The 141,060-nt window shown below is 42.1% G+C and overlaps 13 protein-coding genes across 16 annotated transcripts; 8 read left to right on the forward strand and 5 right to left on the reverse strand.

Moving 5' to 3' along the window:
• The first annotated feature begins 4,164 nt into the window (after nt 1–4,164).
• On the forward strand, nt 4,165–5,517 carry LOC137884214 (duodenase-1-like). Of its 2 annotated transcripts, none has more exons than XM_068725926.1 (5): nt 4,165–4,268; nt 4,347–4,494; nt 4,663–4,798; nt 4,925–5,173; nt 5,277–5,517. In XM_068725926.1, the coding sequence occupies exons 1-5, from the start codon at nt 4,211–4,213 to the stop codon at nt 5,430–5,432; spliced, it is 747 nt and encodes a 248-aa protein (XP_068582027.1). In that variant the 5' UTR covers nt 4,165–4,210; the 3' UTR covers nt 5,433–5,517. The 2 variants fall into 2 exon arrangements, with proteins under 2 accessions (XP_068582027.1, XP_068582028.1); XM_068725927.1 differs by having other exon boundaries at nt 4,178–4,268; nt 4,350–4,494.
• Nucleotides 5,518–6,422: 905 nt separating this feature from the next.
• On the reverse strand, nt 6,423–7,718 carry LOC137884274 (duodenase-1-like). Of its 2 annotated transcripts, none has more exons than XM_068726012.1 (5): nt 7,648–7,718; nt 7,419–7,566; nt 7,115–7,250; nt 6,742–6,987; nt 6,423–6,638 (listed from the first exon to the last, which is right to left on the reverse strand). In XM_068726012.1, the coding sequence occupies exons 1-5, from the start codon at nt 7,703–7,705 to the stop codon at nt 6,480–6,482; spliced, it is 747 nt and encodes a 248-aa protein (XP_068582113.1). In that variant the 5' UTR covers nt 7,706–7,718; the 3' UTR covers nt 6,423–6,479. The 2 variants fall into 2 exon arrangements, with proteins under 2 accessions (XP_068582113.1, XP_068582114.1); XM_068726013.1 differs by having other exon boundaries at nt 7,419–7,563; nt 7,648–7,716.
• A 7,164-nt stretch (nt 7,719–14,882) lies between these two features.
• On the reverse strand, nt 14,883–16,558 carry LOC137884247 (trypsin-like). The gene is made up of 5 exons (XM_068725976.1): nt 16,495–16,558; nt 16,264–16,411; nt 15,984–16,119; nt 15,459–15,725; nt 14,883–15,347 (listed from the first exon to the last, which is right to left on the reverse strand). The coding sequence occupies exons 1-5, from the start codon at nt 16,553–16,555 to the stop codon at nt 15,186–15,188; spliced, it is 774 nt and encodes a 257-aa protein (XP_068582077.1). The 5' UTR covers nt 16,556–16,558; the 3' UTR covers nt 14,883–15,185.
• A 5,914-nt stretch (nt 16,559–22,472) lies between these two features.
• LOC137884237 (granzyme F-like) lies at nt 22,473–29,848 on the reverse strand. The gene is made up of 5 exons (XM_068725966.1): nt 29,788–29,848; nt 29,557–29,704; nt 29,277–29,412; nt 23,042–23,305; nt 22,473–22,930 (listed from the first exon to the last, which is right to left on the reverse strand). The coding sequence occupies exons 1-5, from the start codon at nt 29,846–29,848 to the stop codon at nt 22,769–22,771; spliced, it is 771 nt and encodes a 256-aa protein (XP_068582067.1). The 3' UTR covers nt 22,473–22,768.
• Nucleotides 29,849–31,112: 1,264 nt separating this feature from the next.
• Nucleotides 31,113–83,382, forward strand: LOC137884276 (duodenase-1-like). The gene is made up of 5 exons (XM_068726015.1): nt 31,113–31,170; nt 31,249–31,396; nt 31,572–31,704; nt 82,832–83,089; nt 83,193–83,382. Exons 1-5 carry the CDS (start codon nt 31,113–31,115, stop codon nt 83,349–83,351), a joined length of 756 nt encoding a protein of 251 aa, XP_068582116.1. The 3' UTR covers nt 83,352–83,382.
• A 963-nt stretch (nt 83,383–84,345) lies between these two features.
• LOC137884275 (duodenase-1-like) lies at nt 84,346–85,668 on the reverse strand. The gene is made up of 5 exons (XM_068726014.1): nt 85,567–85,668; nt 85,338–85,485; nt 85,034–85,169; nt 84,661–84,906; nt 84,346–84,557 (listed from the first exon to the last, which is right to left on the reverse strand). The coding sequence occupies exons 1-5, from the start codon at nt 85,622–85,624 to the stop codon at nt 84,399–84,401; spliced, it is 747 nt and encodes a 248-aa protein (XP_068582115.1). The 5' UTR covers nt 85,625–85,668; the 3' UTR covers nt 84,346–84,398.
• A 4,245-nt stretch (nt 85,669–89,913) lies between these two features.
• Nucleotides 89,914–93,102, forward strand: LOC137884190 (chymotrypsin-like elastase family member 1). Its single transcript, XM_068725890.1, has 4 exons — nt 89,914–89,920; nt 90,444–90,605; nt 92,462–92,742; nt 92,854–93,102. Exons 1-4 carry the CDS (start codon nt 89,914–89,916, stop codon nt 93,013–93,015), a joined length of 612 nt encoding a protein of 203 aa, XP_068581991.1. The 3' UTR covers nt 93,016–93,102.
• Nucleotides 93,103–103,939: 10,837 nt separating this feature from the next.
• Nucleotides 103,940–105,200, forward strand: LOC137884277 (duodenase-1-like). Its single transcript, XM_068726016.1, has 5 exons — nt 103,940–104,019; nt 104,098–104,245; nt 104,413–104,548; nt 104,675–104,926; nt 105,030–105,200. Exons 1-5 carry the CDS (start codon nt 103,962–103,964, stop codon nt 105,186–105,188), a joined length of 753 nt encoding a protein of 250 aa, XP_068582117.1. The 5' UTR covers nt 103,940–103,961; the 3' UTR covers nt 105,189–105,200.
• A 6,632-nt stretch (nt 105,201–111,832) lies between these two features.
• On the forward strand, nt 111,833–113,380 carry LOC137884225 (duodenase-1-like). Of its 2 annotated transcripts, none has more exons than XM_068725948.1 (5): nt 111,833–111,917; nt 111,999–112,146; nt 112,546–112,681; nt 112,789–113,046; nt 113,150–113,380. In XM_068725948.1, exons 1-5 carry the CDS (start codon nt 111,860–111,862, stop codon nt 113,306–113,308), a joined length of 759 nt encoding a protein of 252 aa, XP_068582049.1. In that variant the 5' UTR covers nt 111,833–111,859; the 3' UTR covers nt 113,309–113,380. The 2 variants fall into 2 exon arrangements, with proteins under 2 accessions (XP_068582049.1, XP_068582050.1); XM_068725949.1 differs by having other exon boundaries at nt 111,853–111,917; nt 112,002–112,146.
• A 3,193-nt stretch (nt 113,381–116,573) lies between these two features.
• LOC137884226 (serine protease 57-like) lies at nt 116,574–118,464 on the forward strand. Its single transcript, XM_068725950.1, has 5 exons — nt 116,574–116,652; nt 116,756–116,909; nt 117,367–117,496; nt 117,647–117,901; nt 118,176–118,464. The coding sequence occupies exons 1-5, from the start codon at nt 116,610–116,612 to the stop codon at nt 118,326–118,328; spliced, it is 735 nt and encodes a 244-aa protein (XP_068582051.1). The 5' UTR covers nt 116,574–116,609; the 3' UTR covers nt 118,329–118,464.
• Nucleotides 118,465–120,162: 1,698 nt separating this feature from the next.
• Nucleotides 120,163–125,121, forward strand: LOC137884220 (spindlin-1-like). The gene is made up of 5 exons (XM_068725942.1): nt 120,163–120,377; nt 121,133–121,174; nt 121,491–121,738; nt 121,834–122,067; nt 123,028–125,121. The coding sequence occupies exons 2-5, from the start codon at nt 121,155–121,157 to the stop codon at nt 123,231–123,233; spliced, it is 708 nt and encodes a 235-aa protein (XP_068582043.1). The 5' UTR covers nt 120,163–120,377; nt 121,133–121,154; the 3' UTR covers nt 123,234–125,121.
• A 74-nt stretch (nt 125,122–125,195) lies between these two features.
• micos13 (mitochondrial contact site and cristae organizing system subunit 13) lies at nt 125,196–127,655 on the reverse strand. Its single transcript, XM_068725943.1, has 4 exons — nt 127,500–127,655; nt 126,997–127,153; nt 125,997–126,054; nt 125,196–125,722 (listed from the first exon to the last, which is right to left on the reverse strand). The coding sequence occupies exons 1-4, from the start codon at nt 127,526–127,528 to the stop codon at nt 125,625–125,627; spliced, it is 342 nt and encodes a 113-aa protein (XP_068582044.1). The 5' UTR covers nt 127,529–127,655; the 3' UTR covers nt 125,196–125,624.
• A 1,102-nt stretch (nt 127,656–128,757) lies between these two features.
• hsd11b1la (hydroxysteroid (11-beta) dehydrogenase 1-like a) lies at nt 128,758–134,286 on the forward strand. The gene is made up of 6 exons (XM_068726025.1): nt 128,758–129,016; nt 131,881–132,011; nt 132,212–132,415; nt 132,493–132,586; nt 133,455–133,620; nt 133,742–134,286. Exons 1-6 carry the CDS (start codon nt 128,932–128,934, stop codon nt 133,923–133,925), a joined length of 864 nt encoding a protein of 287 aa, XP_068582126.1. The 5' UTR covers nt 128,758–128,931; the 3' UTR covers nt 133,926–134,286.
• Nucleotides 134,287–141,060: the final 6,774 nt, after the last annotated feature.

A 141,060-nucleotide genomic window follows, 5' to 3' on the forward strand; every position in this document is an offset into this window, starting at 1 on the left:
TTCCTAGACAACTGGAGACACACGGAATGACAAAGTAACAATTAGAAACCAGCAAGGACCAATTACATTACATTACATTACAGTCATTTAGCAGACGCTTTTATCCAAAGCGACTTACAATAAGTGCATTCAACATTGGTAATCAAAAGAACTACTAGTCACCAGAAGTCATAAGTACATTTCCTTTTCCAAACAAGCATCTAAGAGCATGAAGCAGAGCATAACTCAGAGCCAAAGTACAGTGCAGAAACAAGAAAAACAGTTAGTGCTATGTTACCACCTGGCTCAAGGCTGGCAACAAAAAAGGAGGCCACACACACATATCTAACCCAAAAACAGTTTATTTGAGCTACATAGACATAAAGCATAAATGAAAAGAGGTGCAACAGGCCCTGCTGCAAGAGAGAGAGACTCTCTCAGAAGTACTGTCTTTTATGTCTTCCTGGAGGCTCCAATCAGATGGACTGGTATCAGCAGGTGACTATCCCAGCTCCTCTCTCCAGGAAACCATCATGCAGCAGGACCATAGCCAACAGAGTGGGAGGGTCGTCACACCCCCTCCCTTAAGATTTGGGTTCTTACTGCAGGCAATCTCAAACATGACCATCCAGTATCCTCCCCTCTGCAACTTTGGTACCTGAGAAGCAATTTAAGAGAGGAGAAAACCAGAGACAGACAGACAGAGACACTGCAATGGAGAAAGGTTAGGGGGTTATGATCAGTATATACCACCAAAGGTCTTACTCCACCCCCCACGTAAACCTCAAAATGCTTCAATGCCCAGATCAGTGCCAGTGCCTCCTTTTCAATGATGGAGTAATTTAACTGGTGCGAGTTGAACTTCTTAGAAAAGAAACTCACCGGGCAGTCAACACCACTTCCATTGTCCTGCATTAATACAGCCCCAGCTCCCACCTCACTAGCATCCGCATACAGCGAAAACGGCTGGTCCATCTGGGGGGCTGCTAAGACAGGGGCAGAACACAACAACAACTTGGCAGTCTCAAAGGCTTTCTGACAAGTGAGAGACCACTCAAACTTCACCTTTGGGCTGAGAAGAGAAGTAAGTGGGGAAACTATTGTGGAAAAGTTTCTACAAAACCCACGATAGTACCCAATCATACCCAAGAAGCGAGAAAGTTCTTTTTTTGTAGTGGGAACAGGAAACTGATCAACTGCCAACACCTTTGCTCTTACTGGGCGTATTTGCCCTTGTCCAACAACTTTTCCCAGGTAGGTTACTGTTGCCTTAGCAAACTTGCATTTAGCCAGATTAATGGTTAGACAAGCCCAGGCAAGACGGTCAAACAACGCTCTGATGCGCTGAAGATGAGTCTCCCAAGTGTCACTATAAATCACCACATCATCCAAATACACAGCACACCCGACCAACCCAGACACCACCTTGTTCATTAGGCGCTGGAATGTGGCTGGAGCGTTACGTAACCCAAACGGCATAACTGTGTAGGAATACAACCCACTGGCTGTAATGAAGTTAATTAAAGGAACTTGCCAGTAACCTTTAAGTAGGTCAAACTTACTGACGAACCTAGCAGAGCCAACCTGGTCCACACAGTCCTCCATACATGGCAGTGGAAAAGAGTCCGGCTTAGTCACTTGATTAACCTTTCGGAGATCTGTACATGGTCTAAATGTTCCATCTGGCTTCTTAACGAGTAAGCATGGGGACGACCAACTAGATAAACATGGCTCAGCAATGTTGTTCTCCAGCATATATCCGACCTCTGCTTCTAAATGTTCTCGTTTCTCTGGACACATACGATAAAAGTGTTGTCTAATTGGCTGGGCATCTCCCACGTCAATATCATGTTCCATACGATGATAACCTTTTGTAAGATCCACCAACTCTGTTTGCTTTGGTTCAGGTAAATGTTTCAACATTACATCCAGCTTGGCAAGTGACTCAGAGTTTTTTAGACGTCCCTTCAAAATTACATCATCTGGTGTATAACACTCTTCTTCATATTCCTCTGTCGGATCAAGAGGTGGAGGTGAATTACCAGCTGGAACCACTGCAGCAACAGCGGCACACCCCGACCCAGGACCTGGCACAAGGGAACGGGCAAAGTAGGGTTTTAACAAGTTAATGTGACAGAGCTGCACAGACTTCCTTCAATCAGGGGTCGCGATTAAATAATTTAGGTCAGACACTTTTCAGGTCACTGTATAGGGACCAGAGAACTTAGCCTGGAAAGGAGAGCCAACGAAAGGCAAGTCATTAGAAAGCTCAATTTGTGACTTTACATTAGATTTGCACTGATGGAGAAAGAGCAGAGCAATTTTTAAAAGTCTCTTTGTTAAACAGGTATCCACTGTACAGTAGATGGTAAAGCAGCTCATGGAAATAACAGCACGGGACACAGTTACCACTGGCCAGTACTAAACTGTTACAGCGAGTCATCATATTAAAGTTATAAAATATTAGATTTAATTCCTTTAGAAGATAGTCTTTTGTATAAAATGATGTACAGGATATTTTGCAGGGCTATTGTACTTGAATTGTAATTGACTGTGTTTGATGAGTAGATATCTGTGTGGTTGAGGAAATCATTCGTGACATATTTTGTTTGAAAATAATTAGTTGGAGATAAATGAGTTTGAATCCTAATGGAGCTGTATAAAACAGCTCACTTAGTTGTAAGATAATTTTGTACAGTTTTTGGTAAAAACAACAACAAATGAACATTTGATATAATAAATTGGATAACAATAAATGACAATATTTGAATTGTACAAACACACCAACCCTTCCAACAAGAAATATGCATGTTAAAAATAATGCATCTAGATTCAGATACAATAATTGTTTTTTATATTATTAGTTGTAATATTATTGTAATGAACAGAAGGGGCTTTGGTACATTTGAGGATGAATGAAATGGAAACAAGTTACTACCAAAAAAGCTGCACACAACGTCTCAGAAGGCTTTACAGGCCCTCTGACAGATTGTCTGTATAATCAAGGCCTTAAAACTACGTTTTAACTATAAGACAAAAAGATGGAGTTTTAAGAGCAGATCATAATGCAGGTGTTGCTGTCAGGCTTCAGCAGTGCATTATGAAGCAAACCTGCAATGTTTTCAATCACAACAACCTGCTACAAGGTGAGCCGGGAGACTTTGGTCACCCTAAGAGTTCAGGGCAGTTGCCGGCTGTACCCAGTTTATAATCCATCTTTAATCTTTACATACAGGGGAAAACTCATTTTAAACTATTCATAATTTGATTTCAGTTTCTATTAAGACATGAAGTCTGCAGTTATAAATCTAACTACGTATTTCCAGCGATTGTACAATATAATGAAAACTTTTTACATTTATGAAACTACCAAAGTGATTAAACTCGTGCTCTGTTTCATAACTGTGACTTGTCACTCAAAACTGAAGCAGGAAACTTGTTTCTGTGGTTCATCTGATACCGTCACACAAATTCAGAGTAGGCTGTTTAACCAAAACCCCCAACAGCCAAATGATGAAAATACATATACTAATAAAGATACTAAAATCATTACTATCCAGTATCTTAGCATTAATGTCTCTTTTTTCATAAAAGAGATGTACAACAAAGTGTTGAGTCATCAAATTCACCCAATTTCAGTGTTATTGTGAACTTGTGAGGTGAAGTGGGTCCACAATGAACAAAAGTGAAAGCTGCAGCAAATAAATCATGAGCTAAATAAAAGGAAGAGGAGAATCAAGAATGGATTCATAGTGACCCGTATGACCACAGTGACACATTTTGACTTCCACAATACAGAGTCCTGGTGTTGCATCTGAGTTATTCACTTATTGAATTCATCTAACAAAAGTCCCTTAATGTTGCTGAGCAATTATCCATAAAAAATGAAGAAAGGAGGCCTAGAATTAACTCAACAAAGAGGCTGAAAGTGTCCTGAATATAAAAGTGAATAATGAATGACATAAAAGGTAAAAGAGGAAGAATGTGACAGAATGTGTGAAAGTCATCACATGCTGATCATAAAGTGCTTCATGCTGTTGAGGCATCAGATATCATAAAAAAACAAGATGATGATGAGATAACATACGTTGCAAAATGGTAAACAGACATTGGTCAAAGGATGCGTCAAGATGAAACATGAGGATCACGCTAACCAACAAAGCAAAGCTGTATAAAAGGGTCTACTTGACAGCCCCAAGAAGAAAGACAGGTCACCTGTCTTGCTGGCATCATGCATCCTCTGCACAAATGTCTGCTTTTTCACCTCCTGGTGTATCTCGGACAAAACGGTAAGATTAACAAAGTATTATCATTTTCCAACCATTTAATGGAACATTAACCTCATTTTGATTTTCTTATCTTTGCAGCAGATGGGAGTGAAATCATTAATGGGGAACTAGCGCCGGAGAACTCAATGCAGTATATGGCCTCGTTGCAGGACAGTGATGGTGATCATGTCTGTGGAGGGTTCCTGATCCGTGAGGACTTTGTGCTCACTGCTGCACACTGTTACGTGTGAGTAGCATTTCCTCTTTAAGCAATCTTTAAATCATGTTATTAGAAATCAAATGAAAAAAAGTTGTTCAGATATATAAACTAATTATTTAAAATTAAGAAATGATTATTATTATACATTATAATTTTAGAAGATGTACTGACACCCCTTTGTTGTCTCTCATTCAGTAACATTACCCATGTTGTTCTTGGCACCCACAATCTCAAGAGTGTTAATAATGACAACAAGATATCCATTAAAAAGAAATACAAACACAAACGTTTTAACAATGAAGAACTTGATAATGACATCATGCTCCTCAAAGTAAGTACATGTTTCCAGGTGACATCATAACTTTGTTGTGTCATCTTTTTTTTATTATCAGCTCCATATTCCAGCAATTGTTATGAAATTAGACATTGCATTAGTTTTAACATTGTGTGTCTCCAGCTGTCTACCAAGGTTTCACTGAACAGAAAGGTGCAAACAATTCCTCTTCCCACATCTGAAATGAACAAAGAAGAAAACTGCCAGGTGGCTGGATGGGGAGATATAGACAATGATGGTACAACTGTTGATGATCTGAGAGTGGTGAACGTCTCCATCATCAACCTGGAAGTCTGCAAGAAGGAGTGGGTTGATCTTCCCGCCAATGTTATCTGTGCAGGTGGAGATGAAACAAAGAAAGGATTCTGTTCGGTGGGTTTTCTGTCTGTTAATAACATGTCAGCTGGTATATAAATGCTACAAACATCTCAAATCACATAATGAATAAGCTAATGAAGCCTCTTCCTCTTCACAGGGTGATTCTGGTGGTCCTCTGGTGTGCAACGGGAAGGCTGTTGGTATTGTGTCTTTCAACACAGAAAACTGTGACTACCCAGATGCACCCAACGTCTACACCGATGTATCAAAGTACCTTACCTGGATCAATCGCAAACTCAAACGTTACGAGTGAAAATCTTGCAAAGCATACATTCACTGTACTGTGGAGGTTTACAATCAGTGTGACCGAAATTCAAAATAAAGTTTATTGCAAATACCGTGTTTGATTTCCTTCTTTAAAAATGTCCTCAGAAACACACAAAATGTATTTAAGTGAACAAAAACAACAGTAATAATAACGGTTATGTTGAGCGTGTGAATCAAGTGGAGTATAAACGTTATAGTGAATAACTTCTGTCTGGTCCATGCTGAGTATTTATACCTCGTACCCAAACCCTTATAAATGACTTATAACTCATCTGTGAAGCATGAATCAAGGGAGCCTTATTAGAAAGTGGTAGCATGTTACCAGTTAAAATTACTCATTTGGTTTGACCATACCAATAGAATTATTATTATAACATATTATTATTAAAATACTTCACTGATCTTATACACAAGACAACTGCATGGCTGCACTGACACAGAAATAATGTGAGGAATTAATTTGTATAATTATTGGTGATGGAGACACATCCTCCGTGTTCAGTCTGCCCGAGGTCTCAAGCTCATCACAGGAGACTCTTGATAAAAAAATAAAATAAAATGAATAAAATAAAAAAGGAGCATCACATACTGTACTGAAACCCTGCAGTTTGATTTTGTTCCTTCATATGTATTAGTCACATGATGCATATACTTTGCAAAGTTGTGAAACAGCATCGCCCGTTAGATGTGGCAGGAAATTAAAATAGATGGAAATAAAACTGTGAAGATCAAACTCTGCTGTGTAAAAAGGGCAGACTTGACAGCCACAATACAACAGGTCAATCATCCTGTCGCCATGATATAAGTTTTTGCTTTTTATGTTCTGGTATGTCTCAGACAACATGATAAGTTGCACAATGTACTTTTCTTCAGCCTGCAAATAGGATATTACCTCATTTGAACATTTCCTACTTATGTTTTTAAAAAAGGAAATCAAACACGGTATTTGCAATAAACCTTTATTTTGAATTTCGGTCACACTGATTGAACGCAAAACCTCCATCGTACAGTGACTGTATGCTTTGCAAGATTTTCACTCGTAACGTTTGAGGATGCGATTGATCCAGGTAAGGTACTTTGATACATCGGTGTAGACGTTGGGTACATCTGGGTAGTCACAGTTTGCACCATTGTTGAAAGACACAATACCAACAGCCTTCCCGTTGCACACCAGAGGACCACCAGAATCACCCTGTGAGGAGGAAGAGGCTTCATTAGCTTATTCATTATGTGATTTTAGATGTTTGTAGCATTTATATACCAGCTGACATGTTATTAACAGACAGAAAACCCACCTTACAGAATCCTTTCTTTGTTTCATATCCACCTGCACAGATAACATTGTCGGGTAGTTTCCATTTCTTCTTGCAGACTTCCAGGTCGATGATGGAGACGTCCACCACTCCCAGATCATCAACAGCTCTACCACCAGTCTCTGTAGCTCCCCATCCAGCCACCTGGCAGTTTTCTTGTTGGTTCATTTCAGATGTGGGAAGAGGAATTGTTTGCACCTTTCTGTTCAGTGAAACCTTGGTAGACAGCTGGAGAAAAAACAACGTTAAAACTAATGCAATGTCTAATTTCATAACAATTGCTGGAATATGGAGCTGATTAAAAAAAAAAGATGACCCAACAAAGTTATGATGTCACCTCGAAACATGTACTTACTTTGAGGAGCATGATGTCTTTACCACTTCCTACTTTCTCGTAAGATTCATATTTGTATTTTTCTTCAATGGATATCTTGTTGTCATTATTAACACTCTTGAGATTGTGGGTGCCAAGAACAACATGGGTAATGTCACTGAATGAGAGACAACAAAGGGGTGTCAGTACATCTTCTAAAATTATAATGTATAATAATAATCATTTCTAAATTTTAAATAATTAGTTTATATATCTTAACATCTTTTTTTCATTTGATTTCTAATTACATGATTTCAAGATTTCTGAAAGAGGAAATGCTACTCACAAGTCACAGTGTGCAGCAGTGAGCACAAAGTCCTCACGGATCAGGAACCCTCCACAGACATGATCACCATCACTGTCCTGCACTGAGGCCATATACTGCATCGAGTTCTCCGGCGCTAGTTCCCCATTAATGATTTCACTCCCATCTGCTGCAAAGATAAGAAAATCAAAATGAGGTTAATGTCCCATTAAATGGTTGGAAAATTATCATAATAATTTGGGAATCTTACCGTTTCGTCCGAGATACACCAGGAGGTGAAAAAGCAGACATTTGTGCAGAGGATGCATGATGCCAGCAAGACAGGTGACCTGTCTTTCTTTGTGGGGCTGTCAAGTAGACCCTTTTATACAGCTTTGCTTTGTTGGTTAGCGTGATCCTCATGTTTTATCTTGACGCATCCTTTGACCAATGTCTGTTTGCCAGTTTGCAACGTATGTTATCTCATCATCATCTTGTTTTTTTATGATATCTGATGTCTCAACAGCATGAATCACTTTATGATCAGCATGCGATGACTTTCACACATTCTGTCACATTCTTCCTCTTTTACCTTTTATGTCATTCATTATTCACTTTTATATTCAGGACACTTTCAGCCTCTTGGTTGAATTAATTCTAGGCCTCCTTTCTTCATTTTTTATGGATAATTGCTCAGCAACATTAAGGGACTTTTGTTAGATGAATTCAATAAGTGAATAACTCAGATGCAACACCAGGACTCTGTATTGTGGAAGTCAAAATGTGTCACTGTGGTCATACGGGTCACTATGAATCCATTCTTGATTCTCCTCTTCCTTTTATTGAGCTCATGATTTATTTGCTGCATCTTTCACTTTTGTTCATTGTGGACCCACTTCACCTCACAACTTCACAATAACACTTAAATTGGGTGAATTTGATGACTAAACACTTTGTTGTACATCTCTTTTATGAAAAAAGAGACATTAATGCAAAGATACTGGATAGTAATGATTTTAGTATCTTTATTAGTATTTGTATTTTCATCATTTGGCTGTTGGGGGTTTTGGTTAAACAGCCTACTCAAACATTTTCTTCTGAATTCATGTGACGGTATCAGATGAACCACAGAAACAAGTTTCCTGCTTCAGTTTTGAGTGACAAGTCACAGTTATGAAACAGAGCACGAGTTTAATCACTATAGAGTACTTTTAACACTTTTCATGTGGATTCAAATTAGCTCCAACATGCACACCCTCAATATGTTACCATGGACTGAGAGCAAAACAATCCCGGGTATTCAGGACTCTACTTTTGTGGTCATTTTATTATCACGAGGGGACATGCCCTGTTGAGCATGTTGCTACATTTACTGCTTTGTGCTTTGCATTTCCACGTGTTGCTCATATTGTGACATGTATGTCAATAATGTGCTATTGTTGTTGATAAAATAATACATGGGAGTTTTAGGATCACATTGGCAGTATATTTATGTATTTATTTTAGAGGATCCCCATAAGCTGATGCCAGTGGTAATAGCTAGTCTTCCTTGAGTCCTAAATCCAGTACATCATATCTATGATATACATACTGTAGACATCATTACATTTGTGCTATATTATATTCATTACATGCATGATTATTGTGTTACATTAAAGAGATAGATCGGGTGTTATGAAGTGAGGTTGTACGAGGTACTTATCCATTGTTAGTGTATTACTCACAGTAGATGACAGTTGGTTCCTTTAACTGTCATATAGTGATGAGTGCATGCGGTCAGTAAAGAAATGCAGTATTGCTGCTGTTACAGTAAATATAAAGCGTCTGGTTCAGCAGCCTCAGCAGCCTGAAGCACGTACACACATTATGTGATCAGCATGGGATGAGTTTTCACACAGTCTGTCAGTAACCAATTCATTCTCTTCTCCATTTGATGTCATTTGATATTGTCAGTTTTTCTCTTTGTATGAGGCCTCCAGGAAGAGCGCCAGGCTTTGAAGCAAATTTTGCTTAGTGGCCAAACCGTGGAATTACAACATCTACGTCTGTCACGTGACGCCATTGGGCCTAAAAAGACTTTTTCTTATAGACTTACATTAGACACATCTGTTGTAGTAGGTAAATGAACTCCCCAGTAAGAGCACTGTATTAGCCTTATCTACATCAGTAGGTCCTAACAGTTGGTAAATGCATTAATAGCTGAATCCAGAGTTAATTCCCTTCCTCCCTTCATGTGATTGAGTCCGACAACGAGTCTGGACCGAGGGCTGGGAGGCGGGGTTAAAGGAAACACTGGTGCGATTGCTTCATGCATCAAGGGCCACTGAGTAACTTTGATAGGAATGAATGGGGCCCTGCCTCGCTGAATCCAGTTCTCTTTATGCATCCATCTTTTGTATCTATGGCACTTTAAGCATCTGTCACCTCTGTTTTTTCATTATTTCTTAAACTTTCCTCTCTCACTGTTTTGTATACACTGAGCCACTTAAGCTTAGGTGACCTTTTAGTTTGATAAAACTGAAGTGAAAAAACTAAATCATTTGTTACGGATCCACTTTTTAGCTGTGACCTTTGGGCTGTTGTTGGCTTCTGTCAGTGTGTTGTTGCACCAACAACTAAATGAGTGACAGAAACCACAGGTTTGCATGTCTATATTCTCACAATCTCAAGTATGTAAGACTCTAAAGTCTTGAGATCACTGACTGATAGCTAGAAGTCTGATAGGCTATCGTGACTCATCTGTTGGTGTTTGGTTTGACCGCAGTGGAACATGTGTGTAAATGACGTGCATTATGAAGTCTGAGGTGAAATAAGGAATATATGAAGAAGTACGCACAACGAAACATATGAATCAGACAAATTTGTATGTAATTATTCCCATTTAACAAGGACATATGAGAAGTTTCAGAGAGCTGAAGCATGCGGAGAAGAGCAAATAGATCCACAATATCTTTTCACTATGTTTTTACTGCAACTCAATCCAACATCAAGAGGTTTAATTACTTGCTGTGAGCAGACTTGTTCAGCACAAATCAATTTCTACCACCAGTCATGTTCACTATGCATCTATGACACTTTTATTCTCTTAATTATTAATATTTTGGACCATGTTGGTTCTCCTCTCACTTTTGGTAAATACTCATATGTGGTCACATCAAATGACCCTTCGCTGAATAAACTTGCAAAGTGGAAAAAACAGACGCATGACCAATGTTGATCAACCTGAAACAACCCGAAGGTTTCTTTGAAATGTGTTACAATCTTGATCCACAGAAACCACAGTTTTCAGCTGCAGATCTGAGCGTTGGTGTTGGTGCAGAGTTGCAGTTTTGAAAGCACACTTCACTAGTTGTATCATTATTCAACAGGCAGCAGCAGATGTTTTTAAGTGCATTGAAACATATTTAATTGTTTATCTTCCAGGCTTTATGCAAACCATAAACACTAGTTGGATTTGTGTTGCATTCAGTTCAACCTTTTAAGTGCAGACAGAGTCTCTGCACCTCAAGCAGAGATAGGTGAGCAATAACAGAGTAGTACTGTTTAAACTTACCCTGAGAGGTTTTGTGAATACTAAAATTGACCCACCTTTACCAGCTGCAACATTAAAGTGATGTACACATGACTGCATCAATAACTATTTTGTGTGTCTAACACAATGTCAGTGTCTTAACTTTTTGCTGCTACTTCATGCTCAGTGTAACTAGTTTTCTGTGTAGTTTTGGGTTTGTTTCTGTTCCACCTTTAAGGTTAAGGATGTTGAGATGATTTGAGGTGATTTTTAAAGGGGTCCCATGCAACAGAAAACGCTTTGGACAGCTCCACATCTCTGCAACCCTCAGCCTGCACTAGCCAAAACACAGCAGGCTGGCAGGGACAGAAACTAGGAGCAGACCACAAAAGTCAAGAGGAAGCTTCAGCTGCAGAGATTGAGCAGTTAAAAAAAAAAAAGACCCAAAAGACCCTCTCTGCAGAAAAGAGATTCCTCCGGTTATTCAAGTGAACTGGACAAGAATTTGCCACCCTACCTCATCCTCCAAGCTTACACTAAGCAACTCTCACCCCCAACTCCAACTCCTCCACCCATAACTCCCTCCTCCCCTATTCTTCATTTATTATTTCTCACTGCATCCCTGAAGAGTGGATCTCTCTTTGATTTGTCTCTCCCAAGGTTTCTTCCCTCTTTTGGGAGTTTGTCCTCGTCTTCCTACAGAGCGTGGCCATACACTCTGTCAGAGGGCCTGTAAAGCCTTCTGAGACGTTGTGTGCAGCTTTTGGGTTGTAACTTTCCATTTCATTCATCCTCAAATGTACCAAAGCCTTTTCTGTTCATTATTATAATATTATTAATAATAATATGAAAAACTATTATTGTATCTGAATCTAGATGCATTTTTACCATGGATATTTCTTGTTGAAAGGGTTGGTGTGTTTGTACAGTTCAAATATTGATACAAATAATCACTCATTTATTGTTATCCAAATTTGGATTAAATTTGGATATTTGCTCATTCCGTATCATGCACCCATCTACTGTACAGTGGATACCTGTTTAATCGTGCCAATTTCATGCATTTGCATGAATTAAAACGCCAGCTGATGTTCCAAATTGAAGCACAGTCATGACATGTACACACTCACCACAAAAACAACTTACTCACTTCCACAATAATCATTTGTACCACTTCTACTCTGAGTGAATTTGGTTCATTTGAGTGTAACTTTGATGGGGAGAGGGGTGCAGTCTCACTACATCATGTTGTCTCTTCCCACATCTACTCTACATTTGGATACCATCAAGTGAAATCAAGTGTAACATCACACACGCTGTATATGATCTCAGCTGTTACGGTTACTCTGTCAGTACTTCATGACGTCCAGCAGAGAGCGCCAGAGTTTACAAAGAGACTTTTAAAAATTGCTCTGCTCTTTCTCCATCAGTGCAAATCTAATGTAAAGTCACAAATTGAGCTTTCTAATGACTCTTCTAACAGCATCGGTCTGTGCTGCATGTAAGCCCACTCCTTCACTTTGAGAAAAACAGTGAGCATGTGATCTCGCTCCAAACACATGGGGTACATGTCTCACAGTTAGACCTGGAGGTGGTTTATAAAGTGGAGCTATATATGAAAAGGAAAACAACCAATGACCTGATATCTGATTATGTGGTGCCGCTCGCTACATGATTTGGGTTTTAAAAACGCTTAAAATCTAAATTTCTAATTAAACAGCAACAGAATTTTCCTGGTTTCGGGATGAAACACAAGACCTCAGAGCCTCGGAGGCCCACAGCCACTGAGTCTGGTGCTGAGGCTGAGGAAGTGCTGGACAGGACGGGAGAAATCACTGCACTTTACTAGATAGCTACGGCATTGTTTTATTGTCCTGCTCATTGGTGGTCATTTTAGTTTTGAAGTAGACGTCAGTCGGGTTGAGATTGATCTTTCTGTGCTCTTCATACCGTCATCATACTTTATTCTGCCTTCACTCTTTCTTTCTGGCTTTGACGTGATGTTATGAGCTAAAAGAGGCCTACCGTGTAGACACAGAAACATTGAGTAAGATTTTAGAGGCACCGTGTCAAAGTCATGTGTTTTCAAACCTTCATGTAATGTACATATGTGTCGAGCCAGAACAGATTTGTCCACCAAAGCCACCAAACTTCCACTGAAGAAACAGTAACTTTACCTCTCAGAACACAGGGGTTGAGGGTCTACCGCTGCCTCCATCGGTTAGTTAGTTTGTGTTACTGTGTGACCTTGGTGAATCCAAACTAACCAAAGTGACATCATGGACGATGGCAGTGTATGCTTTAGGGCGTGGCTACCTTGTGATTGACAGGTTGCTACCGCGGCGTTGTTTGGTTTGGGTGTTGCCCCGTGTTCTTAGAACTTTAACTCTTTCACGGTGTGTTTTCAGGGCATGAAAGTTAATTGTAGCCTTCTTGGGTGACTTAAAATCCCTTACTGAGAGTTTGCATGTACTTAGCTCCACCCTCTTGTGTCACTTCTGGTTACAAAAAAAAAAAAAAAAGATTGTGAAGGCCATAAACCAAGATGGCAATTTATGGCCAAAATGCCAAAACTCAATCCTACAAAACTGCAGTCCACAAACCAATGGGGGATGTCAAGGTGACAACGTCCACTTCTTATATACAGTCTATGCTTCTCACACTTTTCTATGATACTGATAGAAACATAAACCTTTATTCAGCTATACACCACTTCTATTTGATGACTTGGAAGTTGAATTGGTTGTACTCTGTTGTCCAGTTGAGCTTGTCGAAATAACTGGTTAGACAGAAAATCAGAAAGGTAAAGTTTCGATGCTGTGAGTGACTGTGGTAGCAATATCATTTGAATTAGGAAAGACTTAATCTAAAGAGATGCTTAAAGAGTAATTCATTGCATGTATTGACGTAGTGCACAATAGGCAGTGTTGGGCAGTAGTGGTGCTACAAGCAGAGGTGGAGGATGGTTTCATCAAACTTACATTTAAATGACAGCTGACAGCAGGAGAGAAAGAAACAGTTTTTAAACTGTGACAGCAACGAGATGATTGGCTCACAAACGTTGTGGCAAAATCTGATTGGTTTAGCTGAAAGAGTGAACGCCCAAAGTCAGCTGATTGAGTTGGAAGCAGAGAAAGAGAGAGAGAGAGAGAGAGAGAGAGAGAGAGGTAGAGAGAGAGAGAGAGAGAGGTAGAGAGAGAGAGAAATAAATAAAGTGCGCATGAAGCTAGCCAGTCTTCCTGATTGAAGTTAAGCTTCATTTTGTCTGTCCCTCTGATTTCTGACACTCTTTTGGAGCCCCTCCTCTCTCTGACTGTGGATTCTAATCAGCCACATCAAGCCATCCTCCAGTTTTATAAGAAAACACAGGCACAACATTTCCTCTGGTGTGGATCGACTTGACACAGCCCTCTGACACATTGGTTTGAATTCTGTGACAAACTAGATGAACCACGGAAACCACAGTTTCCAGATTGATGTTTGAGCATCAGTTGTTCGCAGTCACAGCTTTGCAACAGCAACAGTTTTGCTGTTTTGTCCGTTAATGTTTTATTTTACCAGAAGTGTCTTACAAATCGTATCAACTGTGGGTACTGGCTTTATGCAAATGTATTCATCTGCAGGTTAACAAATATACCTACAACACATGCAGGCAAGTACACACATACACAAACCAAGGGAGGACAAATCTATGGTAATACATTCGGCATGGTAATTAAAACCAAAACAACAGGCTTGTACTGAGAATGAAACAAAGGTATATTTTTTGTCTCGTTTTTGCATTAAGGTCTTGCAAATTGCATTTGAAAATGCTCTTCATCAGCTATAGAAAATACACCAGGAAAGAGTTGACCTTTAGTCTAGAAGTGAGTTGAATTGGCTGCAGAGCAAACTTACTCCAAAAAGGTTTTGTCAATACCTTTTGTAAAGAAACCCCCTACATATATTTCTTGTGTAACCACAATAATTCAAATACAGTATTTGACGTTTGAAAGTGGCATTTTATTTTCAATTCAGATATAGAGCAAACAGTGACGGGGCAACTTGAATACAGCAGTGCCACCACAATAATCTGTTTTATTTATAAAAGCACACAGTTTGTAAATTCACAAGGCATAAACTCATAACTGCAAGAGGTTGAACATATCAGCCGGCTCATGATAAGACAGAAAGGATATCAGTTGTTAAGAAAGGCCATTCTGTAAAAGTGAGTTTAAAGACGAGATTTAAAGTCAGCGACAGTGTCAGCTGACCCCGAGGAGCCAGTACAATGCAATGCAATCAAAGAATCGTTACATTCAACAATTATTTTGCTTGAGAATCTTTTTGATCCAGGTAAGGTACTTTGATACATCGGTGTAGACGTTGGGTTTATTTGGGTAGTCACAGTTTGCACGGTAGTTGAAAGACACAACACCAACAGCCTTCCCGTTGCACACCAGAGGACCACCAGAATCACCCTGTGAGGAGGAAGAAGCTTCATTTGTTTATTCAGTTTTTAGAAGACGAGAAACCATTCAAACTGAAAACCGTTGACATTCCAATTTTTTATGGATGGACAGAAATCATACCTGACAGAATCCTTTGTTTGTGCCAGATCCACCTGCACAGATAATGTTGGCAGGAAGATTTTTTCCAATATGACCCCATTTGTTCTTGCAGTCCTCCAGGTTCACGATAGGCACGACCACAACTCTCAGGTCTTTAACAATTTCACCACCAGTTTTTGTGAAACCCCATCCGGCCACACGGCACTTTGATTTATCTTTTACCTTAACCTCAGTGTTTGGAAGTTGAATCGGTTGTACTTTTTTGCCCAGTCGAGCTTTCCTAGACAACTGGAGACACACGGAATGACAAAGTAACAATTAGAAACCAGCAAGGACCAATTTACAGCATACGTCTTGTCCTCCTTCAGTATTCAAGTTAAAAAAAGAATTAGTGGAAGATGGAGCTGTCCTTAGTATTGATGACAGCGCTTTTCTTTTTTTACAGTTTTGGGCGGACGAGAACTGAATAAATCAGAACATGAAAGAAAGATTTTACTGTAAAAGTGCTTCACCTGAGACTGCTAGGCTGGTTAAATATCAACTTACTTTGAGGAGCATGATGTCATCCCCTTTGTTGACATTCTCATAAGAAGGAAACTTGCATGTCTTTACACGGTATCTCATTGTGTTATTATCAACCTTCTGGAGATTGTGGGTGCCAAGAACGACGCTGGTGGGATTCCTGAGCGAATGATCAGTGAGAGGTTGTCAGCAGTGTTTAAAGTTGTGTTGACAAAATAAATAAAAAAAAAAGCATGTAATATTTAGTTCTTTGGATTTTTGATTACATGATTGAAAGATTGCAGAACGAGGGAAGTTAACTCACCGGCGCTCACAGTGTGCTGCAGTGACCACAAAGTGTTCATTGATGAGGAATCCTCCACATACATGACCTCCATTGTTCTGCACTGAGGCCATATACAACATTAAGTTCTCCGGGACGTTCTGACCATTTATGATTTCACTTCCAAATGCTGAAAAGATAAGAGGAAAAGAAGGACGAGTTAATGCAGTGTTTGGGTGATCAGAGACTTAAGACCAGACTTGGAAGTCTTACCGTAAAGTCCAAGACATGTCAGGAGATGAAGAAGCAGAAACCTGTGCAGAGCATGCATCATGCTGGTGATACTCATCCTGTTCTCTTTGAGGTGTCAAGTCGACCCTTTTATACCACAGTTTGATCAGTAAGAGACCTCGTGGTTAAGGTCTGCTTCTTCAAGACCTCCTAAGCCACAACCTTTGTGCGTCGGTGACACCTTTAACTGTCATATAGTGATGAGTGCATGCGGTCAGTAAAGAAATGCAGTATTGCTGCTGTTACAGTAAATATAAAGCGTCTGGTTCAGCAGCCTCAGCAGCCTGAAGCACGTACACACATTATGTGATCAGCATGGGATGAGTTTTCACACAGTCTGTCAGTAACCAATTCATTCTCTTCTCCATTTGATGTCATTTGATATTGTCAGTTTTTCTCTTTGTATGAGGCCTCCAGGAAGAGCGCCAGGCTTTGAAGCAAATTTTGCTTAGTGGCCAAACCGTGGAATTACAACATCTACATCTGTCACGTGATTCCATTGGGCCTAAAAAGATTTTTTCTTATAGACTTACATTTGAAACTTCTGTTGTAGTAGGTAAATGAACTCCCCAGTAAGAGCACTGTATTAGCCTTATCTACATCAGTAGGTCCTAAAAGTTGGTAAATGCATTAATAGCTGAATCCAGAGTTAATTCCCTTCCTCCCTTCATGTGATTGAGTCCGACAACGAGTCTGGACCGAGGGCTGGGAGGCGGGGTTAAAGGAAACACTGGTGCGATTGCTTCATGCATCAAGGGCCACTGAGTAACTTTGATAGGAATGAACGGGGTCCTGCCTCGCTGAATCCAGTTCTCTTTATGCATCCATCTTTTGTATCTATGGCACTTTAAGCATCTGTCACCTCTGTTTTTTCATTATTTCTTAAACTTTCCTCTCTCACTCTTTTGTATACACTGAGCCACTTAAGCTTAGGTGACCTTTTAGTTTGATAAAACTGAAGTGAAAAAACTAAATCATTTGTTACGGATCCACTTTTTAGCTGTGACCTTTGGGCTGTTGTTGGCTTCTGTCAGTGTGTTGTTGCACCAACAACTAAATGAGTGACAGAAACCACAGGTTTGCATGTCTATATTCTCACAATCTCAAATATGTAAGACTCTAAAGTCTTGAGATCACTGACTGATAGCTAGAAGTCTGATAGGCTATCGTGACTCATCTGTTGGTGTTTGGTTTGACCGCAGTGGAACATGTGTGTAAATGACGTGCATTATGAAGTCTGAGGTGAAATAAGAAATACATGAAGAATTACGCACAACGAAACATATGAATCAGACAAATTTGTATGTAATTATTCCCATTTAACAAGGACATATGAGAAGTTTCAGAGAGCTGAAGCATGCGGAGAAGAGCAAATAGATCCACAATATCTTTTCACTATGTTTTTACTGCAACTCAATCCAACATCAAGAGGTTTAATTACTTGCTGTGAGCAGACTTGTTTAGCACAAATCAATTTCTACCACCAGTCATGTTCACTATGCATCTATGACACTTTTATTCTCTTAATTATTAATATTTTGGACCATGTTGGTTCTCCTCTCACTTTTGGTAAATACTCATATGTGGTCACATCAAATGACCCTTCGCTGAATAAACTTGCAAAGTGGAAAAAAAAGACGCATGACCAATGTTGACCAACCTGAAACAACCCGAAGGTTTCTTTGAAATGTGTTACAATCTTGATCCACAGAAACCACAGTTTTCAGCTGCAGATCTGAGCGTTGGTGTTGGTGCACAGTTGCAGTTTTGAAAGCACACTTCACTAGTTGTATCATTATTCAACAGGCAGCAGCAGATGTTTTTAAGTGCATTGAAACATATTTAATTGTTTATACTCCAGGCTTTATGCAAACCATAAACACTAGTTGGATTTGTGTTGCATTCAGTTCAACCTTTTAAGTGCAGACAGAGTCTCTGCACCTCAAGCAGAGATAGGTGAGCAATAACAGAGTAGTACTGTTTAAACTTACCCTGAGAGGTTTTGTGAATACTAAAATTGACCCACCTTTACCAGCTGCAACATTAAAGTGATGTACACATGACTGCATCAATAACTATTTTGTGTGTCTAACACAATGTCAGTGTCTTAACTTTTTGCTGCTACTTCATGCTCAGTGTAACTAGTTTTCTGTGTAGTTTTGGGTTTGTTTCTGTTCCACCTTTAAGGTTAAGGATGTTGAGATGATTTGAGGTGATTTTTAAAGGGGTCCCATGCAACAGAAAACGCTTTGGACAGCTCCACATCTCTGCAACCCTCAGCCTGCACTAGCCAAAACACAGCAGGCTGGCAGGGACAGAAACTAGGAGCAGACCACAAAAGTCAAGAGGAAGCTTCAGCTGCGGAGATTGAGCAGTTAAAAAAAAAAGACCCAAAAGACCCTCTCTGCAGAAAAGAGATTCCTCCGGTTATTCAAGTGAACTGGATGAGAATTTGCCACCCTACCTCATCCTCCAAGCTTACACTAAGCAACTCTCACCCCCAACTCCAACTCCTCCACCCATAACTCCCTCCCCCCCTATTCTTCCTTTCTTATTTCTCACTGCATCCCTGAAGAGTGGATCTCTCTTTGATTTGTCTCTCCCAAGGTTTCTTCCCTCTTTTGGGAGTTTGTCCTCGTCTTCCTACAGAGCGTGGCCATACACTCTGTCAGAGGGCCTGTAAAGCCTTCTGAGACGTTGTGTGCAGCTTTTGGGTTGTAACTTTCCATTTCATTCATCCTCAAATGTACCAAAGCCTCTTCTGTTCATTACAATAATATTACTAATAATAATATGAAAAACTATTATTGTATCTGAATCTAGATGCATTTTTACCATGGATATTTCTTGTTGAAAGGGTTGGTGTGTTTGTACAGTTCAAATATTGTTACAAATATAATTCTTACTATAAAGTCATTCATTTATTGTTATCCAAATTTGGATTAAATTTGGATATTTGCTCATTCCGTATCATGCACCCATCTACTGTACAGTGGATACCTGTTTAATTGTGCCAATTTCATGCATTTGCATGAATTAAAACGACCGCTGATGTTCCAAATTGAAGCACAGTCATGACATGTACACACTCACCACAAAAACAACTTACTCACTTCCACAATAATCATTTGTACCACTTCTACTCTGAGTGAATTTGGTTCATTTGAGTGTAACTTTGATGGGGAGAGGGGTGCAGTCTCACTACATCATGTTGTCTCTTCCCACATCTACTCTACATTTGGATACCATCAAGTGAAATCAAGTGTAACATCACACACGCTGTATATGATCTCAGCTGTTACGGTTACTCTGTCAGTACTTCATGACGTCCAGCAGAGATCGCCAGAGTTTACAAAGAGACTTTTAAAAATTGCTCTGCTCTTTCTCCATCAGTGCAAATCTAATGTAAATTCACAAATTGAGCTTTCTAATGACTCTTCTAACAGCATCGGTCTGTGCTGCATGTAAGCCCACTCCTTCACTTTGAGAAAAACAGTGAGCATGTGATCTCGCTCCAAACACATGGGGTACATGTCTCACAGTTAGACCTGGAGGTGGTTTATAAAGTGGAGCTATATATGAAAAGAAAAAACAACCAATGACCTGATATCAGATTATGTGGTGCCGCTCGCTACATGATTTGGGTTTTAAAAACGCTTAAAATCTAAATTTCTGATCAAACAGCAACAGAATTTTCCTGGTTTCGGGATGAAACACAAGACCTCAGAGCCTCGGAGGCCCACAGCCACTGAGTCTGGTGCTGAGGCTGAGGAAGTGCTGGACAGGACGGGAGAAATCACTGCACTTTACTAGATAGCTACGGCATTGTTTTATTGTCCTGCTCATTGGTGGTCATTTTAGTTTTGATGTAGACGTCAGTCGGGTTGAGATTGATCTTTCTGTGCTCTTCATACCGTCATCATACTTTATTCTGCCTTCACTCTTTCTTTCTGGCTTTGACGTGATGTTATGAGCTAAAAGAGGCCTACCGTGTAGACACAGAAACATTGAGTAAGATTTTAGAAGCACCGTGTCAAAGTCATGTGTTTTCAAACCTTCATGTAATGTACATATGTGTCGAGCCAGGACAGATTTGTCCACCAGAGCCACCAAACTTCCACTGAAGAAACAGTAACTTTACCTCTCAGAACACAGGGGTTGAGGGTCTACCGCTGCCTCCATCGGTTAGTTAGTTTGTGTTACTGTGTGACCTTGGTGAATCCAAACTAACCAAAGTGACATCATGGACGATGGCAGTGTATGCTTTAGGGCGTGGCTACCTTGTGATTGACAGGTTGCTACCGCGGCGTTGTTCGGTTTGGGTGTTGCCCCGTGTTCTTAGAACTTTAACTCTTTCACGGTGTGTTTTCAGGGCATGAAAGTTAATTGTAGCCTTCTTGGGTGACTTAAAATCCCTTACTGAGAGTTTGCATGTACTTAGCTCCACCCTCTTGTGTCACTTCTGGTTACAAAAAAAAAAAAAAAAAGATTGTGAAGGCCATAAACCAAGATGGCAATCTTTGGCCAAAATGCCAAAACTCAAGCCTACAAAACTGCAGTCCACAAACCAATGGGGGATGTCAAGGTGACAACGTCCACTTCTTATATACAGTCTATGCTTCTCACTCTTTTCTATGATACTGATAGAAACATAAACCTTTATTCAGCTATACACCACTTCTATTTGATGACTTGGAAGTTGAATTGGTTGTACTCTGTTGTCCAGTTGAGCTTGTCGAAATAACTGGTTAGACAGAAAATCAGAAAGGTAAAGTTTAGATGCTGTGAGTGACTGTGGTAGCAATATCATTTGAATTAGGAAAGACTTAATGTAAAGAGAGTAATTCAATGCATGTATTGACATAATGCACAATAGGCAGTGTTGGGCAGTAGTGGTGCTACAAGCAGAGGTGGAGGATGGTTTCATCAAACTGACATTTAAATGACAGCTGACAGCAGGAGAGAAAGAAACAGTTTTTAAACTGTGACAGCAACGAGATGATTGGCTCACAAACGTCGTGGCAAAATCTGATTGGTTTAGCTGAAAGAGTGAACGCCCAAAGTCAGCTGATTGAGTTGGAAGCAGAGAGAGAGAGAGAGAGAGAGAGAGAGAGAGAGAGAGAGAGAGAGAGAGGTATAGAGAGAGAGAGAGAGAGAGAGAAATAAATAAAGTGCGCATGAAGCTAGCCAGTCTTCCTGATTGAAGTTAAGCTTCATTTTGTCTGTCTCTCTGATTTCTGACACTCTTTTGGAGCCCCTCCTCTCTCTGACTGTGGATTCTAATCAGCCACATCAAGCCATCCTCCAGTTTTATAAGAAAACACAGGCACAACATTTCCTCTGGTGTGGATCGACTTGACACAGCCCTCTGACACATTGGTTTGAATTCTGTGACAAACTAGATGAACCACGGAAACCACAGTTTCCAGATTGATGTTTGAGCATCAGTTGTTCGCAGTCACAGCTTTGCAACAGCAACAGTTTTGCTGTTTTGTCTGTTAATGTTTTATTTTACCAGAAGTGTCTTACAAAATCGTATCAACTGTGGGTACTGGCTTTATGCAAATGTATTCATCTGCAGGTTAACAAATATACCTACAACACATGCAGGCAAGTACACACATACACAAACCAAGGGAGGACAAATCTATGGTAATACATTCGGCATGGTAATTAAAACCAAAACAACAGGCTTGTACTGAGAATGAAACAAAGGTATATTTTTTGTCTCGTTTTTGCATTAAGGTCTTGCAAATTGCATTTGAAAATGCTCTTCATCAGCTATAGAAAATACACCAGGAAAGAGTTGACTTTTAGTCTAGAAGTGAGTTGAATTGGCTGCAGAGCAAACTTACTCCAAAAAGGTTTTGTCAATACCTTTTGTAAAGAAACCCCCTACATATATTTATTGTGTAACCACAATAATTAAAATACAGTATTTGACGTTTGAAAGTGGCATTTTATTTTCAATTCAGATATAGAGCAAACAGTGACGGGGCAACTTGAATACAGCAGTGCCACCACAATAATACGTTTTATTTCTAAAAGCACACAGTTTGGAAATTCACAAGGCATAAAGTCATAACTGCAAGAGGTTGAACATATCAGCCGGCTCATGATAAGACAGAAAGGATATCAGTTGTTAAGAAAGGCCATTCTGTAAAAGTGAGTTTAAAGACGAGATTTAAAGTCAGCGACAGTGTCAGCTGACCCCGAGGAGCCAGTACAATGCAATGCAATCAAAGAATCGTTACATTCAACAATTATTTTGCTTGAGAATCTTTTTGATCCAGGGAAGGTACTTTGATACATCGGTGTAGACGTTGGGTTTATTTGGGTAGTCACAGTTTTTGTTCATGTTGAAAGACACAACACCAACAGCCTTCCCGTTGCACACCAGAGGACCAGCAGAATCACCCTGTGAGGAGGAAGAGGCTTTATTTGTTTATTCAGTTTCTAGAAGACGAGAAACCATTCAGACTGAAAACCGTTGACATTACATTTTTTTATGGATGGAGAGAAATCATACCTGACAGAATCCTTTGTTTGTGCCAGATCCACCTGCACAGATAATGTTGTCAAGATTTTCAACAATATGACCCCATTTGTTCTTGCAGTCCTTCAGGTTCACGATAGGCACGACCACAACTCTCAGGTCTTTAACAATTTCACCACCAGTTTTTGTGAAACCCCATCCGGCCACACGGCACTTTGATTTATCTTTTACCTTAACCTCAGTGTTTGGAAGTTGAATCGGTTGTACTTTTTTGCCCAGTCGAGCTTTCCTAGACAACTGGAGACACACGGAATGACAAAGTAACAATTAGAAACCAGCAAGGACCAATTACATTACATTACATTACAGTCATTTAGCAGACGCTTTTATCCAAAGCGACTTACAATAAGTGCATTCAACATTGGTAATCAGAAGAACTACTAGTCACCAGAAGTCATAAGTACATTTCCTTTTCCAAACAAGCATCTAAGAGCATGAAGCAGAGCATAACTCAGAGCCAAAGTACAGTGCAGAAACAAGAAAAACAGTTAGTGCTATGTTACCACCTGGCTCAAGGCTGGCAACAAAAAGGGAGGCCACACACACATATCTAACCCAAAAACAGTTTATTTGAGCTACATAGACATAAAGCATAAATGAAAAGAGGTGCAACAGGCCCTGCTGCAAGAGAGAGAGACTCTCTCAGAAGTACTGTCTTTTATGTCTTCCTGGAGGCTCCAATCAGATGGACTGGTATCAGCAGGTGACTATCCCAGCTCCTCCCACCAGGAAACCATCATGCAGCAGGACCATAGCCAACAGAGTGGGAGGGTCGTCACACCCCCTCCCTTAAGATTTGGGTTCTCACTGCAGGCAATCTCAAACATGACCATCCAGTATCCTCCCCTCTGCAACTTTGGTACCTGAGAAGCAATTTAAGAGAGGAGAAAACCAGAGACAGACAGACAGAGACACTGCAATGGAGAAAGGTTAGGGGGTTATGATCAGTATATACCACCAAAGGTCTTACTCCACCCCCCACGTAAACCTCAAAATGCTTCAATGCCCAGATCAGTGCCAGTGCCTCCTTTTCAATGATGGAGTAATTTAACTGGTGCGAGTTGAACTTCTTAGAAAAGAAACTCACCGGGCAGTCAACACCACTTCCATTGTCCTGCATTAATACAGCCCCAGCTCCCACCTTACTAGCATCCGCATACAGCGAAAACGGCTGGTCCATCTGGGGGGCTGCTAAGACAGGGGCAGAACACAACAACAACTTGGCAGTCTCAAAGGCTTTCTGACAAGTGAGAGACCACTCAAACTTCACCTTTGGGCTGAGAAGAGAAGTAAGTGGGGAAACTATTGTGGAAAAGTTTCTACAAAACCCACGATAGTACCCAATCATACCCAAGAAGCGAGAAAGTTCTTTTTTTGTAGTGGGAACAGGAAACTGATCAACTGCCAACACCTTTGCTCTTACTGGGCGTATTTGCCCTTGTCCAACAACTTTTCCCAGGTAGGTTACTGTTGCCTTAGCAAACTTGCATTTAGCCAGATTAATGGTTAGACAAGCCCAGGCAAGACGGTCAAACAACGCTCTGATGCACTGAAGATGAGTCTCCCAAGTGTCACTATAAATCACCACATCATCCAAATACACAGCACACCCGACCAACCCAGACACCACCTTGTTCATTAGGCGCTGGAATGTGGCTGGAGCGTTACGTAACCCAAACGGCATAACTGTGTAGGAATACAACCCACTGGCTGTAATGAAGTTAATTAAAGGAACTTGCCAGTAACCTTTAAGTAGGTCAAACTTACTGATGAACCTAGCAGAGCCAACCTGGTCCACACAGTCCTCCATACATGGCAGTGGAAAAGAGTCCGGCTTAGTCACTTGATTAACCTTTCGGAGATCTGTACATGGTCTAAATGTTCCATCTGGCTTCTTAACAAGTAAGCATGGGTATCACTCCCTCCAGTAAATACACGACACCTTTAGTTCGTTTCCACTGATGGATTTATTCCAAGTCGTACGCCACCGTCCTCAATCCACCGTCGAACTATATAAATTACATTTAAACATACAAAACAATCTGACATTAACATTTACACAAACAGTTTAAAACGCAAATATGCACGATGACAAATTTACATGCGTGACGTACCTCACTGGCTGCACACAACCGAGAGGGAAATGAGTCCACTTAATACGTCCGATCAAAGATGATCACTTTAACTTAAACAGTAACCCTTTAACTTCAGTTACTTTACTTAAACCTTTAGCAACTTCTGCCGCTTCACCTGTCCTGCTTTCACCGTGCCACAGTCAAAACACGTCCCAGTGCAACGATGCACGCAACAATAGTTCCCCCCCTTTATAGAAAACAAAACGAAAAACCCATACTCATAAAACAAACCGTACAAACAACAACATATAAACAAGCATACTGAACAACAACATAAATAACCTTTATGGCAGTTAAAATGGGGACGACCAACTAGATAAACATGGCTCAGCAATGTTGTTCTCCAGCATATATCCGACCTCTGCTTCTAAATGTTCTTGTTTCTCTGGACACATACGATAAAAGTGTTGTCTAATTGGCTGGACATCTCCCACGTCAATATCATGTTCCATAAGATGAGTACGAGAAGGGGTGTCAGCAAACAGGCAAGGATAACCTTTTATAAGATCCACCAACTCTGTTCGCTTTGGTTCAGGTAAATGTTTCAACATTACATCCAGCTTGGCAAGTGACTCAGAGTTTTTTAGACGTCCCTTCAAAATTACATCATCTGGTGTATAACACTCTTCTTCATATTCCTCTGTCGGATCAAGAGGTGGAGGTGAATTACCAGCTGGAACCACTGCAGCAACAGCGGCACACCCCGACCCAGGACCTGGCACAAGGGAACGGGCAAAGTAGGGTTTTAACAAGTTAATGTGACAGAGCTGCACAGACTTCCTTCAATCAGGGGTCGCGATTAAATAATTTAGGTCAGACACTTTTCGGGTCACTGTATAGGGACAAGAGAACTTAGCCTGGAAAGGAGAGCCAACGAAAGGCAAGTCATTAGAAAGCTCAATTTGTGACTTTACATTAGATTTGCACTGATGGAGAAAGAGCAGAGCAATTTTTAAAAGTCTCTTTGTAAACTCTGGCGCTCTCTGCTGGACGTCATGAAGTACTGACAGAGTAACCGTAACAGCTAAAATCATATGCAGCGTGTGTGATGTTACACTTGATTTCACTTGATGGTATCCAAATGTAGAGTAGATGTGGGAAGAGACAACATGATGTAGTGAGACTGCACCCCTCTCCCCATCAAAGTTACACTCAAATGAACCAAATTCACTCAGAGTAGAAGTGGTACAAATGATTATTGTGGAAGTGAGTAAGTTGTTTTTGTGGTGAGTGTGTACATGTCATGACTGTGCTTCAATTTGGAACATCAGCTGGCGTTTTAATTCATACAAATGCATGAAATTGGCACGATTAAACAGGTATCCACTGTACAGTAGATGGGTGCATGATATGGAATGAGCAAATATCCAAATTTAATCCAAATTTGGATAACAATAAATGAATGATTATTATAGAAAGAATCATATTTGTAACAATATTTGAACTGTACAAACACACCAACCCTTTCAACAAGAAATATCCATGGTAAAAATGCATCTAGATTCGGATACAATAATAGTTTTTCATATTATTATTAATAATATTATAATAATAAACAGAAGAGGCTTTGGTACATTTGAGGATGATTGAAATGGAAAGTTACAACCCAAAAGCTGCACACAACGTCTCAGAAGGCTTTACAGGCCCTCTGACAGAGTGTATGGCCACGCTCTGTAGGAAGACGAGGACAAACTCCCAAAAGAGGGAAGAAACCTTGGGAGAGACAAATCAAAGAGAGATCCACTCTTCAGGGATGCAGTGAGAAATAAGAAAGGAAGAATAGGGGGGGAGGGAGTTATGGGTGGAGGAGTTGGAGTTGGGGGTGAGAGTTGCTTAGTGTAAGCTTGGAGGATGAGGTAGGGTGGCAAATTCTTGTCCAGTTCACTTGAATAACCGGAGGAATCTCTTTTCTGCAGAGAGGGTCTTTTGGGTCTTTTTTTTTTAACTGCTCAATCTCTGCAGCTGAAGCTTCCTCTTGACTTTTGTGGTCTGCTCCTAGTTTCTGTCCCTGCCAGCCTGCTGTGTTTTGGCTAGTGCAGGCTGAGGGTTGCAGAGATGTGGAGCTGTCCAAAGCGTTTTCTTTTGCATGGGACCCCTTTAAAAATCACCTCAAATCATCTCAACATCCTTAACCTTAAAGGTGGAACAGAAACAAACCCAAAACTACACAGAAAACTAGTTACACTGAGCATGAAGTAGCAGCAAAAAGTTAAGACACTGACATTGTGTTAGACATACAAAATAGTTATTGATGCAGTCATGTGTACATCACTTTAATGTTGCAGCTGGTAAAGGTGGGTCAATTTTAGTATTCACAAAACCTCTCAGGGTAAGTTTAAACAGTACTACTCTGTTATTGCTCACCTATCTCTGCTTGAGGTGCAGAGACTCTGTCTGCACTTAAAAGGTTGAACTGAATGCAACACAAATCCAACTAGTGTTTATGGTTTGCATAAAGTCTGGAGTATAAACAATTCAATATGTTTCAATGCACTTAAAAACATCTGCTGCTGCCTGTTGAATAATGATACAACTAGTGAAGTGTGCTTTCAAAACTGCAACTGTGCACCAACACCAACGCTCAGATCTGCAGCTGAAAACTGTGGTTTCTGTGGATCAAGATTGTAACACATTTCAAAGAAACCTTCAGGTTGTTTCAGGTTGGTCAACATTGGTCATGCATTTTGTTTTTTTTCCACTTTGCACGTTTATTCAGCGAAGGGTCATTTGATGTGGCCACATATGAGTATTTACCAAAAGTGAGGGGAGAACCAACATGGTCCAAAATATTAATAATTAAGAGAATAAAAGTGTCATAGATGCATAGTGAACATGACTGGTGGTAGAAATTGATTTGTGCTAAACAAGTCTGCTCACAGCAAGTAATTAAACCTCTTGATGTTGGATTGAGTTGCAGTAAAAACATAGTGAAAAGATATTGTGGATCTATTTGCTCTTCACCTCAGACTTCATAATGCACGTCATTTACACACATGTTCCACTGCGGTCAAACCAAACACCAACAGATGAGTCACGATAGCCTATCAGACTTCTAGCTATCAGTCTGTGATCTCAAGACTTTAGAGTCTTACATACTTGAGATTGTGAGATTATAGACATGCAAACCTGTGGTTTCTGTCACTCATTTAGTTGTTGGTGCAACAACACACTGACAGAAGCCAACAACAGCCCAAAGGTCACAGCTAAAAAGTGGATCCGTAACAAATGATTTAGTTTTTTCACTTCAGTTTTATCAAACTAAAAGGTCACCTAAGCTTAAGTGGCTCAGTGTATACAAAAGAGTGAGAGAGGAAAGTTTAAGAAATAATGAAAAAACAGAGGTGACAGATGCTTAAAGTGCCATAGATACAAAAGATGGATGCATAAAGAGAACTGGATTCAGCGAGGCAGGGCCCCGTTCATTCCTATCAAAGTTACTCAGTGGCCGTTGATGCATGAAGCAATCGCACCAGTGTTTCCTTTAACCCCGCCTCCCAGCCCTCGGTCCAGACTCGTTGTCGGACTCAATCACATGAAGGGAGGAAGGGAATTAACTCTGGATTCAGCTATTAATGCATTTACCAACTTTTAGGACCTACTGATTTAGATAAGGCTAATACAGTGCTCTTACTGGGGAGTTCATTTACCTACTACAACAGATGTGTCTAATGTAAGTCTATAAGAAAAAGTCTTTTTAGGCCCAATGGCGTCACGTGACAGATGAAGATGTTGTAATTCCACGGTTTGGCCACTAAGCAAAATTTGCTTCAAAGCCTGGCGCTCTTCCTGGAGGCCTCATACAAAGAGAAAAACTGACAATATCAAATGACATCAAATGGAGAAGAGAATGAATTGGTTACTGACAGACTGTGTGAAAACTCATCCCATGCTGATCACATAATGTGTGTACGTGCTTCAGGCTGCTGAGGCTGCTGAACCAGACGCTTTATATTTACTGTAACAGCAGCAATACTGCATTTCTTTACTGATCGCATGCACTCATCACTATATGACAGATTTTACTGTAAAAGTGCTTCACCTGAGACTGCTAGGCTGGTTAAATATCAACTTACTTTGAGGAGCATGATGTCATCCCCTTTGTTGACATTCTCATAAGAAGGAAACTTGCATGTCTTTACACGGTATCTCATTGTGTTATTTTCAACCTTCTGGAGATTGTGGGTGCCAAGAACGACGCTGGTGGGATTCCTGAGCGAATGATCAGTGAGAGGTTGTCAGCAGTGTTTAAAGTTGTGTTGACAAAATAAATAAAAAAAAAAGCATGTAATATTTAGTTCTTTGGATTTTTGATTACATGATTGAAAGATTGCAGAACGAGGGAAGTTAACTCACCGGCGCTCACAGTGTGCTGCAGTGACCACAAAGTGTTCATTGATGAGGAATCCTCCACATACATGACCTCCATTGTTCTGCACTGAGGCCATATACAACATTAAGTTCTCCGGGACCTTCTGACCATTTATGATTTCACTTCCAAATGCTGAAAAGATAAGAGGAAAAGAAGGACGAGTTAATGCAGTGTTTGGGTGATCAGAGACTTAAGACCAGACTTGGAAGTCTTACCGTAAAGTCCAAGACATGTCAGGAGATGAAGAAGCAGAAACCTGTGCAGAGCATGCATCATGCTGGTGATACTCATCCTGTTCTCTTTGAGGTGTCAAGTCGACCCTTTTATACCAGAGTTTGATCAGTAAGAGACCCCGTGGTTAAGGTCTGCTTCTTCAAGACCTCCTAAGCCACAACCTTTGTGCGTCGGTGACACCTTGAACTGTCATATAGTGATGAGTGCATGCGGTCAGTAAAGAAATGCAGTATTGCTGCTGTTACAGTAAATATAAAGCATCTGGTTCAGCAGCCTCAGCAGCCTGAAGCACGTACACACATTATGTGATCAGCATGGGATGAGTTTTCACACAGTCTGTCAGTAACCAATTCATTCTCTTCTCCATTTGATGTCATTTGATATTTTCATTTATTCTCTTTGTATGAGGCCTCCAAGAAGATAATATATAATAACAGATAATAAAATGACCACAAAAGTAGAGTCTGGATTGTTTTGCTTCTCAGTCCATGTTAACATATTGAGGGTGTGCATGTTGGAGCTAATTTGAATCCACATGAAAAGTGTTAAAAAGTACTCTAAAGTGATTAAACTCGTGCTCTGTTTCATAACAGACATCAAATATTAATAAAGATACTAAAATGATTACTATCCAGTATCTTAGCATTAATGTCTCTTTTTTCATAAAAGAGATGTACAACAAAGTGTTGAGTCATCAAATTCACCCAATTTCAATCTTATTTTGAACTTGGGAGGTGAAGTGGGTCCACAATGAACAAAAGTGAAAGATGCAGCAAATAAATCATGAGCTCAATAAAAGGAAGAGGAGAATCAAGAATGGATTCATAGTGACCCGTATGACCACAGTGACACATTTTGAATTCCACAATACAGAGTCCTGGTGTTGCATCTGAGTTATTCACTTATTGAATTCATCTAACAAAAGTCCCTTCATGTTGCTGAGCAATTATCCATAAAAAATGAAGAAAGGAGGCCTAGAATGAACTCAACCAAGAGGCTGAAAGTGTCCTGAATATAAAAGTGAATAATGAATGACATGAAAGGTAAAAGAGGAAGAATGTGACAGAATGTGTGAAAGTCATCGCATGCTGATCATGAAGTGCTTCATGCTGTTGAGGCATCAGATATCATAAAAAAACAAGATGATGATGAGATAATATACGTTGCAAACTGGTAAACAGACATTGGTCAAAGGATGCGTCAAGATAAAACATGAGGATCACGCTAACCAACAAAGCAAAGCTGTATAAAAGGGTCTACTTGACAGACCCAAGAAGAAAGACAGGTCACCTGTCTTGCTGGCATCATGCATCCTCTGCACAAATGTCTGCTTTTTCATCTCCTGGTGTATCTCGGACGAAACGGTAAGATTCCCAAATTATTATCATTTTCCAACCATTTAATAGGACATTAACCTCATTTTGATTTTCTTATCTTTGCAGCAAATGGGAGTGAAATCATTAATGGGGAACTAGCGCCGGAGAACTCGATGCAGTATATGGCCTCGTTGCAGAACAGTGATGGTCATCATGTCTGTGGAGGGTTCCTGATCCGTGAGGACTTTGTGCTCACTGCTGCACACTGTGACTTGTGAGTAGCATTTCCTCTTTCAGCAATCTTTAAATCATGTAATTAGAAATCAAATGAAAAAAAGATGTCAAGATATATAAACCAACTTTTTAAAATTAAGAAGTTATATTATTATATATTATAATTGTATTATAATAGAAGATGTACTGACACCCCTTTGTTGTCTCTCATTCAGTGGCATTACCCATGTTGTTCTTGGCACCCACAACCTCAAGAGTGTTAATGATGACAACAAGATATCCATTGAAGCACAAATACAGAAGTCTTTCAAGAATGTAGTACTTGGTAATGACATCATGCTCCTCAAAGTAAGTACATGTTTTCAGGTGTCCGAGCTGTACCAAGCATGCTGTTCGGCGCTGAAATTTTATAAATGTACAATTATTAGTGTCACAAATTGTTGTGTGCTGTGTTGTTTTCCTGTTAAAGAGCATTAGTTGTGGGTTATTAATTGCTGTGTTATAAAGTTATAACCATAATGTAGCAAGTGTAGAGAACGTTTTAACGTTAACCATCAGATTGTAAATAAATCTAAAAGTTATATTTGCTCCCTTGTTTCTTTCGTGCTTATCTGAACCGTGACTTCTATGATCCGTTGCTCCACCAGTCCACTGCTACTAGTAGTATTTTTCCATCCGTCATCATTTAACCTCTTATCCTATTCTGGGTTGCGTGGGGACCGGAGCCGAAGGCAAGGTTCACCCTGGACAGGGATCCAGATTCTGGCAGGACTGAGACAGACATTAACACTCACATTCACACAACCTGACATGTCTTGACATTGTGGGGGAATCCCCATCGCCTGGATAGAACCCACTGACGCGCTGACACGGGGAGAACATGTAAACTCCACACAGAAGGACCTTCCTGCGAGGTGACTGTGCTAGCCACAGCACCAGCGTGCCAACGAGATGGAATGCAGGGTATCCTCTACCCACAGGGGTGTAGCACACCGGCCTACACCTCTGTGGTCTGGAGGGCCGTGACATTCCATACCATCGAAGGAATCTCTGGTGGACCTAGGGCTGGGTGTCTCACCAAAATACCCCAAAAAGCAAAAAAAAAAGTGTTTTTAAAGTGTTTTTGTTTGTAATATGCATACTAAGCATATCATTTAGTTATAGCTACTGGTAATTTAACAAACGTAAAAATATGACGTAGATAGGTTTGCAGTTTTCACGGTGTACATTTCAGATTGCATCTATTATACACATGAAAATAACTCACGTTTTCTCCAGAGGTGACGTAAGTTGCTCGTGTTACCACCAGCGGCAACAACAGTGGCTCCAAACTCGCAAAACGTCGGATTTTTTCAAACCAAAACACTTCCAAACAGCAGACACAGCTCCTCTCTTGTGCACAGACTATATTGGTGCATCTCCGGTCTGTCTTTGTTCCTCCTGCATCGCTCTTTTCTGTTCTTTAAGTAACGCGACAGAGCCTCTCCCAGCTGTTAGCAGACTGTTGTGCTAACGGCTAGCTACCGAGCTGTACCAAGCATGCTGTTCGGCGCTGAAATGTTATAAATGTACAATTATTAGTGTCACAAATTGTTGTGTGCTGTGGTGTTTTCCTGTTAAAGAGCATTAGTTGTGGGATATTATTTGCTGTGTTATAAAGTTATAACCATAATGTAGCAAGTGTAAAGAACGTTTTAACGTTAACCATCAGATTGTAAATAAATCTAAAAGTTATATTTGCTCCCTTGTTTCTTTCGTGCTTATCTGAACCGTGACTTCTATGATCCGTTGCTCCACCAGTCCACTGCTACTAGTAGTATTTTTCCATCCGTCATCTTTAACCTCTTATCCTATTCTGGGTTGCGTGGGGACCGGAGCCGAAGGCAAGGTTCACCCTGGACAGGGATCCAGATTCTGGCAGGACTGAGACAGACATTAACACTCACATTCACACAACCTGACATGTCTTGACATTGTGGGGGAATCCCCATCGCCTGGATAGAACCCACTGACGCTGACACGGGGAGAACATGTAAACTCCACACAGGAGGGCCATCCTGCGAGGTGACTGTGCTAGCCACAGCACCAGCGTACCAACGAGATAGAATGCAGGGTATTCTCTACCCACAGAGGTGTAGCACACCGGCCTACACTTCTGTGGTCTGGAGGATACCCCGTGGCACTCCATTCCATCTAAGGAATCTGGTGGACCCAACTCATATTCACCCAACTCACATTTACACAACTCACATTCACACAACCTAACATGTTTTGACATTGTGGGGGAATCCCCATCGCCTGGATAGAACCCACTGACGCTGACACGGGGAGAACATGTAAACTCCACACAGAAGGGCCTTCCTGTGAGGTGACTGTGCTAGCCACAGCACCAGCGTGCCAACGAGATGGAATGCAGGGTATCCTCTACCCACAGGGGTGTAGCACACCAACCTACACCTCTGTGGTCTGGAGGGCCGTGACATTCCATACCATCTAAGGAATCTCTGGTGGACCTAGGGCTGGGTGTCTAACCAAAATACCCCAAAAAGCAAAAAAAAAAGTGTTTTTAAAGTGTTTTTGTTTGTAATATGCATACTAAGCATATCATTTAGTTATAGCTACTGATAATTTAACAAACATAAATATATGACGTCGATAGGTTTGCAGTTTTCACGGTGTACATTTCAGATTGCATCTATTATACACATGAAAATAACTCACGTTTTCTCCTGAGGTGACGTAAGTTGCTCGTGTTACCACCAGCGGCAACAACAGTGGCTCCAAACTCGCAAAACGTCGGATTTTTTAAAACCAAAACACTTCCAATTTAATGGATCAGTGAATCTTAGTCCTACCTATAAACTCTGTTTTCTGATCTTTGACATCAAAGGACATTGGCTTTGATGTGAAGAAACACTTTCTGTATTGTCACGGAAAAAGCTGTTACTATGGAAACGGTGAAATCATCTGTCAGGTGGAAGAAGGTAAACGGGCTATATTGGTGCACAAGAGAGGAGCTGTGTCTGCTGTTTGGAAGTGTTTTGGTTTGAAAAAATCCGACAACAACAGTGGCTCCAAACTCGCAAAACGTCCGATTTTTTCAAACCAAAACACTTCCAAACAGCAGACACAGCTCCTCTCTTGTGCACAGACTGTATTGGTGCATCTCCGGTCTGTCTTTGTTCCTCCTGCATCGCTCTTTTCTGTTCTTTAAGTAACGCGGCGGAGCCTCTCCCAGCTGTTAGCAGACTGTTGTGCTAACGGCTAGCTACCGAGCTGTACCAAGCATGCTGTTCGGCGCTGAAATTTTATAAATGTACAATTATTAGTGTCACAAATTGTTGTGTACTGTGGTGTTTTCCTGTTAAAGAGCATTAGTTGTGGGTTATTAATTGTTGTGTTATAAAGTTATAACCATAATGTAGCAAGTGTAAAAAACGTTTTAACGTTAACCATCAGATTGTAAATAAAGCTAAAAGTTATATTTGCTCCCTTGTTTCTTTCGTGCTTATCTGAACCGTAACTTCTATGATCCGTTGCTCCACCAGTCCACTGCTACTAGTAGTATTTTTCCATCCGTCATCTTTAACCTCTTATCCTATTCTGGGTTGCGTGGGGACCGGAGCCGAAGGCAAGGTTCACCCTGGAGAGGGATCCAGATTCTGGCAGGACTGAGACAGACATTCACACTCACATTCACACAACCTGACATGTCTTGACATTGTGGGGGAATCCCCATCGCCTGGATAGAACCCACTGACGCTGACACGGGAAGAACATGTAAACTCCACACAGGAGGGCCATCCTGCGAGGTGACTGTGCTAGCCACAGCACCAGCGTGCCAACGAGATGGAATGCAGGGTATCCTCTACCCACAGAGGTGTAGCACACCGGCCTACACTTCTGTGGTTTGGAGGATACCCCGTGGCACTCCATTCCATCTAAGGAATCTGGTGGACCCAACTCATATTCACCCAACTCACATTTACACAACTCACATTCACACAACCTAACATGTTTTGACATTGTTTTGGAATCCCCATCGCCTGGATAGAACCCACTGACGCTGACACGGGGAGAACATGTGTTTTGGAAAAACTTCTAATTATAAATCGGGAGAGGAGTTTTGTTCACAAATCCAAAGATAATAATGAAGTCTTCAAATGATTCAAAGTTGTCCCCTTCTATTTTATTTTGCTTGCAAGGGAAAGATGCACCACAGCCACCTCAGTCAGTGTCTGTGATGAAAAGTTCAACATCGTACAAGATACCAAACCATTTTATGCACACATGAGTTCACGCCTTGGGATAAATCATAGACAGGGAGTAGATGTTCTCGTACCCTGGCTATCGTTCTTATCTAAACACATGCCAGGTGCGTTAACTGGGAGTGAGTGATTGTTCTACGGTCCGTCTCAAACTTGCCATTCAGACAAAGAAGACACTGTGTCTTCACTTTCTCTTTCTGAAGTGGGAGTGTGTGACCAGCCTTGAGAAACAAGACACTGTGTTCATTAAAACTGATGAACTACTTCTATAGGACTGCTGTGTTATGTCAGTATTTGTGTTCCTCACCTTACCTTTCAGTTTTACATCTTTTAAAACATTTCATGATATAAGAATATATTTTTTCCCATTACACATGTAAACTCCACACAGAAGGGCCTTCCTGCGAGGTGACTGTGCTAGCCACAGCACCAGCGTGCCAACGAGATGGAATGCAGGGTGTCCTCTACCCACAGGGGTGTAGCACACCGGCCTACACCTCTGTGGTCTGGAGGGCCGTGACATTCCATACCATCTAAGGAATCTCTGGTGGACCTAGGGCTGGGTGTCTAACCAAAATACCCCAAAAAGCAAAAAAAAAAGTGTTTTTAAAGTGTTTTTGTTTGTAATATGCATACTAAGCATATCATTTAGTTATAGCTACTGATAATTTAACAAACATAAATATATGACGTAGATAGGTTTGCAGTTTTCACGGTGTACATTTCAGATTGCATCTATTATACACATGAAAATAACTCACGTTTTCTCCTGAGGTGACGTAAGTTGCTCGTGTTACCACCAGCGGCAACAACAGTGGCTCCAAACTCGGAAAACGTCGGATTTTTTAAAACCAAAACACTTCCAATTTAATGGATCAGTGAATCTTAGTCCTACCTATAAACTCTGTTTTCTGATCTTTGACATCAAAGGACATTGGCTTTGATGTGAAGAAACACTTTCTGTATTGTCACGGAAAAAGCTGTTACTATGGAAACGGTGAAATCATCTGTCAGGTGGAAGAAGGTAAACGGGCTATATTGGTGCACAAGAGAGGAGCTGTGTCTGCTGTTTGGAAGTGTTTTGGTTTGAAAAAATCCGACAACAACAGTGGCTCCAAACTCGCAAAACGTCAGATTTTTTCAAACCAAAACACTTCCAAACAGCAGACACAGCTCCTCTCTTGTGCACAGACTGTATTGGTGCATCTCCGGTCTGTCTTTGTTCCTCCTGCATCGCTCTTTTCTGTTCTTTAAGTAACGCGGCGGAGCCTCTCCCAGCTGTTAGCAGACTGTTGTGCTAACGGCTAGCTACCGAGCTGTACCAAGCATGCTGTTCGGCGCTGAAATTTTATAAATGTACAATTATTAGTGTCACAAATTGTTGTGTGCTGTGTTGTTTTCCTGTTAAAGAGCATTAGTTGTGGGTTATTAATTGTTGTGTTATAAAGTTATAACCATAATGTAGCAAGTGTAAAGAACGTTTTAACGTTAACCATCAGATTGTAAATAAATCTAAAAGTTATATTTGCTCCCTTGTTTCTTTCGTGCTTATCTGAACCGTGACTTCTATGATCCGTTGCTCCACCAGTCCACTGCTACTAGTAGTATTTTTCCATCCGTCATCTTTAACCTCTTATCCTATTCTGGGTTGCGTGGGGACCGGAGCCGAAGGCAAGGTTCACCCTGGACAGGGATCCAGATTCTGGCAGGACTGAGACAGACATTCACACTCACATTCACACAACCTGACATGTCTTGACATTGTGGGGGAATCCCCATCGCCTGGATAGAACCCACTGACGCTGACACGGGAAGAACATGTAAACTCCACACAGGAGGGCCATCCTGCGAGGTGACTGTGCTAGCCACAGCACCAGCGTGCCAACGAGATGGAATGCAGGGTATTCTCTACCCACAGAGGTGTAGCACACCGGCCTACACTTCTGTGGTCTGGAGGATACCCCGTGGCACTCCATTCCATCTAAGGAATCTGGTGGACCCAACTCATATTCACCCAACTCACATTTACACAACTCACATTCACACAACCTAACATGTTTTGACATTGTGGGGGAATCCCCATCGCCTGGATAGAACCCACTGACGCGCTGACACGGGGAGAACATGTAAACTCCACACAGAAGGGCCTTCCTGCGAGGTGACTGTGCTAGCCACAGCACCAGCGTGCCAACGAGATGGAATGCAGGGTATCCTCTACCCACAGGGGTGTAGGACACCGACCTACAACTCTGTGGTCTGGAGGGCCGTGACATTCCATACCATCTAAGGAATCTCTGGTGGACCTAGGGCTGGGTGTCTAACCAAAATACCCCAAAAAGCAAAAAAAAAAAGTGTTTTTAAAGTGTTTTTGTTTGTAATATGCATACTAAGCATATCATTTAGTTATAGCTACTGATAATTTAACAAACGTAAAAATATGACGTAGATAGGTTTGCAGTTTTCACGGTGTACATTTCAGATTGCATCTATTATACACATGAAAATAACTCACGTTTTCTCCTGAGGTGACGTAAGTTGCTTGTGTTACCACCAGCGGCAACAACAGTGGCTCCAAACTCGCAAAACGTCGGATTTTTTAAAACCAAAACACTTCCAATTTAATGGATCAGTGAATCTTAGTCCTATTTATAAACTCTGTTTTCTGATCTTTGACATCAAAGGACATTGGCTTTGATGTGAAGAAACACTTTCTGTATTGTCACGGAAAAAGCTGTTACTATGGAAACGGTGAAATCATCTGTAAGGTGGAAGAAGGTAAACGGGCTATATTGGTGCACAAGAGAGGAGCTGTGTCTGCTGTTTGGAAGTGTTTTGGTTTGAAAAAATCCGACAACAACAGTGGCTCCAAACTCGCAAAACGTCAGATTTTTTCAAACCAAAACACTTCCAAACAGCAGACACAGCTCCTCTCTTGTGCACAGACTATATTGGTGCATCTCCGGTCTGTCTTTGTTCCTCCTGCATCGCTCTTTTCTGTTCTTTAAGTAACGCGACGGAGCCTCTCCCAGCTGTTAGCAGACTGTTGTGCTAACGGCTAGCTACCGAGCTGTACCAAGCATGCTGTTCGGCGCTGAAATTTTATAAATGTACAATTATTAGTGTCACAAATTGTTGTGTGCTGTGTTGTTTTCCTGTTAAAGAGCATTAGTTGTGGCTTATTAATTGTTGTGTTATAAAGTTATAACCATAATGTAGCAAGTGTAAAGAACGTTTTAACGTTAACCATCAGATTGTAAATAAATCTAAAAGTTATATTTGCTCCCTTGCTTCTTTCGTGCTTATCTGAACCGTGACTTCTATGATCCGTTGCTCCACCAGTCCACTGCTACTAGTAGTATTTTTCCATCCATCATCTTTAACCTCTTATCCTATTCTGGGTTGCGTGGGGACCGGAGCCGAAGGCAAGGTTCACCCTGGACAGGGATCCAGATTCTGGCAGGACTGAGACAGACATTCACACTCACATTCACACAACCTGACATGTCTTGACATTGTGGGGGAATCCCCATCGCCTGGATAGAACCCACTGACGCTGACACGGGGAGAACATGTAAACTCCACACAGAAGGGCCTTCCTGCGAGGTGACTGTGCTAGCCACAGCACCAGCGTGCCAACGAGATGGAATGCAGGGTATCATCTACCTACAGGGGTGTAGCACACCGGCCTACACTTCTGTGGTCTGGAGGATACCCCGTGGCACTCCATTCCATCTAAGGAATCTGGTGGACCCAACTCATATTCACCCAACTCACATTTACACAACTCACATTCACACAACCTAACATGTTTTGACATTGTGGGGGAATCCCCATCGCCTGGATAGAACCCACTGACGCGCTGACACGGGGAGAACATGTAAACTCCACACAGAAGGGCCTTCCTGCGAGGTGACTGTGCTAGCCACAGCACCAGCGTGCCAACGAGATGGAATGCAGGGTGTCCTCTACCCACAGGGGTGTAGCACACCGGCCTACACCTCTGTGGTCTGGAGGGCCGTGACATTCCATACCATCTAAGGAATCTCTGGTGGACCTAGGGCTGGGTGTCTAACCAAAATACCCCAAAAAGCAAAAAAAAAAGTGTTTTTAAAGTGTTTTTGTTTGTAATATGCATACTAAGCATATCATTTAGTTATAGCTACTGATAATTTAACAAACATAAAAATATGACGTAGATAGGTTTGCAGTTTTCACGGTGTACATTTCAGATTGCATCTATTATACACATGAAAATAACTCACGTTTTCTCCTGAGGTGATGTAAGTTGCTTGTGTTACCACCAGCGGCAACAACAGTGGCTCCAAACTCGCAAAACGTCGGATTTTTTAAAACCAAAACACTTCCAATTTAATGGATCAGTGAATCTTAGTCCTACCTATAAACTCTGTTTTCTGATCTTTGACATCAAAGGACATTGGCTTTGATGTGAAGAAACACTTTCTGTATTGTCACGGAAAAAGCTGTTACTATGGAAACGGTGACATCATCTGTAAGGTGGAAGAAGGTAAACGGGCTATATTGGTGCACAAGAGAGGAGCTGTGTCTGCTGTTTGGAAGTGTTTTGGTTTGAAAAAATCCGACAACAACAGTGGCTCCAAACTCGCAAAACGTCTGATTTTTTCAAACCAAAACACTTCCAAACAGCAGACACAGCTCCTCTCTTGTGCACACACTATATTGGTGCATCTCCGGTCTGTCTTTGTTCCTCCTGCATCGCTCTTTTCTGTTCTTTAAGTAACGCGGCGGAGCCTCTCCCAAATGCTAGCAGACTGTTGTGCTAACGGCTAGCTACCGAGCTGTACCAAGCATGCTGTTCGGCGCTGAAATTTTATAAATGTACAATTATTAGTGTCACAAATTGTTGTGTGTTGTGTTGTTTTCCTGTTAAAGAGCATTAGTTGTGGGTTATTAATTGTTGTGTTATAAAGTTATAACCATAATGTAGCAAGTGTAAAGAACGTTTTAACGTTAACCATCAGATTGTAAATAAATCTAAAAGTTGTATTTGCTCCCTTGTTTCTTTCGTGCTTATCTGAACCGTGACTTCTATGATCCGTTGCTCCACCAGTCCACTGCTACTAGTAGTATTTTTCCATCCGTCATCTTTAACCTCTTATCCTATTCTGGGTTGCGTGGGGACCGGAGCCGAAGGCAAGGTTCACCCTGGACAGGGATCCAGATTCTGGCAGGACTGAGACAGACATTCACACTCACATTCACACAACCTGACATGTCTTGACATTGTGGGGGAATCCCCATCGCCTGGATAGAACCCACTGACGCTGACACGGGAAGAACATGTAAACTCCACACAGGAGGGCCATCCTGCGAGGTGACTGTGCTAGCCACAGCACCAGCGTGCCAACGAGATGGAATGCAGGGTATTCTCTACCCACAGAGGTGTAGCACACCGGCCTACACTTCTGTGGTCTGGAGGATACCCTGTGGCACTCCATTCCATCTAAGGAATCTGGTGGTCCCAACTCATATTCACCCAACTCACATTTACACAACTCACATTCACACAACCTAACATGTTTTGACATTGTGGGGGAATCCCCATCGCCTGGATAGAACCCACTGACGCTGACATGGGGAGAACATGTAAACTCCACACAGAAGGGCCTTCCTGCGAGGTGACTGTGCTAGCCACAGCACCAGCGTGCCAACGAGATGGAATGCAGGGTGTCCTCTACCCACAGGGGTGTAGCACACCGGCCTACACCTCTGTGGTCTGGAGGGCCGTGACATTCCATACCATCGAAGGAATCTCTGGTGGACCTAGGGCTGGGTGTCGAACCAAATACCCCAAAAAGCAAAAAAAAAAGTGTTTTAAAGTGTTTTTGTTTGTAATATGCATACTAAGCATATCATTTAGTTATAGCTACTGATAATTTAACAAACGTAAAAATATGACGTAGATAGGTTTGCAGTTTTCACGGTGTACATTTCAGATTGCATCTATTATACACATGAAAATAACTCACGTTTTCTCCTGAGGTGACGTAAGTTGCTCGTGTTACCACCAGCGGCAACAACAGTGGCTCCAAACTCGGAAAACGTCGGATTTTTTAAAATCAAAACACTTCCAATTTAATGGATCAGTGAATCTTAGTCCTACCTATAAACTCTGTTTTCTGATCTTTGACATCAAAGGACATTGGCTTTGATGTGAAGAAACACTTTCTGTATTGTCACGGAAAAAGCTGTTACTATGGAAACGATGAAATCATCTGTCAGGTGGAAGAAGGTAAACGGGCTATATTGGTGCACAAGAGAGGAGCTGTGTCTGCTGTTTGGCAGTGTTTTGGTTTGAAAAAATCCGGCAACAACAGTGGCTCCAAACTCGCAAAACGTCCAATTTTTTCAAACCAAAACACTTCCAAACAGCAGACACAGCTCCTCTCTTGTGCACAGACTGTATTGGTGCATCTCCGGTCTGTCTTTGTTCCTCCTGCATCGCTCTTTTCTGTTCTTTAAGTAACGCGGCGGAGCCTCTCCCAGCTGTTAGCAGACTGTTGTGCTAACGGCTAGCTACCGAGCTGTACCAAGCATGCTGTTCGGCGCTGAAATTTTATAAATGTACAATTATTAGTGTCACAAATTGTTGTGTGCTGTGTTGTTTTCCTGTTAAAGAGCATTAGTTGTGGGTTATTAATTGTTGTGTTATAAAGTTATAACCATAATGTAGCCAGTGTAAAGAACGTTTTAACGTTAACCATCAGATTGTAAATAAATCTAAAAGTTATATTTGCTCCCTTGTTTCTTTCGTGCTTATCTGAACCGTGACTTCTATGATCCGTTGCTCCACCAGTCCACTGCTACTAGCAGTATTTTTCCATCCGTCATCTTTAACCTCTTATCCTATTCTGGGTTGCGTGGGGACCGGAGCCGAAGGCAAGGTTCACCCTGGACAGGGATCCAGATTCTGGCAGGACTGAGACAGACATTCACACTCACATTCACACAACCTGACATGTCTTGACATTGTGGGGGAATCCCCATCGCCTGGATAGAACCCACTGACGCTGACACGGGAAGAACATGTAAACTCCACACAGGAGGGCCATCCTGCGAGGTGACTGTGCTAGCCACAGCACCAGCGTGCCAACGAGATGGAATGCAGGGTATTCTCTACCCACAGAGGTGTAGCACACCGGCCTACACTTCTGTGGTCTGGAGGATACCCCGTGGCACTCCATTCCATCTAAGGAATCTGGTGGACCCAACTCATATTCACCCAACTCACATTTACACAACTCACATTCACACAACCTAACATGTTTTGACATTGTGGTGGAATCCCCATCGCCTGGATAGAACCCACTGACGCGCTGACACGGGGAGAACATGTAAACTCCACACAGAAGGGCCTTCCTGCGAGGTGACTGTGCTAGCCACAGCACCAGCGTGCCAACGAGATGGAATGCAGGGTATCCTCTACCCACAGGGGTGTAGCACACCGGCCTACACCTCTGTGGTCTGGAGGGCCGTGACATTCCATACCATCTAAGGAATCTCTGGTGGACCTAGGGCTGGGTGTCTCACCAAAATACCCCAAAAAGCAAAAAAAAGTGTTTTTAAAGTGTTTTTGTTTGTAATATGCATACTAAGCATATCATTTAGTTATAGCTACTGATAATTTAACAAACGTAAAAATATGACGTAGATAGGTTTGCAGTTTTCACGGTGTACATTTCAGATTGCATCTATTATACACATGAAAATAACTCACGTTTTCTCCAGAGGTGACGTAAGTTGCTTGTGTTACCACCAGCGGCAACAACAGTGGCTCCAAACTCGCAAAACGTCGGATTTTTTAAAACCAAAACACTTCCAATTTAATGGATCAGTGAATCTTAGTCCTACTTATAAACTCTGTTTTCTGATCTTTGACATCAAAGGACATTGGCTTTGATGTGAAGAAACACTTTCTGTATTGTCACGGAAAAAGCTGTTACTATGGAAACGGTGACATCATCTGTAAGGTGGAAGAAGGTAAACGGGCTATATTGGTGCACAAGAGAGGAGCTGTGTCTGCTGTTTGGAAGTGTTTTGGTTTGAAAAAATCCGACAACAACAGTGGCTCCAAACTCGCAAAACGTCGGATTTTTTCAAACCAAAACACTTCCAAACAGCAGACACAGCTCCTCTCTTGTGCACAGACTGTATTGGTGCATCTCCGGTCTGTCTTTGTTCCTCCTGCATCGCTCTTTTCTGTTCTTTAAGTAAAGCGGCAGAGCCTCTCTCAGCTGTTAGCAGACTGTTGTGCTAACGGCTAGCTACCGAGCTGTACCAAGCATGCTGTTCGGCGCTGAAATTTTATAAATGTACAATTATTAGTGTCACAAATTGTTGTGTGCTGTGTTGTTTTCCTGTTAAAGAGCATTAGTTGTGGGTTATTAATTGTTATGTTCTAAAGTTATAACCATAATGTAGCAAGTGTAAAGAACGATTTAACATTAACCATCAGATTGTAAATAAATCTAAAAGTTATATTTGCTCCCTTGTTTCTTTCGTGCTTATCTGAACCGTGACTTCTATGATCCGTTGCTCCACCAGTCCACTGCTACTAGTAGTATTTTTCCATCCGTCATCTTTAACCTCTTATCCTATTCTGGGTTGCGTGGGGACCGGAGCCGAAGGCAAGGTTCACCCTGGACAGGGATCCAGATTCTGGCAGGACTGAGACAGACATTCACACTCACATTCACACAACCTGACATGTCTTGACATTGTGGGGGAATCCCCATCGCCTGGATAGAACCCACTGACGCTGACACGGGAAGAACATGTAAACTCCACACAGGAGGGCCATCCTGCAAGGTGACTGTGCTAGCCACAGCACCAGCGTGCCAACGAGATGGAATGCAGGGTATTCTCTACCCACAGAGGTGTAGCACACCGGCCTACACTTCTGTGGTCTGGAGGATACCCCGTGGCACTCCATTCCATCTAAGGAATCTGGTGGTCCCAACTCATATTCACCCAACTCACATTTACACAACTCACATTCACACAACCTAACATGTTTTGACATTGTGGGGGAATCCCCATCGCCTGGATAGAACCCACTGACGCTGACATGGGGAGAACATGTAAACTCCACACAGAAGGGCCTTCCTGCGAGGTGACTGTGCTAGCCACAGCACCAGCGTGCCAACGAGATGGAATGCAGGGTGTCCTCTACCCACAGGGGTGTAGCACACCGGCCTACACCTCTGTGGTCTGGAGGGCCGTGACATTCCATACCATCGAAGGAATCTCTGGTGGACCTAGGGCTGGGTGTCGAACCAAATACCCCAAAAAGCAAAAAAAAAAGTGTTTTAAAGTGTTTTTGTTTGTAATATGCATACTAAGCATATCATTTAGTTATAGCTACTGATAATTTAACAAACGTAAAAATATGACGTAGATAGGTTTGCAGTTTTCACGGTGTACATTTCAGATTGCATCTATTATACACATGAAAATAACTCACGTTTTCTCCAGAGGTGACGTAAGTTGCTTGTGTTACCACCAGCGGCAACAACAGTGGCTCCAAACTCGCAAAACGTCGGATTTTTTAAAACCAAAACACTTCCAAATTAATGGATCAGTGAATCTTAGTCCTACTTATAAACTCTGTTTTCTGATCTTTGACATCAAAGGACATTGGCTTTGATGTGAAGAAACACTTTCTGTATTGTCACGGAAAAAGCTGTTACTATGGAAACGGTGACATCATCTGTAAGGTGGAAGAAGGTAAACGGGCTATATTGGTGCACAAGAGAGGAGCTGTGTCTGCTGTTTGGAAGTGTTTTGGTTTGAAAAAATCCGACAACAACAGTGGCTCCAAACTCGCAAAACGTCGGATTTTTTCAAACCAAAACACTTCCAAACAGCAGACACAGCTCCTCTCTTGTGCACAGACTGTATTGGTGCATCTCCGGTCTGTCTTTGTTCCTCCTGCATCGCTCTTTTCTGTTCTTTAAGTAAAGCGGCAGAGCCTCTCTCAGCTGTTAGCAGACTGTTGTGCTAACGGCTAGCTACCGAGCTGTACCAAGCATGCTGTTCGGCGCTGAAATTTTATAAATGTACAATTATTAGTGTCACAAATTGTTGTGTGCTGTGTTGTTTTCCTGTTAAAGAGCATTAGTTGTGGGTTATTAATTGTTATGTTCTAAAGTTATAACCATAATGTAGCAAGTGTAAAGAACGATTTAACGTTAACCATCAGATTGTAAATAAATCTAAAAGTTATATTTGCTCCCTTGTTTCTTTCGTGCTTATCTGAACCGTGACTTCTATGATCCGTTGCTCCACCAGTCCACTGCTACTAGTAGTATTTTTCCATCCGTCATCTTTAACCTCTTATCCTATTCTGGGTTGCGTGGGGACCGGAGCCGAAGGCAAGGTTCACCCTGGACAGGGATCCAGATTCTGGCAGGACTGAGACAGACATTCACACTCACATTCACACAACCTGACATGTCTTGACATTGTGGGGGAATCCCCATCGCCTGGATAGAACCCACTGATGCTGACACGGGAAGAACATGTAAACTCCACACAGGAGGGCCATCCTGCGAGGTGACTGTGCTAGCCACAGCACCAGCGTGCCAACGAGATGGAATGCAGGGTATTCTCTACCCACAGAGGTGTAGCACACCGGCCTACACTTCTGTGGTCTGGAGGATACCCCGTGGCACTCCATTCCATCTAAGGAATCTGGTGGACCCAACTCATATTCACCCAACTCACATTTACACAACTCACATTCACACAACCTAACATGTTTTGACATTGTGGGGGAATCCCCATCGCCTGGATAGAACCCACTGACACGCTGACACGGGGAGAACATGTAAACTCCACACAGAAGGGCCTTCCTGCGAGGTGACTGTGCTAGCCACAGCACCAGCGTGCCAACGAGATGGAATGCAGGGTATCCTCTACCCACAGGGGTGTAGCACACCGGCCTACACCTCTGTGGTCTGGAGGGCCGTGACATTCCATACCATCTAAGGAATCTCTGGTGGACCTAGGGCTGGGTGTCTAACCAAAATACCCCAAAAAGCAAAAAAAAAAGTGTTTTTAAAGTGTTTTTGTTTGTAATATGCATACTAAGCATATCATTTAGTTATAGCTACTGATAATTTAACAAACATAAAAATATGACGTAGATAGGTTTGCAGTTTTCACGGTGTACATTTCAGATTGCATCTATTAAACACATGAAAATAACTCACGTTTTCTCCTGAGGTGACGTAAGTTGCTCGTGTTACCACCAGCGGCAACAACAGTGGCTCCAAACTCGCAAAACGTCGGATTTTTTAAAACCAAAACACTTCCAATTTAATGGATCAGTGAATCTTAGTCCTACCTATAAACTCTGTTTTCTGATCTTTGACATCAAAGGACATTGGCTTTGATGTGAAGAAACACTTTCTGTATTGTCACGGAAAAAGCTGTTACTATGGAAACGGTGAAATCATCTGTCAGGTGGAAGAAGGTAAACGGGCTATATTGGTGCACAAGAGAGGACCTGTGTCTGCTGTTTGGCAGTGTTTTGGTTTGAAAAAATCCGGCAACAACAGTGGCTCCAAACTCGCAAAACGTCAGATTTTTTCAAACCAAAACACTTCCAAACAGCAGACACAGCTCCTCTCTTGTGCACAGACTGTATTGGTGCATCTCCGGTCTGTCTTTGTTCCTCCTGCATCGCTCTTTTCTGTTCTTTAAGTAACGCAGCGGAGCCTCTCCCAGCTGTTAGCAGACTGTTGTGCTAACGGCTAGCTACCGAGCTGTACCAAGCATGCTGTTCGGCGCTGAAATTTTATAAATGTACAATTATTAGTGTCACAAATTGTTGTGTGCTGTGTTGTTTTCCTGTTAAAGAGCATTAGTTGTGGGTTATTAATTGTTGTGTTACAAAGTTATAACCATAATGTAGCAAGTGTAAAGAACGTTTTAACGTTAACCATCAGATTGTAAATAAATCTAAAAGTTATATTTGCTCCCTTGTTTCTTTCGTGCTTATCTGAACCGTGACTTCTATGATCCGTTGCTCCACCAGTCCACTGCTACTAGTAGTATTTTTCCATCCGTCATCTTTAACCTCTTATCCTATTCTGGGTTGCGTGGGGACCGGAGCCGAAGGCAAGGTTCACCCTGGACAGGGATCCAGATTCTGGCAGGACTGAGACACACATTCACACTCACATTCACACAACCTGACATGTCTTGACATTGTGGGGGAATCCCCATCGCCTGGATAGAACCCACTGACGCTGACACGGGAAGAACATGTAAACTCCACACAGGAGGGCCATCCTGCGAGGTGACTGTGCTAGCCACAGCACCAGCGTGCCAACGAGATGGAATGCAGGGTATTCTCTACCCACAGAGGTGTAGCACACCGACCTACAACTCTGTGGTCTGGAGGGCCGTGACATTCCATACCATCTAAGGAATCTCTGGTGGACCTAGGGCTGGGTGTCTCACCAAAATACCCCAAAAAGCAAAAAAAAAAGTGTTTTTAAAGTGTTTTTGTTTGTAATATGCATACTAAGCATATCATTTAGTTATAGCTACTGATAATTTAACAAACGTAAAAATATGACGTAGATAGGTTTGCAGTTTTCACGGTGTACATTTCAGATTGCATCTATTATACACATGAAAATAACTCACGTTTTCTCCAGAGGTGACGTAAGTTGCTTGTGTTACCACCAGCGGCAACAACAGTGGCTCCAAACTCGCAAAACGTCGGATTTTTTAAAACCAAAACACTTCCAAATTAATGGATCAGTGAATCTTAGTCCTACTTATAAACTCTGTTTTCTGATCTTTGACATCAAAGGACATTGGCTTTGATGTGAAGAAACACTTTCTGTATTGTCACGGAAAAAGCTGTTACTATGGAAACGGTGACATCATCTGTAAGGTGGAAGAAGGTAAACGGGCTATATTGGTGCACAAGAGAGGAGCTGTGTCTGCTGTTTGGAAGTGTTTTGGTTTGAAAAAATCCGACAACAACAGTGGCTCCAAACTCGCAAAACGTCGGATTTTTTCAAACCAAAACACTTCCAAACAGCAGACACAGCTCCTCTCTTGTGCACAGACTGTATTGGTGCATCTCCGGTCTGTCTTTGTTCCTCCTGCATCGCTCTTTTCTGTTCTTTAAGTAAAGCGGCAGAGCCTCTCTCAGCTGTTAGCAGACTGTTGTGCTAACGGCTAGCTACCGAGCTGTACCAAGCATGCTGTTCGGCGCTGAAATTTTATAAATGTACAATTATTAGTGTCACAAATTGTTGTGTGCTGTGTTGTTTTCCTGTTAAAGAGCATTAGTTGTGGGTTATTAATTGTTATGTTCTAAAGTTATAACCATAATGTAGCAAGTGTAAAGAACGATTTAACGTTAACCATCAGATTGTAAATAAATCTAAAAGTTATATTTGCTCCCTTGTTTCTTTCGTGCTTATCTGAACCGTGACTTCTATGATCCGTTGCTCCACCAGTCCACTGCTACTAGTAGTATTTTTCCATCCGTCATCTTTAACCTCTTATCCTATTCTGGGTTGCGTGGGGACCGGAGCCGAAGGCAAGGTTCACCCTGGACAGGGATCCAGATTCTGGCAGGACTGAGACAGACATTCACACTCACATTCACACAACCTGACATGTCTTGACATTGTGGGGGAATCCCCATCGCCTGGATAGAACCCACTGATGCTGACACGGGAAGAACATGTAAACTCCACACAGGAGGGCCATCCTGCGAGGTGACTGTGCTAGCCACAGCACCAGCGTGCCAACGAGATGGAATGCAGGGTATTCTCTACCCACAGAGGTGTAGCACACCGGCCTACACTTCTGTGGTCTGGAGGATACCCCGTGGCACTCCATTCCATCTAAGGAATCTGGTGGACCCAACTCATATTCACCCAACTCACATTTACACAACTCACATTCACACAACCTAACATGTTTTGACATTGTGGGGGAATCCCCATCGCCTGGATAGAACCCACTGACACGCTGACACGGGGAGAACATGTAAACTCCACACAGAAGGGCCTTCCTGCGAGGTGACTGTGCTAGCCACAGCACCAGCGTGCCAACGAGATGGAATGCAGGGTATCCTCTACCCACAGGGGTGTAGCACACCGGCCTACACCTCTGTGGTCTGGAGGGCCGTGACATTCCATACCATCTAAGGAATCTCTGGTGGACCTAGGGCTGGGTGTCTAACCAAAATACCCCAAAAAGCAAAAAAAAAAGTGTTTTTAAAGTGTTTTTGTTTGTAATATGCATACTAAGCATATCATTTAGTTATAGCTACTGATAATTTAACAAACATAAAAATATGACGTAGATAGGTTTGCAGTTTTCACGGTGTACATTTCAGATTGCATCTATTAAACACATGAAAATAACTCACGTTTTCTCCTGAGGTGACGTAAGTTGCTCGTGTTACCACCAGCGGCAACAACAGTGGCTCCAAACTCGCAAAACGTCGGATTTTTTAAAACCAAAACACTTCCAATTTAATGGATCAGTGAATCTTAGTCCTACCTATAAACTCTGTTTTCTGATCTTTGACATCAAAGGACATTGGCTTTGATGTGAAGAAACACTTTCTGTATTGTCACGGAAAAAGCTGTTACTATGGAAACGGTGAAATCATCTGTCAGGTGGAAGAAGGTAAACGGGCTATATTGGTGCACAAGAGAGGACCTGTGTCTGCTGTTTGGCAGTGTTTTGGTTTGAAAAAATCCGGCAACAACAGTGGCTCCAAACTCGCAAAACGTCAGATTTTTTCAAACCAAAACACTTCCAAACAGCAGACACAGCTCCTCTCTTGTGCACAGACTGTATTGGTGCATCTCCGGTCTGTCTTTGTTCCTCCTGCATCGCTCTTTTCTGTTCTTTAAGTAACGCAGCGGAGCCTCTCCCAGCTGTTAGCAGACTGTTGTGCTAACGGCTAGCTACCGAGCTGTACCAAGCATGCTGTTCGGCGCTGAAATTTTATAAATGTACAATTATTAGTGTCACAAATTGTTGTGTGCTGTGTTGTTTTCCTGTTAAAGAGCATTAGTTGTGGGTTATTAATTGTTGTGTTACAAAGTTATAACCATAATGTAGCAAGTGTAAAGAACGTTTTAACGTTAACCATCAGATTGTAAATAAATCTAAAAGTTATATTTGCTCCCTTGTTTCTTTCGTGCTTATCTGAACCGTGACTTCTATGATCCGTTGCTCCACCAGTCCACTGCTACTAGTAGTATTTTTCCATCCGTCATCTTTAACCTCTTATCCTATTCTGGGTTGCGTGGGGACCGGAGCCGAAGGCAAGGTTCACCCTGGACAGGGATCCAGATTCTGGCAGGACTGAGACACACATTCACACTCACATTCACACAACCTGACATGTCTTGACATTGTGGGGGAATCCCCATCGCCTGGATAGAACCCACTGACGCTGACACGGGAAGAACATGTAAACTCCACACAGGAGGGCCATCCTGCGAGGTGACTGTGCTAGCCACAGCACCAGCGTGCCAACGAGATGGAATGCAGGGTATTCTCTACCCACAGAGGTGTAGCACACCGGCCTACACTTCTGTGGTTTGGAGGATACCCCGTGGCACTCCATTCCATCTAAGGAATCTCGTGGACCCAACTCATATTCACCCAACTCACATTTACACAACTCACATTCACACAACCTAACATGTTTTGACATTGTGGGGGAATCCCCATCGCCTGGATAGAACCCACTGACGCGCTGACACGGGGAGAACATGTAAACTCCACACAGGAGGGCCATCCTGCGAGGTGACTGTGCTAGCCACAGCACCAGCGTGCCAACGAGATGGAATGCAGGGTATTCTCTACCCACAGAGGTGTAGCACACCGACCTACAACTCTGTGGTCTGGAGGGCCGTGACATTCCATACCATCTAAGGAATCTCTGGTGGACCTAGGGCTGGGTGTCTCACCAAAATACCCCAAAAAGCAAAAAAAAAAGTGTTTTTAAAGTGTTTTTGTTTGTAATATGCATACTAAGCATATCATTTAGTTATAGCTACTGATAATTTAACAAACGTAAAAATATGACGTAGATAGGTTTGCAGTTTTCACGGTGTACATTTCAGATTGCATCTATTATACACATGAAAATAACTCACGTTTTCTCCAGAGGTGACGTAAGTTGCTTGTGTTACCACCAGCGGCAACAACAGTGGCTCCAAACTCGCAAAACGTCGGATTTTTTCAAACCAAAACACTTCCAAACAGCAGACACAGCTCCTCTCTTGTGCACAGACTGTATTGGTGCATCTCCGGTCTGTCTTTGTTCCTCCTGCATCGCTCTTTTCTGTTCTTTAAGTAAAGCGGCAGAGCCTCTCTCAGCTGTTAGCAGACTGTTGTGCCAACGGCTAGCTACCGAGCTGTACCAAGCATGCTGTTCGGCGCTGAAATTTTATAAATGTACAATTATTAGTGTCACAAATTGTTGTGTGCTGTGTTGTTTTCCTGTTAAAGAGCATTAGTTGTGGGTTATTAATTGTTATGTTCTAAAGTTATAACCATAATGTAGCAAGTGTAAAGAACGATTTAACGTTAACCATCAGATTGTAAATAAATCTAAAAGTTATATTTGCTCCCTTGTTTCTTTCGTGCTTATCTGAACCGTGACTTCTATGATCCGTTGCTCCACCAGTCCACTGCTACTAGTAGTATTTTTCCATCCGTCATCTTTAACCTCTTATCCTATTCTGGGTTGCGTGGGGACCGGAGCCGAAGGCAAGGTTCACCCTGGACAGGGATCCAGATTCTGGCAGGACTGAGACAGACATTCACACTCACATTCACACAACCTGACATGTCTTGACATTGTGGGGGAATCCCCATCGCCTGGATAGAACCCACTGACGCTGACACGGGAAGAACATGTAAACTCCACACAGGAGGGCCATCCTGCGAGGTGACTGTGCTAGCCACAGCACCAGCGTGCCAACGAGATGGAATGCAGGGTATTCTCTACCCACAGAGGTGTAGCACACCGGCCTACACTTCTGTGGTCTGGAGGATACCCCGTGGCACTCCATTCCATCTAAGGAATCTGGTGGTCCCAACTCATATTCACCCAACTCACATTTACACAACTCACATTCACACAACCTAACATGTTTTGACATTGTGGGGGAATCCCCATCGCCTGGATACAACCCACTGACGCTGACATGGGGAGAACATGTAAACTCCACACAGAAGGGCCTTCCTGCGAGGTGACTGTGCTAGCCACAGCACCAGCGTGCCAACGAGATGGAATGCAGGGTGTCCTCTACCCACAGGGGTGTAGCACACCGGCCTACACCTCTGTGGTCTGGAGGGCCGTGACATTCCATACCATCGAAGGAATCTCTGGTGGACCTAGGGCTGGGTGTCGAACCAAATACCCCAAAAAGCAAAAAAAAAAGTGTTTTAAAGTGTTTTTGTTTGTAATATGCATACTAAGCATATCATTTAGTTATAGCTACTGATAATTTAACAAACGTAAAAATATGACGTAGATAGGTTTGCAGTTTTCACGGTGTACATTTCAGATTGCATCTATTATACACATGAAAATAACTCACGTTTTCTCCTGAGGTGACGTAAGTTGCTCGTGTTACCACCAGCGGCAACAACAGTGGCTCCAAACTCGGAAAACGTCGGATTTTTTAAAATCAAAACACTTCCAATTTAATGGATCAGTGAATCTTAGTCCTACCTATAAACTCTGTTTTCTGATCTTTGACATCAAAGGACATTGGCTTTGATGTGAAGAAACACTTTCTGTATTGTCACGGAAAAAGCTGTTACTATGGAAACGGTGAAATCATCTGTCAGGTGGAAGAAGGTAAACGGGCTATATTGGTGCACAAGAGAGGAGCTGTGTCTGCTGTTTGGCAGTGTTTTGGTTTGAAAAAATCCGGCAACAACAGTGGCTCCAAACTCGCAAAACGTCAGATTTTTTCAAACCAAAACACTTCCAAACAGCAGACACAGCTCCTCTCTTGTGCACAGACTGTATTGGTGCATCTCCGGTCTGTCTTTGTTCCTCCTGCATCGCTCTTTTCTGTTCTTTAAGTAAAGCGGCAGAGCCTCTCTCAGCTGTTAGCAGACTGTTGTGCTAACGGCTAGATACCGAGCTGTACCAAGCATGCTGTTCGGCGCTGAAATTTTATAAATGTACAATTATTAGTGTCACAAATTGTTGTGTGCTGTGTTGTTTTCCTGTTAAAGAGCATTAGTTGTGGGTTATTAATTGTTATGTTCTAAAGTTATAACCATAATGTAGCAAGTGTAAAGAACGATTTAACGTTAACCATCAGATTGTAAATAAATCTAAAAGTTATATTTGCTCCCTTGTTTCTTTCGTGCTTATCTGAACCGTGACTTCTATGATCCGTTGCTCCACCAGTCCACTGCTACTAGTAGTATTTTTCCATCCGTCATCTTTAACCTCTTATCCTATTCTGGGTTGCGTGGGGACCGGAGCCGAAGGCAAGGTTCACCCTGGACAGGGATCCAGATTCTGGCAGGACTGAGACAGACATTCACACTCACATTCACACAACCTGACATGTCTTGACATTGTGGGGGAATCCCCATCGCCTGGATAGAACCCACTGACGCTGACACGGGAAGAACATGTAAACTCCACACAGGAGGGCCATCCTGCAAGGTGACTGTGCTAGCCACAGCACCAGCGTGCCAACGAGATGGAATGCAGGGTATTCTCTACCCACAGAGGTGTAGCACACCGGCCTACACTTCTGTGGTCTGGAGGATACCCCGTGGCACTCCATTCCATCTAAGGAATCTGGTGGACCCAACTCATATTCACCCAACTCACATTTACACAACTCACATTCACACAACCTAACATGTTTTGACATTGTGGGGGAATCCCCATCGCCTGGATAGAACCCACTGACGCGCTGACACGGGAAGAACATGTAAACTCCACACAGAAGGGCCTTCCTGCGAGGTGACTGTGCTAGCCACAGCACCAGCGTGCCAACGAGATGGAATGCAGGGTATCCTCTACCCACAGGGGTGTAGCACACCGGCCTACACCTCTGTGGTCTGGAGGGCCGTGACATTCCATACCATCTAAGGAATCTCTGGTGGACCTAGGGCTGGGTGTCTAACCAAAATACCCCAAAAAGCAAAAAAAAAAGTGTTTTTAAAGTGTTTTTGTTTGTAATATGCATACTAAGCATATCATTTAGTTATAGCTACTGATAATTTAACAAACATAAAAATATGACGTAGATAGGTTTGCAGTTTTCACGGTGTACATTTCAGATTGCATCTATTATACACATGAAAATAACTCACGTTTTCTCCTGAGGTGACGTAAGTTGCTCGTGTTACGACCAGCGGCAACAACTGTGGCTCCAAACTCGCAAAACGTCGGATTTTTTAAAACCAAAACACTTCCAATTTAATGGATCAGTGAATCTTAGTCCTACCTATAAACTCTGTTTTCTGATCTTTGACATCAAAGGACATTGGCTTTGATGTGAAGAAACACTTTCTGTATTGTCACGGAAAAAGCTGTTACTATGGAAACGGTGACATCATCTGTAAGGTGGAAGAAGGTAAACGGGCTATATTGGTGCACAAGAGAGGAGCTGTGTCTGCTGTTTGGAAGTGTTTTGGTTTGAAAAAATCCAACAACAACAGTGGCTCCAAACTCGCAAAACGTCCGATTTTTTCAAACCAAAACACTTCCAAACAGCAGACACAGCTCCTCTCTTGTGCACACACTATATTGGTGCATCTCCGGTCTGTCTTTGTTCCTCCTGCATCGCTCTTTTCTGTTCTTTAAGTAAAGCGGCAGAGCCTCTCTCAGCTGTTAGCAGACTGTTGCGCTAACGGCTAGCTACCGAGCTGTACCAAGCATGCTGTTCGGCGCTGAAATTTTATAAATGTACAATTATTAGTGTCACAAATTGTTGTGTGCTGTGTTGTTTTCCTGTTAAAGAGCATTAGTTGTGGGTCATTAATTGTTGTGTTATAAAGTTATAACCATAATGTAGCAAGTGTAAAGAACGTTTTAACGTTAACCATCAGATTGTAAATAAATCTAAAAGTTATATTTGCTCCCTTGTTTCTTTCGTGCTTATCTGAACCGTGACTTCTATGATCCGTTGCTCCACCAGTCCACTGCTACTAGTAGTATTTTTCCATCCGTCATCTTTAACCTCTTATCCTATTCTGGGTTGCGTGGGGACCGGAGCCGAAGGCAAGGTTCACCCTGGACAGGGATCCAGATTCTGGCAGGACTGAGACAGACATTTACACTCACATTCACACAACCTGACATGTCTTGACATTGTGGGGGAATCCCCATCGCCTGGATAGAACCCACTGACGCTGACACGGGAAGAACATGTAAACTCCACACAGGAGGGTCATCCTGCAAGGTGACTGTGCTAGCCACAGCACCAGCGTGCCAACGAGATGGAATGCAGGGTGTCCTCTACCCACAGGGGTGTAGCACACCGGCCTACACCTCTGTGGTCTGGAGGATACCCCGTGGCACTCCATTCCATCTAAGGAATCTGGTGGACCCAACTCATATTCACCCAACTCACATTTACACAACTCACATTCACACAACCTAACATGTTTTGACATTGTGGGGGAATCCCCATCGCCTGGATAGAACCCACTGACGCGCTGACACGGGGAGAACATGTAAACTCCACACAGAAGGGCCTTCCTGCGAGGTGACTGTGCTAGCCACAGCACCAGCGTGCCAACGAGATGGAATGCAGGGTGTCCTCTACCCACAGGGGTGTAGCACACCGGCCTACACCTCTGTGGTCTGGAGGGCCGTGACATTCCATACCATCTAAGGAATCTCTGGTGGACCTAGGGCTGGGTGTCTAACCAAAATACCCCAAAAAGCAAAAAAAAAAGTGTTTTTAAAGTGTTTTTGTTTGTAATATGCATACTAAGCATATCATTTAGTTATAGCTACTGATAATTTAACAAACATAAAAATATGACGAAGATAGGTTTGCAGTTTTCACGGTGTACATTTCAGATTGCATCTATTATACACATGAAAATAACTCACGTTTTCTCCTGAGGTGACGTAAGTTGCTCGTGTTACCACCAGCGGCAACAACAGTGGCTCCAAACTCGCAAAACGTCGGATTTTTTAAAACCAAAACACTTCCAATTTAATGGATCAGTGAATCTTAGTCCTACCTATAAACTCTGTTTTCTGATCTTTGACATCAAAGGACATTGGCTTTGATGTGAAGAAACACTTTCTGTATTGTCACGGAAAAAGCTGTTACTATGGAAACGGTGACATCATCTGTAAGGTGGAAGAAGGTAAACGGGCTATATTGGTGCACAAGAGAGGAGCTGTGTCTGCTGTTTGGAAGTGTTTTGGTTTGAAAAAATCCAACAACAACAGTGGCTCCAAACTCGCAAAACGTCCGATTTTTTCAAACCAAAACACTTCCAAACAGCAGACACAGCTCCTCTCTTGTGCACACACTATATTGGTGCATCTCCGGTCTGTCTTTGTTCCTCCTGCATCGCTCTTTTCTGTTCTTTAAGTAACGCGGCGGAGCCACTCCCAACTGCTAGCAGACTGTTGTGCTAACGGCTAGCTACCGAGCTGTACCAAGCATGCTGTTCGGCGCTGAAATTTTATAAATGTACAATTATTAGTGTCACAAATTGTTGTGTGCTGTGTTGTTTTCCTGTTAAAGAGCATTAGTTGTGGGTCATTAATTGTTGTGTTATAAAGTTATAACCATAATGTAACAAGTGTAAAGAACGTTTTAACGTTAACCATCAGATTGTAAATAAATCTAAAAGTTATATTTGCTCCCTTGTTTCTTTCGTGCTTATCTGAACCGTGACTTCTATGATCCGTTGCTCCACCAGTCCACTGCTACTAGTCGTATTTTTCCATCCGTCATCTTTAACCTCTTATCCTATTCTGGGTTGCGTGGGGACCGGAGCCGAAGGCAAGGTTCACCCTGGACAGGGATCCAGATTCTGGCAGGACTGAGACAGACATTTACACTCACATTCACACAACCTGACATGTCTTGACATTGTGGGGGAATCCCCATCGCCTGGATAGAACCCACTGACGCTGACACGGGGAGAACATGTAAACTCCACACAGGAGGGTCATCCTGCAAGGTGACTGTGCTAGCCACAGCACCAGCGTGCCAACGAGATGGAATGCAGGGTGTCCTCTACCTACAGGGGTGTAGCACACCGGCCTACACTTCTGTGGTTTGGAGGATACCCCGTGGCACTCCATTCCATCTAAGGAATCTGGTGGACCCAACTCATATTCACCCAACTCACATTTACACAACTCACATTCACACAACCTAACATGTTTTGACATTGTGGGGGAATCCCCATCGCCTGGATAGAACCCACTGACGCGCTGACACGGGGAGAACATGTAAACTCCACACAGAAGGGCCTTCCTGCGAGGTGACTGTGCTAGCCACAGCACCAGCGTGCCAACGAGATGGAATGCAGGGTATCCTCTACCCTCAGGGGTGTAGCACACCGGCCTACAACTCTGTGGTCTGGAGGGCCGTGACATTCCATACCATCTAAGGAATCTCTGGTGGACCTAGGGCTGGGTGTCTAACCAAAATACCCCAAAAAGCAAAAAAAAAAGTGTTTTTAAAGTGTTTTTGTTTGTAATATGCATACTAAGCATATCATTTAGTTATAGCTACTGGTAATTTAACAAACGTAAAAATATGACGTAGATAGGTTTGCAGTTTTCACGGTGTACATTTCAGATTGCATCTATTATACACATGAAAATAACTCACGTTTTCTCCAGAGGTGACGTAAGTTGCTCGTGTTACCACCAGCGGCAACAACAGTGGCTCCAAACTCGCAAAACGTCGGATTTTTTAAAACCAAAACACTTCCAATTTAATGGATCAGTGAATCTTAGTCCTACCTATAAACTCTGTTTTCTGATCTTTGACATCAAAGGACATTGGCTTTGATGTGAAGAAACACTTTCTGTATTGTCACGGAAAAAGCTGTTACTATGGAAACGGTGACATCATCTGTAAGGTGGAAGAAGGTAAACGGGCTATATTGGTGCACAAGAGAGGAGCTGTGTCTGCTGTTTGGAAGTGTTTTGGTTTGAAAAAATCCGACAACAACAGTGGCTCCAAACTCGCAAAACGTCTGATTTTTTCAAACCAAAACACTTCCAAACAGCAGACACAGCTCCTCTCTTGTGCACACACTATATTGGTGCATCTCCGGTCTGTCTTTGTTCCTCCTGCATCGCTCTTTTCTGTTCTTTAAGTAACGCGGCGGAGCCTCTCCCAAATGCTAGCAGACTGTTGTGCTAACGGCTAGCTACCGAGCTGTACCAAGCATGCTGTTCGGCGCTGAAATTTTATAAATGTACAATTATTAGTGTCACAAATTGTTGTGTGTTGTGTTGTTTTCCTGTTAAAGAGCATTAGTTGTGGGTTATTAATTGTTGTGTTATAAAGTTATAACCATAATGTAGCAAGTGTAAAGAACGTTTTAACGTTAACCATCAGATTGTAAATAAATCTAAAAGTTGTATTTGCTCCCTTGTTTCTTTCGTGCTTATCTGAACCGTGACTTCTATGATCCGTTGCTCCACCAGTCCACTGCTACTAGTAGTATTTTTCCATCCGTCATCTTTAACCTCTTATCCTATTCTGGGTTGCGTGGGGACCGGAGCCGAAGGCAAGGTTCACCCTGGACAGGGATCCAGATTCTGGCAGGACTGAGACAGACATTCACACTCACATTCACACAACCTGACATGTCTTGACATTGTGGGGGAATCCCCATCGCCTGGATAGAACCCACTGACGCTGACACGGGAAGAACATGTAAACTCCACACAGGAGGGCCATCCTGCGAGGTGACTGTGCTAGCCACAGCACCAGCGTGCCAACGAGATGGAATGCAGGGTATTCTCTACCCACAGAGGTGTAGCACACCGGCCTACACTTCTGTGGTCTGGAGGATACCCTGTGGCACTCCATTCCATCTAAGGAATCTGGTGGTCCCAACTCATATTCACCCAACTCACATTTACACAACTCACATTCACACAACCTAACATGTTTTGACATTGTGGGGGAATCCCCATCGCCTGGATAGAACCCACTGACGCTGACATGGGGAGAACATGTAAACTCCACACAGAAGGGCCTTCCTGCGAGGTGACTGTGCTAGCCACAGCACCAGCGTGCCAACGAGATGGAATGCAGGGTGTCCTCTACCCACAGGGGTGTAGCACACCGGCCTACACCTCTGTGGTCTGGAGGGCCGTGACATTCCATACCATCGAAGGAATCTCTGGTGGACCTAGGGCTGGGTGTCGAACCAAATACCCCAAAAAGCAAAAAAAAAAGTGTTTTAAAGTGTTTTTGTTTGTAATATGCATACTAAGCATATCATTTAGTTATAGCTACTGATAATTTAACAAACGTAAAAATATGACGTAGATAGGTTTGCAGTTTTCACGGTGTACATTTCAGATTGCATCTATTATACACATGAAAATAACTCACGTTTTCTCCTGAGGTGACGTAAGTTGCTCGTGTTACCACCAGCGGCAACAACAGTGGCTCCAAACTCGGAAAACGTCGGATTTTTTAAAATCAAAACACTTCCAATTTAATGGATCAGTGAATCTTAGTCCTACCTATAAACTCTGTTTTCTGATCTTTGACATCAAAGGACATTGGCTTTGATGTGAAGAAACACTTTCTGTATTGTCACGGAAAAAGCTGTTACTATGGAAACGATGAAATCATCTGTCACTTGGAAGAAGGTAAACGGGCTATATTGGTGCACAAGAGAGGAGCTGTGTCTGCTGTTTGGCAGTGTTTTGGTTTGAAAAAATCCGGCAACAACAGTGGCTCCAAACTCGCAAAACGTCCAATTTTTTCAAACCAAAACACTTCCAAACAGCAGACACAGCTCCTCTCTTGTGCACAGACTGTATTGGTGCATCTCCGGTCTGTCTTTGTTCCTCCTGCATCGCTCTTTTCTGTTCTTTAAGTAACGCGGCGGAGCCTCTCCCAGCTGTTAGCAGACTGTTGTGCTAACGGCTAGCTACCGAGCTGTACCAAGCATGCTGTTCGGCGCTGAAATTTTATAAATGTACAATTATTAGTGTCACAAATTGTTGTGTGCTGTGTTGTTTTCCTGTTAAAGAGCATTAGTTGTGGGTTATTAATTGTTGTGTTATAAAGTTATAACCATAATGTAGCCAGTGTAAAGAACGTTTTAACGTTAACCATCAGATTGTAAATAAATCTAAAAGTTATATTTGCTCCCTTGTTTCTTTCGTGCTTATCTGAACCGTGACTTCTATGATCCGTTGCTCCACCAGTCCACTGCTACTAGCAGTATTTTTCCATCCGTCATCTTTAACCTCTTATCCTATTCTGGGTTGCGTGGGGACCGGAGCCGAAGGCAAGGTTCACCCTGGACAGGGATCCAGATTCTGGCAGGACTGAGACAGACATTCACACTCACATTCACACAACCTGACATGTCTTGACATTGTGGGGGAATCCCCATCGCCTGGATAGAACCCACTGACGCGCTGACACGGGAAGAACATGTAAACTCCACACAGGAGGGCCATCCTGCGAGGTGACTGTGCTAGCCACAGCACCAGCGTGCCAACGAGATGGAATGCAGGGTATTCTCTACCCACAGAGGTGTAGCACACCGGCCTACACTTCTGTGGTCTGGAGGATACCCCGTGGCACTCCATTCCATCTAAGGAATCTGGTGGACCCAACTCATATTCACCCAACTCACATTTACACAACTCACATTCACACAACCTAACATGTTTTGACATTGTGGTGGAATCCCCATCGCCTGGATAGAACCCACTGACGCGCTGACACGGGGAGAACATGTAAACTCCACACAGAAGGGCCTTCCTGCGAGGTGACTGTGCTAGCCACAGCACCAGCGTGCCAACGAGATGGAATGCAGGGTATTCTCTACCCACAGGGGTGTAGCACACCGGCCTACACCTCTGTGGTCTGGAGGGCCGTGACATTCCATACCATCTAAGGAATCTCTGGTGGACCTAGGGCTGGGTGTCTCACCAAAATACCCCAAAAAGCAAAAAAAAGTGTTTTTAAAGTGTTTTTGTTTGTAATATGCATACTAAGCATATCATTTAGTTATAGCTACTGATAATTTAACAAACGTAAAAATATGACGTAGATAGGTTTGCAGTTTTCACGGTGTACATTTCAGATTGCATCTATTATACACATGAAAATAACTCACGTTTTCTCCAGAGGTGACGTAAGTTGCTTGTGTTACCACCAGCGGCAACAACAGTGGCTCCAAACTCGCAAAACGTCGGATTTTTTAAAACCAAAACACTTCCAATTTAATGGATCAGTGAATCTTAGTCCTACTTATAAACTCTGTTTTCTGATCTTTGACATCAAAGGACATTGGCTTTGATGTGAAGAAACACTTTCTGTATTGTCACGGAAAAAGCTGTTACTATGGAAACGGTGACATCATCTGTAAGGTGGAAGAAGGTAAACGGGCTATATTGGTGCACAAGAGAGGAGCTGTGTCTGCTGTTTGGAAGTGTTTTGGTTTGAAAAAATCCGACAACAACAGTGGCTCCAAACTCGCAAAACGTCGGATTTTTTCAAACCAAAACACTTCCAAACAGCAGACACAGCTCCTCTCTTGTGCACAGACTGTATTGGTGCATCTCCGGTCTGTCTTTGTTCCTCCTGCATCGCTCTTTTCTGTTCTTTAAGTAAAGCGGCAGAGCCTCTCTCAGCTGTTAGCAGACTGTTGTGCTAACGGCTAGCTACCGAGCTGTACCAAGCATGCTGTTCGGCGCTGAAATTTTATAAATGTACAATTATTAGTGTCACAAATTGTTGTGTGCTGTGTTGTTTTCCTGTTAAAGAGCATTAGTTGTGGGTTATTAATTGTTATGTTCTAAAGTTATAACCATAATGTAGCAAGTGTAAAGAACGATTTAACGTTAACCATCAGATTGTAAATAAATCTAAAAGTTATATTTGCTCCCTTGTTTCTTTCGTGCTTATCTGAACCGTGACTTCTATGATCCGTTGCTCCACCAGTCCACTGCTACTAGTAGTATTTTTCCATCCGTCATCTTTAACCTCTTATCCTATTCTGGGTTGCGTGGGGACCGGAGCCGAAGGCAAGGTTCACCCTGGACAGGGATCCAGATTCTGGCAGGACTGAGACAGACATTCACACTCACATTCACACAACCTGACATGTCTTGACATTGTGGGGGAATCCCCATCGCCTGGATAGAACCCACTGACGCTAACACGGGAAGAACATGTAAACTCCACACAGGAGGGCCATCCTGCAAGGTGACTGTGCTAGCCACAGCACCAGCGTGCCAACGAGATGGAATGCAGGGTATTCTCTACCCACAGAGGTGTAGCACACCGGCCTACACTTCTGTGGTCTGGAGGATACCCCGTGGCACTCCATTCCATCTAAGGAATCTGGTGGTCCCAACTCATATTCACCCAACTCACATTTACACAACTCACATTCACACAACCTAACATGTTTTGACATTGTGGGGGAATCCCCATCGCCTGGATAGAACCCACTGACACGCTGACACGGGGAGAACATGTAAACTCCACACAGAAGGGCCTTCCTGCGAGGTGACTGTGCTAGCCACAGCACCAGCGTGCCAACGAGATGGAATGCAGGGTATCCTCTACCCACAGGGGTGTAGCACACCGGCCTACACCTCTGTGGTCTGGAGGGCCGTGACATTCCATACCATCTAAGGAATCTCTGGTGGACCTAGGGCTGGGTGTCTAACCAAAATACCCCAAAAAGCAAAAAAAAAAGTGTTTTTAAAGTGTTTTTGTTTGTAATATGCATACTAAGCATATCATTTAGTTATAGCTACTGATAATTTAACAAACATAAAAATATGACGTAGATAGGTTTGCAGTTTTCACGGTGTACATTTCAGATTGCATCTATTAAACACATGAAAATAACTCACGTTTTCTCCTGAGGTGACGTAAGTTGCTCGTGTTACCACCAGCGGCAACAACAGTGGCTCCAAACTCGCAAAACGTCGGATTTTTTAAAACCAAAACACTTCCAATTTAATGGATCAGTGAATCTTAGTCCTACCTATAAACTCTGTTTTCTGATCTTTGACATCAAAGGACATTGGCTTTGATGTGAAGAAACACTTTCTGTATTGTCACGGAAAAAGCTGTTACTATGGAAACGGTGAAATCATCTGTCAGGTGGAAGAAGGTAAACGGGCTATATTGGTGCACAAGAGAGGACCTGTGTCTGCTGTTTGGCAGTGTTTTGGTTTGAAAAAATCCGGCAACAACAGTGGCTCCAAACTCGCAAAACGTCAGATTTTTTCAAACCAAAACACTTCCAAACAGCAGACACAGCTCCTCTCTTGTGCACAGACTGTATTGGTGCATCTCCGGTCTGTCTTTGTTCCTCCTGCATCGCTCTTTTCTGTTCTTTAAGTAACGCAGCGGAGCCTCTCCCAGCTGTTAGCAGACTGTTGTGCTAACGGCTAGCTACCGAGCTGTACCAAGCATGCTGTTCGGCGCTGAAATTTTATAAATGTACAATTATTAGTGTCACAAATTGTTGTGTGCTGTGTTGTTTTCCTGTTAAAGAGCATTAGTTGTGGGTTATTAATTGTTGTGTTACAAAGTTATAACCATAATGTAGCAAGTGTAAAGAACGTTTTAACGTTAACCATCAGATTGTAAATAAATCTAAAAGTTATATTTGCTCCCTTGTTTCTTTCGTGCTTATCTGAACCGTGACTTCTATGATCCGTTGCTCCACCAGTCCACTGCTACTAGTAGTATTTTTCCATCCGTCATCTTTAACCTCTTATCCTATTCTGGGTTGCGTGGGGACCGGAGCCGAAGGCAAGGTTCACCCTGGACAGGGATCCAGATTCTGGCAGGACTGAGACACACATTCACACTCACATTCACACAACCTGACATGTCTTGACATTGTGGGGGAATCCCCATCGCCTGGATAGAACCCACTGACGCTGACACGGGAAGAACATGTAAACTCCACACAGGAGGGCCATCCTGCGAGGTGACTGTGCTAGCCACAGCACCAGCGTGCCAACGAGATGGAATGCAGGGTATTCTCTACCCACAGAGGTGTAGCACACCGGCCTACACTTCTGTGGTTTGGAGGATACCCCGTGGCACTCCATTCCATCTAAGGAATCTCGTGGACCCAACTCATATTCACCCAACTCACATTTACACAACTCACATTCACACAACCTAACATGTTTTGACATTGTGGGGGAATCCCCATCGCCTGGATAGAACCCACTGACGCGCTGACACGGGGAGAACATGTAAACTCCACACAGGAGGGCCATCCTGCGAGGTGACTGTGCTAGCCACAGCACCAGCGTGCCAACGAGATGGAATGCAGGGTATTCTCTACCCACAGGGGTGTAGCACACCGGCCTACACCTCTGTGGTCTGGAGGGCCGTGACATTCCATACCATCTAAGGAATCTCTGGTGGACCTAGGGCTGGGTGTCTCACCAAAATACCCCAAAAAGCAAAAAAAAAAGTGTTTTTAAAGTGTTTTTGTTTGTAATATGCATACTAAGCATATCATTTAGTTATAGCTACTGATAATTTAACAAACGTAAAAATATGACGTAGATAGGTTTGCAGTTTTCACGGTGTACATTTCAGATTGCATCTATTATACACATGAAAATAACTCACGTTTTCTCCAGAGGTGACGTAAGTTGCTTGTGTTACCACCAGCGGCAACAACAGTGGCTCCAAACTCGCAAAACGTCGGATTTTTTAAAACCAAAACACTTCCAAATTAATGGATCAGTGAATCTTAGTCCTACTTATAAACTCTGTTTTCTGATCTTTGACATCAAAGGACATTGGCTTTGATGTGAAGAAACACTTTCTGTATTGTCACGGAAAAAGCTGTTACTATGGAAACGGTGACATCATCTGTAAGGTGGAAGAAGGTAAACGGGCTATATTGGTGCACAAGAGAGGAGCTGTGTCTGCTGTTTGGAAGTGTTTTGGTTTGAAAAAATCCGACAACAACAGTGGCTCCAAACTCGCAAAACGTCGGATTTTTTCAAACCAAAACACTTCCAAACAGCAGACACAGCTCCTCTCTTGTGCACAGACTGTATTGGTGCATCTCCGGTCTGTCTTTGTTCCTCCTGCATCGCTCTTTTCTGTTCTTTAAGTAAAGCGGCAGAGCCTCTCTCAGCTGTTAGCAGACTGTTGTGCTAACGGCTAGCTACCGAGCTGTACCAAGCATGCTGTTCGGCGCTGAAATTTTATAAATGTACAATTATTAGTGTCACAAATTGTTGTGTGCTGTGTTGTTTTCCTGTTAAAGAGCATTAGTTGTGGGTTATTAATTGTTATGTTCTAAAGTTATAACCATAATGTAGCAAGTGTAAAGAACGATTTAACGTTAACCATCAGATTGTAAATAAATCTAAAAGTTATATTTGCTCCCTTGTTTCTTTCGTGCTTATCTGAACCGTGACTTCTATGATCCGTTGCTCCACCAGTCCACTGCTACTAGTAGTATTTTTCCATCCGTCATCTTTAACCTCTTATCCTATTCTGGGTTGCGTGGGGACCGGAGCCGAAGGCAAGGTTCACCCTGGACAGGGATCCAGATTCTGGCAGGACTGAGACAGACATTCACACTCACATTCACACAACCTGACATGTCTTGACATTGTGGGGGAATCCCCATCGCCTGGATAGAACCCACTGATGCTGACACGGGAAGAACATGTAAACTCCACACAGGAGGGCCATCCTGCGAGGTGACTGTGCTAGCCACAGCACCAGCGTGCCAACGAGATGGAATGCAGGGTATTCTCTACCCACAGAGGTGTAGCACACCGGCCTACACTTCTGTGGTCTGGAGGATACCCCGTGGCACTCCATTCCATCTAAGGAATCTGGTGGACCCAACTCATATTCACCCAACTCACATTTACACAACTCACATTCACACAACCTAACATGTTTTGACATTGTGGGGGAATCCCCATCGCCTGGATAGAACCCACTGACACGCTGACACGGGGAGAACATGTAAACTCCACACAGAAGGGCCTTCCTGCGAGGTGACTGTGCTAGCCACAGCACCAGCGTGCCAACGAGATGGAATGCAGGGTATCCTCTACCCACAGGGGTGTAGCACACCGGCCTACACCTCTGTGGTCTGGAGGGCCGTGACATTCCATACCATCTAAGGAATCTCTGGTGGACCTAGGGCTGGGTGTCTAACCAAAATACCCCAAAAAGCAAAAAAAAAAGTGTTTTTAAAGTGTTTTTGTTTGTAATATGCATACTAAGCATATCATTTAGTTATAGCTACTGATAATTTAACAAACATAAAAATATGACGTAGATAGGTTTGCAGTTTTCACGGTGTACATTTCAGATTGCATCTATTAAACACATGAAAATAACTCACGTTTTCTCCTGAGGTGACGTAAGTTGCTCGTGTTACCACCAGCGGCAACAACAGTGGCTCCAAACTCGCAAAACGTCGGATTTTTTAAAACCAAAACACTTCCAATTTAATGGATCAGTGAATCTTAGTCCTACCTATAAACTCTGTTTTCTGATCTTTGACATCAAAGGACATTGGCTTTGATGTGAAGAAACACTTTCTGTATTGTCACGGAAAAAGCTGTTACTATGGAAACGGTGAAATCATCTGTCAGGTGGAAGAAGGTAAACGGGCTATATTGGTGCACAAGAGAGGACCTGTGTCTGCTGTTTGGCAGTGTTTTGGTTTGAAAAAATCCGGCAACAACAGTGGCTCCAAACTCGCAAAACGTCAGATTTTTTCAAACCAAAACACTTCCAAACAGCAGACACAGCTCCTCTCTTGTGCACAGACTGTATTGGTGCATCTCCGGTCTGTCTTTGTTCCTCCTGCATCGCTCTTTTCTGTTCTTTAAGTAACGCAGCGGAGCCTCTCCCAGCTGTTAGCAGACTGTTGTGCTAACGGCTAGCTACCGAGCTGTACCAAGCATGCTGTTCGGCGCTGAAATTTTATAAATGTACAATTATTAGTGTCACAAATTGTTGTGTGCTGTGTTGTTTTCCTGTTAAAGAGCATTAGTTGTGGGTTATTAATTGTTGTGTTACAAAGTTATAACCATAATGTAGCAAGTGTAAAGAACGTTTTAACGTTAACCATCAGATTGTAAATAAATCTAAAAGTTATATTTGCTCCCTTGTTTCTTTCGTGCTTATCTGAACCGTGACTTCTATGATCCGTTGCTCCACCAGTCCACTGCTACTAGTAGTATTTTTCCATCCGTCATCTTTAACCTCTTATCCTATTCTGGGTTGCGTGGGGACCGGAGCCGAAGGCAAGGTTCACCCTGGACAGGGATCCAGATTCTGGCAGGACTGAGACACACATTCACACTCACATTCACACAACCTGACATGTCTTGACATTGTGGGGGAATCCCCATCGCCTGGATAGAACCCACTGACGCTGACACGGGAAGAACATGTAAACTCCACACAGGAGGGCCATCCTGCGAGGTGACTGTGCTAGCCACAGCACCAGCGTGCCAACGAGATGGAATGCAGGGTATTCTCTACCCACAGAGGTGTAGCACACCGGCCTACACTTCTGTGGTTTGGAGGATACCCCGTGGCACTCCATTCCATCTAAGGAATCTCGTGGACCCAACTCATATTCACCCAACTCACATTTACACAACTCACATTCACACAACCTAACATGTTTTGACATTGTGGGGGAATCCCCATCGCCTGGATAGAACCCACTGACGCGCTGACACGGGGAGAACATGTAAACTCCACACAGGAGGGCCATCCTGCGAGGTGACTGTGCTAGCCACAGCACCAGCGTGCCAACGAGATGGAATGCAGGGTATTCTCTACCCACAGAGGTGTAGCACACCGACCTACAACTCTGTGGTCTGGAGGGCCGTGACATTCCATACCATCTAAGGAATCTCTGGTGGACCTAGGGCTGGGTGTCTCACCAAAATACCCCAAAAAGCAAAAAAAAAAGTGTTTTTAAAGTGTTTTTGTTTGTAATATGCATACTAAGCATATCATTTAGTTATAGCTACTGATAATTTAACAAACGTAAAAATATGACGTAGATAGGTTTGCAGTTTTCACGGTGTACATTTCAGATTGCATCTATTATACACATGAAAATAACTCACGTTTTCTCCAGAGGTGACGTAAGTTGCTTGTGTTACCACCAGCGGCAACAACAGTGGCTCCAAACTCGCAAAACGTCGGATTTTTTCAAACCAAAACACTTCCAAACAGCAGACACAGCTCCTCTCTTGTGCACAGACTGTATTGGTGCATCTCCGGTCTGTCTTTGTTCCTCCTGCATCGCTCTTTTCTGTTCTTTAAGTAAAGCGGCAGAGCCTCTCTCAGCTGTTAGCAGACTGTTGTGCTAACGGCTAGATACCGAGCTGTACCAAGCATGCTGTTCGGCGCTGAAATTTTATAAATGTACAATTATTAGTGTCACAAATTGTTGTGTGCTGTGTTGTTTTCCTGTTAAAGAGCATTAGTTGTGGGTTATTAATTGTTATGTTCTAAAGTTATAACCATAATGTAGCAAGTGTAAAGAACGATTTAACGTTAACCATCAGATTGTAAATAAATCTAAAAGTTATATTTGCTCCCTTGTTTCTTTCGTGCTTATCTGAACCGTGACTTCTATGATCCGTTGCTCCACCAGTCCACTGCTACTAGTAGTATTTTTCCATCCGTCATCTTTAACCTCTTATCCTATTCTGGGTTGCGTGGGGACCGGAGCCGAAGGCAAGGTTCACCCTGGACAGGGATCCAGATTCTGGCAGGACTGAGACAGACATTCACACTCACATTCACACAACCTGACATGTCTTGACATTGTGGGGGAATCCCCATCGCCTGGATAGAACCCACTGACGCTGACACGGGAAGAACATGTAAACTCCACACAGGAGGGCCATCCTGCAAGGTGACTGTGCTAGCCACAGCACCAGCGTGCCAACGAGATGGAATGCAGGGTATTCTCTACCCACAGAGGTGTAGCACACCGGCCTACACTTCTGTGGTCTGGAGGATACCCCGTGGCACTCCATTCCATCTAAGGAATCTGGTGGACCCAACTCATATTCACCCAACTCACATTTACACAACTCACATTCACACAACCTAACATGTTTTGACATTGTGGGGGAATCCCCATCGCCTGGATAGAACCCACTGACGCGCTGACACGGGAAGAACATGTAAACTCCACACAGAAGGGCCTTCCTGCGAGGTGACTGTGCTAGCCATAGCACCAGCGTGCCAACGAGATGGAATGCAGGGTATCCTCTACCCACAGGGGTGTAGCACACCGGCCTACACCTCTGTGGTCTGGAGGGCCGTGACATTCCATACCATCTAAGGAATCTCTGGTGGACCTAGGGCTGGGTGTCTAACCAAAATACCCCAAAAAGCAAAAAAAAAAGTGTTTTTAAAGTGTTTTTGTTTGTAATATGCATACTAAGCATATCATTTAGTTATAGCTACTGATAATTTAACAAACATAAAAATATGACGTAGATAGGTTTGCAGTTTTCACGGTGTACATTTCAGATTGCATCTATTATACACATGAAAATAACTCACGTTTTCTCCTGAGGTGACGTAAGTTGCTCGTGTTACGACCAGCGGCAACAACTGTGGCTCCAAACTCGCAAAACGTCGGATTTTTTAAAACCAAAACACTTCCAATTTAATGGATCAGTGAATCTTAGTCCTACCTATAAACTCTGTTTTCTGATCTTTGACATCAAAGGACATTGGCTTTGATGTGAAGAAACACTTTCTGTATTGTCACGGAAAAAGCTGTTACTATGGAAACGGTGACATCATCTGTAAGGTGGAAGAAGGTAAACGGGCTATATTGGTGCACAAGAGAGGAGCTGTGTCTGCTGTTTGGAAGTGTTTTGGTTTGAAAAAATCCAACAACAACAGTGGCTCCAAACTCGCAAAACGTCCGATTTTTTCAAACCAAAACACTTCCAAACAGCAGACACAGCTCCTCTCTTGTGCACAGACTGTATTGGTGCATCTCCGGTCTGTCTTTGTTCCTCCTGCATCGCTCTTTTCTGTTCTTTAAGTAAAGCGGCAGAGCCTCTCTCAGCTGTTAGCAGACTGTTGTGCTAACGGCTAGCTACCGAGCTGTACCAAGCATGCTGTTCGGCGCTGAAATTTTATAAATGTACAATTATTAGTGTCACAAATTGTTGTGTGCTGTGTTGTTTTCCTGTTAAAGAGCATTAGTTGTGGGTCATTAATTGTTGTGTTATAAAGTTATAACCATAATGTAGCAAGTGTAAAGAACGTTTTAACGTTAACCATCAGATTGTAAATAAATCTAAAAGTTATATTTGCTCCCTTGTTTCTTTCGTGCTTATCTGAACCGTGACTTCTATGATCCGTTGCTCCACCAGTCCACTGCTACTAGTAGTATTTTTCCATCCGTCATCTTTAACCTCTTATCCTATTCTGGGTTGCGTGGGGACCGGAGCCGAAGGCAAGGTTCACCCTGGACAGGGATCCAGATTCTGGCAGGACTGAGACAGACATTTACACTCACATTCACACAACCTGACATGTCTTGACATTGTGGGGGAATCCCCATCGCCTGGATAGAACCCACTGACGCTGACACGGGAAGAACATGTAAACTCCACACAGGAGGGTCATCCTGCAAGGTGACTGTGCTAGCCACAGCACCAGCGTGCCAACGAGATGGAATGCAGGGTGTCCTCTACCCACAGGGGTGTAGCACACCGGCCTACACCTCTGTGGTCTGGAGGATACCCCGTGGCACTCCATTCCATCTAAGGAATCTGGTGGACCCAACTCATATTCACCCAACTCACATTTACACAACTCACATTCACACAACCTAACATGTTTTGACATTGTGGGGGAATCCCCATCGCCTGGATAGAACCCACTGACGCGCTGACACGGGGAGAACATGTAAACTCCACACAGAAGGGCCTTCCTGCGAGGTGACTGTGCTAGCCACAGCACCAGCGTGCCAACGAGATGGAATGCAGGGTGTCCTCTACCCACAGGGGTGTAGCACACCGGCCTACACCTCTGTGGTCTGGAGGGCCGTGACATTCCATACCATCTAAGGAATCTCTGGTGGACCTAGGGCTGGGTGTCTAACCAAAATACCCCAAAAAGCAAAAAAAAAAGTGTTTTTAAAGTGTTTTTGTTTGTAATATGCATACTAAGCATATCATTTAGTTATAGCTACTGATAATTTAACAAACATAAAAATATGACGAAGATAGGTTTGCAGTTTTCACGGTGTACATTTCAGATTGCATCTATTATACACATGAAAATAACTCACGTTTTCTCCTGAGGTGACGTAAGTTGCTCGTGTTACCACCAGCGGCAACAACAGTGGCTCCAAACTCGCAAAACGTCGGATTTTTTAAAACCAAAACACTTCCAATTTAATGGATCAGTGAATCTTAGTCCTACCTATAAACTCTGTTTTCTGATCTTTGACATCAAAGGACATTGGCTTTGATGTGAAGAAACACTTTCTGTATTGTCACGGAAAAAGCTGTTACTATGGAAACGGTGACATCATCTGTAAGGTGGAAGAAGGTAAACGGGCTATATTGGTGCACAAGAGAGGAGCTGTGTCTGCTGTTTGGAAGTGTTTTGGTTTGAAAAAATCCAACAACAACAGTGGCTCCAAACTCGCAAAACGTCCGATTTTTTCAAACCAAAACACTTCCAAACAGCAGACACAGCTCCTCTCTTGTGCACACACTATATTGGTGCATCTCCGGTCTGTCTTTGTTCCTCCTGCATCGCTCTTTTCTGTTCTTTAAGTAACGCGGCGGAGCCACTCCCAACTGCTAGCAGACTGTTGTGCTAACGGCTAGCTACCGAGCTGTACCAAGCATGCTGTTCGGCGCTGAAATTTTATAAATGTACAATTATTAGTGTCACAAATTGTTGTGTGCTGTGTTGTTTTCCTGTTAAAGAGCATTAGTTGTGGGTCATTAATTGTTGTGTTATAAAGTTATAACCATAATGTAACAAGTGTAAAGAACGTTTTAACGTTAACCATCAGATTGTAAATAAATCTAAAAGTTATATTTGCTCCCTTGTTTCTTTCGTGCTTATCTGAACCGTGACTTCTATGATCCGTTGCTCCACCAGTCCACTGCTACTAGTAGTATTTTTCCATCCGTCATCTTTAACCTCTTATCCTATTCTGGGTTGCGTGGGGACCGGAGCCGAAGGCAAGGTTCACCCTGGACAGGGATCCAGATTCTGGCAGGACTGAGACAGACATTTACACTCACATTCACACAACCTGACATGTCTTGACATTGTGGGGGAATCCCCATCGCCTGGATAGAACCCACTGACGCTGACACGGGGAGAACATGTAAACTCCACACAGGAGGGTCATCCTGCAAGGTGACTGTGCTAGCCACAGCACCAGCGTGCCAACGAGATGGAATGCAGGGTGTCCTCTACCTACAGGGGTGTAGCACACCGGCCTACACTTCTGTGGTTTGGAGGATACCCCGTGGCACTCCATTCCATCTAAGGAATCTGGTGGACCCAACTCATATTCACCCAACTCACATTTACACAACTCACATTCACACAACCTAACATGTTTTGACATTGTGGGGGAATCCCCATCGCCTGGATAGAACCCACTGACGCGCTGACACGGGGAGAACATGTAAACTCCACACAGAAGGGCCTTCCTGCGAGGTGACTGTGCTAGCCACAGCACCAGCGTGCCAACGAGATGGAATGCAGGGTATCCTCTACCCTCAGGGGTGTAGCACACCGGCCTACAACTCTGTGGTCTGGAGGGCCGTGACATTCCATACCATCTAAGGAATCTCTGGTGGACCTAGGGCTGGGTGTCTAACCAAAATACCCCAAAAAGCAAAAAAAAAAGTGTTTTTAAAGTGTTTTTGTTTGTAATATGCATACTAAGCATATCATTTAGTTATAGCTACTGGTAATTTAACAAACGTAAAAATATGACGTAGATAGGTTTGCAGTTTTCACGGTGTACATTTCAGATTGCATCTATTATACACATGAAAATAACTCACGTTTTCTCCAGAGGTGACGTAAGTTGCTCGTGTTACCACCAGCGGCAACAACAGTGGCTCCAAACTCGCAAAACGTCGGATTTTTTAAAACCAAAACACTTCCAATTTAATGGATCAGTGAATCTTAGTCCTACCTATAAACTCTGTTTTCTGATCTTTGACATCAAAGGACATTGGCTTTGATGTGAAGAAACACTTTCTGTATTGTCACGGAAAAAGCTGTTACTATGGAAACGGTGACATCATCTGTAAGGTGGAAGAAGGTAAACGGGCTATATTGGTGCACAAGAGAGGAGCTGTGTCTGCTGTTTGGAAGTGTTTTGGTTTGAAAAAATCCAACAACAACAGTGGCTCCAAACTCGCAAAACGTCCGATTTTTTCAAACCAAAACACTTCCAATTTAATGGATCAGTGAATCTTAGTCCTACCTATAAACTCTGTTTTCTGATCTTTGACATCAAAGGACATTGGCTTTGATGTGAAGAAACACTTTCTGTATTGTCACGGAAAAAGCTGTTACTATGGAAACGGTGACATCATCTGTAAGGTGGAAGAAGGTAAACGGGCTATATTGGTGCACAAGAGAGGAGCTGTGTCTGCTGTTTGGAAGTGTTTTGGTTTGAAAAAATCCAACAACAACAGTGGCTCCAAACTCGCAAAACGTCCAATTTTTTCAAACCAAAACACTTCCAAACAGCAGACACAGCTCCTCTCTTGTGCACACACTATATTGGTGCATCTCCGGTCTGTCTTTGTTCCTCCTGCATCGCTCTTTTCTGTTCTTTAAGTAACGCGGCGGAGCCTCTCCCAACTGCTAGCAGACTGTTGTGCTAACGGCTAGCTACCGAGCTGTACCAAGCATGCTGTTCGGCGCTGAAATTTTATAAATGTACAATTATTAGTGTCACAAATTGTTGTGTGCTGTGTTGTTTTCCTGTTAAAGAGCATTAGTTGTGGGTTATTAATTGTTGTGTTATAAAGTTATAACCATAATGTAGCAAGTGTAAAGAACGTTTTAACGTTAACCATCAGATTGTAAATAAATCTAAAAGTTATATTTGCTCCCTTGTTTCTTTCGTGCTTATCTGAACCGTGACTTCTATGATCCGTTGCTCCACCAGTCCACTGCTACTAGTAGTATTTTTCCATCCGTCATCTTTAACCTCTTATCCTATTCTGGGTTGCGTGGGGACCGGAGCCGAAGGCAAGGTTCACCCTGGACAGGGATCCAGATTCTGGCAGGACTGAGACAGACATTCACACTCACATTCACACAACCTGACATGTCTTGACATTGTGGGGGAATCCCCATCGCCTGGATAGAACCCACTGACGCGCTGACACGGGGAGAACATGTAAACTCCACACAGAAGGGCCTTCCTGCGAGGTGACTGTGCTAGCCACAGCACCAGCGTGCCAACGAGATGGAATGCAGGGTGTCCTCTACCCACAGGGGTGTAGCACACCGGCCTACACCTCTGTGGTCTGGAGGGCCGTGACATTCCATACCATCTAAGGAATCTCTGGTGGACCTAGGGCTGGGTGTCTAACCAAAATACCCCAAAAAGCAAAAAAAAAAGTGTTTTTAAAGTGTTTTTGTTTGTAATATGCATACTAAGCATATCATTTAGTTATAGCTACTGATAATTTAACAAACATAAAAATATGACGTAGATAGATTTGCAGTTTTCACGGTGTACATTTCAGATTGCATCTATTAAACACATGAAAATAACTTACGTTTTCTCCTGAGGTGACGTAAGTTGCTCGTGTTACCACCAGCGGCAACAACAGTGGCTCCAAACTCGCAAAACGTCGGATTTTTTGAAACCAAAACACTTCCAATTTAATGGATCAGTGAATCTTAGTCCTACCTATGAACTCTGTTTTCTGATCTTTGACATCAAAGGACATTGGCTTTGTTGTGAAGAAACACTTTCTGTATTGTCACGGAAAAAGCTGTTACTATGGAAACGGTGACATCATCTGTAAGGTGGAAGAAGGTAAACGGGCTATATTGGTGCACAAGAGAGGAGCTGTGTCTGCTGTTTGGAAGTGTTTTGGTTTGAAAAAATCCGACAACAACAGTGGCTCCAAACTCGCAAAACGTCTGATTTTTTCAAACCAAAACACTTCCAAACAGCAGACACAGCTCCTCTCTTGTGCACAGACTGTATTGGTGCATCTCCGGTCTGTCTTTGTTCCTCCTGCATCGCTCTTTTCTGTTCTTTAAGTAAAGCGGCAGAGCCTCTCTCAGCTGTTAGCAGACTGTTGTGCTAACGGCTAGCTACCGAGCTGTACCAAGCATGCTGTTCGGCGCTGAAATTTTATAAATGTACAATTATTAGTGTCACAAATTGTTGTGTGCTGTGTTGTTTTCCTGTTAAAGAGCATTAGTTGTGGGTTATTAATTGTTGTGTTATAAAGTTATAACCATAATGTAGCAAGTGTAAAGAACGTTTTAACGTTAACCATCAGATTGTAAATAAATCTAAAAGTTATATTTGCTCCCTTGTTTCTTTCGTGCTTATCTGAACCGTGACTTCTATGATCCGTTGCTCCACCAGTCCACTGCTACTAGTAGTATTTTTCCATCCGTCATCTTTAACCTCTTATCCTATTCTGGGTTGCGTGGGGACCGGAGCCGAAGGCAAGGTTCACCCTGGACAGGGATCCAGATTCTGGCAGGACTGAGACAGACATTCACACTCACATTCACACAAGCTGACATGTCTTGACATTGTGGGGGAATCCCCATCGCCTGGATAAAACCCACTGACGCGCTGACACGGGGAGAACATGTAAACTCCACACAGAAGGGCCTTCCTGCGAGGTGACTGTGCTAGCCACAGCACCAGCGTGCCAACGAGATGGAATGCAGGGTATCCTCTACCTACAGGGGTGTAGCACACCGGCCTACACTTCTGTGGTCTGGAGGATACCCCGTGGCACTCCATTCCATCTAAGGAATCTGGTGGACCCAACTCATATTCACCCAACTCACATTTACACAACTCACATTCACACAACCTAACATGTCTTGACATTGTGGGGGAATCCCCATCGCCTGGATACAACCCACTGACGCTGACACGGGGAGAACATGTAAACTCCACACAGAAGGGCCTTCCTGCGAGGTGACTGTGCTAGCCACAGCACCAGCGTGCCAACGAGATGGAATGCAGGGTATCCTCTACCCACAGAGGTGTAGCACACCGGCCTACACCTCTGTGGTCTGGAGGGCCGTGACATTCCATACCATCTAAGGAATCTCTGGTGGACCTAGGGCTGGGTGTCTAACCAAAATACCCCAAAAAGCAAAAAAAAAAGTGTTTTTAAAGTGTTTTTGTTTGTAATATGCATACTAAGCATATCATTTAGTTATAGCTACTGATAATTTAACAAACGTAAAAATACAACGTAGATAGGTTTGCAGTTTTCACGGTGTACATTTCAGATTGCATCTATTATACACATGAAAATAACTCACGTTTTCTCCAGAGGTGACGTAAGTTGCTCGTGTTACCACCAGCGGCAACAACAGTGGCTCCAAACTCGCAAAACGTCGGATTTTTTAAAACCAAAACACTTCCAATTTAATGGATCAGTGAATCTTAGTCCTACCTATAAACTCTGTTTTCTGATCTTTGACATCAAAGGACATTGGCTTTGATGTGAAGAAACACTTTCTGTATTGTCACGGAAAAAGCTGTTACTATGGAAACGGTGACATCATCTGTAAGGTGGAAGAAGGTAAACGGGCTATATTGGTGCACAAGAGAGGAGCTGTGTCTGCTGTTTGGAAGTGTTTTGGTTTGAAAAAATCCGACAACAACAGTGGCTCCAAACTCGCAAAACGTCTGATTTTTTCAAACCAAAACACTTCCAAACAGCAGACACAGCTCCTCTCTTGTGCACAGACTGTATTGGTGCATCTCCGGTCTGTCTTTGTTCCTCCTGCATCGCTCTTTTCTGTTCTTTAAGTAAAGCGGCAGAGCCTCTCTCAGCTGTTAGCAGACTGTTGTGCTAACGGCTAGCTACCGAGCTGTACCAAGCATGCTGTTCGGCGCTGAAATTTTATAAATGTACAATTATTAGTGTCACAAATTGTTGTGTGCTGTGTTGTTTTCCTGTTAAAGAGCATTAGTTGTGGGTTATTAATTGTTGTGTTATAAAGTTATAACCATAATGTAGCAAGTGTAAAGAACGTTTTAACGTTAACCATCAGATTGTAAATAAATCTAAAAGTTATATTTGCTCCCTTGTTTCTTTCGTGCTTATCTGAACCGTGACTTCTATGATCCGTTGCTCCACCAGTCCACTGCTACTAGTAGTATTTTTCCATCCGTCATCTTTAACCTCTTATCCTATTCTGGGTTGCGTGGGGACCGGAGCCGAAGGCAAGGTTCACCCTGGACAGGGATCCAGATTCTGGCAGGACTGAGACAGACATTCACACTCACATTCACACAAGCTGACATGTCTTGACATTGTGGGGGAATCCCCATCGCCTGGATAAAACCCACTGACGCGCTGACACGGGGAGAACATGTAAACTCCACACAGAAGGGCCTTCCTGCGAGGTGACTGTGCTAGCCACAGCACCAGCGTGCCAACGAGATGGAATGCAGGGTATCCTCTACCTACAGGGGTGTAGCACACCGGCCTACACTTCTGTGGTCTGGAGGATACCCCGTGGCACTCCATTCCATCTAAGGAATCTGGTGGACCCAACTCATATTCACCCAACTCACATTTACACAACTCACATTCACACAACCTAACATGTCTTGACATTGTGGGGGAATCCCCATCGCCTGGATACAACCCACTGACGCTGACACGGGGAGAACATGTAAACTCCACACAGAAGGGCCTTCCTGCGAGGTGACTGTGCTAGCCACAGCACCAGCGTGCCAACGAGATGGAATGCAGGGTATCCTCTACCCACAGAGGTGTAGCACACCGGCCTACACCTCTGTGGTCTGGAGGGCCGTGACATTCCATACCATCTAAGGAATCTCTGGTGGACCTAGGGCTGGGTGTCTAACCAAAATACCCCAAAAAGCAAAAAAAAAAGTGTTTTTAAAGTGTTTTTGTTTGTAATATGCATACTAAGCATATCATTTAGTTATAGCTACTGATAATTTAACAAACGTAAAAATACAACGTAGATAGGTTTGCAGTTTTCACGGTGTACATTTCAGATTGCATCTATTATACACATGAAAATAACTCACGTTTTCTCCAGAGGTGACGTAAGTTGCTCGTGTTACCACCAGCGGCAACAACAGTGGCTCCAAACTCGCAAAACGTCCGATTTTTTAAAACCAAAACACTTCCAAACAGCAGACACAGCTCCTCTCTTGTGCACAGACTGTATTGGTGCATCTCCGGTCTGTCTTTGTTCCTCCTGCATCGCTCTTTTCTGTTCTTTAAGTAACGCGGCGGAGCCTCTCCCAACTGCTGGCAGACTGTTGTGCTAACGGCTAGCTACCGAGCTGTACCAAGCATGCTGTTCGGCGCTGAAATTTTATAAATGTACAATTATTAGTGTCACAAATTGTTGTGTGCTGTGTTGTTTTCCTGTTAAAGAGCATTAGTTGTGGGTCATTAATTGTTGTGTTATAAAGTTATAACCATAATGTAGCAAGTGTAAAGAACGTTTTAACGTTAACCATCAGATTGTAAATAAATCTAAAAGTTACATTTGCTCCCTTGTTTCTTTCGTGCTTATCTGAACCGTGACTTCTATGATCCGTTGCTCCACCAGTCCACTGCTACTAGTAGTATTTTTCCATCCGTCATCTTTAACCTCTTATCCTATTCTGGGTTGCGTGGGGACCGGAGCCGAAGGCAAGGTTCACCCTGGACAGGGATCCAGATTTTGGCAGGACTGAGACAGACATTTACACTCACATTCACACAACCTGACATGTCTTGACATTGTGGGGGAATCCCCATCGCCTGGATAGAACCCACTGACGCTGACACGGGAAGAACATGTAAACTCCACACAGGAGGGTCATCCTGCAAGGTGACTGTGCTAGCCACAGCACCAGCGTGCCAACGAGATGGAATGCAGGGTATTCTCTACCCACAGAGGTGTAGCACACCGGCCTACACTTCTGTGGTTTGGAGGATACCCCGTGGCACTCCATTCCATCTAAGGAATCTGGTGGACCCAACTCATATTCACCCAACTCACATTTACACAACTCACATTCACACAACCTAACATGTTTTGACATTGTGGGGGAATCCCCATCGCCTGGATACAACCCACTGACGCGCTGACACGGGAAGAACATGTAAACTCCACACAGAAGGGCCTTCCTGCGAGGTGACTGTGCTAGCCACAGCACCAGCGTGCCAACGAGATGGAATGCAGGGTGTCCTCTACCCACAGGGGTGTAGCACACCGGCCTACACCTCTGTGGTCTGGAGGGCCGTGACATTCCATACCATCTAAGGAATCTCTGGTGGACCTAGGGCTGGGTGTCTAACCAAAAAAAAATATTTTTTTAAAGTGTTTTTGTTTGTAATATGCATGCATACTAAGCATATCCTGCATATCCTGCATTTAAAGTTTTACTGAAGTAACGGTACAAAAGTATTAGAATCAGAATATACTTTAAGTACCAGAGTAAAAATATTCATAATGCAGAATTCTCCATTTAAAAAGTATTGAATATATTATTATTGGATTACAGTTATTGATGCAGTCATGTGCACATCACTGTAATGTTGCAGCTGTTGATCAACATTGGTCATGCTTTTTTTTTTTTTTCACTTTGCAAGTTTATTCAGCGAATTGTCATTTGATGTGGCCACATATGAGTATTTACCAAAAGTGAGAGGAGAACCAACATGGTCCACAATATTAATAATTAAAAGAATAAAAGTGTCATAGATGCATAGTGAACATGACTGGTGGTAGAAATTGATTTGTGCTGAACAAGTCTGCTCAGAGCAAGTAATTAAACCTCTTGATGTTGGATTGAGTTGCAGTAAAAACATAGTGAAAAGATGTTGTGGATCTATTTGCTCTTCTCCGCATGCTTCAGCTCTCTGAAACGTATCATATGTTCTTGTTAAATGGGAATAATTACATACAAATTTGTCTGATTCATATGTTTTGTTGTGCGTAATTCTTCATATATTTCTTATTTCACCTCAGACTTCATAATGCACGTCATTTACACACATGTTCCACTGCGGTCAAACCAAACACCAACAGATGAGTCACGATAGCCTATCAGACTTCTAGCTATCAGTCAGTGATCTCATGACTTTAGAGTCTTACATACTTGAGATTGTGAGAATATAGACATGCAAACCTTTGGTTTCTGTCACTCATTTAGTTGTTGGTGCAACAACACACTGACAGAAGCCAACAACAGCCCAAAGGTCACAGCTAAAAAGTGGATCCGTAACAAATGATTTAGTTTTTTCACATCAGTTTTATCAAACTAAAAGGTCACCTAAGCTTAAGTGGCTCAGTGTATACAAAACAGTGAGAGAGGAAAGTTTAAGAAATAATGAAAAAACAGAGGTGACAGATGCTTAAAGTGCCATAGATACAAAAGATGGATGCATAAAGAGAACTGGATTCAGCGAGGCAGGATCCCGTTCATTCCTATCAAAGTTACTCAGTGGCCCTTGATGCATGAAGCAATCGCACCAGTGTTTCCTTTAACCCCGCCTCCCAGCCCTCGGTCCAGACTCGTTGTCGGACTCAATCACATGAAGGGAGGAAGGGAATTAACTCTGGATTCAGCTATTAATGCATTTACCAACTGTTAGGACCTACTGATGTAGATAAGGCTAATACAGTGCTCTTACTGGGGAGTTCATTTACCTACTACAACAGAAGTTTCTTCCTAAATGTAAGTCTATAAGATAAAGTCTTTTTAGGCCCAATGGCATCACGTGACAGACGTAGATGTTGTAATTCCACGGTTTGGCCACTAAGCAAAATTTGCTTCAAAGCCTGGCGCTCTTCCTGGAGGCCTCATACGAAGAGAAAAACTGACAATATCAAATGACATCAAATGGAGAAGAGAATGAATTGGTTACTAACAGACTGTGTGAAAACTCATCCCATGTTGATCACATAATGTGTGTACATGCTTCAGGCTGCTGAGGCTGCTGAACCAGACGCTTTATATTTACTGTAACAGCGGCAATACTGCATTTCTTTACTGACCGCATACACTCATCACTATATGACAGTTAAAGGTGTCACCGACGCACAAAGGTTGTGGTTTAGGAGGTCTTGAAGAAGCAGACCTTAACCACGAGGTCTCTTACTGATCAAACTCTGGTATAAAAGCGTCGACTTGACACCTCAAAGAGAACAGGATGAGTATCACCAGCATCATGCATCCTCTGCACAAATGTCTGCTTTTTCATCTCCTGGTGTATCTCGGACGAAACGGTAAGATTAACAAATTATTATCATTTTCCAACAATTTAATAGGACATTAACCTCATTTTGATTTTCTTATCTTTGCAGCAGATGGGAGTGAAATCATTAATGGGAAACTAGCGCCGGAGAACTCGATGCAGTATATGGCCTCGTTGCAGGACAAGAATGGTCATCATCGATGTGGAGGGTTCCTGATCCGTGAGGACTTTGTGCTCACTGCTGCACACTGTTACCCGTGAGTAGCGGGAATACAAATCTTACGAGAAAGTAAGAAGTGGTAAAGACATCATGCTCCTCAAAGTAAGTACATGTTTCCAGGTGACATCATAACTTTGTTGGGTCATCTTTTTTTTGTTATCAGCTCCATATTCCAGCAATTGTTATGAAATTAGACATTGCATTAGTTTTAACGTTGTGTGTCTCCAGCTGTCTACCAAGGTTTCACTGAACAGAAGGGTGCAAACAATTCCTCTTCCCACATCTGAAATGAACCAACAAGAAAACTGCCAGGTGGCTGGATGGGGAGCTACAGAGACTGGTGGTAGAGCTGTTGATGATCTGAGAGTTGTGGACGTCTCCATCATCAACCTGGAAGTCTGCAAGAAGAAATGGTTTGAGCTTAAACCTTTTCCCGCCAATGTTATCTGTGCAGGTGGATATGAAACAAAGAAAGGATTCTGTCAGGTGGGTTTTCTGTCTGTTAATAACATGTCAGCTGGTATACAAATGCTACAAACATCTAAAATCACATAATGAATAAGCTAATGAAGCCTCTTCCTCCTCACAGGGTGATTCTGGTGGTCCTCTGGTGTGCAACGGGAAGGCTGTTGGTATTGTGTCTTTCAACAAAGGTGCAAACTGTGACTACCCAGATGTACCCAACGTCTACACCGATGTATCAAAGTACCTTACCTGGATCAATCGCAAACTCAAACGTTACGAGTGAAAATCTTGCAAAGCATACATTCACTGTACTATGGAGGTTTACAATCAGTGTGACTGAAATTCAAAATAAAAGTTTATTACAAATACCGTGTTTGATTTCCTTCTTTAACAATGTCCTCAGAAACACACAAATTGTATTTAAGTGAACAAAAACAACAGTAATAATAACGGTTATGTTGAGCGTGTGAATCAAGTGGAGTATAAACGTGATAGTGAATAACTTCTGTCTGGTCCATGCTGAGTATTTATACCTCGTACCCAAACCATTCTAAATGAGTTATAACTCATCTGTAAAGCATGAATCAAGGGAGCCTTATTAGAAAGTGGTAGCATGTTACCAGTTAAAATTACTCATTTGGTTTGACCATACCAATAGAATTATTATTATAACATATTATTATTAAAATACTTCACTGATCTTATACACAAGACAACTGCATGGCTGCACTGACACAGAAATAATGTGAGGAATTAATTTGTATAATTATTGGTGATGGAGACACATCCTCCGTGTTCAGTCTGCCCGAGGTCTCAAGCTCATCACAGGAGACTCTTGATAAAAAAATAAAAGAAAATGAATAAAATAAAAAGGAGCATCACATACTGTACTGAAGCCCTGCAGTTTGATTTTGTTCCTTCACATGTATTAGTCACATGATGCATATGCTTTGCAAAGTTGTGAAACAGCATCGCCCGTAAGATGTGGCAGGAAATTAAAATAGATGGAAATAAAACTGTGAAGATCAAACTCTGCTGTGTAAAAAGGGCAGACTTGACAGCCACAATACAACAGGTCAATCATCCTGTCGCCATGATATAAGTTTTTGCTTTTTATGTTCTGGTATGTCTCAGACAACATGATAAGTTGCACAATGTACTTTTCTTCAGCCTGCAAATAGGATATTACCTCATTTGAACATTTCCTACTTATGTTTTTAAAAAAGGAAATCAAACACGGTATTTGCAATAAACCTTTATTTTGAATTTCGGTCACACTGATTGAACGCAAAACCTCCATCGTACAGTGACTGTATGCTTTGCAAGATTTTCACTCGTAACGTTTGAGGATGCGATTGATCCAGGTAAGGTACTTTGATACATCGGTGTAGACGTTGGGTACATCTGGGTAGTCACAGTTTGCACCATTGTTGAAAGACACAATACCAACAGCCTTCCCGTTGCACACCAGAGGACCACCAGAATCACCCTGTGAGGAGGAAGAGGCTTCATTAGCTTATTCATTATGTGATTTTAGATGTTTGTAGCATTTATATACCAGCTGACATGTTATTAACAGACAGAAAACCCACCTTACAGAATCCTTTCTTTGTTTCATATCCACCTGCACAGATAACATTGTCGGGTAGTTTCCATTTCTTCTTGCAGACTTCCAGGTTGATGATGGAGACGTTCACCACTCCCAGATCATCAACAGCTCTACCACCAGTCTCTATAGCTCCCCATCCAGCCACCTGGCAGTTTTCTTGTTGGTTCATTTCAGATGTGGGAAGAGGAATTGTTTGCACCTTTCTGTTCAGTGAAACCTTGGTAGACAGCTGGAGAAAAAACAACGTTAAAACTAATGCAATGTCTAATTTCATAACAATTGCTGGAATATGGAGCTGATTAAAAAAAAAAGATGACCCAACAAAGTTATGATGTCACCTCGAAACATGTACTTACTTTGAGGAGCATGATGTCTTTACCACTTCCTACTTTCTCGTAAGATTCATATTTGTATTTTTCTTCAATGGATATCTTGTTGTCATTATTAACACTCTTGAGATTGTGGGTGCCAAGAACAACATGGGTAATGTCACTGAATGAGAGACAACAAAGGGGTGTCAGTACATCTTCTAAAATTATAATGTATAATAATAATCATTTCTAAATTTTAAATAATTAGTTTATATATCTTAACATCTTTTTTTCATTTGATTTCTAATTACATGATTTAAAGATTTCTGAAAGAGGAAATGCTACTCACATGTCACAGTGTGCAGCAGTGAGCACAAAGTCCTCACGGATCAGGAACCCTCCACAGACATGATGACCATCACTGTCCTGCACTGAGGCCATATACTGCATCGAGTTCTCCGGCGCTAGTTCCCCATTAATGATTTCACTCCCATCTGCTGCAAAGATAAGAAAATCAAAATGAGGTTAATGTCCCATTAAATGGTTGGAAAATTATCATAATAATTTGGGAATCTTACCGTTTCGTCCGAGATACGTCAGGAGGTGAAAAAGCAGACATTTGTGCAGAGGATGCATGATGCCAGCAAGACAGGTGACCTGTCTTTCTTCTTGGGGCTGTCAAGTAGACCCTTTTATACAGCTTTGCTTTGTTGGTTAGCGTGATCCTCATGTTTTATCTTGACGCATCCTTTGACCAATGTCTGTTTACCAGTTTGCAACGTATGTTATTTCATCATCATCTTGTTTTTTTATGATATCTGATGTCTCAACAGCATGAAGCACTTCATAATCAGCATGTGATGACTTTCACACATTCTGTCACATTCTTCCTCTTTTAACTTTCATGTCATTCATTATTCACTTTTATATTCAGGACACTTTCAGCCTCTTGGTTGAATTAATTCTAGGCCTCCTTTCTTCATTTTTTATGGATAATTGCTCAGCAACATTAAGGGACTTTTGTTAGATGAATTCAATAAGTGAATAACTCAGATGCAACACCAGGACTCTGTATTGTGGAAGTCAAAATGTGTCACTGTGGTCATACGGGTCACTATGAATCCATTCTTGATTCTCCTCTTCCTTTTATTGAGCTCATGATTTATTTGCTGCATCTTTCACTTTTGTTCATTGTGGACCCACTTCACCTCACAAGTTCACAATAACACTTAAATTGGGTGAATTTGATGACTAAACACTTTGTTGTACATCTCTTTTATGAAAAAAGAGACATTAATGCAAAGATACTGGATAGTAATGATTTTAGTATCTTTATTAGTATTTGTATTTTCATCATTTGGCTGTTGGGGGTTTTGGTTAAACAGCCTACTCAAACATTTTCTTCTGAATTCATGTGACGGTATCAGATGAACCACAGAAACAAGTTTCCTGCTTCAGTTTTGAGTGACAAGTCACAGTTATGAAACAGAGCACGAGTTTAATCACTATAGAGTACTTTTAACACTTTTCATGTGGATTCAAATTAGCTCCAACATGCACACCCTCAATATGTTACCATGGACTGAGAGCAAAACAATCCCGGGTATTCAGGACTCTACTTTTGTGGTCATTTTATTATCACGAGGGGACATGCCCTGTTGAGCATGTTGCTACATTTACTGCTTTGTGCTTTGCATTTCCACGTGTTGCTCATATTGTGACATGTATGTCAATAATGTGCTATTGTTGTTGATAAAATAATACATGGGAGTTTTAGGATCACATTGGCAGTATATTTATGTATTTATTTTAGAGGATCCCCATAAGCTGATGCCAGTGGTAATAGCTAGTCTTCCTTGAGTCCTAAATCCAGTACATCATATCTATGATATACATACTGTAGACATCATTACATTTGTGCTATATTATATTCATTACATGCATGATTATTGTGTTACATTAAAGAGATAGATCGGGTGTTATGAAGTGAGGTTGTACGAGGTACTTATCCATTGTTAGTGTATTACTCACAGTAGATGACAGTTGGTTCCTTTAACTGTCATATAGTGATGAGTGCATGCGGTCAGTAAAGAAATGCAGTATTGCTGCTGTTACAGTAAATACAAAGCGTCTGGTTCAGCAGCCTCAGCAGCCTGAAGCACGTACACACATTATGTGATCAGCATGGGATGAGTTTTCACACAGTCTGTCAGTAACCAATTCATTCTCTTCTCCATTTGATGTCATTTGATATTGTCAGTTTTTCTCTTTGTATGAGGCCTCCAGGAAGAGCGCCAGGCTTTGAAGCAAATTTTGCTTAGTGGCCAAACCGTGGAATTACAACATCTACGTCTGTCACGTGACGCCATTGGGCCTAAAAAGACTTTTTCTTATAGACTTACATTAGACACATCTGTTGTAGTAGGTAAATGAACTCCCCAGTAAGAGCACTGTATTAGCCTTATCTACATCAGTAGGTCCTAACAGTTGGTAAATGCATTAATAGCTGAATCCAGAGTTAATTCCCTTCCTCCCTTCATGTGATTGAGTCCGACAACGAGTCTGGACCGAGGGCTGGGAGGCGGGGTTAAAGGAAACACTGGTGCGATTGCTTCATGCATCAAGGGCCACTGAGTAACTTTGATAGGAATGAATGGGGTCCTGCCTCGCTGAATCCAGTTCTCTTTATGCATCCATCTTTTGTATCTATTGCACTTTAAGCATCTGTCACCTCTGTTTTTTCATTATTTCTTAAACTTTCCTCTCTCACTCTTTTGTATACACTGAGCCACTTAAGCTTAGGTGACCTTTTAGTTTGATAAAACTGAAGTGAAAAAACTAAATCATTTGTTACGGATCCACTTTTTAGCTGTGACCTTTGGGCTGTTGTTGGCTTCTGTCAGTGTGTTGTTGCACCAACAACTAAATGAGTGACAGAAACCACAGGTTTGCATGTCTATATTCTCACAATCTCAAGTATGTAAGACTCTAAAGTCTTGAGATCACTGACTGATAGCTAGAAGTCTGATAGGCTATCGTGACTCATCTGTTGGTGTTTGGTTTGACCGCAGTGGAACATGTGTGTAAATGACGTGCATTATGAAGTCTGAGGTGAAATAAGGAATATATGAAGAAGTACGCACAACGAAACATATGAATCAGACAAATTTGTATGTAATTATTTCCATTTAACAAGAACATATGAGAAGTTTCAGAGAGCTGAAGCATGCGGAGAAGAGCAAATAGATCCACAATATCTTTTCACTATGTTTTTACTGCAACTCAATCCAACATCAAGAGGTTTAATTACTTGCTGTGAGCAGACTTGTTTAGCACAAATCAATTTCTACCACCAGTCATGTTCACTATGTATCTATGACACTTTTATTCTCTTAATTATTAATATTTTGGACCATGTTGGTTCTCCTCTCACTTTTGGTAAATACTCATATGTGGTCACATCAAATGACCCTTCGCTGAATAAACTTGCAAAGTGGAAAAAACAGACGCATGACCAATGTTGACCAACCTGAAACAACCCGAAGGTTTCTTTGAAATGTGTTACAATCTTGATCCACAGAAACCACAGTTTTCAGCTGCAGATCTGAGCGTTGGTGTTGGTGCAGAGTTGCAGTTTTGAAAGCACACTTCACTAGTTGTATCATTATTCAACAGGCAGCAGCAGATGTTTTTAAGTGCATTGAAACATATTTAATTGTTTATACTCCAGGCTTTATGCAAACCATAAACACTAGTTGGATTTGTGTTGCATTCAGTTCAACCTTTTAAGTGCAGACAGAGTCTCTGCACCTCAAGCAGAGATAGGTGAGCAATAACAGAGTAGTACTGTTTAAACTTACCCTGAGAGGTTTTGTGAATACTAAAATTGACCCACCTTTACCAGCTGCAACATTAAAGTGATGTACACATGACTGCATCAATAACTATTTTGTGTGTCTAACACAATGTCAGTGTCTTAACTTTTTGCTGCTACTTCATGCTCAGTGTAACTAGTTTTCTGTGTAGTTTTGGGTTTGTTTCTGTTCCACCTTTAAGGTTAAGGATGTTGAGATGATTTGAGGTGATTTTTAAAGGGGTCCCATGCAACAGAAAACGCTTTGTACAGCTCCACATCTCTGCAACCCTCAGCCTGCACTAGCCAAAACACAGCAGGCTGGCAGGGACAGAAACTAGGAGCAGACCACAAAAGTCAAGAGGAAGCTTCAGCTGCGGAGATTGAGCAGTTAAAAAAAAAAGACCCAAAAGACCCTCTCTGCAGAAAAGAGATTCCTCCGGTTATTCAAGTGAACTGGATGAGAATTTGCCACCCTACCTCATCCTCCAAGCTTACACTAAGCAACTCTCACCCCCAACTCCAACTCCTCCACCCATAACTCCCTCCCCCCCTATTCTTCCTTTCTTATTTCTCACTGCATCCCTGAAGAGTGGATCTCTCTTTGATTTGTCTCTCCCAAGGTTTCTTCCCTCTTTTGGGAGTTTGTCCTCGTCTTCCTACAGAGCGTGGCCATACACTCTGTCAGAGGGCCTGTAAAGCCTTCTGAGACGTTGTGTGCAGCTTTTGGGTTGTAACTTTTCATTTCATTCATCCTCAAATGTACCAAAGCCTCTTCTGTCCATTACAATAATATTACTAATAATAATATGAAAAACTATTATTGTATCTGAATCTAGATGCATTTTTACCATGGATATTTCTTGTTGAAAGGGTTGGTGTGTTTGTACAGTTCAAATATTGTTACAAATATGATTCTTTCCAGAATAATCATTCATTTATTGTTATCCAAATTTGGATTAAATTTGGATATTTGCTCATTCCGTATCATACACCCATCTACTGTACAGTGGATATTGTTTAATTGTGCCAATTTAAAACTCCAGCTGATGTTCCAAATTGAAGCACAGTCATGACATGTACACACTCACCACAAAAACAACTTACTCACTTCCACAATAATCATTTGTACCACTTCTACTCTGAGTGAATTTGGTTCATTTGAGTGTAACTTTGATGGGGAGAGGGGTGCAGTCTCACTACATCATGTTGTCTCTTCCCACATCTACTCTACATTTGGATACCACCAAGTGAAATCAAGTGTAACATCACACACGCTGTATATGATCTCAGCTGTTACGGTTACTCTGTCAGTACTTCATGACGTCCAGCAGAGAGCGCCAGAGTTTACAAAGAGACTTTTAAAAATTGCTCTGCTCTTTCTCCATCAGTGCAAATCTAATGTAAAGTCACAAATTGAGCTTTCTAATGACTTGCCTTTCGTTGGCTCTCCTTTCCAGGCTAAGTTCTCTTGTCCCTATACAGTGACCCGAAAAGTGTCTGACCTAAATTATTTAATCGCGACCCCTGATTGAAGGAAGTCTGTGCAGCTCTGTCACATTAACTTGTTAAAACCCTACTTTGCCCGTTCCCTTGTGCCAGGTCCTGAGTCGGGGTGTGCCGCTGTTGCTGCAGTGGTTCCAGCTGGTAATTCACCTCCACCTCTTGATCCGACAGAGGAATATGAAGAAGGGTGTTATACACCAGATGATGTAATTTTGAAGGGACGTCTAAAAAACTCTGAGTCACTTGCCAAGCTGGATGTAATGTTGAAACATTTACCTGAACCAAAGCGAACAGAGTTGGTGGATCTTATAAAAGGTTATCATCGTATGGAACATGATATTGACGTGGGAGATGTCCAGCCAATTAGACAACACTTTTATCGTATGTGTCCAGAGAAACAAGAACATTTAGAAGCAGAGGTCGGATATATGCTGGAGAACAACATTGCTGAGCCATGTTTATCTAGTTGGTCGTCCCCATGCTTGATGGAACATTTAGACCATGTACAGATCTCCGAAAGGTTAATCAAGTGACTAAGCCGGACTCTTTTCCACTGCCATGTATGGAGGACTGTGTGGACCAGGTTGGCTCTGCTAGGTTCGTCAGTAAGTTTGACCTACTTAAAGGTTACTGGCAAGTTCCTTTAACTTCATTACAGCCAGTGGGTTGTATTCCTACACAGTTATGCCGTTTGGGTTACGTAACGCTCCAGCCACATTCCAGCGCCTAATGAACAAGGTGGTGTCTGGGTTGGTCGGGTGTGCTGTGTATTTGGATGATGTGGTGATTTATAGTGACACTTGGGAGACTCATCTTCAGTGCATCAGAGCGTTGTTTGACCGTCTTGCCTGGGCTTGTCTAACCATTAATCTGGCTAAATGCAAGTTTGCTAAGGCAACAGTAACCTACCTGGGAAAAGTTCTTGGACAAGGGCAAATACGCCCAGTAAGAGCAAAGGTGTTGGCAGTTGATCAGTTTCCTGTTCCCACTACAAAAAAAGAACTTTCTCGCTTCTTGGGTATGATTGGGTACTATCGTGGGTTTTGTAGAAACTTTTCCACAATAGTTTCCCCACTTACTTCTCTTCTCAGCCCAAAGGTGAAGTTTGAGTGGTCTCTCACTTGTCAGAAAGCCTTTGAGACTGCCAAGTTGTTGTTGTGTTCTGCCCCTGTCTTAGCAGCCCCCCAGATGGACCAGCCGTTTTCGCTGTATGCGGATGCTAGTAAGGTGGGAGCTGGGGCTGTATTAATGCAGGACAATGGAAATGGTGTTGACTGCCTGGTGAGTTTCTTTTCTAAGAAGTTCAACTCGCACCAGTTAAATTACTCCATCATTGAAAAGGAGGCACTGGCACTGATCTGGGCATTGAAGCATTTTGAGGTTTACGTGGGGGGTGGAGTAAGACCTTTGGTGGTATATACTGATCATAACCCCCTAACCTTTCTCCATTGCAGTGTCTCTGTCTGTCTGTCTCTGGTTTTCTCCTCTCTTAAATTGCTTCTCAGGTACCAAAGTTGCAGAGGGGAGGATACTGGATGGTCATGTTTGAGATTGCCTGCAGTGAGAACCCAAATCTTAACGGAGGGGGTGTGACGACCCTCCCACTCTGTTGGCTATGGTCCTGCTGCATGATGGTTTCCTGGTGGGAGGAGCTGGGATAGTCACCTGCTGATACCAGTCCATCTGATTGGAGCCTCCAGGAAGACATAAAAGACAGTACTTCTGGGAGAGTCTCTCTCTCTTGCAGCAGGGCCTGTTGCACCTCTTTTCATTTATGCTTTATGTCTATGTAGCTCAAATAAACTGTTTTTGGGTTAGATATGTGTGTGTGGCCTCCCTTTTTGTTGCCAGCCTTGAGCCAGGTGGTAACATAGCACTAACTGTTTTTCTTGTTTCTGCACTGTACTTTGGCTCTGAGTTATGCTCTGCTTCATGCTCTTAGATGCTTGTTTGGAAAAGGAAATGTACTTATGACTTCTGGTGACTAGTAGTTCTTTTGATTACCAATGTTGAATGTACTTATTGTAAGTCGCTTTGGATAAAAGCGTCTGCTAAATGACTGTAATGTAATGTAATGTAATTGGTCCTTGCTGGTTTCTAATTGTCACTTTGTCATTCCGTGTGTCTCCGGTTGTCTAGGAAAGCTCGACTGGGCAAAAAAGTACAACCGATTCAACTTCCAAACACTGAGGTTAAGGTAAAAGATAAATCAAAGTACCGTGTGGCCGGATGGGGTTTCACAAAAACTGGTGGTGAAATTGTTAAAGACCTGAGAGTGGTGGACGTGCCTATCGTGAACCTGAAGGACTGCAAGAACAAATGGGGTCATATTGTAGAAAATCTTGACAACATTATCCGTGCAGGTGGATCTGGCACAAACAAAGGATTCTGTCAGGTATGATTTCTCTCCATCCATAAAAAAATGTAATGTCAACGGTTTTCAGTCTGAATGGTTTCTCGTCTTCTAGAAACTGAATAAACAAATGAAGCCTCTTCCTCCTCACAGGGTGATTCTGGTGGTCCTCTGGTGTGCAACGGGAAGGCTGTTGGTGTTGTGTCTTTCAACTACCGTGCAAACTGTGACTACCCAAATAAACCCAACGTCTACACCGATGTATCAAAGTACAAAACCTGGATCAAAAAGATTCTCAAGCAAAATAATTGTTGAATGTAACGATTCTTTGATTGCATTGCATTGTACTGGCTCCTCGGGGTCAGCTGACACTGTCGCTGACTTTAAATCTCGTCTTTAAACTCACTTTTACAGAATGGCCTTTCTTAACAACTGATATTCTTTTTGTCTTATCATGAGCCGGCTGATATGTTCAACCTCTTGCAGTTATGAGTTTATGCCTTGTGAATTTCCAAACTGTGTGCTTTTAGAAATAAAACATATTATTGTGGTGGCACTGCTGTATTCAAGTTGCCCCGTCACTGTTTGCTCTATATCTGAATTGAAAATAAAATGCCACTTTCAAACGTCAAATACTGTATTTTAATTATTGTGGTTACACAATAAATATATGTAGGGGGTTTCTTTACAAAAGGTATTGACAAAACCTTTTTGGAGTAAGTTTGCTCTGCAGCCAATTCAACTCACTTCTAGACTAAAGGTCAACTCTTTCCTGGTGTATTTTCTATAGCTGATGAAGAGCATTTTCAAATGCAATTTGCAAGACCTTAATGCAAAAACGATAAAAAAAAATATACCTTTGTTTCATTCTCAGTACAAGCCTGTTGTTTTGGTTTTAATTACCATGCCGAATGTATTACCATAGATTTGTCCTCCCTTGGTTTGTGTATGTGTGTACTTGCCTGCATGTGTTGTAGGTATATTTGTTAACCTGCAGATGAATACATTTGCATAAAGCCAGTACCCACAGTTGATACGATTTGTAAGACACTTCTGGTAAAATAAAACATTAACAGACAAAACAGCAAAACTGTTGCTGTTGCAAAGCTGTGACTGCAAACAACTGATGCTCAAACATCAATCTGGAATCTGGTTTCCGTGGTTCATCTAGTTTGTCACAGAATTCAAACCAATGTGTCAGAGGGCTGTGTCAAGTCGATCCACACCAGAGGAAATGTTGTGCCTGTGTTTTCTTATAAAACTGGAGGATGGCTTGATGTGGCTGATTAGAATCCACAGTCAGAGAGAGGAGGGGCTCCAAAAGAGTGTCAGAAATCAGAGAGACAGACAAAATGAAGCTTAACTTCAATCAGGAAGACTGGCTAGCTTCATGCGCACTTTATTTATTTCTCTCTCTCTCTCTCTCTCTCTCTCTCTCTCGCTCTCTCTCTCTCTCTCTTTCTCTCTCTCTCTCTCTCTACCTCTCTCTCTCTCTTTCTCTCTCTCTCTCTCTCTCTCTCTCTCTCTCTCTCTCTGCTTCCAACTCAATCAGCTGACTTTGGGCGTTCACTCTTTCAGCTAAACCAATCAGATTTTGCCACGACGTTTGTGAGCCAATCATCTCGTTGCTGTCACAGTTTAAAAACTGTTTCTTTCTCTCCTGCTGTCAGCTGTCATTTAAATGTCAGTTTGATGAAACCATCCTCCACCTCTGCTTGTAGCACCACTACTGCCCAACACTGCCTATTGTGCACTATGTCAATACATGCATTGAATTACTCTTTAAGCATCTCTTTAGATTAAGTCTTTCCTAATTCAAATGATATTGCTACCACAGTCACTCACAGCATCGAAACTTTACCTTTCTGATTTTCTGTCTAACCAGTTATTTCGACAAGCTCAACTGGACAACAGAGTACAACCAATTCAACTTCCAAGTCATCAAATAGAAGTGGTGTATAGCTGAATAAAGGTTTATGTTTCTATCATTATCATAGAAAAGTGTGAGAAGCATAGACTGTATATAAGAAGTGGACGTTGTCACCTTGACATCCCCCATTGGTTTGTGGACTGCAGTTTTGTAGGCTTGAGTTTTGGCATTTTGGCCAAAAATTGCCATCTTGGTTTATGGCCTTCACAATCTTTTTTTTTTTTTCTTTGTAACCAGAAGTGACACAAGAGGGTGGAGCTAAGTACATGCAAACTCTCAGTAAGGGATTTTAAGTCACCCAAGAAGGCTACAATTAACTTTCATGCCCTGAAAACACACCGTGAAAGAGTTAAAGTTCTAAGAACACGGGGCAACACCCAAACCGAACAACGCCGCGGTAGCAACCTGTCAATCACAAAGTAGCCACGCCCTAAAGCATACACTGCCATCGTCCATGATGTCACTTTGGTTAGTTTGGATTCACCAAGGTCACACAGTAACACAAACTAACTAACCGATGGAGGCAGCGGTAGACCCTCAACCCCTGTGTTCTGAGAGGTAAAGTTACTGTTTCTTCAGTGGAAGTTTGGTGGCTCTGGTGGACAAATCTGTCCTGGCTCGACACATATGTACATTACATGAAGGTTTGAAAACACATGACTTTGACACGGTGCTTCTAAAATCTTACTCAATGTTTCTGTGTCTACACGGTAGGCCTCTTTTAGCTCATAACATCACGTCAAAGCCAGAAAGAAAGAGTGAAGGCAGAATAAAGTATGATGACGGTATGAAGAGCACAGAAAGATCAATCTCAACCCGACTGACGTCTACATCAAAACTAAAATGACCACCAATGAGCAGGACAATAAAACAATGCCGTAGCTATCTAGTAAAGTGCAGTGATTTCTCCCGTCCTGTCCAGCACTTCCTCAGCCTCAGCACCAGACTCAGTGGCTGTGGGCCTCCGAGGCTCTGAGGTCTTGTGTTTCATCCCGAAACCAGGAAGATTCTGTTGCTGTTTAATTAGAAATTTAGATTTTAAGCGTTTTTAAAACCCAAATCTTGTAGCGAGCGGCACCACATAATCAGTTATCAGGGAATTGGTTGTTTTCCTTTTCATATATAGCTCCACTTTATAAACCACCTCCAGGTCTAACTGTGAGACATGTACCCCATGTGTTTTGGAGCGAGATCACATGCTCACTGTTTTTCTCAAAGTGAAGGAGTGGGCTTACATGCAGCACAGACCGATGCTGTTAGAAGAGTCATTAGAAAGCTCAATTTGTGACTTTACATTAGATTTGCACTGATGGAGAAAGAGCAGAGCAATTTTTAAAAGTCTCTTTGTAAACTCTAGCGCTCTCTGCTGGACGTCATGAAGTACTGACAGAGTAACCGTAACAGCTGAGATCATATACAGCGTGTGTGATGTTACACTTGATTTCACTTGATGGTATCCAAATGTAGAGTAGATGTGGGAAGAGACAACATGATGTAGTGAGACTGCACCCCTCTCCCCATCAAAGTTACACTCAAATGAACCAAATTCACTCAGAGTAGAAGTGGTACAAATGATTATTGTGGAAGTGAGTAAGTTGTTTTTGTGGTGAGTGTGTACATGTCATGACTGTGCTTCAATTTGGAACATCAGCTGACATTTTAAATTGGCACAATTAAACAATATCCACTGTACAGTAGATGGGTGTATGATACGGAATGAGCAAATATCCAAATTTAATCCAAATTTGGATAACAATAAATTAACGATTATTATGGAAAGAATCATATTTGTAACAATATTTGAACTGTACAAACACACCAACCCTTTCAACAAGAAATATCCATGGTAAAAATGCATCTAGATTCAGATACAATAATAGTTTTTCATATTATTATTAGTAATATTATTGTAATGAACAGAAGAGGCTTTGGTACATTTGAGGATGAATGAAATGAAAAGTTACAACCCAAAAGCTGCACACAACGTCTCAGAAGGCTTTACAGGCCCTCTGACAGAGTGTATGGCCACGCTCTGTAGGAAGACGAGGACAAACTCCCAAAAGAGGGAAGAAACCTTGGGAGAGACAAATCAAAGAAAGATCCACTCTTCGGGGATGCAGTGAGAAATAATAAATGAAAAATAGGGGGGGAGGGAGTTATGGGTGGAGGAGTTGGAGTTGGGAGTGAGAGTTGCTTAGTGTAAGCTTGGAGGATGAGGTAGGGTGGCAAATTCTCGTCCAGTTCACTTGAATAACCGGAGGAATCTCTGTTCCGCAGAGAGGGTCTTTTGGGTCTTTTTTTTTTAACTGCTCAATCTCTGCAGCTGAAGCTTCCTCTTGACTTTTGTGGTCTGCTCCTAGTTTTTGTCCCTGCCAGCCTGCTGTGTTTTGGCTAGTGCAGGCTGAGGGTTGCAGAGATGTGGAGCTGTCCAAAGCGTTTTCTGTTGCATGGGACCCCTTTAAAAATCACCTCAAATCATCTCAACAGCCTTAATCTTAAAGGTGGAGCAGTAACAAACCCAAAACTACACAGAAAACTAGTTACACTGAGCATGAAGTAGCAGCAAAACGTTAAGACACTGACAATGTGTTAGACACACAAAATAGTTATTGATGCAGTCATGTGTACATCACTTTAATGTTGCAGCTGGTAAAGGTGGGTCAATTTTAGTATTCACAACACCTCTCAGGGTAAGTTTAAACAGTACTACTCTGTTATTGCTCACCTATCTCTGCTTGAGGTGCAGAGACTCTGTCTGCACTTAAAAGGTTGAACTGAATGCAACACAAATCTAACTAGTGTTCATGGTTTGCATAAAGCCTGGAGTATAAACAATTAAATATGTTTCAATGCACTTAAAAACATCTGCTGCTGCCTGTTGAATAATGATACAACTAGTGAAGTGTGCTTTCAAAACTGCAACTGTGCACCAACACCAACGCTCAGATCTGCAGCTGAAAACTCTGGTTTCTGTGGATCAAGATTGTAACACATTTCAAAGAAACCTTCGGGTTGTTTCAGGTTGGTCAACATTGGTCATGCGTCTTTTTTTCCACTTTGCAAGTTTATTCAGTGAAGGGTCATTTGATGTGGCCACATATGAGTATTTACCAAAAGTGAGAGGAGAACCAACATGGTCCAAAATAATAATAATTAAGAGAATAAAAGTGTATCCTGTGGGCTCACCACTTGCAGGAGGAACCGCTGGGGTCGGGTGCGCTGCCCCATGGGTGGCAGTGAAGGCCAGGGATGTCGACGGACCAGACCCGGGCAGCAAAGGCTGGCTCTGGGGACGTAGAACGTCACCTCTCTGTGGGGGAAGGAGCCGGAGCTTGTGCGGGAGGTGGAGCGCTACCAGTTAGATCTGGTGGGGCTTACCTCTACGCACTGCATCGGTTCTGGAACCGTACTCCTGGATAGGGGTTGGACTCTTTTCTTCTCTGGAGTTGCCCAGGGTGTGAGGCGCCAGGCGGGTGTGGGGATACTCACAAATCCCCGGCTGAGTGCTGCTGCGTCGGAGTTTACCCCGGTGGACGAGAGGGTCGCCTCCCTTCGCCTGCGGGTTATGGGGGGGAAAACTCTGACTGTTGTCTGTGCATATGCACCGAACAACAGTTCAAAGTATTCGGCCTTCTTAGAGACCCTGACTGGAGTCCTGTATGGGGCTCCAGTGGGGGACTCCATAGTTCTGCTGGGGGATTTCAACGCGCATGTGGGCAACGATGAGGATACCTGGAGAGGCGTGATTGGGAGGAACAGCCTCCCTGATCTAAATCCGAGCGGTCGTTTGTTGTTGGACTTCTGTGCTAGTCATGGATTGTCCATAAGGAACACCATGTTCGAGCATAAGGATGTTCATAAGTGTACGTGGTACCAGAGCACCCTAGGCCGAAGGTCGATGATCGATTTTGTTATCGTATCATCGGATCTGAGGCCGTATGTTTTGGACACTCGGGTGAAGAGAGGGGCGGAGCTGTCAACTGATCACCTTCTGGTTGTGAGTTGGGTCAGAGGGTGGGGGAAAACTCTGGACAGACCTGGTAAGCCCAAACGGGTAGTGCGGGCAAACTGGGAACGTCTGGAGGAGGCCCCTGTTCGGGAGATCTTCAACTCACACCTCCGGCGGAGCTTTTCTAGCATCCCTGTGGAGGTTGGGGGCATCGAACAGGAATGGACGATGTTCAAAGCTTCTATTGCCAAAGCTACGGCGGTGAGCTGTGGTCTCAAGGTCTTAGGTGCCTCAAGGGGCGGTAACCCTTGAACACCGTGGTGGACACCGGTGGTCAGGGAAGCCGTCCGACTGAAGAAAGAGGCCTTCCGGGATATGTTATCCCGGAGGACTCCTGAGGCAGTTGCAAGGTACCGACAGACCCGAAGGGCTACAGCCGCTGCCGTGAAGGAGGCAAAGCAGCGGGTGTGGGAGGAGTTCGGAGTGGCCATGGAGAAGAACTTTCGGTCGGGACCAAGGTGTTTCTGGAAAACCATCCGGAACCTCAGGAGGGGAAAACGGGGAAACATCCAAGCTGTATACAGTAAGGATGGGACTCTGTTGACTTCAACTGAGGGCGGTGGAAGGAGCACTTTGAGGAACTCCTGAATCCGACTAATACACCCTCTATTGTAGAGGCAGAGCTGGAGGCTGATGGTGGAGCATCATCAATTTCCCTGGTGGAAGTCACTGAGGTAGTCAAACAACTCCACAGTGGCAAAGCCCCAGGGATTGATGAGATCCGTCCAGAAATGCTGAAGGCACTGGGTGTGGAGGGACTGTCTTGGATGACACGTCTCTTCAACATTGTGTGGAGGTCTGGGACGGTGCCTAGGGAGTGGCAGACCGGGGTGGTGGTTCCCCTGTTCAAAAAGGGGGACCAGAGGGTGTGTGCCAATTACCGAGGTATCACACTACTCAGCCTCCCTGGTAAAGTCTACTCCAAGGTGCTGGAAAGGAGGGTTCGGCCGATAGTCGAACCTCGGATTGAAGAGGAACAATGCGGATTCCGTCCTGGCCGTGGAACAACGGACCAGCTCTTCACTCTCGCAAGGATCCTGGAGGGGGCTTGGGAATACGCCCATCCGGTCTACATGTGTTTTGTGGACCTGGAGAAGGCGTATGACCGGGTCCCCCGGGAGATACTGTGGGAGGTGCTGCGGGAGTATGGGGTGAGGGGGCCACTTCTGGGGGCCATCCAATCCCTGTATGCCCAAAGCGAGAGCTGTGTCCGGGTTCTCGGTAGTAAGTCGGACTCATTTCCGGTGAGGGTTGGCCTCCGCCAGGGCTGCGCTTTGTCACCAATCCTGTTTGTGGTATTCATGGACAGGATATCGAGGCGTAGTCGTGGGGAGGAGTGTTTACAGTTCGGTGGGCTGAGGATTGCATCGCTGCTTTTTGCAGATGATGTGGTCCTGATGTCTTCATCGGGCTGTGACCTCCAGCACTCACTGGATCGGTTCGCAGCCGAGTGTGAAGCGGTTGGGATGAGGATCAGCACCTCTAAATCTGAGGCCATGGTTCTCAGCAGGAAACCGGTGGATTGCCCACTCCGGGTAGGGAATGAGTCCTTACCCCAAGTGAAGGAGTTCAAGTACCTCGGGGTCTTGTTCGCGAGTGAGGGAACAATGGAACGTGAGATTGGCCGGAGAATCAGAGCAGCTGGGGCGGTATTGCAGTCGCTTTACCGCACCGTTGTGACGAAAAGAGAGCTGAGCCGCTCTCTATCTACCGGGCAATCTTCGTTCCTACCCTCACCTATGGTCATGTGGACTGGGTCATGACCGAAAGAATTAGATCGCGGGTACAAGCGGCCAAAATGGGTTTCCTCAGGAGGGTGGCTGGCATCTCCCTTAGAGATAGTGTGAGAAGTTTGGTCATCCGTGAGGGACTCGGAGTAGAGCCGCTGCATCTTTGCGTGGAACGGAGCCAGTTGAGGTGGTTCGGGCATCTGGTGAGGATGCCACCTGGGCGCCTCCCTAGGGAGGTGTTCCAGGCACGACCAGCTGGGAGGAGACCCCGAGGGAGGCCCAGGACCAGGTGGAGGGACTATATCTCCAAACTGGCCTGGGAGCGCCTCGGGATCCCCCAGTCAGAGCTGGCTGATGTGGCCCGGGAAAGGGAAGTTTGGGGTCCCCTGCTGGAGCTGTTGCCCCCGCGACCCGATGCCGGATAAGCGGACGAAGATGAATGAATGAATGAAAGAATAAAAGTGTCATAGATGCATAGTGAACATGACTGGTGGTAGAAATTGATTCGTGCTAAACAAGTCTGCTCACAGAAAGTAATTAAACCTCTTGATGTTGGATTGAGTTGCAGTAAAAACATAGTGAAAAGATATTGTGGATCTATTTGCTCTTCTCCGCAGACTTCATAATGCACGTCATTTACAAACATGTTCCACTGCGGTCAAACCAAACACCAACAGATGAGTCACAATAGCCTATCAGACTTCTAGCTATCAGTCTGTGATCTCAAGACTTTAGAGTCTTACATACTTGAGATTGTGAGATTATAGACATGCAAACCTGCGGTTTCTGTCACTCATTTAGTTGTTGGTGCAACAACACACTGACAGAAGCCAACAACAGCCCAAAGGTCACAGCTAAAAAGTGGACCCGTAACAAATGATTTAGTTTTTTCACTTCAGTTTTATCAAACTAAAAGGTCACCTAAGCTTAAGTGGCTCAGTGTATACAAAAGAGTGAGAGAGGAAAGTTTAAGAAATAATGAAAAAACAGAGGTGACAGATGCTTAAAGTTCCATAGATACAAAAGATGGATGCATAAAGAGAACTGGATTCAGCGAGGCAGGGCCCTGTTCATTCCTATCAAAGTTACTCAGTGGCCCTTGATGCATGAAGCAATCGCACCAGTGTTTCCTTTAACCCCGCCTCCCAGCCCTCGGTCCAGACTCATTGTCGGACTCAATCACATGAAGAGAGGAAGGGAATTAACTCTGGATTCAGCTATTAATGCATTTACCAACTGTTAGGACCTACTGATTTAGATAAGGCTAATACAGTGCTCTTACTGGGGAGTTCATTTACCTACTACAACACATGTGTCAAATGTAAGTCTATAAGAAAAAGTCTTTTTAGGCCCAATGGCATCACGTGACAGACGTTGATGTCGTAATTCCACGGTTTGGCCACTAAGCAAAATTTGCTTCAAAGCCTGGCGCTCTTCCTGGAGGCCTCATACAAAGAGAAAAACAGACAATATCAAATGACATCAAATGGAGAAGAGAATGAATTGGTTACTGACAGACTGTGTGAAAACTCATCCCATGCTGATCACATAATGTGTGTATGTGCTTCAGGCTGCTGAGGCTGCTGAACCAGACACTTTGTATTTACTGTAACAGCGGCAATACTGCATTTCTTTACTGACCGCATGCACTCATCACTATATGACAGTTAAAGGAACCAACTGTCATCTACTGTGAGTAATACACTAACAATGGATAAGTACCTCGTACAACCTCACTTCATAACACCCGATCTATCTCTTTAATGTAACACAATAATCATGCATGTAATGAATATAATATAGCACAAATGTAATGTTGTCTACAGTATGTATATCATAGATATGATGTACTGGATTTAGGACTGAAGGAAGACTAGCTATTAACACTGGCATCAGCTTATGGGGATCCTCTAAAATAAATACATAAATATACTGTCAATGTGATCGTAAAACTCCCATGTATTATTTTATCAACAACAATAGCCCATTATTGACATACATGTCACAATATGAGCAACACGTGGAAATGCAAAGCACAAAGCAGTAAATGTAGCAACATGCTCAACAGGGCATGTCCCCTCGTGATAATAAAATGACCACAAAAGTAGAGTCCTGAATACCCGGGATTGTTTTGCTTCTCAGTCCATGGTAACATATTGAGGGTGTGCATGTTGGAGCTAATTTGAATCCACATGAAAAGTGTTAAAAGTACTCTAAAGTGATTAAACTCATGCTCTGTTTCAGAACCGTGACTTGTCACTCAAAACTGAAGCAGGAAACTTGTTTCTGTGGTTCATCTGATACCGTCACATGAATTCAGAAGAAAATGTTTGAGTAGGCTGTTTAACCAAAACCCCCAACAGCCAAATGATGAAAATACAAATACTAATAAAGATACTAAAATCATTACTATCCGGTATCTTAGCATTAATGTCTCTTTTTTCATAAAAGAGATGTACAACAAAGTGTTGAGTCATCAAATTCACCCAATTTAAGTGTTATTGTGAACTTGTGAGGTGAAGTGGGTCCATATTCTTCCTCTTTTACCTTTCATGTCATTCATTATTCACTTTTATATTCAGGACACCTTCAGGACACCTTCAGCCTTTTGGTTGAGTTAAGAGAGAGATTTTTTTGATTTTTACAAAAACACTTTATTTACATATTGTTTAAATTTTTACAGTCACAAGACGTCTCAAATGTAAATAAATACAAAAAATAAATTAAAAAACTGTTTTCTTTTGTTTTTAAAATACATCAGTCAAGTAAAAAGTGTGAAAAGGACAGCTGGTCGTTAAGAACCTCACACAGTGTGAATTCAGAAGAAAATGTTTGAGTAGGCTGTTTAACCAAAACCCCCAACAGCCAAATGATGAAAATACAAATACTAATAAAGATACTAAAATCATTACTATCCAGTATCTTAGCATTAATGTCTCTTTTTTCATAAAAGAGATGGACAACAAAGTGTTGAGTCATCAAATTCACCCAATTTCAGTCTTATTGTGAACTTGTGAGGTGAAGTGGGTCCACAATGAACAAAAGTGAAAGCTGCAGCAAATAAATCATGAGCTAAATAAAAGGAAGAGGAGAATCAAGAATGGATTCATAGTGACCCGTATGACCACAGTGACACATTTTGACTTCCACAATACAGAGTCCTGGTGTTGCATCTGAGTTATTCACTTATTGAATTCATCTAACAAAAGTCCCTTAATGTTGCTGAGCAATTATCCATAAAAAATGAAGAAAGGAGGCCTAGAATGAACTCAACCAAGAGGCTGAAAGTGTCCTGAATATAAAAGTGAATAATGAATGACATAAAAGGTAAAAGAGGAAGAATGTGACAGAATGTGTGAAAGTCATCGCATGCTGATCATAAAGTGATTCATGCTGTTGAGACATCAGATATCATAAAAAAACAAGATGATGATGAGATAACATACGTTGCAAACTGGCAAACAGACATTGGTCAAAGGATGAGTCAAGATGAAACCAATGAGGATCACGCTAACTAACAAAGCAAAGCTGTATAAAAGGGTCTACTTGACAGACCCAAGAAGAAAGACAGGTCACCTGTCTTGCTGGCATCATGCATCCTCTGCACAAATGTCTGCTTTTTCATCTCCTGGTGTATCTCGGACAAAATGGTAAGATTAGCAAAGTATTATCATTTTCCAACAATTTAATGGGACATTAACCTCATTTTGATTTTTTTATCTTTGCAGCAGATGGGAGTGAAATCATTAATGGGGAACTAGCCCCGGAGAACTCGATGCAGTATATGGCCTCGGTGCAGGACAGTGATGGTCATCATGTCTGTGGAGGGTTCCTGATCCGTGAGGACTTTGTGCTCACTGCTGCACACTGTGACATGTGAGTAGCATTTCCTCTTTAAGCAATCTTTAAATCATGTAATTAGAAATCATTTGAAAAAAGATGTCAAGATATATAAACTAACTATTTAAAATTAAGAAATGATTATTATTATACAGTATAATTTTAGAAGATGTACTGACACCCCTTTGTTGTCTCTCATTCAGTGGCATTACCCATGTTGTTCTTGGCACCCACAATCTCAAGAGTGTTAATAATGACAACAAGATATCCATTAATAAGAAATACAAACATGAATCTTACAAGGATGTAGTAGTTGGTAATGACATCATGCTCCTCAAAGTAAGTACATGTTTTCAGGTGACATCATAACTTTGTTGGGTCATCTTTTTTTTATTATCAGCTCCATATTCCAGCAATTGTTATGAAATTAGACATTGCATTAGTTTTAACGTTGTGTGTTTCCAGCTGTCTACCAAGGTTTCACTGAACAGAAAGGTGCAAAAAATTCCTCTTCCCACATCTGAAATGAACCAACAAGTAAACTGCCAGGTGGCTGGATGGGGATTTACAAAGACTGATGGTACAACTGTTGATGATCTGAGAGTGGTGGACGTCTCCATCATCAACCTGAACGTCTGCAAGGAAAAATGGCCTTTTGATCTTCCCGCCAATGTTATCTGTGCAGGTGGAGATGAAACAAAGAAAGGATTCTGTCAGGTGGGTTTTCTGTCTGTTAATAACATGTCAGCTGGTATATAAATGCTACAAACATCTAAAATCACATAATGAATAAGCTAATGAAGCCTCTTCCTCCTCACAGGGTGATTCTGGTGGTCCTCTGGTGTGCAACGGGAAGGCTGTTGGTATTGTGTCTTTCAACAAAGGTGCAAACTGTGACTACCCAGATGTACCCAACGTCTACACCGATGTATCAAAGTACCTTACCTGGATCAATCGCATCCTCAAACGTTACGAGTGAAAATCTTGCAAAGCATACATTCACTGTACTATGGAGGTTTTCAATCAGTGTGACCGAAATTCAAAATAAAAGTTTATTGCAAATACCGTGTTTGATTTCCTTCTTTAACAATGTCCTCAGAAACACACAAATTATATTTAAGTGAACATAAACAACAGTAATAATAACGGTTATGTTGAGCGTGTGAATCAAGTGGAGTATAAACGTGATAGTGAATAACTTCTGTCTGGTCCATGCTGAGTATTTATACCTCGTACCCAAACCCTTATAAATGACTTATAACTCATCTGTGAAGCATGAATCAAGGGAGCCTTATTAGAGAGTGGTAGCATGTTACCAGTTAAAATTACTCATTTGGTTTGACCATACCAATAGAATTATTATTATAACATATTATTATTATAATAATTCACTGATCTTATAAACAAGACAACTGCATGGCTGCACTGACACAGAAATAATGTGAGGAATTAATTTGTATAATTATTGGTGATGGAGACACATCCTCCGTGTTCAGTCTGCCTGAGGTCTCAAGCTCATCTCAGGAGACTCTTGATAAAAAAATAAAATAAAATAAATAAAAGAAAAAAAGGAGCATCACATACTGTACTGAAGCCCTGCAGTTTGATTTTGTTCCTTCACATGTATTAGTCACATGATGCATATGCTTTGCAAAGTTGTGAAACAGCATCGCCCGTAAGATGTGGCAGGAAATTAAAATAAAACTGTGAAGATCAAACTCTGCTGTGTAAAAAGGGAAGACTTGACAGCCACAATACAACAGGTCAATCATCCTGTCGCCATGATATAAGTTTTTGCTTTTTATGTTCTGGTATGTCTCAGACAACATGATAAGTTGCACAATGTACTTTTCTTCAGCCTGCAAATAGGATATTACCTCATTTGAACATTTCCTACTTATGTTTTTAATACTCGGGAGTGAAATGTGTGAAGTGTGATGGAGAGTGAGACCGTGACAGTTTTAAATTAGTATTCTTTTTCTCTCTCTCTGTCTCTCTTCTCTCTCTCTCTCTCTCTCTCTCTCTCTCTCTCTTTCTCTTTCTTCTCTCTCTCTCTCTCGCTCTCTCTTTCTCTCTTTCTCTCATTCTCTCTCTCTCTCTTTCTCTCTCTCTCTCTCTCTCTCTCTCGTTCAAAATTCTTCCGATCACTCAACACACTTGACACAACAAGCCAACATTTACCCAATTCAAACAGTCATTCATACACTGATGGCAGAGGTACTTTGATACTTTGGGGTTCAGTATCTTGCCCAAATACACTTCTAAATGCGGGCTGGGTGATCCAGGGATCGAACCGCCAGTCATCCTCTCAGAGGAAGACTCGCTCTACCTCCTGAGGCACAAGCAACGTAGTAAGCACAAACTTACACATAGTTTTGCATCAGTATGCTTTCATGGTGTAGTCAGGTATTGTCATGTCTGCATTGCTTCATCAGTGCTTTCTCTTTGACTGAAGTGCAAGGAAAGCTTAATGCAGTATGTGTAATGTTCTATTCTGTTCCTCAGGATGAATGTGAATCACACAACTCTCTCTCTCCTATCAGAAGGATGACAGACACATTGTTTGGCTTGGACTGAGGGAGTTTTGTAACGCACTGCAGGGGGCACACATGACATAAACTGTTGGAGTGGCGCCCACTAATGGTCAAAAATCAGAGAAACTATGCAACCCTTCGGTCTGACTCTGGCCTTCACTGCTGAGTATAATTACAAGGTGACAAGGGCTTTTATTTGTCATTGTACCACAGGGTTGCACAACAAAATTTAGATTATAGTCCCAATTTGCTAGATAGGAAAGAAAACAAACAACAACAAAAATCTATATCATATATGGAGCATGGAGGATGAATTAAGGAGTCTCCCAGCCAGAGGAAAGAAGCTGTTTTGAAGTCTGGTGGTTCGGCAGATGATACCTGATATCTCTTTCCAGACGGCTGGGGTCGATGGGTAGTAGATTGGTAATAGATGGTCCCAATGATGTTCCGGGTGGTTTTAATCACCCTCTGTAGAGCCCTCCTGTCCTGTGCCGTACACATCCCATGCCAGTTTGTAATGTTTGCAGTCAGGATGTTTTCTATTGCACCTCTGTAAAAATTGACAAGAACTTGGCACAGGAATTTTGCCTTCTTAAGTGTCCTTAAGAAATAAAGCCGTTTATGAGCTTTCTTCATACCAGGATAAAGATGTGTGATGACCATGTTAGCTTGTTTGTAATGCTGAACTTAAAGCTGCTAACCTGCTCCACCTCAGCTCCCTTGATGTTGACTGGGTTGTGCGTCTTCACCTCCTTTTTTGTCTAAAAATCAGCAATCAGCTCCTTGGTTTTATTGACGTTGAGCATGTCGGTTGTTTTCTGAGCGCCACTCTGCAAGGTTATTGATTCCCTCTCTAGATGAAGTCTCATTGTTGTTTGTAATCCGACCGATGACATAACCAGACAGCGACAGCTTACATTTATGTATATGGGAACTGTATCTGAGTATAGATTGGTGAAGAGAAAAACATTGAACAATGTCGTTTGATTCGTATGACGGGCTCATTAACAAAGCCCGGGACCCCCTCTGACACTTACATCCTCAGGACAAATACTGCACAACAATTATTGCACAACCATAGTCTTTTAAATACACACTTTAATAACATTCTTGTCTCAACGTACTATTTTTAAATTATGTCTTTTACTATTGCACTATGTTTATTGTCACGCAGCAGTCACCAAACAAAAATTCCTTTCATGTGTCACATACTTGGCAATAAACTGCTTCTGATGCAGTCTGATTTATATGTTGCAATATAATGACAATGAATAAATGTGAACGATAAAACATGACAGCAAGAGTGCATTTTTACCGCATACTATTACATAATGTTTTATGTAAGGCAAGTTTTTTCTGTCTAGGTCTGTGCATGTTTGTGCTCATTAGCATTAGTTTCATAACCGTGAGAACGAAACTCAAAGCTGAACCTGGAAACTGGTAATTGTGGTTTGATGCAGATTTCACAGAAATGTTTCAGTGGGCTGTGCCAAGTATTTCTACACCAAAGGATGTTGTTGTTGCATCGGTGTTCTTCACTGGTTAGATTACTGCAACATAAGATCACTTGCTGTGACCAAGTTGTTTCCACAAACAGGTGGCAAGAAGGTCGAAAAAGACCCAGAATGAACAAAATATATATATAATTAAAGTAAACTGTCAAAAATAAAAAAAAAATAAAAAAAATGGAGAAGGAAGAAAATAGCCATGCACCAATTTGTCACGTACTAATTACACATATGCTTCACCCTGCTGCACCACCAGATCTGCAAGCTGTTTCATTAACAGTACCTATAACATCAGTGCCTGAAGGATGAACCTCAAGAAGAAAGAGAATAAATGAACAAATGTATGCTTCAAATTAGTAAATTTGCAAAATGTGATTATTAGTCTACAAATGGGATATTAAGGCAATTCCAATAGTTTTTTCGGAATTCAGGATTGGAATCATGATTGGGGAAAATACCTTAATGCTGTGCAGCACATGGACTTGTTACAAGACAACAGAGGTCACGTCCTTGTCATGTATTTTGCAGTGGTGGGCCGTCAGGGCCAGCAAAGCCTTCTCTGCCGGTCTAAACAGAATCACAAAGTTATAGCTATTTTATAATTTAATAATTTTTCATAAATACACTACATGTATTCTAATTATTTTTCCCATTAGCTTATTATCTCATTGCACAGCTATTGTCTTCCTCAGTTGCTCTGCTTCCAGCGCAGCTTGTTTTAAGTAGAGCTTTTATCCAATCAGATTTCGCCCCTATATGTTGTCTCTAGGTAAGAAGAGAGGCCCGAGGCCCGCTGGAAAGCCTTTGCAGTAAGTAAAGTAGCCTTTGCAACCTTTTAAAAACGAGGCCTATTTTCAGGCCTCAGCTCGAAAAAAGATACGAAATACCTAAGTGAGTGTAGCGTTGCATTTATAAAAAAAAAAAATGCAAATTAGATATTTGAGATGTCCTAAGTCATGGAAATATCAGTATATATGTTACAGGTTAACATAAGATTAAGATAGAACACAGCACAACTTGGAAAATTCTAAACCTCGCTGGGGAAAAACAGCAATTTCAGGATATTTTTTTTTGGAAATTATGGAAATCCAAGATTTAAAATATTCCCAGCTCTTATAACAACTGATAAAGGCTCTCTATACACATTTATACATAGATACAGTGAAGCATTCATAAAATATAGAGCATATAAAATTGCAAAACTGATGAAATATTCCAATATTTGAATTAAAAAATATTTTTTAAACTAAAAAAACACTATATATCACTTCTATGTATCACTCCTGATGTTCAATGAATCAAAAGACAGAAGATTTGGCTTTTTTTTAGTGTTTTAAGCTCTTTCTAAGCCCTTTTTATGGTCATTTTACTGCTTCAGATTCAGCCCACTCTCTCTGTTTAGGGCTGTATCTCAGCCCCCCTTTCTCCGATTTTCACCATTGAGACCTCCTTCGAACCGTAGAAGCCAATAGAATTGCCTGAAATTGAAAGCTAGATGATTGACAGCACTATTAGCCAATGGGAATGATAAACGTCCCATCTGATGGCAGTTCTGAAATCTAATTTGCTGAGCTTCCAACCCTCTCAAAAAGCCGAGGAGTGTCGGAGAGACACGAATCGAACTGATTCACACACAGCACATGCAGCTGGAACACAGAGTCGTGGAAGTACGGAGATATTTCATTTTTTTGACCAAAAGTGAGTACAATATTCGATGAAAGCTGTGTGACTTTTTTGTGTTCGAAGCTGAATATCTCTGCGATGGTTTACCGGAGAGAGAAATGGAGCATATGTCCGTAATCTCCGTCAAGCGGACATGCTTTTTCATGCTGCATGTTCGTAGGTAGCACGTTGCTAACGGACAGTAGCAGCTGTTTTCTCCGGTCTTTTCCAGTCATATCGAGTTATGATTTATGATATTTTGTTATTTGTTTGCTTGGCTGATGGGAGATGTGTTTGTCTCATGTAGAAGTGACCTAGTTCATGTTGTTCCCAGGACGCTGAGGTTTCTGCAGAACTATAACATCATTATATTCGTTCTTCGTGGGTTCTCTGCCAGTTACTTTTAACACAAAACTCTTTAAGTTTTTATGTACTACGTCCCCCAATTGGGGGACCCTTGGGCTTAAATGGGGACGATATTGTTGATTCATAGTCTTCAACCAATCACATTTTTAGTTTGACAAGTTGGGCGTATTCTTTGACGTGCCAGAGCTTTCTGGGTGGTCTAGTCAAGTACGTCATCATTAACGCGCGGCTTGATTGATCAGTGGGCTAGAGTCACTGTTGTGAAACTGAACCTAGCTAGCAGAACTTAGTAGTAGTAAGAGTTCAAGTTGAAAGATATGTAACAAACTATGACATTGACATGACATTTTTAGCATTTTGCTTGGTGTAGATTCGGGTTTTTTTACCTACCTTTGGTTTTTTTTAACACTCAATGGCTGAAGGAGGAGGAGAAACGGATTTCTGGAGAAGGACATTTCAAGAAAAGCTGGACATCAGCCCTGACTCAGCCATGAAAAGGATTTGTGCGCCACTTTCAGTCCAGCAACTACGAACAGTATTCCTGGTTAACAGCGTCATAGAAGAAGCTGGATTTGCTAAGCTGAGTTGGCTAACCAAGGCAGCAACAAGACACCACGACAGGACACTTACAAGCTACGGTGCTTTTTAAAATGCACGGCCCGCCACATGGTATTTTGCATAGTCTGACATGTTTAGCACAAAGTCAGGTCAAGGGTGCCTCGAGGCAAAAAATTGCTTTTAGCAGACTGCTTCAAATGGTCTCTTGCGTTGATAGATTATACATTTTGAAATCAAACAGGTCATTACAGTGCAAATGTAAAAAGATGCCCAACGTTTGATTGAATATTCAAATTTCAAATAGAAAGTGACCTTTTGTGTATGTAAATGCCATTTGCTTGATTTATGTCAAAATACATTTAATATAATTTACATTATATATATATATATATATATATAAATATATGAATGTATTTAAGAACAATGTATCCCAAAATAATCAAGGCCTTAAAACAACATTTTAACTAAGAGACAACAACTTGCTACAAGGTGAGCCTTTGGTCACCCTTAGAGTTCAGGGCAGTTGCCGGCTATACCCAGTTTGTAATCCAGATTGTTAATCTTTACATACGGGGCAAAACTAATTTTCTCATCTTTTAATAATTTTATTTCACTTTCTATTAAGACATAAAGTCTGCAGTTATAAATATAAGTATTTCCAGCGATTGAAGAAAGGAGGCCTAGAATTAACTCAACCAAGAGGCTGAAAGTGTCCTGAATATAAAAGTGAATAATGAATGACATAAAAGGTAAAAGAGGAAGAATGTGACAGAATGTGTGAAAGTCATCGCATGCTGATCATAAAGTGCTTCATGCTGTTGAGGCATCAGATAACGTAAAAAAACAAGATGATGCAAAGATAACATACGTTGCAAACTGGCAAACAGACATTGAACAAAGGATGCGGTTAAAAGTCAAGATGAAACCAATGAGGATCACGCTAACTAACAAAGCAAAGCTGTATAAAAGGGTCTACTTGACAGACCCAAGAAGAAAGACAGGTCACTTGTCTTGCTGGCATCATGCATCCTCTGCACAAATGTCTGCTTTTTCATCTCCTGACGCATCTCGGACGAAACGGTAAGATTCCCAAAGTAGTATTATCATTTTCCAACCATTTAATGGGACATTAACCTCATTTTGATTTTCTTATCTTTGCAGCAGATGGGAGTGAAATCATTAATGGGAAACTAGCGCCGGAGAACTCGATGCAGTATATGGCCTCAGTGCAGGACAGCACAGGTCATCATGTCTGTGGAGGGTTCCTGATCCGTGAGGACTTTGTGCTCACTGCTGCACACTGTGACATGTGAGTAGCATTTCCTCTTTCAGCAATCTTTAAATCATGTAATTAGAAATCATTTGAAAAAAGATGTCAAGATATATAAACTAACTATTTAAAATTAAGAAATGATTATTATTATACATTATAATTTTAGAAGATGTACTGAAACCCCTTTGTTGTTGAGGGGTGACCGTGGCTAAGTGGAGAGCAGGGCCGCCTTTCAATCAGAGGGTCAGTGGTTCGATCCCCGGCTCCTGCTCTGCTAGTCTCATGTCAATGTGTCTTTGAGCAAGACGCTTAACCCCAGAATTGCTCCCGTAGCTGCGTCTACGGTGTGTAGATAGATACTGAATTGTAAGTCGCTTTGGATAACAGCGTCTGCTAAATGACTGTAATGCAATGTAAATGTTGTCCCTCATTCAGTGACATTACCCATGTTGTTCTTGGCACCCACAATCTCAAGAGTGTTAATAATGACGACAAGATATCCATTAAAGAAAAATACAAACACGAATCTTACGAGAATGTAGGAAGTGGTAAAGACATCATGCTTCTCAAAGTAAGTACATATTTCATCTTTTGTATTATTATTATAGCTCCATATTCCAGCATGTCTAATTATGAAATTAGACATTGCATTAGTTTTAACGTAGTGTGTCTTGGTAGCTGTCTACCAAGGTTTCACTGAACGGAAGGGTGCAAACAATTCCTCTTCCCACATCTGAAATGAACCAACAAGAAAACTGCCAGGTGGCTGGATGGGGAGCTATAGAGACTGGTGGTAGAGCTGTTGATGATCTGAGAGTGGTGGACGTCTCCATCATCAACCTGGGAGTCTGCAAGGAGAAATGGCCTGAGATTAAACCTTTTCCCGCTAATGTTATCTGTGCAGGTGGATATGAAACAGATAAAGGATTCTGTTCGGTGGGTTTTCTGTCTGTTAATAACATGTCAGCTGGTATATAAATGCTACAAACATCTAAAATCACATAATGAATAAGTTAATGAAGCCTCTTCCTCCTCACAGGGTGATTCTGGTGGTCCTCTGGTGTGCAACGGGAAGGCTGTTGGTATTGTGTCTTTCAACTACCTTGGAAACTGTAACTACCCAGATGTACCCAACGTCTACACCGATGTATCAAAGTACCTTCCCTGGATCAATGACACCCTCAAACGTTACGAGTGAAAATCTTGCAAAGCATACATTCACTGTACTATGGAGGTTTTCAATCAGTGTGACCAAAATTCTAAATAAAAGTTTATTGCAAATACCGTGTTTGATTTCCTTCTTTAACAATGTCCTCAGAAACACACAAATTGTATTTAAGTGAACAAAAACAACAGTAATAATAACGGTTATGTTGAGCGTGTGAATCAAGTGGAGTATAAACGTGATAGTGAATAACTTCTGTCTGGTCCATGCTGAGTATTTATACCTCGTACCCAAACCATTCTAAATGAGTTATAACTCATCTGTAAAGCATGAATCAAGGGAGCCTTATTAGAAAGTGGTAGCATGTTACCAGTTAAAATTACTCATTTGGTTTGACCATACCAATAGAGTTATTATTATAACATATTATTATTATAATAATTCACTGATCTTATACACAAGACAACTGCATGGCTGCACTGACACAGAAATAATGTGAGGAATTAATTTGTAAAAATTATTGGTGATGGGGACACATCCTCAGTCTGCCCGAGGTCTCAAGCTCATCACAGGAGACTGTTGATAAAAAAATAAATGCTGTACTGAAGCCCTGCAGTTTGATTTCGTTCCTTCACATGTATTAGTCACATGATGCATATGCTTTGCAAAGTTGTGAAACAGCATCCCCCGTAAGATGTGGCAGGGAATTTAAATAGATGGAAATAAAACTGAAGGTCAAACTCTGTTGTGTACAAAGGGCAGACTTGAAAAATGCCATGTGGATGAGTTGATCCGGGGAAGGAACTTTGAGATATGTAGACGTTGGGTACATCTGGGTAGTTGAAAGACGCAACACCAACAGCCAGCCTGTTGCACACCAGCAGACCACCAGAATCACCCTGTGAGGAGGAAGTATTTTGATTTGTTCATTTTCAAGATGATGTAAGATGTTTATTCGTTTTTTGGACTAGAAACCACATTTTATGCAACACAGTATCTTTTGCCAGGCGCTTGGCTTGTGTTGGCAGATATTCATGAAGAAGTTCGGTCACAGAAGTTGGGCAGTGAGGACACTCGTTAAGGGACTTGCTCGTTAAGGGACTTGCACAGAAGCAGTGTGTTTAAAACAATTTTAAAAAATGCAAAAGTGCAAATCTCTGCGAGGTGTGTCTGCAATGACCACTGCAGCACTGTGTGATTGAATGAAAACAACCCATCACTGGCCTGCCCCCCCAACGCGTTTCATTCAAACCCAAAATCAAGCAGCGATGAATCCAGACAATTGTCTCGTATAAGACACTACATACATTCTTGCCAAAAACTAAATTAAACTCACAAAGCTGTCTGGCCGCTTAGCAACAGCTGAGTTGCAGCGAGGTACAGCAGTGTGTGTACTGGTGGTGCTGTTCGCGGTTAGCCAAACACGCCGACCAAAACAATAAAGGTGAGCCGCAGAGTAGCGGCCGCGAAGTATGCAGCATTGTGAGTACTGGTAGTTCCGTTAGCTATTAGCCAAACACGCCGACCAAAACAATAAAGGTGAGCCGGTACAGCAGTATGCTTGCTGGTAGTTCCGTTAGCTGTTAGCTAATCATACCGTCCAAAGTCTTAGCCGTTAGCCAAACACACTGCAATATGTTATCCCCCCCAACTGTGGGCGCAAAGTAGCAGATGGCCTCAGCTGTGTTATCACTAGCAGCCCCTACCAGCCGGTTTAAGAGTAGTGAGTGAGGAGTTAACAGTTTTTAACAGTTAAAAAAAAAGTTTAAAAAAAGCAGCCAATAAAAGATGTTTTGTAAAGCTGCAACCACGAGAGGCCCTTGACCATGCGACCATAATTGGGCACCCGAAAATATTATGGAGTTTGGTTTCAGCAGAATGCGAGATTAGCCATGGACAGACACAGAGATGCACGCTTATTCAGTCATGGACGTACATGCACACATGCACACACACACACACACACACACACACACACACAAACAGACGCATGCACACACGCAACCAATCTCATGATCATCCTGGCGGGAACAAAAATAATGTGTGAATCAACTGAAAAAGAAAGAGCTATTTCAACCTTTTTACAATCATAACCTCATCATTATTTAATTTACTATATTAATGCAGCAGAATCGGTGTACTAATGAAATGATTGAGAAGCAATGCAGAGTAAAACAGTTCTACAGTTCAGTACACCTTCACCTACAATATGACGGAGGACATATTTCCATTGTGTTCATTAAGGCAAAAGGAAATAGTACAAGTAATATTATAAAAATGTTTATTTATTTATCTTATCCAGGAGGCACTTCAGCTGAAAAAAGGGCAACGGTCAGCTGTGCGTGTGCGTCTCTAGCCTGCAGTATCCCCAGTCCATAAGATCGATTTTCACAACATTTAACTCAAAGACATGTTGGAGACTGGTATCAGTGTGAACATGGAAACTGTGGTTGCTGTGGTTCAGCTGCTTTTGTCACACTTTTGAAAGAAATGTTTGTTGATCAGACCCACACAAAAGAGCCTCAGTGCTCCATCTGTTATCTAATTGTTAAATTCATGAAGATAAAGTTGACTAAATATGGCCATTCCAAATTAATCTCAATTTGAAATGCTGTATTATTTAGCTTTCTGTGGTAACGGTCTTCATCAAGAGATATCAAATTATATTCAAGTCAATAAAACAAATGCAAAGGTTCTTTCTCCAGTGATCAGTTGAGCTCAACAGTGCCAACAAGTACTTAATACTCAACACTCAACACAGTTTTACCTGTGAATACAAAATTGATGCACCCAATCCCAAACAGCTGAGAGACTCAGTTGCGTGGTAGAGCAGCTGTTTGCAGTCACTTACGTTGCATTACGCAAAACCACGATCTTTCTTAAGAATTCTCTTTTTTTAACACTCAACGTGATGCAACGGGATGAAAAGAGGAAAGCGAAATAACTCATCACACTTTGCCAGATTTAAATCTAAGCAGTATCATTTAGGGATAAACCACAACTTTGTAAGAATCTGCCACATATATATTCACACATATGGCCCTTTTTTCCTCTTTTTGCCCCTTTGTGGACTTTAACTACCATTCATAGATTTTTTGGGTGACACAAGTGGCAGTTTGAACCCTCGGAGCATTGTGGGCCTCAGTGTGGCGGTTATGTCTCTAACGCCAACGGTTTCTTGCATCAATTATGAAGCCCTGTTTTGGTAATCTAAAAACCACATATTTTGTAATCTTTTGTTGTGCAAACACACTGAGGCAATAAAGACCACAGGATAAGCAAGATATTTACTCCTCAGGACCGTGAGTAGCAGGTGTGGATTTGACCAGAGACCATGGCAACCAGTTTTGTTCTACTGCTGCTCTTTGTCCTAAACGGTAAGCTCTCTATACATAGCAAAGACATATACATCTGCATTTACCACAAACCAGAAAAACAACCTGGATAAACAAATAATGCATGATGATTTTTGTGTTTCAGGAGCTGATGGTTCTCACATTGTTGGAGGCAGAGATTCTGCCCCGCAATCGCGCCCCTACATGGCCTCGCTGCAAGTCCGAGGTCGCCACAACTGTGGGGGAGCCCTGGTGAGAGAGGACTTCGTGCTCACGGCAGCACATTGCCAGATACCCATGTAAGAATCTTTTTAAAAGACCAATATGTTTTTATATCGCGGCCACCTGTTTCATTTCAACATCAATTCATTATGAAAATCCACTTGCGGGGACTTTTTAGTTTGCCAGATGTAAGTAATCCATCACAGTTAACGTTACATTTGTTTTTATTTCTTTGTCAAACTGAAGCTAAGTCTCAAGCAGGAGTCATTTTTAAACCGTCAGGGATGCACTCTTTGACAAATGTTCACTTTCAAGTCTCTGCAATTGTTGTACTGTACTTACAAATGAGTGGAAAGCAGTTTTTTCTGTAGATAGAAAAATGTATCTTGAAACTTAAATTATGCTTTGAGAGTGCTCAGTATGATTTCTCTAAACAGACAGAGAGACCAATGTGGAAAATGATTTCTGTTAAGAGAGATTATTGCCAGCCTTAAGAGCATATCTAATGTCCAGTCATTAAATTGTGATCTCTAGACCTTACACAGTTGTACTTGGAGCTGGTTCCCTGACCGCTAATGAGCCAACAAAGCAGGAGTTCAGCGCAGTCAGATCCATTCCACATCCCAACTATGATGGACATGCAAATGACATCATGCTCCTAAAGGTGAGGACAGTTTAAATTGTTGTTTATTACATAAACATAATTTTGCTATTTGGCGAGTATATAGCGTAAAAGTGTTTTCTTGCTTGCACAAAAAGCACACAACATGATGTTGAGATGACATTTTTTCTGCCGTTGATGTCCTTGTCTCAGCTCAACAGTAGAGCCCGACTGACTGAAGCAGTGCAGCTGATCCCTCCGAAACAGGGCCGGCTGAATGCATCCAGTCAGTGCATCACCGCCGGCTGGGGGGATATAGGGGATAACGGCACCTTACCAAACAGGCTCCAGGAAGTCAACGTGACCGCCCTGTCACAGCGGACATGTCGCAGGAGATGGAGAGGTGTTCCGATCACCAGGACTATGGTTTGCGGCACAGGGGCCCGCGTCTTTCAAGGCTTCTGCTCGGTAAGTGATTGCACTGGCAAGACATCGATCGAGCAATCAAACTAACCTTTGAAGGAGTTGTGTGTAAAGATGGAGAGACACTATACATCTTCTCCTGTAAAGATTGGAGATTATCTTGTTAATAGAAGGATCTGTTTTCCCTGGTACAAAATGACGGCACCTTATTTTAGGTGTGCAGTAAGCAACTAATATTGAGCACAGGTAATAAAAAAAGAGGCTATCTTAAACAAAGCGCACCGCCTGTTGAGTGTCTCGTATTTTTTTTCTGTTAAAGGGGGATTCAGGTGGTCCGTTGGTGTGTGATGGAGCTGCAGCAGGCGTCGTCTCCTTCTCTGGACGCCAATGCGGAAACCCCAGGACCCCTGATGTCTACACACGCATATCATCCTTTAGGGAATGGATTTCAGACGTGTTAAGAAACAATTAAGATGATTAGATTGAACGGCAATATGTCAGCATGCTTGATTGGGATCTACTTTTCAAGATAAGGCTCTTTCTAATATACAAACATGTGATGCTATGTTGTTTTATTGCTGTGGTGAATAAAATTAGGTAATACATTGTGTTAGTGTTACTTCTTGTTTTTGCAAAACTCTTGCAAAAAAAACCCCCAACAACATGCAAACACATTTCTGTGAGTTGAATGTAATATAAAAATGGCAATGGAAGAGCTAAAAATGTGACATACAGTGACACCAACATAAAAAAACATGATTTCTGTGTGTGCAACTGGTAAGTGAATCATTCTTGCAGCAGAAATGTAACTGTCATATTTAATAAACAATAAAAGTGGTTGGACAGCTGAGCAGGCATGGCATTCAGTTTAACTATAAGTCCAGCCTGAGTAAGGTCCGTTTAGTTATAGCGCGTGATATCATGTATCATATACAGCCTGTAACTTGTAAACTGCAACCGGAATTTGCAACTTCAATTATAATGTAATTAATAACGTGGCATCATTTGGATGGCTTCCTTCTTAAAGTCCATTAAGCCATGGAAATATCGCCAAGATAAGTGCTCAACAAAGTTTTGCTTAAGTTACATCCATGCAGGTTACTCGTATTGTTGTCCAGTAGATGAAGCGGACGAATGAAGGTTAACGTGTACGTGTGTAGGAGTGTGTTAAACTACGCTACAACAACACAAGTAAAGCACATGCCGCAGCAAGCCCAAGTAAAGAAAGGAGGTAACTTCCGCTGTGTCAAATGAACAAGTAACTTAACTAATTTAAAACACGTTGAAACTTCGGCTGTCGGCGTCCTGAGGCTGCACGCCCTGTGCACAGCTTGGTGCTAAAAGACCATGACGTCATCAGCGGGTGCCAATTTATTACCAATTTATCGCCAGGCTTATACCAACCACAGTCTGGCAGCATCCTTTTTTTCATATCAAGACATTTTACTCATCCTTTTCGGCTCCTACAATAATGACGATATTGGCTCAGGTTAGATGGTGGTGCATTGAAGTTGTGCAGAGCGGATCGTATTTCAGCAGGACATTAAAAAACAGTTTTCTGTAAGATTTAATTTGGGACAAAGTATGAATACCTTGCTGTAAAACATATGTGAAGGCAGGAGCCCAGATGTTCACAATCAGTTGCACATACTCACTAACCCTCAATTGCTTCCCGAGTGGTGAATGTGACTATGCAGATGTATGATACCCATGATAGTGATATGCATTCAGATAATATTTCAAGATCATCTCTGCTGCCTTCTGGTGCTCTCATTTGCAACTGTACTTGCAGGTTTGAATCATGCAACTAGTTTGTGCATCCTAATGTTTAAGGTTGAAGTTTGACCAAAATACTTCGCATAGATGAGCGGTGGGTTTAATTGTATTCAAGATATGTAATTTCCTCTGCAGCAGTGGTGTAGACGACAAAATGTGTATCCAGCATTGTAGTGTGTGTGTGTGTTTGCTGCTTTTCTGAAAATAAAGATGCAAAATGTTGTCATGGGCAGTACATGTTACAGAAAGAGTGCAGTCGGAGACATAATCATAAGAACTTTACATGTAATGCTGACACCTATCTTACGCAGTCTGCCCCTTTAAGTCAAATTCTAGGAAACTCTGGCGTCACAGAAAAAAATCCCGGCCTCACTTCGCCTGTCGTGGTCGGTTGGGTTGTGTACGTTTTCATTTCAATCATACGCACTAATGCCGTAATTACGCTATTTCCGAAAACACCCGAACGCAGCATGCAGTACCGTCGGCAACACCTGTGTAACTTCGGTCGTTAAAAACTCCAGAATCACTGTTACCAAAAAACTCCAACTCCCAGTGTTCATTGCGCGCGTCTTCACGTCCGTCTCCGCGGTCGTGGTAACCGAGGGCTCGCCGGGAACTAGAGTCTCCCCTCCGCTTCTCCCATTTTCCACAGGTTTCGCGAGATTTACGCAGGCGGGTTTGGTGTGTGTGGCAGCATTTCTCTGCCAGACGAGCCGAACAATACTGACATGAAATCTGCGTAAAGGTAACGAAGACATGTTCCGAGGCTGTTAACACCCAGCTGTCGCCGGTGTTTGTTACCTGTCGTCAGCAGAGGGAGAGGGAGGGGGGGGACACACCGAAGAGCGGGTGTAGCTCTAAGCTAGCCGCCTCCACTGATCTCACAGTAACATCTGCATTGAAGCTAGGACAGACGAGTGGTATTGATAACCTACAGTGTGAGGTGGAGGTGTGTTGGATTTAGTCCAGCACAGGTGGTATACGGCATGACTTAACGCGTAGTTTATCGGGCTCGCCTCATCATATTTTACATGTGTGTAGCTAATGTATAAGTTGTTTCCACTAAAAATGCACCCGGCTAACGTTACATACTGTAATTCGTCAGATACAGTGAAATGGCTGACATATGCTCTTGAAGTTGTCAGCCATAATTTTGGGGGGGGGTTTCAATGGCTTTTTAAAAAAAAAAAAGAAAATCCTCAACTGAGGCTGTGCAACGAATATGACAAACGTACAGTCTCGCCTTCAGCAGACTGTGCATTACAAACAGTGACCTCCATGGCTGTGTAGTTAAAGTAAATAACCAGGAAGTTGTTCCAACATGCTAATCTATTGGCTGCTGGGGTTGTCAGTCCCGGGTCTCTTCTCAGACAAGGCCAGCCTCTCAGCTGAAGCACAGGCCTTCCTCAATGCTTGTGTAGTGTAACGGTGCATGTGAAGTTTGGCAGCTGTCTTACTCACATAATACCTGAACCTTGCACCTGTCTTTCTCTTAATCAGTGACCTTTGACTGTCTGGAGGCATGTCCAAGAAAAGGGGCAGGTATGTAGAAAGCAAAGCTACTGTGCATGTCAATCACGTGATGCCGTTAACGGTTGTTAATGAACAGAATGTAACAGTAACTATAATGTCACCGTGACATGTCCAAGTGATTAATCCAGGTACACCGTACTGCAAATACCCAATATCCTACATATATATATATATATATATATATATATATATATATATATATATATATATATATATATATATATATATTTACGTGTGGAATGACTGAAAAAATAGTCACACTGCACACAATGTAGGTTTTTGATGGTGGCAGCCGCTGACCTGCATATTCATACTGTATTACCAGAAAGCGGAGTAGCGGGGAGCTGAGCGACACGTTGACCCCGGATCCCAACAGCATTCTGGGAGTCCGCATTCAGCACAACTGGCGCGAGAAGGGGAACCAGAGCAAATGGAAGGGAACGGTGCTCGACAGGCTCAGCGTGAACCCGTCTCTCTTCATGGTGAAGTACGACGGCTTCGACTGCGTCTACGGCATCGAGCTGTTCAAGGACGAGAGAGTGTCCAGCCTGCAGGTCCTGTCGGAGAAAGTTGGTGAGTTAGCAGGCAAGCTTGAGCGGTCAGATCGTGAATCGCCGTGTTTCTCTCTTTTTATATTGCGTGTCCTGTGTGCGGCCGTGTCTCCGTAGTGAACAACAAGATTAAGATACCTCCCGGGGCGGAGGAGCTGGTGGGCAAAGCTGTGGAGCATCTGTTTGAAAAGGAGGATGGAGAGAAGAACGAGTGGCGGGGCATGGTCCTCTCCAGAGCTCCCATCATGACCAACTGGTATTATATCACTTATGAAAAGGACCCCGTACTTTATATGTACCAGCTGTGGGACGACTACGCTGACGGAGACCTCAGGATTCTGCCTGAAGCAGGTACTGGGTGATTTGTTTGCGAGACAAAGACAGATTCATGACTCATAAAGCGTTATTGAATATTATTTTTTGCCCCGAAGCTTTAAAGATGACACCAAGATTTGCCATGTTAAATCTTTTTTTTTTACATGGATACCATGTGAGTTCACCAGCAGTCATGGTTTGTCATTGAAGTCTGTATTTAACACAAATCTACGTCAGAGGGTTCGACTCTCGAGTAGCAAACAGGAAAAATGACATATTTTAAAAAAGTGAGCTCTTCTTCTTGCGGCCTTAAGACACAGATACTCTCGATATCGCGCTGTCAAGGGCAAAGGTGGAAAGTGAGTGCTTGGAGTTTAAACAAAGGCAGTGTTTTAGATATTTATGGTCAAGATGTTGGAAGAACGAAAGCCAAGACTCTAATCAGTGTTTTCACCATTACCTCTGGAGCTGTTCCAGAGGTAATGGCTGTGTTTAAACATCCACAAACTGCTGCGTCTATTTTGAGAATATTCTGTTGACTTTGGCACACATCCACCCTAACGCCTAATCAAGTTTTAATTCAGATAGTGAGACTTCTTCGTGAAAGATCCTAAGATACTACGGCCTGTGATTCTTACACTTGTCTAAAAAGCCTTGACAATTATGGAGAATGTTTTTTTTTTTTATTTCTAGGTCTGTAAATGTATTGACGTTATGTTGATATTGAGCAAATTGGATTTTTGGAAGAAGAATAAAACGAGAGAGCGGAAGCACATTTTGTGATCGAGTAATGATGAGATGGACCATTAAAAGAATAACACAGAATCTTTTTTGCTTTTTAATACTTTTCATGCATTTTTCTGCTCAGAAACCAAAGCGGACATTTTTTGTGCACCCACTTTTGAGACGCTCGTTAGTAGGCGGTGTTTGGCGGGGGAACGTTTCGACCCAACTCTGACTTAAACGTGACTTTTGTTTTCATGTTTCACTTCTCAGAAAACAAACACCTGTTGCCCGCAGACAGGAAGCCAGGAGAAGAGACGGAGAGCCTGGTGGGGAAACAGGTGGAGTATGTTACTGACAAGGGCGTGAAGAGAACAGGCCTGGTCATCTACCAGGTCCCAGCCAAGCCCTCCGTCTACTACATCAAATACGATGATGACTTTCATATCCATGTCTATGACCTGGTGAAAACCACCTAGAGATGGTGGACACTCTCCAGCCTCCCTCCATCTGCTTCTGTTCCACCCGTCGTTCCGATCTGTTTCACCCAAAAACCACGTCAGGGTTGAATAGTTATTATGCTTTATTGTTTCGGAAGAGAGAGAGAAAGAGAAAAAAGAAAAAAAAAGTGCAATCTGTTTTTTCATATGCACAGCAGAACTGTAGCACCGCTATGCTTGGCTATATTTCGAGGAGATTGGATTGTTTTATTGTTGCTGTTCTACTTTATACTGTTATGTTTTGGACAGTCCAAGATTGCACTGCCCAACAGCTGCAAAGTGCAGTTGTTACTGCATTTGTATTGCTGTTCGTTGAGATACTCTGATTTGTCCTTTTTAAAGTATTATCTTAATTAAAGTACGACTCAAAACGCTGCTCAAAATCCTCTTTTGAGACTTTTCTTTGGATCATCTAACTCGCCAGTAAGCATGATATACACATTAGATCTAGATGCCTTCCACTGAGGTGTCTATTGAATTAAATGGGCTGATACATATATATATATTTTTTTTTTTTTGTATTGTATTTATGTAACCATATTATCACATGTAGTGTTAGTACTGGAAGGAAGGAATGAAAGGATTTCAAAAATCACCATAGTGGGGCCCTTATATTTACAAAAGCCTTTTAGATGATTTACGCTCATGTGGAAATACAGTCCAGCACCGCTGCACCATATTCAGCATCCTATCGGATATTTTGCACCGGTGATGAAGACGCGGTTTTGCTAAATTCTCATTTAAATTTGATCCCACACAAATCATAAAAGTGCCTTCCGGCTTGTCATTTTTGCAATATTGTACATACCGCATCTCCCGACGACCTGCGCTCCTACCGAGTCATCGCGTATGAAGGCTGCTATTCGGTTTTCATTCAGATGTGGGCGACACTGACAGCTTGAGGAAAGTTTTTTGCGACCATCTAGTTTATATCAGTGCTGTGTTTTGCTCTTAATGCCGTATGAAAAATGTACTTTAAATATTACACACATCTTCATTGGTTGTATAAGCTCACTGGGAGCACTTTATTGTATAAAGTTTACATGTTTAGGTTATGGTACGCTATATAGTTTTCCCCCAAAATGCTTCTTAATTTTTTTTTTTTTTTTTTTTCCTTAAGAGCAAATGTGGCAGAATAAATGCTTTCACGCATGAAGAAGAAAAGTGTTGCAATACATTTAGATGACAGTATTTAAGATGTACAACTTGTGTAAAATGCCTTGTAATGTTGCCTGTTGTGATTACTCTCATTTATATGAATATCTCATCAAAACCACCAGCTTTTAGTGAAAAGGGTCGTTTATTTACATCAATTATAAACTGAATATTTACCCGGTATAATCAACTGACAAACCAGTTTGTTGATGGCAACTAACTAGCTCTGGTTCTAGTCTTTATAACGTTGTCTCTTTGTCTTGCAAACATGACATGTACGATTGCCATATTGGTTTCCTCACAACTTTGTCACTCGTGGCTGAATTGGTTTTCGCCCTCTCGGTCTCCTCCAAGTCGCTCAGTGTATTCCTCAGTGAGCCGGTCAGCCAGTAGGTACGCTGTTACTGTATAATCTCAACAGTGACAACTTTATTTTGACAGTGGAGAAGTGACAACGTGTGACAGAAGCGGTACGGTTTGTTAAACCCACATAAAAATGGAGAGGAGAAAAAAAAAAAAAAAAGTAAGAAAAGAGGTTTACACTGTACATCACCGCTGGTGGTGCTGTGTGGTGTTCGTGTCGTTACAAATGACTGTGCAACAGTCTTCTTCATGCATTAGATCACTTCCTGTTCTGAAGTTGTAGCAGCATCGACAGGCAATTTGTGTCATTGTTAATCTGCCATGAGTAATAAAAGAGTTTTGCACATTTGCCTTGGTCTTGTTCTTTGAACCTAGATTCAACATTCAATTTCCACTTCAACAAATCAAACTAAAGACGGGACGTGTTTTGAGATGGATGTATTGTTGAGTCACAAATGGTGAAACTGCATATATATATATATACGACAGACACTCTTCAGAACATTTGGGTAGTTTGAGAACAAAGGGGAAAAGAACTACTGTATATGAGACATTACTGAGCAAAATTAAATATGGTGGTATACACAAAATTAAAGAACGTTTTTAAAAATAAATGTAGCTTCCTAGCATTATGTACAATACAATGCCAATATCCTTTAGAGAACCCCAGTACCCTTTCAAGAGACTGCACTCCATGCAGCTGACTTTCACACAACTTCTGTTTTCTTTCATGTTGGGCCGTTTCTTCTTCTTCCTTGGGAGGGACAACGACGTTTGAAGAAGTAACGTCATTATTTAAGTGCAAAACTCAAAAAAGGTCGATAAATGTCAGGCTGTCCGGAGAGTCCCTGTTCACTTGGTGAGGTCTTTCAGGTACTGCAAACCCTGATTTGTGTATTTAGCTGCGTTTGTTGGAGCCTCCGAAAGAGATGAAATTGACTGCCGCACCCCTGAAATAAAATAAAAGACATCAACGGTTTGGGTTCGAGGCGCCGACAACACATTTAGGTTGTTAACCAATTTAAAAAAATAATCATCTCGGAGTCATATTAGTGACGCTGAAATTAATTACTGCCCTCGATGAAATGCCAACAAGACCAATGCATCTGACAAGTAAGGTGCATAACCACAATCTAAAATCTGGGCTCAAAACACAAACTCATGACATTACTAAATGAGTGACCTTTCTTTAAAAAAGAAACAAGCTTTTCATTCAGCTCTTACCAGAGTTCCACGCCTGAACCGGGGAGAATTCAACCTTCGGTATGGTTGGAAGCTGAGTCTGTGGGGAGGAGGATGGCTCTTTAGTTTCAAACAGCACAGTGCTTTGTCGCTGTTAAATATAGCAACGTTTGAAAACCAGTACAGAGAGAGATATTGAAGTGAGATGTGAAAGACATAAGTGGCAATGATGATGATGATGATGATGGAGGGCAGACAGTTTGGTGCATATTAGCCCAGCATAACACGGGAATAGAAATATGAAATATACTAGCTTGTTGCACTTATTGTATTCGTATTACTTATAGCACTAACTGTTTTTCTTGTTTCTGCCCTGTACTTTGGCTCTGAGTTATGCTCTGCTTCATGCTCTTAGATGCTTGTTTGGAAAAGGAAATGTACTTATGACTTCTGGTGACTAGTAGTTCTTTTGATTACCAATGTTGAATGCACTTATTGTAAGTCGCTTTGGATAAAAGCGTCTGCTAAATGACTGTAATGTAATGTAATGAAATATTATTGGAATATTTTGTAGAAAGAATACACTGACACTTAGTTACCGACTACTAACTAGTTATAGTCAAAGGTAAAACGCAAAAAAAAAAGGTATCTGTGTGTCCAGATTACAACGGGTACACTGCCTCTTCATTTGGAAATAAACAGGCAAGTTGCTTGATTTTAATTGCATTACTATCGTTGCTTTTAAAATCACTTGAACTGATTTGTGTAAGCTGTATACTGTACATACTGTGAATACATTATTATTTTCACCTTATAAAAAGGTGTCTTATCACTCCATGAGGGATGGGCCATGAGATGGTAGGACACTTAAATAAAACATAAACCCATTCTGTCATCTATTGTGTGACTCATCAAAACCTTTGTATACGACACTGGCTTGTTTGCCTACTGCAGGGTCGTTTGGGGGATATATATATATATATATATATATATATATATATATATATATATATATATATATGCAGCTTATGTGTAGCATTACCTCCAGGCCAAAGTACTTCATCCACTCCTCTATGGCGGGGGGTATGGCAGCCTTGGCCTTCTTCAGGGCTTCTGAGCCCTGCTCACTGCTTCCCAGCAGACCAGAGTCACAGGCGATGTACAGAGCTCCTCCTGCAATGGTCACCTTGGTGGCCAGTCTGAAAAATGAAAAGAACAAATGTATTCAGGCTCCAACACCAGATATCCCTCCTCTGTATCCAGTTATAAACATGTCAAACTGATAGAAAACACGCGTATGCTACTATACTATATGCATACAACGTTATGAAGTGAGATAATTTCACTAGTTAGTTATTGAGTCAACTAGTTATGCAACCAGCAAACACAGTGTTTGAAGAGGACAGCTGGAAAGCTATCGGGCAAACTGACAGCAACGTTAAACTTATCGTCAGTTAGCTAACATGCTAATAGTGCAGCTAGCAACCTAGCTATACAGCAGCAATGACTTGAGGAAAATTACGGGTGGAATGGAAATATACTAACTTCACTACGGGCAAAATCCTTGCCGCCATGGTCCACAGCGGTGTAGTTTCCTTTTAACGTAACGTTACTGTTGTTCCAGGAACGCCAACAATACGCTTGGGTGAAGGCTATCGGGATAGCTCAGGCTTTTACTGAAGGACAACCCTGCTTGATCGCTGCGCACGCAGGTTGTGTCAATAAAGTTGTCCTTTCAAAAGCTAACGCTAACGTTATTTAAGAGCCGCAGATTCGTCTCCTCTTCATATTTTTTATTTTTTTTGCATCTATAGCGATTACAGTCTATGGATTAAAATCACAATTTCGACAATTTACGGCCAAAAGAAAGAGATGGGTTTTTTGTTTTTTTCAAACAAACAAACAAATATAATTAGGTGTGTCTGTCTGAGAAGCAGGTCAGCCAGATATACAGGAGAATATAAAATATGGTAGTGTTTGTTGTACTTTACTTTTCTGTTTTTGTAGATTTATTAAAAACTATATTTACCTTACTCTTATTGGTATTCCATTTTGCACTGGTGTCAGTACTACTTCGTATACACGTATTACTTATTACTCTATTGTTCAGATATGTTTATATTTTCTATGTTATCATGTTTATTCATAATATTGTGTTGTAATCTCTGCTCAGACTCTGGCACAATAATTTCCTTCATGATCATAAAGTGTATCTCTTATCGTATCTTAAAGTTAATTGGTAATAGGTGGAGGATGAACTAATTAAGGACTTAGATAAGACTATTCAAGTAAGGAATGGAAACAATTTTCAATGGAAAGTGGGACCCCACAAGGTCCATTCATCTTTTCAATGACGTTTTTTCTCAAGTCCATCTAGATATGAGTAGATCTGTTTTTGCAGATGATGGGGCACTACGGGAAACGGGAAGGGGTATTTTGCACATTAACGGAGGGATTCAGGAAGCAATTAGGTCGAACATTTGGCGTACGATTGGGGAATTAAATGCTCTGCAGTGATAAACAACACAGTAGGTTTTTATAGGAAAAGAGTCTGCAGAGAATTATGTTTGACTCCAACATGAAATGATTACATTAATACTACAGCGGAAGAGAAGAAAAGAAGAGTTCACCTACAACAGAATAATACCTGTTTATTCAAATTTAAATTATCCACTTTAGATAGCAGGAAAGCCTCCAATTGGTTTATATGAGCAGTAAGTCAAGTAGCCAGCTCTGGCTGCCAACCACACCCAGTCGAAAGCCTGGCCCGATTCGATGCTCAATAAAGCTTTTATTCAAACAACACACCCACTTTACGCACGCCAAGAGAAATGCACAGGAGAGAATAACACATGAATAGCACTTTAAGGTCCTCACAGTCCCCGCGCGAGGCAGCTGTGGAAAGTGGAAAAGTGGTGGAGTTGTTGCGGACACTCTTGGTGCTTAAAAAAAAAGAAACTACCAACAAGTTCACAAAATGGGAGCTTTCACTAAAGTCCTACTAACTGCTGCGTGTGTCGCTTTCCTGGCTGTCAAGTGGACTGCGCCCCGTTTTGATGCAGGTAAGAGAGACGCAAGATCCAAGTGGACTAAAGTTAAACTTGTCTAAATTCATACGGTCTTTATAACCTAAGGTTATCGGGTTTACTGGGTGAAAGAACGCACTGGATTCTTGTTCTGCACGACTACTGCTGTTATGCGCTAAAGTCCATGTACTGACATGTTTTTATAATAGTATTCAAATCACTTCCACGTTCCAACGAATTCCTGTTTATCAACTGCTCACCCACAAAGAGTCGTACATGCTTCTATTTATTCCCGACTTACCGCATGTGTTGGAGCCATGATGTAGTTTGTTTGTGTTTATTTCTATCTTTTGAAGGACACACTAGGTGCATTTACACATGTGTACTGCACAGGGTTGGAGCATTAATGTAGAGGTGCATACAGGTAAAGCGGTTTGTTTGTAGCCTCGAACACGTGTACGAAACAAGTTCTCCTGGTCGCCCCTCTGTGGCTGACCGATATACATTAGAACAGTCACTACTCACTGTACTCGGGCTTCGTCCTCCGAAGATCTCGTCTGAAAACGTTTCTATCTGTGAAAGCTTCTGTGAATGGTTTATATATGCTTTTATTCATATTGTATTTATTTACATGTATGTGTTGTATCGTGTTCTTTTGCCTTATTATCATTGTATCTGCCTTGTTTGGTTTTATTTCATTTCTCAAAGCACTTTTTTGCTAAGAAAAGTGCTAAATAAGGGTGTTGTTATTATTATTATTTGTATTGTTTCAGTACCCTTGACTTTTGGCACATATGAAGAAATATGAAGCCCTGTTATTGTACAATGTTCAAGATTACAAGGCAAAGTCACCTTTATTGTCACCAATAGTAATAAAGGATAGATTTTCTTCATTTCTTTGAATGAGCACTGAAGAATGGAATTCATGAATGTTAAATTTTCCCCGCAAATCTCCACAGAAATGCATTTTTATAGAATACAAATATGAGGGAACTGTAGTGTTGACACTGGAGATACGCTGTCATAGAAAGGGGTTTGTTCTGAACAATATTCTGTCAGCAAACCTCTTTGTTCAAATATGAGGTAATATTATAGTTATTACAGCAAATTAGGTTCATGATATGCTGTACAGTGGCAGATTGCATCTGTTCACTATCTGTAAGCTCTTATCAAGGTCTCAGAGGTATACGGTGAAGGCACAGTACATCCTGAACAAGTCGCCAGGTTGTCACATCACGCATGATGACCGGTCACACCTGCGGGCAATTTAGAATCAACAACGTACCTAACCTGCCTGTCGTTAGCGAGGCAAAGCCCACACACAATGTTCAAACCAGCAGGTTTGAATCCGTAGCCCTCTGATTATGAGGCGACACCACACCACCATATCATACCACCCTTGATAGAGAACATTAACTGGCCAATTTAGCAAAATTGCTATGTGCTTTTTTTTTTTCTTTTTTTATCTAAGTTGTCTTTTGACTGCTGATCTGCCCCCCCCCCCGCCAGAACCATTTGGTTGCATCTCTCTAATGCAACATTAATGCGTCTATTTAATGTACATTTTTTAATACATTTCTCGTGTTTTTAATGTGTTTAGTTCTCCTCCAACATCTCGCTATTGTTGAACATGAAAGTATTCTATTGGTTGACTGGAATCCATCGGTTGTGTGTAGCTCAAGGTTATCTGATAAGCAGCCATTATGACATTTATTAAATATGACCTCAGTCCATTTTGCAACATTATGATGACCATATCTAATCACTGGATCAATATTGTATTGATAAAGCTGGAATGTTGCACATGAGACGTGATGAGGCAGTACACGTCGCGGTCCACAGTGTGGACCACGTAACGGGACCGTGCAGCCTCAACTTCACGGTGCAAGTCTTGAATGTGGACCGTGCAAACTCGTCATGTAACAGCGACGGGGATGCTCGCTGTTCTGCATCGCTCAAAATGCCTGCGTATAACGAGGAGGAAAGTTTAAAGCTCCCCTGGGGGGAGTTTAGGAAAGGAAGCACAAACTGAGCGAGTAATTGGTGATAATCTGACACGCTTTCCGCTTGTGACCGAGGGAGAACGCAGCACTTATCCCTGCTGTGTACAGTCCGGTGTCCGCAAGTCATAGAATTACATATAGCTTGAGTCAATGGGGTAGTAGTGTGTTTTCAACAACTGCGACATTATATCAAACTAACTACCACGGCTGATACTACAGCTTAGTAGTACAGTACAGGTACATTCTAGAGTCAGCTTTATGCATCCACAGACAGAACACAGGTGATTTATCCTGGAAGTTCAAGGAACTCTTCTCTTCGTAAAGTTAAAAGTGCTGTATTAGGTTAATAGATAAACACGGGACTATTTAACTGTACAGAGAAGGGACAGGCGGTTGTGGCTGTATCTCCGAGGTCATCGTCAGAGTCCAATGAACATTGGGTCAAAAGTGTTTAAAAGCCCTTTCAAGTGGTCTTGGACTTTGAACGCGTTGGTTGCTGCTCTTTACATTCATCCTGATGCGCCACAGGAATACAACTGGACATGTTGTGCAGCCTCCGTTATTGCCGAATGACAATAAAGGATCCTTGAATGTTTATGCTCTTGTGCTGAAGGGTTCTAGATAGAACGGGGATGGTGGGTTTACAGAGTTGATGTCAGACAACAGTTCAATGTCATGGAAGCACTTTCAAAACTTTATATCATTTTTTTTTTTTAATTACCACATACAAATGGATATTTACTAAGTTTATATCACACACAAGTTGGCACAAATACCTCCCAGGCAACATACCTGTAACAGTGGCACTCAAATTTTAAATGTTTATTCATTTCAATCAACGCACTTGTGTTCACAGCACACATGTCTTTTGTTTCGTGTGTTTCATTTTTCTCTCAGAATCTCTCAGAGGTGCGAGGGTATTGGTGACTGGGGCCAGTACGGGTATTGGTGAACAAATGGCATATCACTATGCCCGCTTTGGGGCCCAGGTAGTAATTACAGCGAGGAGGGAGAAAGTGTTACAGAAGGTCAGTGAACTTAACATTGTAAAAAAAAATTACTCAAAGCTCAAACCAATACATGTATCAACCAATAGTTCTGTTGTGTGTCCATCATATAGTAAGACATAGATTATTTGTATGTTAATAACACTCAATCTTCATTTGGTTTTCTTTATACTCTTTCCTGCAACTGCACTGGATCCCTTCTGTCTCATCACTGCTTCTAGGTGGCAGAGAAATGCCTGAGTTTGGGAGCCCAGAAAGCTCTCTACGTAGCGGCAGACATGGCCAGCGAGTCAGACCCCGACAAAGCTGTAGATTTCGCTCTGGAAAAGCTCGGAGGGTTGGATTACCTGGTTCTCAACCACATCGGGCCGAGCCCCTTCAGCATGTGGGAGGGAGATGTGGAGCACACCAGGTGGCTGATGCAGGTAGCGCAGCGTTCTGATGGTTTATCTGCAACATAAATCTAGGGGAATGCACTGATCTTTGTGTGTGCTTTCCAAAGGTCAACTTCTTCAGCTATGCTCAGATGGCTTGGAGAGCTTTGCCTTCCCTTGAGCAAAGTAAAGGATCACTAGTGGTTGTTTCATCGCTTTTAGGTGGGTTTATCCTATTTATACACGCAGTTCAAGATGACAAAACCATTTAGTAGCCGTTCTGGAGCTTTTGATCTTATCACATGATCGTCATCAGCAGTCATTGTTCAAATTTGTATTTCTTTCTTAGGACTTAAAGGAATTGACAAATGTTAAAATCCCAATCTTTTGGAAATACTTTATATTCTGTATTTTCCTGATGCGTTAATCGAACCCTTTGCTATAAGCCCCGCCCCCCGACTCCATCAAGATGTCAGAGCTACGTTAACGTGGCGCCCACACTGTCACTAACTGCACTCCCTCTATAAATGTTATCACATTTTTGGAAAAACAAAAAAGTGATTTCAGAGAAGAAGATGGAAGGATCTATAACATGCATTTTAAGCATGTTATAGATATATACCGCACTTTCAGCATAGAAAACTGGTTATAAAGATAGAAGCTAAAGCCTACAGATTACAGTGTGAATGTGAACCATCTCCTGGCAATTGAAACAGGAACCAGTTAAATTATGGAACATAGCATTAAAGTCTGCGTCGCAGAGCCAGTTAGTTGTCTGACCCTGGTCGGAGCTGGCCGATGTTACTCTGATTGGCCAGTCTGCGTTTGAGGGCGGGACTTAGCGAATGCTCAAGCATAGTAAAGATTTTTGCTTCCTTCGATGAGTTTATAAGTATGTAAATCCACAAGGAAAGTGTGTCCTTACTTAGAAACATTTTGGAAAAAATTCAAATACTGATGAATCCAATGGAAGATCCTAATTTGTTCTTATACACAAGTTTAAACCTGTGATTGTCATAAATTAAGCCAAAAGAAGGCCACAATAGATTCTTATGTTTTTACATCCAACTAATATATTGATGCTTTCCAGGTAAAATGCCCAGTCCCTTCGTGGCACCGTATACCTCAACAAAATTTGCCTTGAATGGTTTCTTCGGGGCCCTTTACCATGAGCTGGCTATGAAGAAAAGCAATGTGTCCATCTCTATATGTACACTGGGGCTCATTGACACTCAATCAGCTATGGATAAAGTCAGGTCAGTCAAGTCCGAATGCAAAGTGTCTCACAGTATATTGAAATGCTGCAACGCATTTGGCATCACGTTAACGCCTGCTTTTCCACAGTAGTCAATGGCAGTGATTTTCTGTATCCTGTAGGGGAGTCACAAATGTACCGGCCTACCCCGCCACAGATGCAGCCTTGAACATCATCATGACAGGAGCCACGAGACAGCCGGAGCTCTTCTACCCCTGGTTCACCCACATTGTGACTGTGAGCAAAGACTGGCTCCCTTTCGTCACAGACTATATCATCCAGAACTCCTACAACTACATCCCATGAAAAACATTCATTCTGTAATTGAAGTATTCCGCTACCCGAATTCAGCCTTGAAATTCTAGCGCACACAGACTTTTTGCCCCCAATCTTTAATTTTTTTCAGATGGAAAAATTGGACACTACAGGTAAAAACTTTTGTTTTTTTCATGCACTCGTCAATTATGATATTTTGCTGCCATGACATGTCTAATTTCAGACTAGTGGAAAGAAATCACCCAAAATACACATTTAGGTTTACATTTTACTACTTTGTCTATCTGCTTCTGTGGATTTGTCCTAAATCACTAAAGTTAACATTGTATAATGCCTCAATTATATATTTATACATGGAATTACATGAAATAAAGTTTCATTGTGATACCTACTGGTAACATTTTTTTTCTTTAAAGGACCTTTTCTCAAAGTGCTTATTTTTCTCAGACTCTGAGCCAGAAATCTTCACTTCAGAAGCACCAGAACACCAAACATTCCAGTTTCATTCCTCTCTATGTTCTGAAGGTCTTTACAGAGAAGTATGTTTATATATATATATATATATATATATATCAGTATATATCAATCACAGCCTGATTTATACTTTTTATTCCTGAAAACATGGAGAGAATGGCGAGTGATACAAAGACATATCCAGTAAAAAATGTTGATTCTAATGTGTCAACAAAATGAAACAATATTTTCAAACCTGGCTTCTTGTAATATGTATGCAAATATAAAAAATGTATGCAAAGTAGAACATATTTAATAAGATATTTTCTCCTTCAACACTAGGCTACCAGGACACCTGATAAGTGATTTTTTTTAATTCATACATAAACATTCAGACTAGCAAACACTCAATATATAGCCGTTGAGAAAGAGACATTACTGTAAGGATGGAATAGTACTTTGATTGTCCACATGAGGGCAGTAGTGCCAAAGTAGTGAAATCACATTACTCCGTCCTTCTACAGTGAATTCCTTTCTCAGTTTAAAAAAAAAAAAATTCCTTAATAGCAATTGATGGCATTGTGGTAAACTGGTTTGAAATTATTCTTAATCTTTGTCCCGGTATTCACAGATTGAATCATCTGATTTTGGGGGTTTTGTTGGGTTTGTAAACCTCCATCACCATATCAATCCTCCCCCTGATCCTTTTCCTGTCTTCACTGTTCTCCACCCCTGGATTCCTCTCCGTCTCCATTCTTCTCTATCTCACTCAGTTCCCTCTTTTCCAAAGTTGGCCACAGTGGGCGTCGCAGACTTCCTACAGAGCAGGACTTTCTCTTTGTGTCTTTGTTCATCATCCCCCAAAAGCACCGCAGGCTTCCTGTGAAGCTGTTGGCTCAATCCATCCTGGTGGTCTTTTCTTCATTGTAATACACCCCAGAGGTTGTACCCTGCTGATAAAGTGGGGGGTTTTTCGACTGCATACCCAGAGTGAGTTGTCATTGTCGAACGGCTCGCCAAAAATTATAGTGCTATTTGAAAAGTTGAGAAACAAAACAAAGTGCACTTTCTCCTGGATGCGTATAGATGACGCTCCTGGAGCAAGTGGCCGTGAATCTTTAACCTGAAGGTTTGCACAGTGTTCTCGCACTTTGCTTTGTGGTCTTTCTATTGATATGACTGATGGAGGAACAGCATTGGAATACGTGTTCTCTTTGTCTTTATCTTGACACTCAACGATGTGAGAGGATTGTGGAGATGGTATATTCTCCCTTCAGATGCTGTGGAAAAAATAAAAAATAAAACTCCTTTCGTCTCTTTTTCTGTCACACACACACAAATATGATGGGGCCTCCCGGGGAGGAGAGCCGGCGCGGCCCTGGGAGAACAGCCAGAAGCACCTGCAACAGATTAGTGTTTCTAATGGCAGGTAATAAATCCTCTCGCCCTTCTCTAGCATCTCCACCAAGCATGGATCTCATAGGCTGAGGAGCATCCACCCAAAAAAACTCACACACAAAACATAGCATTGAAACACTGAGACCTCGGTGCATCCACGGCCGTATTCATTCCGTCTCCCTCTGTTACTATCAACTGCCGCAGACGAAACTACACTTATGTAATGTCTACGGTTCAGCGTCGTGGAGGTTTTCCCCAGGGTTTTACACTTGGCTCCATATCAAGATCAAACATTTTCATCATGGCTGCAAACAGCCAAGGCCGAGACCAAAGCTGAGGCCGGCTGCTTCACTGACTACACATAAAACCTGAAAGGTGGCAGAATGATTGGCCAGTTGGACTCTTACTTACAGAGGTTTTGTAATGGAGGTTGAATTCTGCTTTAATGCCCGTGACACAGCGTATTATTTAATCTCCACGTCGGCCGATAAAGAAAGACAATCTGTATGTGTGCGACAGTAGTAAGCTCAAACGACATGTAAAATAAGTCCATAACCCTCTTCCAGATAGCACACCGTATGTCCTCGCTTTTTTATTTGCACACAACGTTTGCTGATGCAGCAGAAATTCCACGTTGCAGACCATAAATAGTCACCTATCCATGGCAATAGTACAGTGCGCCGCCACCATCAAGCACCAATTCCAATTTATGATTCTTTCTTGTGCTGCTCCTTTGAGCACAAAGGACACTGGTCCACAAATCTCCGCCCAGCTTCATCCATCAGTTACTTTGAGCTCTGCAGAAAGAGCGGCCTTGATGTACACACACACACACACACACACACACACACACGTGTCGTGTCATGCATGCCGGCTGGCCTGTGTGTATTACGTGTGTGCGTGTGACATTTATCATCCACTGGCTTGGGAGCGGGTGACCAACTGGTGAGAATAAGTGGAAGTGGGAGAGTAAACCATGAGGTGAGGTTAACACACTGATGTATTATTAGGAGACAGCTCTCCTTGGGAAAAAAAAAAAAAAAAAAAAGATTAAAGGAGCAATTGGATTTACGTACTGAAATAAACTTCACACACCAAAATATATCTATATAACTACTGTAATTTTAAAAACGTATTGGCCACTCAACTGAACGGTTTGAAGTCAAATGCATTCGTAAAATTCTCTTTTGGACATTAGAGAAATAGTTCTACTAAACACAACTAAACAGCGTTTGACATGACAGTTGGTTAAGACAGACAGACAGATCTGCTGCTCTTATATTTTCTTAAATTAATTCAATTCTTAGAAACTAATAAAGTGCATCGTTTAAATGCCAACTTCTAATATTAAGATGTTATGTGTAAAACTGTAAATGAGTTAAGTTAAAACAGTCAGACATTGATAAATACACATATTGGTTTGTGTTCGTGGCCCAAAGGCCCATAAATGAAAGATGTAAATCTAATATTGAGAATGTAAGCGGTAGAATATTTAGTTTTTACCAAGAGGTTAAGACAACATTTATCAGACATCTGTTTAAACTAGGATGTGCAATGTACATAGAGTGCAATTTATTCAAAATATGCTAAAGCCATATACTACTACTCACTTCAGGCCCTATTTTAGTCACCAGGTATAAAGTGTAATGAGACCAGGTGATCAAATTCAAAAACTCATCAAGAGGACATGTGACCTTTGTCACATGACATGAGAGTACTGCCCATTTAAACACCTATAAGACATGACGGGGATAATATCAAAATTAATACAAAGACTGACTCACATATATATATTGGAAAAAAAGACAAGAAAATATATTAAATCACAAATTGAGGTCAATTACAGTGAAAATAATCGTGTAAAAATGACCAAATGTGTACTTATATAGACTGTAATACTCACAAATATAATGGCATGTTTGGAGGAAGGCATGATGATATACAAAGAGAGAGAAAAAACTGAGTGATTTAATATCTTTTCTTGTCTTTTATCCAGTATATCAGTCAGTCTGTTAGCGTTCATCTTCACATTTTCACTGTCATCTCTTGAAAGTGTTGAAGAGGGCAGTTCTTTCATGTCATGTGACACAGGTCACATGACCTCTTGATGAGATTTAAACACTTTATGCTTTGACTTGTTGGCCATCCTTGTATTAATAAAGGATTTTAAACTCCCAATCACAGTGCCTAGAACACATTTTTCAGACTGCAAACCTACACCAAGTCCTTTCTTTAAAAGCAGCTGGACAGTCACTGGTTTTTGTTTTGTACAAATGAAACAAATTAGATATAACATATTTATTAGTGAGCTTTTGAGGTACTTCCTGTTTGCAGATTCGGTTACCTCTGAACACAGGCAGGCTAGCCCCCTGTTCCCAGTCTTTGTGCTAAGCTAAGCTAAGCTAAGCTAAGCTACTGCAGTTTCCAGCTATGTATTTAAATGACATATAGGAATGAGAGTGGTATCAATCTTCTCATCTAACTCTCGGCAAGAAAGTGAAGAAGCGCATCTCCCAAAATGTCAAACTTTTCCTTTCAATGCTTTCACAATATAAAGTTGATCAGTTCGGACAGATGTGAATTATTTTGAAGCAGCAGCGTAGTAGTGTACTTTAGTAACTTGTAACATAATGTTGCTAAATAAAGCAAATATGTATTGTTTAATACAAGTAGGCTAGTCTTTGTAGGTGAAACTTGTAGGCTACTGATATTAAAACACCATAAATATTTAGCATATTGCCTGTGGTGTAAATGATATTTAAAATCAAATTTCCTACATCCATTGGCTCTTCTTGTTGAAACCAGCCATTGATCTGCATTGTTGTGTGACCCGATTCATTTTCAAAAGAATGTTAATCTTCCTGAATACTGAGCTTGTGTATGACCGCCGAAAAGTTTTCACAAAACATAGAGCTATGATAACAAAAGGAGAGAGTGAGCGAGAGAGACAGAGGAGGGGGGGGAGATGAAAACCTATGAAAGGGAGCGTCAGTGTGAATAAAAACTGTGGGTGTGAGAGGTGGCTGAGGTGGCCCTGTGACCCCTGACCTCCTTCCCTCAGGTCCATTCAGAGAAGCACAATGGTTGACACCTGTGTCCTTTCAGTGCTGGCACTATTATTATTTACATCAGTCTGTGGGAGAGCGAGGCAAAGACAGAAAGAGGCCAGAGGTGCTGTGAAGCACCAGCCTCATGCCAACAGCACCCCCTCTGCCCCTCTCTCTTTCAAAGACAGGTGCCCTCCTCTCCCTCTCTCCCTCTCTCTGCCAATCTCTTCCTCTTTAATTATTTCAGATAACTCCAAACACTCCGGCGGAAGGAGAGGATCCACAAAGAGGATAGACGGGGTGTTTTTACATCCTGTACCTAATTGTCTGACAGTGCTTCTGCTCCTCTGAATCACCATTAAGAAAAGAGGGCATCAGTTTGATTTATAAAGGGGGGTAACAGTTTAATGCACATGTCCGTCAGCAGAAGTGCACTTTTAACTTCTAAAAAGAAAAAAGTTTGCTGCCGAGTTCTCTTATGCTTTGGGGTTATTTGCACATATTTTTTATGTGGTTTAGCGCTAGCAAACCCAAACAGTTTCAGTTTAATGATGTTCGCAGGACAGTCCTTTTGTTCTGCTCTTGTCATGTATCCCTCTCTTGCTGATCAGGCTGGTGGGGAGAGTCACAGGGAGCATGGGTGGCAGGCTGGGGGTTACATGAATTCTTTTTTTTTTTTTTTTTCATTGGGGGCGAGAAAGCCCAATTAACAAAGGATAAGAAGTGAACCGTAAACACCCTCAACAAGGCCCAACAAACCTACAAGAACAAGAGCTCTCTCTCTCTCTCTCTCTCTCTCTCTCTCGCTCTCTCTCTCTCTCTCTCTCTCTCACCCTCCTCTACTGACCACTCCTCCCTCCCTCCCCCCCCTCTTGCTCACTCTCTCTCTCTTCCACTTCCCTCACAAAAGGAAGGCTCAGAGCTTACAAAGTGCCAATTAACACTGAATGTTTGCCCCTCGCACCTCCCTCTCTGAACTGCTGACAGCTCTGGTGTTTGGGTTAATACCAAAGGCCTGCAAAGAATTATAATTCTCCTCCTTGCCCCATCCCCCTTCTCTCCCTCTCCTATCCTTTTATTTTGTTTCCAATGGGGTGGTTTTACAGTTCAATGCACAGTCAAAGGGTGATATAAAATGACTTTCCAAAGAATTTCATTTGGGGAGAAGAGGGGCTGTGTTGCATTGGGGCAGCCGGGGGCAGGACCAGGGATGGGTGGGGGAAGAGGGGGGGATGGGGCAAAGAAAGAGAGACAGCCATAAATTAAAGACAGTGAAAAGATTTTTAATCAAAATATTTCTATAATGTGTTGATCCTATTTTTTTTTCGTTTTTTACATGCAAAGGAAACATTTTAGTTCACTCAAACCCCTGTCACCAAAGAAGACATTAATATGTGTTCCCTCTTTAGGCTTTGTTTGACATCATCAGTGCATTGTATGCAAAAAAAAAAAATTATGTAAACATGACCCCAGTTTACACACATGTATCCACACACACACACACACACACACACACACACACACACACACACTTTCTCACCCATTGGAACTGTAGGTCCCTCTTGAGATGAAGATAGCAGCGTGGGCCATTTATCACAGGCAAGGCTGATGGCTGGGCTATGCTTGTATTTCTCCCTTGTGAACTCCAATAAATCAGCCCTCTGAATAAAAGAGCGGCCAATGAGGAGAGGTGAGAGGGTTAAACTCTGGGAGAAACAGAGACCACTTGGCTCTTTAAGGGAGCTTCTGCCGGCACTCAATTCCCTGCCCAGCCTGGGTCTGCCTCTGCAATTTATGACCTCTCGGGACCGGGTTTCTCCGCTCTTTCTTTACTTCGGGGTGAGATGCCCAGTTGAAATTGGTTATTCGTAGGGAAGGAGCCAAACTTGAATTGGATCCTGCTAGGTCAAAATATAGTTTGAAAAACAACACGCTAAATAACTTGCATGTGAAGGGAAACTGTGCCGATTTTACACATCACAATTACTTACAGGTCTTGGGGAGTACTACTGTATATGTGGGAAAAAAAAGTTGAATGTGGCCTTTTTTGCGGCCCCAGAGGGAGCTATGTGAAATCTGATAAACCGCCTCAAGTGATGTCACTGGAGTCAGCATCGGTTGGGGCTGAAGACTACAAGATTGAGAGATGAAAAAAAAATCTGTGGGTGTAGAATTAGAAAGAAATTAGTTTACGAGACCTCTGCAGCCGGCTCCTAATCTCTGCTGCAGGCTAGCGGCTAATCTCCCGCTCAAGCGTTGGCAGTCAA

This window comes from Cebidichthys violaceus, unplaced genomic scaffold (genome assembly GCF_023349555.1).
Source record: "Cebidichthys violaceus isolate CVI_PGR_0920_01 unplaced genomic scaffold, fCebVio1.0.p SCAF_37, whole genome shotgun sequence".
NCBI classification, from domain to species: Eukaryota; Metazoa; Chordata; class Actinopteri; order Perciformes; family Stichaeidae; genus Cebidichthys; species Cebidichthys violaceus.

What these genes read in the sequence shown, in the direction of transcription:
- LOC137884214 (XM_068725926.1), top strand. Translation starts at nt 4,211, where the DNA reads ATGCATCCTCTGCACAAATGTCTGCTTTTTCACCTCCTGGTGTATCTC. An exon ending in ACTGCTGCACACTGTTACGT is followed by an intron (nt 4,495 to 4,662) that starts GTGAGTAGCATT and finishes TCTCTCATTCAG; the next exon opens with TAACATTACCCATGTTGTTC. An exon ending in CAAAGAAAGGATTCTGTTCG is followed by an intron (nt 5,174 to 5,276) that starts GTGGGTTTTCTG and finishes TCCTCTTCACAG; the next exon opens with GGTGATTCTGGTGGTCCTCT.
- LOC137884274 (XM_068726012.1), bottom strand. Translation starts at nt 7,705, where the DNA reads ATGCATCCTCTGCACAAATGTCTGCTTTTTCACCTCCTGGTGTATCTC. An exon ending in GGTGTATCTCGGACGAAACG is followed by an intron (nt 7,567 to 7,647) that starts GTAAGATTCCCA and finishes TTATCTTTGCAG; the next exon opens with CAGATGGGAGTGAAATCATT. An exon ending in CAAAGAAAGGATTCTGTAAG is followed by an intron (nt 6,639 to 6,741) that starts GTGGGTTTTCTG and finishes TCCTCCTCACAG; the next exon opens with GGTGATTCTGGTGGTCCTCT.
- LOC137884247 (XM_068725976.1), bottom strand. Translation starts at nt 16,555, where the DNA reads ATGATGCATGCTCTGCACAGGTTTCTGCTTCTTCATCTCCTGACATGT. An exon ending in GACATGTCTTGGACTTTACG is followed by an intron (nt 16,412 to 16,494) that starts GTAAGACTTCCA and finishes TTATCTTTTCAG; the next exon opens with CATTTGGAAGTGAAATCATA. An exon ending in ATGACATCATGCTCCTCAAA is followed by an intron (nt 15,726 to 15,983) that starts GTAAGTTGATAT and finishes GTGTGTCTCCAG; the next exon opens with TTGTCTAGGAAAGCTCGACT.
- LOC137884237 (XM_068725966.1), bottom strand. Translation starts at nt 29,848, where the DNA reads ATGATGCATGCTCTGCACAGGTTTCTGCTTCTTCATCTCCTGACATGT. An exon ending in GACATGTCTTGGACTTTACG is followed by an intron (nt 29,705 to 29,787) that starts GTAAGACTTCCA and finishes TTATCTTTTCAG; the next exon opens with CATTTGGAAGTGAAATCATA. An exon ending in ATGACATCATGCTCCTCAAA is followed by an intron (nt 23,306 to 29,276) that starts GTAAGTTGATAT and finishes GTGTGTCTCCAG; the next exon opens with TTGTCTAGGAAAGCTCGACT.
- LOC137884276 (XM_068726015.1), top strand. Translation starts at nt 31,113, where the DNA reads ATGCATCCTCTGCACAAATGTCTGCTTTTTCATCTCCTGGTGTATCTC. An exon ending in ACTGCTGCACACTGTGACTT is followed by an intron (nt 31,397 to 31,571) that starts GTGAGTAGCATT and finishes TCTCTCATTCAG; the next exon opens with TGGCATTACCCATGTTGTTC. An exon ending in ATGACATCATGCTCCTCAAA is followed by an intron (nt 31,705 to 82,831) that starts GTAAGTACATGT and finishes GTGTGTCTCCAG; the next exon opens with CTGTCTACCAAGGTTTCACT.
- LOC137884275 (XM_068726014.1), bottom strand. Translation starts at nt 85,624, where the DNA reads ATGCATCCTCTGCACAAATGTCTGCTTTTTCACCTCCTGACGTATCTC. An exon ending in GACGTATCTCGGACGAAACG is followed by an intron (nt 85,486 to 85,566) that starts GTAAGATTCCCA and finishes TTATCTTTGCAG; the next exon opens with CAGATGGGAGTGAAATCATT. An exon ending in ACTGCTGCACACTGTGACAT is followed by an intron (nt 85,170 to 85,337) that starts GTGAGTAGCATT and finishes TCTCTCATTCAG; the next exon opens with TGACATTACCCATGTTGTTC.
- LOC137884190 (XM_068725890.1), top strand. An exon ending in GTCACTTGCCAAGCTGGATG is followed by an intron (nt 90,606 to 92,461) that starts TAATGTTGAAAC and finishes TGTCACTTTGTC; the next exon opens with ATTCCGTGTGTCTCCGGTTG. An exon ending in CAAACAAAGGATTCTGTCAG is followed by an intron (nt 92,743 to 92,853) that starts GTATGATTTCTC and finishes TCCTCCTCACAG; the next exon opens with GGTGATTCTGGTGGTCCTCT.
- LOC137884277 (XM_068726016.1), top strand. Translation starts at nt 103,962, where the DNA reads ATGCATCCTCTGCACAAATGTCTGCTTTTTCATCTCCTGGTGTATCTC. An exon ending in ATGACATCATGCTCCTCAAA is followed by an intron (nt 104,549 to 104,674) that starts GTAAGTACATGT and finishes GTGTGTTTCCAG; the next exon opens with CTGTCTACCAAGGTTTCACT. An exon ending in CAAAGAAAGGATTCTGTCAG is followed by an intron (nt 104,927 to 105,029) that starts GTGGGTTTTCTG and finishes TCCTCCTCACAG; the next exon opens with GGTGATTCTGGTGGTCCTCT.
- LOC137884225 (XM_068725948.1), top strand. Translation starts at nt 111,860, where the DNA reads ATGCATCCTCTGCACAAATGTCTGCTTTTTCATCTCCTGACGCATCTC. An exon ending in ACTGCTGCACACTGTGACAT is followed by an intron (nt 112,147 to 112,545) that starts GTGAGTAGCATT and finishes TCCCTCATTCAG; the next exon opens with TGACATTACCCATGTTGTTC. An exon ending in CAGATAAAGGATTCTGTTCG is followed by an intron (nt 113,047 to 113,149) that starts GTGGGTTTTCTG and finishes TCCTCCTCACAG; the next exon opens with GGTGATTCTGGTGGTCCTCT.
- LOC137884226 (XM_068725950.1), top strand. Translation starts at nt 116,610, where the DNA reads ATGGCAACCAGTTTTGTTCTACTGCTGCTCTTTGTCCTAAACG. An exon ending in GCTGCTCTTTGTCCTAAACG is followed by an intron (nt 116,653 to 116,755) that starts GTAAGCTCTCTA and finishes TTTGTGTTTCAG; the next exon opens with GAGCTGATGGTTCTCACATT. An exon ending in TCTTTCAAGGCTTCTGCTCG is followed by an intron (nt 117,902 to 118,175) that starts GTAAGTGATTGC and finishes TTTCTGTTAAAG; the next exon opens with GGGGATTCAGGTGGTCCGTT.
- LOC137884220 (XM_068725942.1), top strand. Translation starts at nt 121,155, where the DNA reads ATGTCCAAGAAAAGGGGCAG. An exon ending in ATGTCCAAGAAAAGGGGCAG is followed by an intron (nt 121,175 to 121,490) that starts GTATGTAGAAAG and finishes CTGTATTACCAG; the next exon opens with AAAGCGGAGTAGCGGGGAGC. An exon ending in CAGGATTCTGCCTGAAGCAG is followed by an intron (nt 122,068 to 123,027) that starts GTACTGGGTGAT and finishes TTCACTTCTCAG; the next exon opens with AAAACAAACACCTGTTGCCC.
- micos13 (XM_068725943.1), bottom strand. Translation starts at nt 127,528, where the DNA reads ATGGCGGCAAGGATTTTGCCCGTAGTGAA. An exon ending in AGGATTTTGCCCGTAGTGAA is followed by an intron (nt 127,154 to 127,499) that starts GTTAGTATATTT and finishes TTCATTTTTCAG; the next exon opens with ACTGGCCACCAAGGTGACCA. An exon ending in TGAAGTACTTTGGCCTGGAG is followed by an intron (nt 126,055 to 126,996) that starts GTAATGCTACAC and finishes TCCTCCCCACAG; the next exon opens with ACTCAGCTTCCAACCATACC.
- hsd11b1la (XM_068726025.1), top strand. Translation starts at nt 128,932, where the DNA reads ATGGGAGCTTTCACTAAAGTCCTACTAACTGCTGCGTGTGTCGCTTTC. An exon ending in TGCGCCCCGTTTTGATGCAG is followed by an intron (nt 129,017 to 131,880) that starts GTAAGAGAGACG and finishes TTTTTCTCTCAG; the next exon opens with AATCTCTCAGAGGTGCGAGG. An exon ending in TCAGCTATGGATAAAGTCAG is followed by an intron (nt 133,621 to 133,741) that starts GTCAGTCAAGTC and finishes TGTATCCTGTAG; the next exon opens with GGGAGTCACAAATGTACCGG.